The 121,896-nt window shown below is 45.7% G+C and overlaps 2 protein-coding genes and 1 pseudogene across 4 annotated transcripts; all 3 read right to left on the reverse strand.

The window, feature by feature from the left end:
* Window positions 1–48,450: 48,450 nt before the first annotated feature.
* Window positions 48,451–49,554, reverse strand: LOC127665920 (ubiquitin-conjugating enzyme E2 variant 1-like; annotated as a pseudogene).
* Lmln (leishmanolysin like peptidase) lies at window positions 48,451–115,106 on the reverse strand. The gene is made up of 17 exons (XM_052158542.1): window positions 114,816–115,106; window positions 110,167–110,264; window positions 109,143–109,173; window positions 107,800–107,882; window positions 106,867–106,984; window positions 102,811–102,989; window positions 96,335–96,440; window positions 94,017–94,111; window positions 89,697–89,814; window positions 86,778–86,885; window positions 84,360–84,436; window positions 79,169–79,279; window positions 71,397–71,529; window positions 69,078–69,237; window positions 65,508–65,638; window positions 57,481–57,691; window positions 48,451–51,502 (listed from the first exon to the last, which is right to left on the reverse strand). The coding sequence occupies exons 1-17, from the start codon at window positions 115,104–115,106 to the stop codon at window positions 51,402–51,404; spliced, it is 2,151 nt and encodes a 716-aa protein (XP_052014502.1). The 3' UTR covers window positions 48,451–51,401.
* A 1,905-nt stretch (window positions 115,107–117,011) lies between these two features.
* Window positions 117,012–120,932, reverse strand: Rpl35a (ribosomal protein L35a). Of its 3 annotated transcripts, none has more exons than XM_052158860.1 (5): window positions 120,851–120,932; window positions 120,243–120,285; window positions 119,900–120,052; window positions 118,310–118,454; window positions 117,012–117,079 (listed from the first exon to the last, which is right to left on the reverse strand). In XM_052158860.1, exons 2-5 carry the CDS (start codon window positions 120,251–120,253, stop codon window positions 117,056–117,058), a joined length of 333 nt encoding a protein of 110 aa, XP_052014820.1. In that variant the 5' UTR covers window positions 120,254–120,285; window positions 120,851–120,932; the 3' UTR covers window positions 117,012–117,055. The 3 variants fall into 3 exon arrangements, with proteins under 3 accessions (XP_052014820.1, XP_052014821.1, XP_052014822.1); XM_052158861.1 differs by lacking the exon at window positions 120,851–120,932 and adding an exon at window positions 120,397–120,500; XM_052158862.1 differs by lacking the exons at window positions 120,243–120,285; window positions 120,851–120,932 and having other exon boundaries at window positions 119,900–120,063.
* Window positions 120,933–121,896: the final 964 nt, after the last annotated feature.

Here is a 121,896-nt window from a genome sequence, read left to right on the forward strand (position 1 = left end):
AAAAAGCTAGGGTTACAGATATGTGATATGTGCAACTATGTCAGATTTTATTTTAATTTTGAAAATTTCATGCATCTATAAAACGAAATATGGTTATCTCTACCCTCATTCTCTCTTCTAACTGCCTCATTTCTTCCCCAATATGCTCCTCCGTCTAAATTCATGTCTTTTTTTGATAGTTCATTAAGTCCTGTTAGAGCTGCTCATATATTCAATCAGACCTTATCTCAAGTAGCCCAGGGTAGCTTTGACCTCACTCTGTGGAGAATGACCTTCAACTTCTCATCCCCCTGCCTCTACCTCCCAAGCACTGGTGTTACAGGCCTGCAACATCACGTCCACTTTATTATACTCAGTTCTTATTGTCAATATGCCGTTAGAGATAAAATGCCATATTCTAATTTTTGATGAAATATAAGCACGAATCTTAGTGGTGTCTTTTTATTTGGGCATTTTGAGAATTTTTTAAATCTTCTTTCTAGTGTTAGGGCCTTGCACATGCTTGGCAAACACTAGTCCTGGAAAAGGGTTTTATAAATACAACTTTTTCATCGCTATTTTACCATCCATGTGTGGGGCCAAAGGACAGTGGAAATGTAGCATATTGATTTGCCACAGTTATTATAACAAAGTGCTAGAGACTGGATGGTTTCCATAGCAACTGGTTGCTTTCCCATCAGCCTGAGTAGAAGATGGTGTGTGTGTGTGGGGGGGGTTGGTTTCTTTGAAGGAATCTTTGTACTAGTTACCTGTCTCAGTGTTGTGACGAAACACCCAACAAAACAACTTAAGTGTTTCCTTTGGTTCCGAGTTCTGAGGTACCGGGCATCGTTGTGCCTTATTATTCTATATAAAAATCCTGACTCAGTGGTCCAGCATGTGTCTAGCAGGAACAAGGCCCTAAACACAAATCCCAGAAAGACGTTCCAAGAAATTCTAGACCTCAAAGTCTTCACTTTCTTCAACCCCTCTCTTTATATTTGGAGGCACGTACATTTTCTTTGATCCAAGGTCTCATGTAGCCTCAGCTGGCCTCAAAACCACTCTGTAGCAGAGGTTATCCTTGACTCCCTTGATCTTTGTTCCTCCCAAGTGCCAAGACTACAGGCATGAGTCACCACATCCAGGTAACTATTCCTTTTAAAATGTGGCTTCGAGGAGGCATTATTTTGTCTCAAAAAACAGGAAAAGCTGGGCAGTGGTAGCCCACGCCTGTAATTCCAGCACTCTGGGAGGCAGAGGCAGGCTGATTTCTGAATTCGAGGCCAGCCTGGTCTACAGAGTGAGTTCCAGGACAGCCAGGGCTACACAGAGAAACCCTGTCTCAAAAAATAAAACAAATCCAAAAAACCAAAAAAAAAACCAAAAAACCAAAAAACAAACAAACAAACAAACAAACAAAAAACAAAAAAACAAAAACAAAAACAAAAAACCAACAAAACAAAGCAAAACAAAACAAAACAAAAAACCCACAGGAAAAGCCAACCCCTGACTTCTGGTCCGGTCCCCCTCTGTATACACCTTTATACTCACTTGCTATCTTAATGTGTCTTGAACTGGAAATAGACTTACAGATGTGGACCGAGTGTGAAATAGATCAGACTATTAACCCCCCTGACTGTTAACATCAAGCACATAAACACAGTTTATAACCATCACAGTCCATGTCTCCATGCTCCAATGCTAACCAGGTCTTTAATCCACTGTGGGTGTGCTACAGAGACCCTCCCCCGTGTAGGTGTGCTACAGAGACCCCCCTGCAGGTGTGTTACAGAGACCCGCCTGCCTGCAGCTGCCACCATTTTCCCCACTAATCTTTACCTTGCAATACTTTCTCATGACCCTGGTCTGTTGAACTTTGGATTCTTGTTACAGTTCTCCAACCAGTGTTTCTCTTACCTTCACTTCAGCTAATGACTCTCTTTAGTAAGAGATAGGCAAATTTTTAACTAGAACAGAGCTTTCTGCGTTTGTGTGGGCGGAGTCAGCCGACACACAGGGGTGAACTGTCACTGTTCTTACCAGATTATCATTCTCCAAACACTTGCCATTAAGCGAGTTGGCCGAGGTCCTAGCTCTATTTTCCCCTGTCCTGTGACAATTAGTGGCTGACGTGAACCACTGTGGTGTGTGCTATCCAACAGGTCCAGCTTATTTGGAGATGTGAGAGATACCTCAACACAGTACTGGGTGGTCAAATGGCGGCCATAAGAGTGCTGGGTTTGTGGTCATTTGTCTGTGAGCTAAGCCAAAGTACAGAGATGTAGGTGAGCTAACATCTGTTTCCTAAGCCTGGTGTGGCACACACCTCTAACCTGGGAGGTTGAGACAGGAGGATTGCTATACACGGTCTGGTGAGTGTGTGGAGGTCAGAGGCCATTTTTTAGGAGTCCGTTTCACTGTGTGTGTCCAGGAGGTTGGACTCACATTGTCAGGCCTAGCAGTAGGAATTTTTACACTGGCCATCTTGTTGGCCAGTCACCACCCTCCCAATATTTAACTATAATGTCTGCATTTAGATGTTGTCGGCCTAAGCTTCTCTGTCACATCCCAAGCTCCCGTGGAGGGACAGCCCCTCACAGTGTGTCCTTGCTCGGGCCTGCAGCTCTTCACCCAGACCCCCACCCTGCTTTCTCCACACTTACCTTGCGTGGTCCTCTGGGCCTTCGCGGTCTTCACATACAGGCAGCCTTGGGCTGGTACAACCCGATGCTTGTGGTCTTTTTCTTTAAAATCCATCTTGAACCCCTCTCCCCCTCTCTGCCCCCTGGTCTATACCAGTAGGCCCCCCCACTCCTCTCCACTCTGTGCCAACCAGCTACTTTGAGGTGCAAGCCATTGCAGGCTTCTTTTATCAGAACCTACTTTTATTTTTTATTTTTATTACTTATTTATTATATGTAAGTACACTGTAGCTGTCTTCAGACACACTAGAAGAGGACATCAGATCTCATTATGGATGTTTGTGAGCCACCATGTGGTTGCTGGGATTTGAACTCAGGACCTTCAGGAGAGCAGTCAGTGTGCTCGTAACCACTGAGCCATCTCTCCAGCCCCAAAACCTACTTTTAATAAGAGTTCTTAAAGGCTTTATTCTAGTCCACCACCCACCAGAGGTAGTGAAAAAGAAAGGTTGTTAGGATATGGGGAAAGTGGACCTGTTTAGAATCCTATCTGCATTGTCAAGATATCAGCAGTTCAGTTCAGCTGTGGCAGTGAGAGACCCCCCCAACTCAATGTTTTTAGACCTCTAAGCAACTAGCCCAGCACAGAGTAACTTGTTTTTCTGTTTTCAGCTAGAGAAAGATAGTCCACCCAGTTCTAGTTCCAATGTTTAACTATACAGTGCCCCAAGGACACTTGCTCCAGATAATCTCTAACCTTCCTTACTTCCTCATTCTGTACTTCCCCATTCTGTGCATGTTTTGTCCTCCACCCCTTGCCTCGGGAATTGTGTCCTCCAACCCTTGTCTTGTGATTTTTCCCCCTTTAAATACCCCTGACTTCAGTTGCACAGGGTCCTCAGTCCCCTACCCCTGCGTGGTGTATGGTTGTGGAACCCAGAATTCTGGAATAAAGAAATCCTCATGCTATTGCATCGAGACCATTTCTCGAGAGTGATTTGGGTGTCGCCTTCCGGGGTGTGGGGTGCTAGGGCACCCTCGGTTTTTGGGGTCTTACAGCAGCTCCTTCTACACCAGTGGTGCAGTTCAGGAGTGTCAGGATAGCAAACATGAATCGCAGTGGTAGCACAGCCCAGCAGAAACAGCCAGGCCTCCGCTGAATCAGCATGAGTTAGCAGGAGCGACCAGGACCAGCAGGGACACCAGAAGTTCTCTACTGAGCCTCTCTCAATGAAATGAAGATCAGCAAAGACAAGACAGAGACCAACAAAGTGTCACAAAGCTGGTTGTGTAAGCTCTGCTCCACCCCGCCCTCGCCCCTGTCCATTGAGTCCTATTTATTCCCTCTCTAAACATCAAGTGTCCTCCCTCAGGTCTTGCCTCAGCTGAACATGTGAGTCTCCATGTGAAGAGGTCCCTCTGGATACTGACACATCCAGAAACTTCCACTTCACTCTGTCAATCAACCCAAGTCTGCGGAAGCAGCAAGAAGCTGCCAGAACACCACCAGAAGGTTTTTGGTGCATTTCTTTCTACGAAGTCACAGCAAACAATGAGCGATACGGAATGGCTAGGGATACCAGTGCCATCCAGCGTCGTCCATATTCATATTCCTTCTCCCTGTCATGTGTCCTTTTACGTGTTTGCTTTATCTACATATCCGTTCACCTGTGTCTGCTTCAGTGCAACCTTCCTTCACATGTCTGCTTTAGCAAAACATCTTTTCGCTTGTGTGTCCCAGCAAGACATTATTTGACATAACCGACTTTCCAAAGAAGCTAGAAGTTTCCACTTCAAGCCATGGTTTCTCCTTGTGGTCCCCACTAGAATACATGTGGTTAGAACAGAGAGCTGTGTTCACTCAGCACAGGCATTCCTGAGTGGTTAAGAAAATGGATGAATGAATGAATGAGTAAATGAATACACGTGTGACTTTTCTCACCCAAGTTCTAAGTTTTAATCGGTCATGTAAAGCAGGTTTTGAAATGTTTGGCTGGGGGGAAGGGTGCGCCCATGCGTGATGCTCACAAAGTCATAGCTTCGAACTGTCACAAGGATGGCCTGGGCTGGATCACGGTAACAGAGTCCACCTGGTCTTCACCCCCTTGAGGTCCTCTGCCCTTAGACACTTCATAGGTCAAACGGTCTCAGGATTTGACAGCACACTGGGTCTAACTTAGTCTTCCCGTTTGGTTTTGCTCCAGTGTTGCAGACTTGGGGTCTTTATTGAATAAACCTTTTTGCCTATGTTGAAGTAGGAAACTATTCCAAGCACAATGAAAATTAATTCCTATTGGATGCTCAGTTGGCACATGCATGTGAACTCATCAGAATTCATCGCTGAAGGGAAGCAAGGCCCTCTGCACTGTGTAACGGGTCCTTCTGGTCCCTAATGGAGGGACATCCAGAGGGAACTCTCCACAACCCCACTGCAAAGTAAGCCCGCAGCTGGCTCCTCTTTATAATCTATAAATTATAATCTTTATAATTTATAATCTATGATTGATAGGAGAGAAGAATATAGATCAGCATTAAAGCACTCTAACAAAGGCACAGCTCAGGGTCTAATCCCTAATACGCACAATACACATAACCTCTCTCTCTCTCTCTCTCTCTCTCTCACACACACACACACACACACACACACACATGCATACATACACACACACACACACACACTATAGCATGTGTGTAAGTTGTAGAACAGCACTATTTCATGTCTTTTTATCCCTAGGACTTAGACAAATGCTACAATAAATACTGCTGGGTGTGGTAGCCTTTAATCCCAGCATTCAGGAGGCAAACATTTTGAGTTTAAGGCCAGCCTGGTCTACAGATCAAGTCTGGGACAGCCAGGGCTTTGTAGTAAGACAAAGTCTCTAAAACAAGACAAACTGAATGAATGAATGAATGAATGAATGAATGATTCTTCTATGAGTATGTATGTCAGAAAGACAAACCTCCAAGATCAAATATCTGTCTGTAGTCAGACAGCTAAATCTATTTTTCCAAATGAACTGAAATTCCTGAGCAAGTGTACAAGAACAAATTGAATGAGAAGAATCCTATGAGAAGAATTATTTCCAGAGTAATTCTTTCCACCCTATTTGGAAGCCGGTAGTCGGTAGTGTAGCCTTCGTCATTCTCTGTAGCAGAGGCTGTATGCTCTGGCTGAAAGACCATTCACTGAACCCCTTTATCTTTTAACACTATTTACTATGATGTGTGGGTATGTTTATGATGTGTATGGTGCACATACACCACAGCACACACGTGGAGGTCAGAGGACAACCTTGTAGACTTGGCTCTTTCCTTCCACTTTTCTGTGGGTTTCAGACCTGGAAGTCAGGTGGTCCAACGAGAGGTAAATGTTTTGCCTACTGAGCCATCTCAGCAGTCCTCGATGTGAATCCTGACTTCACCTGTTTATAATTACATGGTCTCAGTCAAATTATAGCATCCTGAAAGCTTACTTATCATACAGAGTAAATAAAAGTAAATATCTGATCATTCTACATTCTGTTTATTGAACTGTCGCATGGTAGTTCATAATATATGCAATTATATGCTTATAATTGCAGCACTTAGAAAGTAGAAGTTTGAAGCTAGCCCTGGGCTACATAGTGAGTTTTGCATAGTGAGTTCCCTTTCAAACATATGTGTGATTTTTAAAAATAGAGTTATTTATTTTTATTTTATGTGTATGTTTTTGCCTGTATGTCTGTGCACTGCATGCATGCAGTACCCTTAGAGGCCACAAGAGGGCATCAGATCCATTGGAACTGCAGTTACAGATGGTGTTAGCTGCTATGTAGGTGCTATGAACTTAGTCTGAGTCCTCTGCATGAGTAACTAGAGCTCTTATCTGCTGAGCCATTTCTCTGTTCTCATATGTATAGTTTTTGCATAACAACTAAAAACTAATATATAGGGCCAGGAGTTAGAGCCCTTCTGTCTAGTTTGTACAATGACCCAAGTTTGAACTTTAGCCCAACACAAACTAATAAAATCATAATAGATAATAAAATATATCCTAACATACAAAAAGGGGTAAGGAAATAATAATACTTCCTACTGTTGTTGGAGGTGTCCTGGTTTTGTTTCCCTCACAACGATAAAATACCCCGACAAAAAAAACAACTTTATCTCACAATTCGATGTTGCAGTCCAACATAAGAGGGAACTTAAGGCTGGTCACATGACATCCTCAGTCTAGACTCTAGAAGGAAAAACAGTACCAAAAAATATGCACACATGCTACTTGCTTGTTCTCAGCTTGGTTTCTCCACTGTGCAGGATACCCCGCCACTACCAACAGCCTAGGAAATGACGCCATCCACAGTGCACTAAATTGTCCATCCCACATCAGTTAAGACAGTCACCACAGACCTGCCCACAGGGAAACCCAATATAAATAATCCCTGGAGTCTCTTCCCAAGTGGTCTAGTGTGTGTCAAATTAAAGCTAGCTACCACAGGAAGAAAAGTGAACCAGCCTACGCTGTTACCTTAGGTTGATTAACAGATGATTTGACTAGGCTCCTCCCACAGACGATTTGACTAGGCTCCTCCCACAGACGATTTGACTAGGCTCCTCACACAGACGATTTGACTAGGCTCCTCCCACAGACGATTTGACTAGGCTCCTCCCACAGACGATTTGGCTAGGCTCCTCCCACAGACGATTTGACTAGGCTCCTCCCACAGACGATTTGGCTAGGCTCCTCCCAGAGACCTAGGCTTTCACCATCACCTGCTGCCTGCCAGAGGACTGCTAGCTACCCAGCACCCCCTTCTTCCACTCTCTCTGTTCCCATATGTCCTCAGCTGACCTCACTTTCTGTCTCTCCTTCTCTGTCCCCCCTTTCTCTGCATCTGCTTCTTTTCCAGGAGCCTGTTCCCTCCCCTCCCACACAATAAACTTCCCTTAAATCAGGTCTGTCCACGTCATGGTTTTTCAGGGGGATGCTTTGGCAGGGGCCCAACAGGTATGCCCTTAATCCTGCCGCTGCTTTATATCACATTATATTTCATAACACCTCGCCGCCCCACTTCGGTTAACAAAATCAGCTGTAAGTATTTGGAGATGGGTTTCATCTGACCCATTATTGAGAGGATATTGGAAGATGCTTAAAAGTTGTGTTGATGAAGAGTTCCTGTCTGCCTGCTACTTTCCTCTTGACATCATACTCCACACAAAAACTTCCCATGAGCACCTTTCCTTGTAGCTACATATCGCTTCTTACCGTGTCTGTCACTTGTTCTTGTAGGAAATGAAGGGGGCACTGAGACAGTGTCCTAAGTAGATTCCTACTGCTGTGGTAGGAAAGCAACTTGTGGGAAAGGGTGTCCTTGGCTTCAGGTCAAGCCCATCTTCACAGTTGCCAGGGTAGGAACTGAAGAAGAGACCATGGAGGGATGGATGCTTCTTAGCGGTTTTCTCCTATGACTTGTTCAACCTGTTTCTTTAAATTTTTTTCTTTTTTGGATGTATGTTATGAGTGTTTTGCCTACATGTATACACATCATGTGCATGACTGGTACCTACAGAGGTCAGTTCCCTTGGAACTGGAGTTAGGGCTGGCTGGCTGTAAGCTACCCTGTGAATGCAGGAAACTGAGCTCAGGACACCTGCAAAAGTAACAAGTGTCCTTAACCACTGAACCATCTCTCCAACCCTTAGGCTGGTTTTTGGTCTTTGTAACCGTCCATGTCCACCCGCCTAGAGGCAGCGTTGCCCTCAGTGGGCTGGGCCCTTCCACATCAATCCTTAATCAGGAAAATGCCTTACAGATTTGCCTACAAGCAAGCTGATGAAGGCATTTTCTAAAATGGGGTTCCTCTTCCCAGGTAATTCTAGCCCGTGTCAAGCTGACATAGAACTAACCAGGACAGGCACACAGGTCTTGCTGCACAGCCCAGGCTGGCTTTGGAGTTTCCAAGTTCCACCCTCAGCTTCCTGAATACTGGGAATACGGGCTCGCATTACCACACCCGGACTTCTCCATATTCTTGGTGAGTCACACTCTTAATTTCTCCTTGATTTAATCCTAGAGATGATCAATATGTACTGTGACTTTCTCAGTAAGATGGAGAAGAAGAGATGTCATGGGGGACCTCTCGGGCCAAGCTGTGTTCTGGCTCTGAATTCTTTCTGGAGTGTCTGCCACGCAGGGTTCCTGCAGTTCTGTCTAACTTTGTACAGGCTGTCCCTTTGGAAATAGCCGGTGCATTCTATAGTACCTTCAAGGCCATCAGGTTACAGTGCTACTTCCCACAGCCACAGATTCCAGGGGGTGGGGGTGGGAGTGGGGATGGGCTGATGTGTTTATAAAAAGATAAGAGGTAAAGAATATGTTCTTTAAGGGGTGTGTGGTGCGGTGTGGGGGAAGGGGATGTTTTGGTGGGTCGATTCAGAGACATCCCTTCCCCCTGAGGGAACACACACACACACACACACACACACACACGACGATGATGATGATGATGGTATAGTATAGAATAGAGTTTATTTGGGGCATGGAGAGGGGAGTTAAGGGGGTAGTAGAGGCAGAGAAAGGCAGAGAGAAGGAGAGAGGAGAGAAGTAGAGGCCGGCCATGACCACAAGGAGAGAGGGGGAGGGAATGGGAATTGAGGGGAGCCCAAGAGGGCAAGAGGCAAGAGAGAGAAACAAGAGAGTAAGAGAGAAGCAGGGCGGTGGTGGCGCAAGCCTGTAATCCCAGCACTCTGGGAGGCAGAGGCAGGCGGATTTCTGAGTTCTGAGGCCAGCCTGGTCTACTGAGTGAGTTCCAGGACAGCCAGGGCTATACACAGAAACCCTGTCTGGGGGGCCGGGGGGGGGGGGAAACAAATCCAAGAGAGTAAGAGAGGAGGGGACAAGCATCCCCTCTTTTAGTGGGCCAGCCCTACCTGGCTGTTGCCAGGTAACTAACTGGGGGGTGGAGCTTCGACAGAATCCTAACTCGGGCTATCCAAGCCAGAATGTTGTTAATCTGGTATTCTAGGGCATCGGTTAGTTGCTCCCAACAACTGTACCGCCTCGTTTCAGGGCACTGTGTTGCAACTTCAGCAACCAAGGCCACAGCTCACATCCACTCTACTTGCCTGGGCCAACAGCCAGGGTTTGAGGCTGTGCCAGGAAAGGGATTGGGAGCAAGAAGTCTGATTCTGCACCTCAGGATAGGGGTAGACTTCCTACTCCCTACTCCCCCGACCTCTGATTTTGGGTAAAGAATTAAAGTTACAGTAAATAAGTTTGCACGGTGGTTTGAGGCTTACAAATGGCATATTTTGATCCCCGAGAGCCTACTGTCTTATGTGTATTTACAACAACTCTCTCCAGTTATTCTTAGGATTCTTGTTTTAACAGACAAGAAAAACAGAAGTTCCAAAATGAACGATTTTTTTCTGGCTTGTATTTGTAGCTCCCTATTAGAGGACTGGCCTAACATGTCTCGGCTGCTCCTGTTCCTCTGTATACAAAACCAATCAAATAAAAAGGAGCTGTCTGGTTTATTTATTTGTTACTTATTGCATACGGTTGTTTTGATACATATGTCTGTGCATCATGTGTGTGTTTGGTGTCTGAGGAAGCCAGGAGAGGGTGCCCGATCCCCTGGAACTGGAGTTACAGACAGTCGTGAGCTGTCATGTGGGTGCTGGGACTCAAACCCAAATCCTCTGAAGAAGCAGCCAGTGCTCCTAACCACTGAGCCCCCTCTCCAGCCCCTGAGTTGCCTTTAAAGTTTTGCTTGTTTGTTTATAGACAGAGCCTCAGATATCCCCAGCTGATCTCAATTTTGTTATATCACGGGGGATAACCTTGAACTTCTTGACCCTCTTGCCTCCACCTCCCAACTGCTGAGTCACAGGCCTTCGCCACCACATGTGGTTTCATCACATGGTGCTGAGATCAAACAGCACCAGCCAGGGCTTTGTGCTTGTTCAGCAAACACTATCCACCGAGCTTTTTTCTTTTTCTTTTTCTTTTTCTTTTTCTTTTTCTTTTTCTTTTTCTCTTTCTCTTTCTCTTTCTCTTTCTCTTTCTCTTTCTCTTTCTCTTTCTTTTTCTTTTTCTTTTTCTTTTTCTTTTTCTTTTCTTTTTCTTTTTTCTTTTTCTTTTTCTTTTTCTTTTTCTTTTTCTTTTTCTTTTTCTTTTTCCTTTTCTTTTTCTTTTTCCTTTTCTCAGTACATAGCCCTGACTGGCTTTGAATTTGTGCCTATCCTCCTGCCTCTGCTTCCTGAGTTCTGGATTACAGGTGTGTGCCGCTGTGCCTGGTGTGGATGGTGACTTTGATACTGGTCACAGAATACCATTCAGCCGGAGAGGCCTGGGCTGCTCAGTCAAAGGGCGTCTCACTCAGTCTTGTTTCCTGGTAGAGATGAGTCAATGCTGACAGTGAGTGCCGCATCTTCGTTCAGCTCCAGGGACTGATCTGACTCAGAGCAATGAGGGAATGACAGACAGACACACACACAGACAGAAATGCTGGGACAGGGTCCAGCGGACTTCCTGATAGAGAAACCTTAGCACCCTGGAAACTTACTATACATCTGAACAAAAAGGCATGGTCATTGTATACAGATGGACAGGAGGCAGGGTTATTATATAGAGATGAACAGGAGGCAGGGTTATTATATAGAGATGAACAGGAGACAGGGTTATTATATAGGGATGAATAGGAGGGGCTATTACATAATGATGTACAGGAAGCAAGGTTATTATAAACAGATGAACAGGAGGCAGGGTTATTATATACAGATGAACAGGAGATGGAGTTATTATATAGAGATGAATAGAAGACAGGGTTATTATATAGAGATGAACAGGAGACGGGGTTATATAGAGCTGAATAGGAGACAGGGTTATTATATACAGATGAACAGGAGGCAGGGTTATTATATACAGATGAACAGGGAGTCAGGGTTATTATTGAAAGACTCTCAAATCCTGGGAAATCCTCACTCAAGTCTCAGGATAGGATGATGCCCCAAAAATTCATGAGAGACCGTTCTTGATGCAAACACATGAGGTTTGTTTCTCCAGTGCATTGGGGCCGAGCTCCGCACAGGGGCAGGGGAGTTTGACCTCGCACAGCTGCAGTTGGGGGTTTTTAAAGAAGAAGACCATAAAGAAAAAGGGCAGGGGATGCTCAGGCTGTGACCTATGTCATAAGGAATGGGGAGATCAAGGGGCAATTCATGGCTCAGCGGAAGGTTACAGGTTATCTTGGGCAAGCACAGTTACTTTGAGCAGGGAGGGAGCGCTAGTCCTTGGAGCAGGAGGGAGCACTAGACCTTGGAACAGGGGGAGCACTAGTCCTTGGAGCAGGGGGGAAGCCCTATCTTAAGGTTGACGGTTTTCCAGGCTAAGAGCAAAAAAAAAAAAAACCAAGTTGCTCTATGTCTAGGCTAATTGCTAGGGGTCTAAAAATCTCAAGACAGGGTTATTATATACTGATGAACAGGGAGTCAGGGTTATTATATACAGATGAATAGGGTGAGGGGTTATTATATACAGATGAACAGGAGGCAGGGTTATTATATACAGATGAACAGGAGACAGGGTTATTATATACAGATGAACAGGAGGCAGGGTTATTATATACAGATGAACAGGAGACAGGGTTATTGTATACAGATGAACAGGAGGCAGGGTTATTATATACAGATGAACAGGAGGCAGGGTTATTATATACAGATGAACAGGAGGCAGGGTTATTATATACAGATGAACAGGAGACAGGGTTATTATATACAGATGAACAGGAGGAGGCAGGGTTATTATATACAGATGAACAGGAGACAGGGTTATTATATACAGATGAACAGGAAGCAGGGTTATTATATACAGGTGAGCAGGAGGCAGGGTTATTGTATACAGATGAACAGGAGGCAGGGTTATTATATACAGATGAACAGGAGGAGGCAAGGTTATTATATACAGATGAGCAGGATGAAGGGTTATTATATACAGATGAGCAGGAGGCAGGGTTATTATATACAGATGAGCAGGATGAAGGGTTATTATATACAGATGAACAGGAGGCAGGGTTATTATATACAGATGAGCAGGATGAAGGGTTATTATATACAGATGAACAGGAGGAGGCAGGGTTATTATATACAGATGAGCAGGAGGCAGGGTTATTGTATACAGATGAACAGGAGGCAGGGTTATTATATACAGATGAACAGGAGGAGGCAGGGTTATTATATACAGATGAGCAGGATGAAGGGTTATTATATACAGATGAACAGGAGGCTGGGTTATTATATACAGATGAGCAGGAGGCAGGGTTATTATATATAGATGAACAGGAGGAGGCAGGGTTATTATATACAGATGAGCAGGATGAAGGGTTATTATACACTGATGAACAAGGAGACAGACTTAGCTAACAGCCATGGGATCTGGGGAGCACTCTGCAGACTATAAGTATAGAGGAGGGAGCTATAAAAGGTATTTTCTGCACACTATCAACATTCACACTCCGACCAAAGGAAGGCTTTGTCATTGCCCTCTGAGCCTCTCACCCCACAGGAAGTAAGTGGGTCTGAGGCTAGGGTCCATGACACTGTGCTCTTGTCAAACAATATACACATCCACTTGGCTTCATTCCCTCAGGGATACCTCTGCTCCCACACCTGAAATTGTTGCCCAATAGTTTTAACGTCACATCATCCTTTGTCTTTGCAAATCCTTCAGGTCTATCTGTGTGGTGGTTTGAATATTCTTGGCCCAGAGGAAGTAGCACTGTTAGGGGGTGTGGCCTTGTGGGAGGAAGTTCATCACTGTGAGTGCGGGCTTCGAGGTCTCAGGCTCAAGCTCCTCCCAGTGCAGAAGACAGACTAGCTGCTTCTGTATCAGGATGTAGAACTCCCAGCTCCTCCAGCCGCATGTCTGCCTGGATGCTGCCATGTTTCCCCCATGCTTCCCATTGTGATGATACTGGACTGAACCTGTAAGCCAGCCCCAGTTAAATGTTTTCTTTTATAGGAGTTGTTTTGGTCATGGTGTCTTTTCACAGTAGTGAAACCCTAAGATAATCTGTGCATATATTACTTTTAAACACTTCAAAAAAATAAAGTTTTGTTTATTTATGTGTGTGATAGCTTTGTGTGTGGGAGTGTGGTCAAGGTTAGACCTGGAGGATGAGCTCAGAACTTTCTGTCAGTGAAAAAAGAAGGCAGCTGGACACATACTATCTTGAATCCTTTTCAGTTCTTTTTTTTTTTTTGTTCACTTGATTTGTTTTGTCTTATGAGACAGGGTTTCTCTATGCAGCTCTGGCTGTCCTGGTCTCTTGTTGTAGACTAGGCTAGCCTCGAACACATAGAGATCCCCTTGCCACTGCCTCCCTAATGCTGAGATTAAAGAAAGGTGTGTCCTACCGTGCTACCCCCTTTTCAGTCCAGTGGAGGCTGGGGAGATGGCTCAGGTTGAGAACGCATGCTGCATTTCTACAAGACCTGAGTTCAGTTCCCAGCACCAGATGGGGCTCATAACCATCTGTAAGTGCTAGCTCCAGGGAGATGGGGAGACCCATTTACTCCAGCATCCAGAGGTACCCCCTCCCACACACACCTACAAATATAATTAAACAAAATAAATCTTTAAAAATAAAAACTATTGGTTGTATGCCTATTGGGTAACTCAAACTTTTAATTCCCAGAGGAAGAGGCAGATGAATTTTGAGGCAGGTGAATTTCTGTGAGTTTAAGGCCAGCCTGGTCTATCTACAAAGCAAGTTCCATGCTAGTTATGGCTACATAGTAAGACCCTGTCCCCAGTGCAGTGGCAGAAATCATTTGTATGCAGAGGCGCACAGTCTGAAGATGAATGCCAGCATCGGGTGTGTGACTCAGCGGTGAAACACTTGCCTGGATGCTAAAGGCCTTGGGTTTAATCCCCAGCCCCATAAAACAACAGCAAAAGATGGATCCCACCCCAGGGTTCATAATCCAGTGTGACAACTGTGGTTCAGGTGCTAGCTGTGAGACAGCGCAGGTCACAGGACGGGACCAGTGTGGCAGTGAGGTGGTGCCTGGAGGGAGGAGCTGTGACTAAACAAATCTCAGGTGATAAGTAAGGCTTTGGCTGTGAGGTGGCCGGGAAAGGGGACATTATTATGCACATGGGAGACAGTGGGGACACAGCATCAGCCAGAGCCTGGACAGGAGAACAGCATTGTGGGTACAAACCCCAACACTGGCACTCCCAGCAGGGGTGTGGAGATGAGGCTGTGTGGAGGCAGGTCCAAGACCATGAGGTCCTTAGGGGTCATGAGTTTCTAAGACACGCCTTCTTCTCTTTGACCAAGAATCACAAGTGAGAATGGAGTTCTAGTGTAGTTTTAAAATGACAGTTTAAAAGGAGAGATCCTCTGGGGAGAGAGGAGGACCTGTTACTGCAGGCGAGAGGCGTTTTCCTCGGATGCGCTCCTGGGCCCTCTAGCTCTACCTAGAATAGCCGCTGAGGAACAGGAATTTGTGTGGATTTGTGTGGGGCTGCTCTGAGGCCTGTATACCTGGTTAGCATACAGAGCAGCAAACTTAACTCCTGGGTTCCAAGCACTTTCCGGTGTCAGCTTTCTCTCTCAATCCTCCCCAAACCTACCTACACTCTAGTCCTTCCTCTGAGTCTGTGTGGAAAACTTCTCTTTTCCAAGATAAACCAAATACCAAGGCTTTACCCCCAGAGAAGTCTCTTTAACTGACCTCCTGTGTTATCTAGTCAGTTACACCAGACTGATCCCTTTAGACGGGAGTCACCCCCTCCTTGGGGTTCACAAAGCCAAGTCACTCACAGATCCTAGCTCCCTACCCTGGCATGCTGTGCCCTTCCTACCAACAAGACTCACGTGGTTTCATGTAGAGAAAATACCTTCCGGGGAGTGGGGGTCTAGAAAAGGGGAAATCATTTGAAATGTAAATAAAAAATATATCGAATAAAAAAAAGAAAGAGGAAAAAAAAAGAAAAGAAAATACCATGTGTCAGTATGGGGTACAGACGTGGAACCTGCTGTCATGGTTTGAATATGCTTGGTCCAGGGAGTGGCACTATTTGGAGGTTTGGCCTTGTTGGAGTAGGTGTGTCACTGTGGGTGTGGGCTTTAAGACCTTCATCCTAACTACCTGGAAGTCAGTCTTCCACCAGCAGCCTTCAGATGAAGATGTAGAACTCTTAGCTCTGCCTGCACCATGCCTACCTAGACACTGCCATACTGCCACCTTGATGACAATGGACTGAACCTCTGAACCTGTAAGCCTGCCCCCAATTAAATGGTGTCCTTATAAGAGTTGCCTTGGTCATAGTGTCTGTTCACAGCAGTAAAATCCTAACTAAGACACCTGTTGATAATAAATGTGATGGCCTATAGCTTAGACAGGAAATAGGAGGTGAAATGTTCTGTAGGCAGAAAGGATTCTGGGAGAGTGCCAGGTGTGGAAGATTCACCCAAGACAGATGCAGGGTACCCGAGCACAGGTAACCAGCCCTGTGGCAGGACATAGATTAGGATAAATGGGCTATTTTAAGGTATGATCTAGGCAGGGAAGAGCCTGGTTATATGGCCAAGGTATTTATAATATATGTTGAGTCTGAGCCTCATTCCTGGGACGAGGCTGGGAGGAAGAACCAACTGATTCAACAGTTGCACTTCCGTGCCTGTCTTCAAATGTCCACATCTATAAGGCATTTCATTTCCTTTTTATGTGTCCCTGTTTTCCGATCTGTCACCACATCGCTCCTGGTATGTTTGGTTCACTGACTAGATTGTGCCTTCCAGGAAGATGATGGCCTGCATTAAAACCACTGAAACACAGTGTAAGTTAGTAAGTTAAGTCAGGCTAAGACTAGTGAGTCCCAACCCCAGATAAGCTGAGGTGACTCCTCATTCCAGGGAACAACCAACCACCCTTCATGTCCTAGACACATTCTCATCCCCCCCCCCCACACACACAAACCTACCCCCAACCCCCACTGCACAGACCCCAGCACTTTGAGATCGATGCAGCCTGTCAGAGGATGGCTTCCCAGCCTGGGTCCTGCGCCCCTGCACCAGCGCTTGGCTGTGTGACCAATCATGATCGTGTGTGGGCGTGCATCCCCGAGGCTAACGGCGTGGTACAAGGCGTTGTTTCCTAAGCATTTAAGGAGAATCCTTTAATCCTCTTTTGGACACTGTACATAGATACAGGATTTTTAAAAAGAACATAGCTAAGTAAATTTTTGGAAAGTCTGGAAATTATGCACTGCCTTGGAGAGGCACGTGTACAGTAGCATAGAAGTCTGGTGCTGAAGTTGCCGTACACCGGGCACTGCTGAACGTACCTGAGAGCGGTCCTGGTATGGGCAGAGTTTGCATTTCCTTTCCTGCCAGTTCAAATGTATGGTCTTCTGTCCAAACGCTTCCCCTTCTAGAACCTTAGATTCCTCATTTCTGAGTTGAAAGAATCAAACACTCCCATGTAAGGACTCGGTGCACAGCTCAGAGTAGAGTGTTCACCGCTTACGGGTGAGGTCCTGGGTTCTGCCCTTCTTGCCAATTCTAAATGTCCCGATTGGATCGGGCATTTCTAATGGTCTGCCTAATCCCCATTCTCTGTCCATCTGGAGCAGATGGTCAGTTCTGGCTTTGGCGCCTTTGCTGGGGCTTTTAGCTTTTAGGCTTCCACAGTGCTTAATGTAGTTTCAGCTCTGCCCTCCCACCCAGAGACAGCTGGACAGAAGCTTGTCCTCATTTTACATAGAGCTATGCCCTTCCGATGGCTTCCTGGGCAGTGGTGATCTGGGAGTCAACTTACAACCTTTAGTCTGCTGAAGGTTGATGTTCTTCCCTTTCCTCATCTGCAAGGGATGAACCCAGAACTTTAATCCCAGCTCTGGGAGGGGAAGCCTGCCAGGGAACTGAAGGCGTGGTGGCTGGAGGGATGGCTCAGTGGTTAAGACCACGAGGTACTCTTTCAGAGCACCTGGAGTCAGTACCCAGCACCTAGATGGTGGCTCAGAGCCATCTGTAACTCTAGTTCCAGGGGAGTAGACGCCATTTCTGGGCTCTACAGGCAACAGGCACTCATGTGGTGCACAGGTATTTATGCAAGCAAACGTCCATGTACGTAAAATAAAAATAAATACATCTCTCTCCTTTTAAAGTATCATATCCCAGATTGTCCAAAGAAACATCGGGTTGTACAGTAAAGGAAGCTGGTATGGTGAGGAAGGTTGCTGCTTTCAGCCAGAACCCTGAAAGCCCCAGACACCCACACAGAGAAAAGAGAAACCCAAAGATCCCTTGGTCCCAGGAGAAGAGGTTCCATCTCCAGCCCTTTAAAGTATAGCTGTGGTGCAGTGAGGTGACCTGTGTGCCTAATGACCCGAATTCAACCCTTGGGACCCCCATGGTGGATGCAGAGAGCTAACTCCTGAAAGTTGTCCTCTGACCTCTATACACACTCTATTGCACGTGTGTTCACCCATGCGCACACGTGATAAATTAATGTAATATAAAAAGAAAGTACTTCTGGCTCAAGTCAGATTTTTGGATCTGGAGTTCACATGACTGTGTTATCTGAGCAACGTTTCCCAGTGATCGAGACTAGGAAGGAGAGACCTCGTGGCTCCACAGAGCAGCCCCAAAACGGCCGCTGCTTAAGACCCACAGGACAAGCAGGCGCTTTGTGCTTTCCAGCCCTCAAACATTATGGAGAATCCCCATGCTCGATGCCTTGCTCCCGGCTTCACGGTCCTGACAGACTGCAAGTAGACAGAGTGAAAGAGGATATGACCGGCCCAAAGGATGGTTGAGGATGTTTGTGTGGAAGATATGAGGGAGAGGCCTGCCAGAGGCACTTGAGTCCAGAACAGAGAGAGAGACTGGTAGATTAAACATGGCCAGTTGATTGGACAAGGTCGCGAGAAAAGGGGGTTTCAGGAGGAAGTAGAAGAGAGAGGCAAGAGAGACCGAGAGACCAAGAGACTGAGAGAGAGCAAAAGGGCATGTGGCAGAAATGGCAGAATTATGTGGGGATGAGAAGCTGGGGGGGGGGGGAACCCAAGAGCTGGAGGAGTTTAGGGAGGGGCGGGGTAAGAAGAGCTGAGAGGAGCCAGGATGCCAGCAGGGACTGGGAACAGCCACTCACCATGCTGTCAGAGGCCAGCATGCTCTTTGGTACGCCAGCAGGGTGCCATGGTTAGCCATTCTCCTCCTCCTCCTCCTCCTCCTCCTCCTCCTCCTCCTCCTCCTCCTCTTCCTCCTCCTCCTCCTCTTCTTCTTCTTCTCTTCTCTTCCTCCTCTTCCTCCTTCTCCTCCTCCTCCTCTTCTTCTTCTCTTCTCTTCATCCTCTTCCTCCTTCTCCTCCTCCTCCTCCTCCTTCTCTTTTTTGTCAGAATCAACAGGTAACTCAATCGCTGGGTACAACAGCTAGCATCCTAATTTGTAAGCCATTCTAAATTAAATCGTCTGGTAGCAGATCCCAACAGATCTTGGCTACCTATATCTTGACCTCCACCTGTCTCCCGTCCAAAAGCCAAACACCCACACTCAGCTTCTTGATGATGTATTTATTTTTTATATATGGCTGTTTTGCCTACATAGATGTCTGTATACCACATGTGGTCTCTCTGCCAAAGAAATCCAGCAGAGGGCATCAGATTCCCTGGACCTAGAGTTACAAAGGGTTGTGAGTTACTTTTTCGGTACTGCTGGGTTTAGAACCCAGGAACTCTGTAAGAACGGCCAGTGTTCTTAACTGCTGAACCATCTCTCCAGCCCCTATTGATTTTTTTAAGTAAAGAAATGTATTTATATCTTCTCATACATTATTGAAAGTGGCTGCCGGCAGAGGGAGTCACACAAAAATGGACCTCATTGAGACAGCACCGTGCGGTTTGAAGGCCACAGTTGGGCGTGTTTAGTTTGTCCTGCAGCTTTATCTTGTGCTGCTGCGCTTGTGGAGACACAGCTGGCTGACGTCTTATTACCCTGGTCAGGAGTGACTCGACTAAAGCAGGAGCAGCTTGGCCTGTCTGCCAGCTCCCTGCATGCCCCAGGGAAGGGTAGCATTAGGATGCAGAGCTAAGAGGGATGGACAGGGTGCACGGACTCCAGAGGAGGTGTCCCTGTGAGATTCTCATCTGCCACTCCTCTGCCACAACAGGGCTCTTCCCTGGGAGAGCAGGGAAGATGCTTCCTAAGGTGGGCAGCCTGGATGCTCTGCCGGCCAGGAGGCTGCCGAGACTCCCTGCAGACAGGGGATGAGTCACACAAGGAGGGTTTAGGAGACATCCAGAAGCAGGGATGTAACCCCTTCCCTCAGGTCCCCCCAGCCCAATGCTATGTCCTTATAATTGCACCTGACCACTTTGGAAGGTGGTTGTGGCCTGCGATGTGGCTCAGTGGGTATAGGCACTTGTCACCAAGCCTGGTGATCACCATGGGACCCATGTGGTAGAAGAGAACCGATGCCTATGAGTTGTCCTCTGACTTACACACACACACACACACACACACACACACACACACACATGAAAAAGGTGACGATCAGATCAATGACTTGGATCCTTAGTAACAGACTCACAGGCACTCACTGGATAGATATTCAGATTATTCATTTGTCACAGGCTAGACTGCATTTTAAATCCTGTCAGGAAGCCCCTTGAAGGGGGCTTAAAAAGAGAGAATGGGGGTTAAGGGAGTATGGCACGGTGGTGAGGGGGGTGCTTAGGCGGGCCCATGCACAGGTACCTCTTCCCCCTGAGGGACCACATACACACAGGCATGGTATAGAATAGAGTTTATTCAGGGCAGAGGATAGAAGTTAAAGAAGCAGAGAGAGAGAGAGAGAGAGAGAGAGAGAGAGAGAGAGAGAGAGAGAGAAAGTATGTATGTAGAGAAGTGGAGGCCGGCCATAACCAAGTGGAGAGAGGGGGGAGGGGAGGAGAGCCCAAGGGGCAGAGAGGTGAGAGTGTGATGAGAGAGAGCGATGAGGGAGAAAGAGGAGGGGCAAGCAGCCCCTTTTATAGTGGGCCAGGTCTATGGGGCGGGGCATACTTGGCTGTTGCCAGGTAAGTGTGGGGTGGAGCTTAGACAGAATACCAACATACTCCAGTATTTGTTTAATTAAAAAAGAAAAAAATAAAAAGAGGTGACAGCGAAGCAGGAATAGGGTCGTTGAGATATCTGGCTGCTTCATGCTGACATTGGGGCGACGTGTCTCTGGGGAACCTAGAGAAAGGGGTATAGGGAGGAGTTTGTCCAGTCTCAGGAGGGCTGGCTGCTTCCTTGCTTTCCAGGGTCTGTCTGTGGAGCCATTTGAGGATAGGTCAGGAGAACAGGTCCAGTAGAAGCTGTCTGTGTCTAGAGAAGCTGAGAGGATATTGGAGCATCTGGAGGTTGCTTCTCTGGAGCTTTCTTGGGTATAGCAAGGGCCTGGACTTGACAAGATGTTGAAACAAATTAGTGGAATAAGATTAAGTACATTTGGGAGAAAGGAAAAGAATTTTTTTAAGAGGTACAATTGAAACCCAGAGGAATCCCACCCTTTGGAATAGGTAGTAGAGTGGGAACTTGGGCAGATGTACTTATCTGGATGGGGCCTACTTGGTCCATGAGCAGTAGATCTGGGTAGGTTTCCTGTAACTAACAAGTTTATTAAAGACATAACAACATGAGTTAACCACATGAACAGTCTTTAAAATGAGCCTTTGTGAAGCAGAAGGAACAAGATTGAAAGTTGGATCATATAGTGGAATATTTATTATTAGAGAAATCTATGGGAATGCAGATGTTAGGACAGTGACAACAAGAAGAGGAAATATGAAGTATTTAATGGAAACAGAGTTTAGGTAAGGAGATACCTGTCTAGCTGTCAATGTAGTCAGAAGTCTGAGGAATAAACAATAACTTAGCAGTTATATTATTAAAAAGCGACAGATTCCAGTAGCCAGCAGTTCTCTGTGGTCTCTGGTCTCCACGGCGGCTTTGGCTGTCAATCTGGCTTTCAAGCACAGAAGACGTAGGGCTTTTTCTCTGTGGAATGGATACCCATGACATGAGAAATGGCTTACCTTTGTTTAGCTAAGTCATTTGAATCAAGGTATCCGGTTTTGTCCACTGCACTCTTTTAGCAGCATCCTCTAATGGTGTCCATATCTTTTTTTTTGAGACCTCCTGGGAGAAGCTTGGGAATTCTACCTGCCTTAAATTTAATAACAAACTTCTAACAAGATTGAGTGCAAGATAGGAGAACAATAGTTAAGAGAGAATAGGAATGAGAATCTTAAGTAGCTTTGGCAGGTTGCATAGGTAGAGGAAAGTATATTGCCTTGGTTAGTAAAGATGCTAGGATCAGAGAAAGCTGGCAGCAATGGATTAAATTGTGGTGACAGAAAATGAGTTTGTCTAGGCAGATTTAGGCTCGTTAACATCAACTTCAGCACGCAGGCTATGAGAATGAACAAGTTAAGGGCGTGGGAACACAGATTGGTGAGGCTTAGGTCCTTTGTTTTTGTTTTTGTTTTTTTTCGAGACAGGGTTTCTCTGTATAGCCCTGACTGCCCTGGAACTCACTCTGTAGACCAGGCTGGCCTCAAACACAGAAATCCACCTGCCTCTGCCTCCCAAGTGCTGGGATTACAGGCGTGTGCCACCATGCCCAGCTGAGGCTTAGGTCCTTAATCATTTACCAGACTGTTAATTTTTAAAAATATACGGTTGAAGGCAAGTTACTGCCCATTGAGTGGGTGGGGAAAGTTGCCAAATATAATTTCAGCGTTCTGAAGATATATTAGCAACATGGTACAGCCAGGCTAAAGACTCAGGCCGTCACGAGAGTCTTTAGGGGCTTTGGCATTCCCGGAACCGGAGAAGCTCCCGGGCTTGGTCCAGGATTTCGGCAGTTGTAGAAGCTAAGAGGGAGTCTGGGCCACTTCTGAGTGAGGAGACACCCAAGGGCTTAAATGTCCTATCAGGAACGTTAGCTGGAACTGGGCACGAGAAGTAAGCCTTAGTTCAAAAGAAGTTGGCCAGGCTTCATTTGAAGGCTAAGAGTTATTTATTATTATGATTAGTGTTTGAATTTGTAATCTGGTAGAAGGAATAAGAACCTGACAGACAGCGCACACATTGTGGGAGCCGGTGTAATTGTTTTCCCAGCTGCAGAAAAACTGGAAGTTTGAGAAAAGGAAGTGGTGCCACAGCCGTGCACATGTGGGAGACACCTGCAGGAATTGGGCATCCAAGTCCATGCGACACACCCGCAGGAGCAGAAACAGTGAGGCTCTGAGAGCAGGGCATGGAGCAGGGTTGCAGCAGCTGTGCTGCCAGACTCGTGGCGTTTGCACAGGTGGTAGTGGCTATAGTGAGGAACGGTTTGTCAGTGGGAAAAGTTGTAGCAGGGGTAGGGGGTGGATATTTTATGATTGCGCAGGCGCTGGGTGGTAGTGGCTATAGTGTGGAACGGTTTGTCAGTGGGAAAAGTTGTAGTAGGGGTGGGGGGTGGAGATTTTATGATTGTGCAGGTACTGGGCAGGACTTCTGGCCAGCAATGGAAGTCATAGCCCGCGCTAGACGGGAAAAGGAAGTACCAAAGAAGCTTGTTTCATATCCTACCAATGGCGCAGAGGAGAATGAGATAGCAGCGCCTGGTGGGCAAGAAAGGAAAGTACCCAAGTAGCTCGTTTTGTATCCTAGCATCTGTTCAGGGCACGCCCACCTGCTGCAATCTACCAAGGCTGGAGCTGTGGCAGGGGTACGGTGGGCGGGGAACGGGACACCAGCCCGATAGTGGCTGTGTGGCGGAACTGTTTGTTTTGCACAGCAGCAGGCATGCGCATGCTGCTGCCGTAGTGGCACAAACATAGACTGTTTGTCCTAGAGGGTAGGAGAACTAGGAGAGGGGTGTAAGAACTGTTTAGGCAAATGCAGCTAATTAGTAATTCACAGATGAGGGAAAAGGGGGAAAATTACAGACTCCATCCTCAAGACAATACAACAGTACCCTAGAACTATGTAAACTGTTGCTTTGACCAGTGGGGGTGGGGGACTTACCCATCCAAGCAAACCCACAGTGTTTCTTGTTTCCCGGCCAACGCACCAATGAAAGGGGCTTAAAAAGAGAGAAGGGGGTTTAGGGAGTGTGGCACGGCGCTGTTGGGGAAGAGGGTGCCCAGGCAGGCCCCTGTCCAGGCACCTCTTCCCCCTGAGGGACCACACGCACACAGCCATGGTATAGATTAGAGTTTATTCAGGGCAGAGGATGGGAGTTATAGAGGCAGAGGGAAAGAGAGAGAGAGAGAGAGAGAGAGAGAGAGAGAGTAGATAGGTGGAGGCTGGCCATGACCATGTGGAGAGAGGGGGGAGGGGAGGGGAGCCCAAGGGGCAGAGAGGTGAGAGTGTGATGAGAGAGAGGGGGGGGCAAGTAGCCCCTTTTATAGTGGGCCAGGTCTATGGGGCGGCGGCGGGGCATACATGGCTGTTGCCAGGTAAGTGTGGGGTGGAGCTTAGACAGAATACCAACACCTCTGTAATTTTTGATTCCTAGGAAAGGGTCCTTCTCCATTGAATGTCTCTGATGTTCTGAATGAACCGAAGGAAAAATGAGTGGGATATGTCTTGGCTCCAGAACTCAGGAAGCCCGGACAAAGGGATTTATTGAGGGTCAGTTCACACCTCAAGTTCCTTTCCCTCCCCGGAGGAGGTGGAGACAGGAGGATCAGGAGTCCAAGGTCATCTTCGGCTATGGAGTTCCAGACTAGCCCTCACTGCATGAGACTCAGCTTCAAAACTCAACTAGAGGAAAGGTCAACAATCCAAATCAACAAAAATCCAAATCAGTCAACACCGCTAACAAGCTTGCTGGCCTCTGTCCTGTGGAAGGGCTGAGGATTCCCAGCAACACCCCTGTGAACAGCTTTTCTCCAGAGACAATTCCCCAGAAATCTTTTTTTGTTTTTGTTTTTTTTGTTTTGTTTTTTTTTGTTTTTTGGATTTGGTTTTTTTTGAGACAGGGTTTCTCTGTATAGCCCTGGCTGTCCTGGAACTCACTCTGTAGACCAGGCTGGCCTCGAACTCAGAAATCTGCCTGCCTCTGCCTCCCAGAGTGCTGGGATTGCAGGCATGCACCACCACCGCCCGGCCCCAGAAATCTTTATATTTCAAATTGGCTGACATTCTCTGACTGTCATAACAAAATTCAGCTAAAGTTGGTTGCAGGGAAAAGGGAGAATCTTTACAATCTCTGTGTGGTGTTCCCTCATGGAACCCACAGGCAGCCAGCCACGTGACACAGCTATTGGCTGTACCTAGAACAGAACCATGAAGCCTCTAGGCCGCTGCCCTGCTTGCCTGAGGGCTCCCCCTCCCCATTGCTAATGAATTCTCCTGAGAGTGATCTCTATGTTTTCAAGTAGTTCACATTACAACTCTCTAGCCTGCAAATCCCAATTCTCAGCTTTCCATCCCAAGCCAGTGAAGTACTTGTGGGCAGGAAAACCTGAAACCAGTGTCCTGTGGCCACCAGAACCCGTGCAGGCAGAGCATGCTTGCTAAGATGGATCTACACAGGCACCTGTGCTGCCTAAGGCAGCAGAAGATGACCAAGTGAGATCTACCCAAAAGAGTTGTTCTGTGACTGAGCAGAAACAGAACAAAACATCCTTGCTTCTGGGTGATGCACACTGACACAATGCAGGGCTTGGGGGGTGGGGTGGGTAGAGAGTATTCTACAGTTGGGTACCTGGAGAATGAAGAACAGGATAGTGCCATGGAAGACAGCAAGAGAGGGAAGGGCAGCCCGTTTTACCTTCCCTCGGACAGAACCTCTAATCATCCCTTCCTCTTCTTCATTCCAAAGTCCTGTATCTCCCACCTGCATTCTCAGGTCATCAGGACTACATAGCAAGTGCTTTTACCTGCTGAGCCATCTCTCCAGGCCCCCTAGGAAGTGTTTTTAAATGGTTCTTCCCTCTGTGGCAAGGACAACCTGGTAACACTCAACCTCTGTGACCCTGCCTCCATCTCACAGCTCTCCTCTACGTGACTCTCCTGTGTCTCTATTTAAAAATGTTTGCCCCAGGGCTATTGCCTATCTTGCCTCTTTTGCTAGTTCCTGCTCTGTTTGGGTGGTTTGTTTTCAATGTTATATTTTTATTAAAGTGTTGCATATTTATTTATTTACTTACTTGCTGTGTATGTACGTATAAGTGTGGTGCTTGTGCTGGGGCCAGAGAATACTTGCAGGAGTCAGATCTCGACTTCCACCCTGTGTGTGAGAAACTCAGGACACCAGGCTTGGCTGAATGCATTGTTATCCCCATCCTACCTCAATGTCATGCTTTACACATTAAGCCTCTTGTGGGAGGGGTGCATTTATGTTCATGTATGTACAGGCACCCACCATGTTTACCTACTGAGCCTTAGTCCCAACCCTTTGATATCCTTCTTATAAAAAACCAGTGATTTTATCAGACTCCCTCGGATGATGGAGAAAAATATCCCATCTGAAAATCCTTCACCTGAGTCAGGGATATGGCTTCAAATGCCTAACCTATGTGAGCCTTTGGGTCCCAGGGCTCCGAACAGGTTCATAGGTCCCAGGATTAGGGCACGGATGTCTTTTAGTGTCATTATCCGTCCCATCTCAGAAGCTGTGTCTGCCTGCTTGGAGACCTCCTGGCCTGCTGCATCCCAGCTCCAGCATGGTACTTGTCCCACAGGAAGCTCAAGGAACATTTGTCAAGTTGACGAGGGAGGAATAGTAAAATAGATCAACGGAAAAGCTTATCCTCTCGGCTTTCACTTCTTGTTTTCACTCCGAGGTTGGTTTTTTGGTTGCTCTATCTTAAGATCTTCAAGGACCAGAAGGACCTCCTCTCTGGTTGAGCAATCTGTTCTCCCAACTGGCCTGGAATTTAAAAAGGAACACAGCCCATCATATGAGGCTGGGGGAAGGGGTGCGGGGAACTCTAGGCTGCAAGAAAAAAATTAAATGCACAGTCTGCTTGCAACCTGAAGTAGCAGCTTGCATAGTTGCTTAAAACAAAACAAAAAACCCTGTACTCTGTGCAGCTGAAGCACTGGCCATGGACCCAAAGGCCCAAGGGCCCAGTGAGGTGTCTCCAGGGTCCTCCATGGTGCTGTCCTGACAGATGACAAGCTGATCACTGGATAGGAGGTGGAGGTCACTGTGGCTGCACAGGACGACCCTATGTAGTAAGAATTTTGATTTTCTTAAAAACACAAAACACAGACGTGTTTTAGGGATATGTTTCTGTTTTAGTGCCAGGTTTAAGATGTGGGGCTGCTTTAGGTTGTCCACGGCCACAGGCTGTATGATTTGCCTTATGCCCTAGAAGGGGTGTGTTTTTGCCAGCTGCAAATAGTTTCTGCAAGTGTATGATATGACACTTGGAATTCTGGGAACTCTTGAGAAAATATCAAAATGCTACAGCCCCAAGGAGGGGCCTCTTCCTCCTGCTGCTCCTCCTGCTTGTGGTTGCTGGTACCCTGACTACAAAGATCAAACTTGCCCCAAGGAATTCGATGCCCACCATCAGCAAGAAGTTGTCTAATGATATTGATACCTCCTTTCCCCTCTAACCTTCTCTCTCTCCTACCTAGTGTGGGGGGGCGGGGGGTGTTGCAAGGGATAAGGGTGGAGTAGAGAGGTAGAAAGGTAACTTATAAAGTAGCCACACCCTGACCTAATCCCCCCATTAGCAGCCAGTGGGAAGTGACAATATCTATGAAGAGAATACCAGCTCTGTCACCAAGATCTGACTGCACAAGTTCAACCCAGCAGGGTCCAAACTGTAGGACCAGCCGGTGTCTACTTCTGTCCACTGGGCCCACACATTGAGAATGCTGTAAAGTTTCTCCCTAGAGAAGTCTGGCCAGAGTATCTATCCATGGCTCCCTTCACACAAGCAATCTAATCCCAGGAACTGTTGGGCAAGTGACTCTTACCCAGGACCCTTCAGTGTGTTGAACTGCAAGCCTTACAGGGATGGCTCCCTCCAGGAGTCTGTCCCAGGACGTCCCTGGGACCCTGGGGTGCAGAGGCCTTTGATATGATGGAAAGAAGCCATGGATGGAGTCAAATGTTCCTATCCACCCTGTCTGTCTTTGCAGTATGAAAAATCTCTCTCTATGCTGTGCTCCCTTCTCTATCTGTAATATGTAACTACAACTGAATTATTAAAATGCAGTTGGGGGGAGGCTGGAGAGATGGCTGCTCTTCCAGAGGTCCTGAGTTCAAATCCCAGCAACCACATGGTGGCTCACAATCATCTGTCATGGGATCTGATGCCCTCTTCTGGTGTGTCTGAAGGCAGCTGCAGTGTACTCACATAAAAAATAATAATAATATTAAAAAAGAAAAAAACTGTCAGAAAAAAAAGCACAGGGAAAAATGCTAAACTTCACTAGAGAGATGCAAATCAAAGCCTCTTAGCACACCACCTCATATCAGATAGGATGGACATATGCTTCCTTTTAGACAGAATCTCACTATGTAGCCCAGGCTGGCCTTCAAACTGAGATCTTTCTGCCTCAGTCTCCAAAGTGCTGGAGTTACAACATGGACCCTTGTGATGGTTTGTATATGCTCATCCCAGGGAGTGGCACTATTAGAAGGTATGGCCTTGTTGGAGGAAGTGTGTCACTGTGGGGATGGGCTTGGAGATCTTCCTCCTTGATGTCTGAGGATGCCCAGTCTGTTCCTGGCTTCCTTGGGATGAAGATGTAGAACCCTCAGTTCCTCCTGCACCACACCTGCCTGGCTGCTGCCATCTTTCTGCCTTGATGATAATGGACCGAACCTCTGAACCGGTAAGCCAGCCCCAATTAAATGTTGTCTTTTATAAAACTTGCATTGGTCATGGTGTCTGCTCACAGCAGTGAGACCCTGACTAAGACAACCCCAGACTCAGCTATCAACTGTTTGAAGTAAACAACGAGCCTTAGTGAAGATGTGAAGACAAGGCTTGGGAATGAGGAATGTGGTGGTGATGGCAGCACAGCCTGGTGATTCCTCAGCAAATTAAACTTAGAACCACCATAAGACGCAGGAATTCCAGTCTTCATCCATACAGTGTCTAAGACAATTTAAAACAGATCGAAGCACATTTGTATTGTTCACAATAACCAGAAAGCAGAAAGAAGTCACAGTCCACCAGTGGAACCAGTGGATGGAGGGATAAAAGTAGAATATATAATGGGATATTATGTAGCTGAGGCAGGAGAAATGCCACAAGTATAAGGCCAGCCTGAGTTATAAGAGTCTTTGTCTCAAAAAAAAAAAAAAAAAAAAAAAGCTAGGGGCTGGGAGGGGCCAGTGGGTGAAGTGTTTGTTGCTATACAAACCTGAGGACCTGAGCATGGACCAGGATGGGTTCTGTCTATCACCTCAGAGCTGGGATGGGGCGGGTACAGTGTGTGAGAGCTTGTTGCTCCTCCACACAAGCCAAAATACCAAGCTTCAGGTTCAGTAAGAGATTCTCTCATCAATAAGGCAGAGCACGATAGAAGAAAGGCCCCACATTGGCCTCTGACTGCTACATTCACACACACACACACACAGACTTCTATATGTGCACGCACAGGTGAGTGTGCCCACACATACACACATCACACACAACCAAATAACAAGACAGAATGTCCAAGGTCCCCACAACATTTGTTAAGTGAAATCAGACACAAACAACAGATATTCTGACTATCTAGCATATGCTAGTTCATTGAAACAGAAAGCAGCTTACAGGTCTGCAGGAGCTGCAGGGAGAGGGGAATGGACCGGGAGTTCTTGCTGTAGGGTCCAGAGCTGCTGTTTGGATGGTGAGAGGATTATGGGTAGTAGCGATGGCTAACAACAGCTGAATTTAGTAAGTGACAGTGAACTAAAGTCTTAAATAGGCCAAGAGTGGCAAATTTTGTTTCATTTAGAACAGTTTTTTCATATTTTTAGGAATTTTCTTTTAATTATGTGTGTGTAATTGAGGGTATGTTTAAGTATAGGTGTTCTGGGGGGCCAGAGGCTCCCCTCAGGCTGGTGTAACAAGGTGTTATGACTTCCCCAGCATGGGTCCTGGGAACTGAGTTCTGGTCCCATGCAAGAGCAGCAAGTACTCTTAACCTCGAAGCTATCCCTCCAGATCTCTAGAACAACTTTTGAATAGTAAGAAAAGAAATAAATGAATGAATAAATTATGGGACTATGGAGATGGCTTGGTGGATGAGGACCTGAGTTCAAACCTTCACTACCATGAAATTTGGGTGTGGCCATACACGTCTATAACTCTAGCACTGTGGGGGCCAGAGACAGGACCTGCTGGCCACCAGCATAGCTCCAGGTTCACTGAGAGCTCTGTCCCAGTAAGGTAAAGAGCAGCTTCCCGGTGGCCTTTACATGCATGCCATGCGGGTACATTGCACACTTACATACTCTCTAAAAAAAACTAAGTTATAAATCTTTGCCAAGGGAAAGGAGTGTTCCGTGAGTCAATACTGCCACTGCGAGAAGCACAGGAAAGAGATGTTTAATTATAGGGGCCTGGTGGGGATTTGCTGCACCAAGCCTTTGTAGCCGAGTGGGAAGCAGTCAGACTGGTTCTGTTAAATCCAACGGGGTGCGGTAGGGATGCAGGGGGACAGTGTGCATGCGCGTGTGTGTGTGTGTGTGTGTGTGTGTGTGTGTGACTGTGTGTGCATGAGTATGTGTGTGTGTATGTGTGCGTGCATGTGTGTGTATGTGTGCATGCATGAGTGTGTGTGTGTGTGTGTGCGTGTGTGTGTGTGTGTGTGTGTGTGTGTGTGTGTGTAGGCACAGAACTGAGACAGATGCAGGTCAAAGTTTTCCACACTCCTGAGTTTGGGATTTAAGGAGACAAACAGGAAGAGCTAACGCTGAGAAGTTATGTCTCCTCCCTGACCTGGGTTCAGGTCAGGCAAGCACAGGGTTGCACTAACAGGATGTGTTAGAGAGAATGGAGAGAAAACCTGAAATGCTGAACTGGAGATACGATTCACCGCAAACAAAAGAGAGTCGCCCAACGATAAAGCTTAGCATTTCCAAGAGAAAAGAAGCACTTTTTTTTTTTTTTTTTTTTTTTTTTTTTTTAGTATTTTGGCCATCTTCCTAGTTTAGCCTCTCCAGTGTTAGCAATGCAGTCATGTGTGCTTGGCTTTCTGGGAGAAATTTTGGGGATATGTAGAGGAAAGGAAACCGAAGTGGGGCCGGAGAGATGGCGCCTCAGCAGTTGAGATTGTAAACACTGCCCTCGCAGAGGACCAGAGTTTTGAGCATCCACATTAGGTGGTTCACAACCGCCTGTTACCACAGCTCCAGGATTTAGGACTTAAGGATCCAACGCCTTCTTCCGGCCTCCAACTCATGTGCAGTACCCACGCGTAGGTACATACATATTCATATAATTAAGAATAAAATCTTTGCAAGTGAGTAAAATAACTTCAGAAGCTAATATAAAGCAGAAAGTGTCACTGAAGGAAAATGAAATTTATTCTTGTGCTCTTTGGCAATGGAAATTTGTATGCATCTATTCTAAGTCATTTAGTAGTAGGCTGTCAGGGAGCAAGTTGCTGGATGCACTGACTTCTTAAAGTTTAAAAACAATCTGTCTTAGGGCTTCAACTGATGCTATAAAACAAGAGCAAAGGCAACTGGGGGCGTGCGCGTGGGCAGGGGGCGGGGCGGGGCGGGGCGGGGCGGGGCGGCGAAGCGAGGAGAGGGTTCCTTAGCTTACAGATCAGAAACCGAGCCAAGAACCTGGAAGCAGGGAAATGGAAAAGAGGGGTGGAGGAGCGCTTCTTACTGGCTTGCTCCTCTTGGCTTGCTCAGCCTGCTTTCTTATACAACCCAGGACCACCTGCTTATTGGGTGGGACTGCCGCCCCCTTGTGGAGCGGGCCTCGCAAAGCAGTTATCAATCAAGGCAATAATACTCTACAGACCAAGGTATGTAATATTATTTGTGACTATTGTGAAGGGTGTCATTTCCCTAATTTCTTTCTCAGCTTGTTTATCCTTTGAGTAGAGGAAGGCTACTGATTTGTTTGAGTTAATTTTATATCCAGCCACTTTGCTGAAGTTGTTTATCAACTTTAGGAGTTCTCTGGTGGAATTTTTACGTATATGATCATATCATCTGCAAATAGTGATACTTTGACTCCTTCCTTTCCAATTTGTATAGCTTTGACGACCTTTTGCTGTCTAATAGCTCTGGCTAGGACTTTGAGTGCTATATTGGATAGGGAGAGAGTGGGCAGCCTTGTCTGGTCCTCTGAGAAAGGGAACAAAATTCCCGCAGGAACAACTATGGAGACAAAGTGTGGAGCAGAGATGGAAGGAAAGGCCACCCAGAGAGTGCCTTACCTGGGGATTCATCCTATAAACAGTCACCAAACCCCGACACTATTATGGATGACAAGAAGTGGTTGTCCCTGGAGGGTCCCTGCCAGAGCCTTACAGATGCAGAGGTGAATACTAGCAGCCAACCATTGGACTGAGCGTGGGGTCCCCAAGGGAGGAGTTGGAGGGAGGACTGGAGGAGCTTGGGAGGTTTGCAGCCCATGGGAAGAACAATGATGTCTGCCACCCAGATGCCCCAGGACTCCCAGGGACTAAGCCATCAACCAAGGGGTACACATGGTTCCAGCCAAAAGAGTGGCAGAGGAATGCCTTGTCGGGCATCAGTGGAAGGAGAGATCCTTGGTCCCGTGAAGGCTCAATAGAGGCCCCAGCATGGGGAAATCGAGGCGGGGTCGTGGGAGTGGGTTGGGGTTTTTCAGGGAGGGGGGAAACCAGAAAGGGGTATAACATTTGAAATGTAAATGAAGACTATATTCAATAAAATAAAATAAAATACTGTACAGACTTGCCTATAGGCTAATCTTATAGAGGAATTTTCTAAATTAAGGTTCTCTTTTCCGGACTGGAGAGATGGCTCAGTGGTTAAGAGCACTGACTGTTGTTCTTCCTAGATTGTCCTGAGTTCAATTCCTGACAACCACTTGATGGCTCACAACCGACTGTAATGGGATCCGATGCCCTCTTCTGGTGTGTCTGAAGACAGTGACAGTGTACTCACATATATAGAATAGATAAATTAAGAAGAAAAAGAAAATTAAAAGAATACACTATTCTTTGTTTTGTTTTTGAGACAAAGTCTCTCTCTCTATGTAGCACTGACTGTCCTGGAACTCTCTATGTAGACCGGGTTGGCCTTAAACTCACAGAGTTTTGCCTGCCTCTTGAGGGCTGCTAATAAAAGCCTGTGCCACCACCCACAACACAGCCTTAGAGTGGACTGCTTTTGCAGAGTACTAGAATTCAGTCCCCAGCATCTGCACCAGGCAGCCATAGCCACCTGTGACTCCAACTCCAGGAGATCCAATGCCCTCTTCTGGCCTGTTCAGGCATTACACCCCAGTGCTCACACCCCCATACATACACCAAATTAAAAATAGAAGCGAAATCTTGCATTGAGAAAGAGCTCTACAGGCTGGAGAGATGGGTTAAGAGCACTGACTGCTCTTACAGCAGATCTGAGTTCAATTCTCAACAACAACATTGTGGTTCACAACCATCTGTAATGGGATTCGATGCCCTCTTCCGGTGTGTCTGAAGATAGCAACAATATACTCATGTACATAAAACAACAAGTAAATCTAAAAATAAAATGACCCCTATAGACAAACCGAGGTAGAAGTAACTCAAGCAAGACTGTGTACCTATGGTCCACAAGAGCAAAGGCTGAGGTCTTAATTCTAACGTAGCCCATGCTCTCAAGGAATAGTCCTGTTGGGATTTATTGTGCACAGGGGTGGGGGAGGGTGACTTAGAAAAGAAAACAAGGGAAAGCTGTCTCTTGTGACTCTAGGAAGCAGATGCAAGGCAGAGCTGATGGCAATGTGTCCCCCTACCCCATGTTTGCACCCACACAGGGGCCGTGACCAGCATCTTAATTGCTGGGATACAGTTGCCTGGCTCTTGCTTTGTTGTGTGGTGAGGGGTGTTTGCGGCCTAAGAAAGGAGCTCTGCAATTCCTAACTCAACCCTGTCTGTCCTCTGAGGACTGCTAGGTAAGTGCCTGGGGCAGTGGCTATGAACATCCTCTGATTTTCCCTGTGGAATCGGGGCTTGGTTCCAGCACACTGACTGCCCACCAGTGATGTGGAAGGAACGTCATCCTGTTTAACGACTGCCTTTCCTGTGACTGTGTGGAGCTAATTTATCGGGTCCTGAGGGCTGCTGAGGCCTCAAAACTCATCCCTCAGTCTAAGGAAGTGCTAAGTATCTGCTGCCCTCAAGGTTAAGTACGGCTTTGTGCATCTGGCTTAGGTGGGTTTTTTGTTTTTTGTTGTTGTCATTGTTATTGTTGTTATTTTTTTCCATTAATAGGATCCCAGCTTGTGGATTCTTTGCTAGAATTAGGGAGGTCCAAAAAGACTAGACTAAGGGGCAGATCAAATCTAGATTCTGGGCTTTCAGAGCAGGCACCTTGAGGCAAAGGTGTCACAACCAGTGCCTTCTAACCTGCACCTCATATTGCATGAGTTCATTTGCAGCCATGTTGGCCTGGCTAGTGTCTCTATCACCCGAAGGCATGTCTGCTCCAAACTATGGTTACCATGGGGGAATAGAATTATTATAAATATGAGAGAGAACAGCCAGGCATATCTGGAAGGATCTGGAACAGAGAATGAAGCAATCTAAACATGGCCAGCAGACTGGATCTGGTCAGGAGAGAGACAGACAGACAGAGAGACAGACAGACAGAGACAGAGACACAGAGAGGCAAACAGATAGAGAGGGGAAGAGAAGGGGGACAGAGAGAGGGAAGGAGACCATAGCAAAAATAGGCGGGCTCACCTATGAGGAGGGTGAGCAGCTGCAGGGAGGACCACCCATGAGCGGGAGAAAGTTAGGCTTGGGGAGGAGGTGAGAAGGGCTGGACGGCTGGCAGAGACTCTGAACTGGGCAGAGACTCTGAACTCTTGCGAGGGAGCCTGGACATAGTGAACTTTGTTATGCTAATAGGCACCTCCTAGAGCTATCTGTCCCTTCTGCCAGAGGCAAGGAAAAAGACTTCTTCTGGGCAAGGGGAACCAGATTCTTAAATTCCTGAGAAATGCTGGCTTTTGACTTACTGCCAGGAATCCTCCTGTAGTCCAGGTCGAGCCTATTTCTGGATATCTGGACTGCCTTTGGGGGTTTGGGAAAGTGGAGTTTCATTTGGATCTAACTGGCAATGCCTGCTGGAATCGTTTTGTAGGGACACACATCCAGTCAGATGGGCAGATGCTGAAGAAGAGAGCATTCGAGGAGGAGATGGCTCCCTTCGCAGCTTCGTTACTGCAAGACAGCTGTGCCCAGGCAGTGTCCCACACCGGTACCCTCATTCCTATGACGGTCAGCTCTTCCGCCCAGGGGTCATCTCAGACAAGGAGGCTGCTGCCAATCCCTATGACTAAGAGCATACACCACGGGCAAGCACATCACTGACCTTGTCTTGAGAGGAATTCACAAGTGCGCGGTCTTCGGGGCTTCTCAATTCTCCATCGGTTTGGTTCATACACACCCCTCTGTCTCTGGTTACATCTCTCTGTTGATTTTGGTGAGACGTTCAAGCTGGATTCTAAACCAAACCAGACCCCCAGGTTTCTAAAGCTGCAGCTGGGCTGCCGTCTCTACCCTCAAACCATCCTGGAGTGTGCTAGTTGTGTCTTTGTGATAGTGAGTGGGTCTGCCAGGGACATTACATTGTTACCTTCATACTGACCCCAAATGCTTTATCGACCAGATGCCTGCTGGACCGCCGTTTCTCTCAGGCTTAATGAAGGCCTAACTGTTAATGTGACAAGACCCCAGGCCAACATGGAGCCTGTTCCTATGCCCATCCCCTTCTGGCCGTGACCAAGCCAACCCAAGCAGCTTTCTTCAGTGCCAGCTCTGAGCCAGCCAGTCAACCATGTCGTGGTACAAGACCCTTGCTAAGGCTGCTAGTGCCAGAGCACAGTCCTGTGGAGCAGCACACACTCTCAACTGCATAATTCCAGCCTCGGGCCAGCCTTTCTCTTAACCAATCTGTTTTTTGATGTGCTAAATTTTACAGCCTTTGCCTGCCATTCTGCAGACTTTACTCTCTACTCTAATTTCCTGTCTCAACGGCACCTGAAGGGGAAAAAAATCCAATGTCACACTGTACTGGTCTTAAACAAAAGATTTAAAAATTTAAAATTAATCAGAGTATGAGTGGTTTGTCTGTCTGTAGGTTTGTACCACGTATGTACCTGGTGTCTGTGAAGGCCAGAAGAAATCACTGGAGCTGACACGTGTGGGCTGGAAACTGGATCAGGAGCCTCCGGAAGGATGCTTTTAACTGCTGAGCCATATCTCCAGTCCTCTGAACAAAAGTTTCAAGTGATCAGTGTGACACAAAAACACACAGCTCCCAACCTTAAAGGGAGTAAGAGATAGTTTACTCCGGAGCCATGTGTAGGGAGCGTGGTCTGGGAACAGATTTAGGTTACCCCAATTGCTATGTTACAATGTGGACATGAGAGACCAGATCTCGGGCTCAGACTCCATGTTAGAGAATCCGACCTAAGGTTAGACTCGAGTTAACTAACAAACTGGCACCTAGCACCAGTTTCCAGGTTACTGCCTAACAAAGTTGCACCTCCAGGGTACAAGCCCGCCCCTGACTTTCCGCATCCAAACAATCACCAATCAGGAGGAAAGCAGAAGTTAAGTTTATGGTTTGACTCCCAGCGCCAGCCAATCATGTTAAAGAGCAATAAAATTCCATAATGGCTGCCCAATCAGATGTGTGCCCATCTAGAAACCCCCTCGCTTGCTTACCATTTCCTAAAAAAACCTTGTCCTGCTGGGAGCTCACCCTCCCGCTATGCTTCGTCAAGAGACAGTAGGGTGGCTCAAACTCAAGCTTATAATAAAGACCCTTGTGTAACCACATCAAAATGGCTCCTTGGTGGTCTTTTGGGGCTCAAGAAACGGGCACAATGGTGCATTGGCTGGGAATGCCAAGACTTCCAGGACTCCTGGCCTGAAGGGTCTTGATACCAGCCAGTAAGAAATTCCTATCTGTCTTTCTTTAAGTCTGAGTGGTGCCATGTTTGTAAGTTGAGAAGAGGCCTAGTATAAGAGGTATAGTGGTGGGAGGCAGCTAAGGTGAATGCGCTAGGGGGTGTGACCACACAGAGCTGGGAGGTGTCCCAGACTCTGGAAGGGGCATGATCGCGACCCACATTTGGCAAAGCACAGGCTCAGAGAGCCATGGGCACCACCATCTGGTTCCTTCCTGATGGAGAGTTTTTGAATTTGTTGTTGTCTGGGCTTCTCATTACAGGATGGCTTTGACTTTGAAGGATGCTAACATGGGAAAGATGTTAAAACCAAGAGATATGGAGCCACAAGGGGGGGAAGGGGGGACACTGTAGGAACAGAGACCTGCGAGGCCTGTGAAGTCATACAGGCGACAATTAGGACAGTATAATAGGTCTGTTGCCAAGGCAACAGCCGCCATATACCCAGAATTCAATGGCCCACCTTTACCTGTAATCACCCATATATAACTGGGCAGCATTTCTCCCCCTTTCTCTTTCTCTCTCTCTCTCTCTTTCCTTCCTTCTTCCCGCCTTCTACCCCTTTCCCCATCTTAAATAAAGTCCCATGTGCAACTGTTTGGCCTGGTGACCTGTGTTGTGGAGTAGGCAGGCAGACCTTTGTGCAGAAAAACCAACAGACACGGACTCCCAAGCCGGCTGCGCAGCAGGCAGGTGTGGCAGATGTGCAGGTGTCCTTCCTTGGGCCCTAACTAGGCTCTCCCCAAGAAGGAGGGTAAGTTCTCAGAGAGTAGGGCTTCAAGCATGGGCAGACTGGGTAGGAGAGGCCCTGACTGGGCGGATGCCTCCTTTGACCAGAGCTCCTGGTCAGCAGCTATTGACTCAGGCTTTCCCATAACCTGCCCAGGTTGGAACTTCAACGCCGCTAAAGGCAAGGGGAGACTCTCAGTCTATCACCAGTCAATGCTGGCAGATCTCAAAGTGGCTTCAGGACAGCCCACTGATTTGGCCAAAGATAAATATTGGTCAGGAAGACAATGAGAGCCCCACAGCTTTCTTAGAGAGGATCATAGAGACATTCTGACAACACACCCGATGGACCTAAATTACCAGAAGCAAAAGTAGGAGTAACTCTAGCTTTTATCAACCAGGTGCTACCAGATATTTGGAGAAGGAGGTAAAAAAGTTCCCAAAGATAGAGATCACCAAGAAACCCCCCAAAAAACAACAACAAAACAACAAAACCCAAAAACAATCAAACAAACAAACAACTCACCAGCTCCCTTGTTGATAAACCTGTCTTGATAAAACCTGAAGATAAAGTCTAGTCAAAAGGTCTTGGGCCCAGGGAGCGACAGGATGAAGTCCCTCGTGAAGACCCCAGTGAGTACAGAGCCCAGCTTCCTAACCAGGCTCTCTGACAGTTTGTGAATGACCTCCTGGTGGCGGCAGAAACCAAACAAAATGACTAAAGGAGGCCCAGGACCTCTTGGAGGCCCTGGGGAATTTAGATTACTGAGCCTCCACTAAAAAGGCCCAACTCTGTTCACCACAGGTGACCTATCTAGGTTACATACTAAGAAAAGGTCAGCAGCGACTCTCTGAGGCCAAGAAGGAAAAAAAAAAAAAGCCTTAATTTCTACACCAGCTTTGGGGTACCGGAAGTTAATAAGCCCTTCCATCTTTTCATAGATGAGAGATCTGGGATAGCCAAAGGAGCACTGACTCAGACTTGGGCCCTGGTGTTCAAACTCACTGGGCCTAAGCCTGACCATCACCAAGCCTCCAGCTGTCGAATGGGTATCCAAACAGCCCCCTCCCACTCACCAGGGTCAGAATGACTCAGTACCAGTCTCTCCACTTAAATCCCCCTAGGATGACCTTTCAGGCTCCAACTGCTCTGAGCCCAGCGATCCTTCTGCCTGACCCAGACCTCAACAGGCCGCTATATGACTCCTCGGATATTTTGACCCACATCCATGGGACCAGACCAGATCTTCGGGATACCTCTTGACAGATGCTGAGATGACAATGTTCACCCATGACAACAGCTTCATCCAAAAAGGACACAGGTATGCAGGAGCAGCAGTGGTATCAGAGACTTGGACTCTGATATCATATGGCCACAGCCCATATCCATGGGGCCATCTACAGAGAGAGGGAGGGGCCTCTTGACAGCTGAAAGAGAGACTATTAAAAGAGATTCTTGACCTTCTACAAACATTAAGAGACCCCAAAATTGACTTTGACTCATTGTCCCAGCCCAAAGCCTCAATATATGATAGAAAGGGACAGAAAATTTTTTAAAGATTTATTTATTTTGCTTTTATTTTTTAATTTTTTTATTTTTGGATTTGGTTTTTTTGAGACAGGGTTTCTCTGTATAGCCCTGGCTGTCCTGGAACTCATTCTGTAGACCAGGCTGGCCTTGAACTCAGAAAGCAGCCTGCCTCTGCCTCCCAGAGTGCCGGGATTACAGGCGTGCGCCACCACCGCCTGGCTTATTTATTTTGTATATAGCAGTCTCGCGCATGTATGCTTGAAGATCAGAAGGGGACACTAGGTCTCATTACAGATGGTTGTGAGCCACCATGTGGTTGTTGGGAATTGAACTCAGGACCTCTGGAAGAACAGCCTGTGCTCTTAAACTCTGAGCAATCTCTCCAGCCCCTGACAAAAAAAAATTTGTTCTCCCTGAGGAGCTGGGTACACACATGCTGAAAAAGATTCATTGTTCCTCCCATGTGGGTATCCGAATGACCTGATCAGACATACACATGACAGGATAGGAAATGCCTACTCCAAAATCACTAAAATTGTTAAAGACTACAAAGCCGCCCGGCAGTGGTGGCGCACGCCTGTAATCCCAGAACTCTGGGAGGCAGAGGCAGGTGGACTTCTGAGTTTGAGGCCAGCCTGGTCTACAGAGTGAGTTCTAGGACAGTCAGGGCTACACAGAGAAAACCTGTGGCCAATTAAAAACTCTGACAGCAGGCTCCACAGGAGACCTGAAGCCTATTAGAAAATTGACTTCACTGAGGTAAAACCAAAATAATGTAAACATAAATATTTACTGATATTTATAGATACCTTTTCAGGTAGGACTGAGACTTTCCCAACCCAGTATGAAACTTCATCCATGGTGACAAAGAAGTCCTTACAGGACATACATATAAAGGACATACATACTGGAAAGATATGGGTTTCCCCAGATGACAGGGTCAGACAATGCACCAGCTTTTATGTCCCAGGTAAGTCACAGTCTAGCCAATATTCTAGAGATTGATTAGAAACTCTATTGTAAGCCAGGTGGTGGTGGTGCACGCCTGTAATCCCAGCACTCTGGGAGGCAGAGGTAGGCAGATTTTTGAGTTTGAGGTCAGCCTGGTCTACAGAGTGAGTTCCAGGACAGCCAGGGCTATAAAGAGAAACCCTGTTGGGGGGGGGGGAGAAACTCTATTGTATGTATAAACCCCAGAGTTCTTGTTTATACAAGACATGTATAAAATAATGAACAAAACCCTAAGGTGACAACGCGGTACCTCTCCTTCCCTTTGCTCTCTCTCTCTCTCTCTCTCTCTCTCTCTCTCTTGGGCACAAAACTCCCCTTACCATATGGGACTCACCTCTTTTGACATCAAGTTCAAGATACCCACCCCAACTGTTCTTAACATACAGGCAGAGGTCATCACTGAATTGGAAGATCACCAGTTGCTAGACGACCTTAAAGGGGTCCCATGGACTCATAAACATGTTCGACCTAAACTTTGTGTTCTCTGTGAAACAGGTCCCCCTCCTTCCAGGGGTCATTAGAGCCTTGTTTAAAAAGGTCCCTATGTCATCATCTTGACCACACCCACCACCCTGAAGGCAGATGGGATTACAATGTGGATCCACCACACAAGCCCAAATTGCAGGGTTGTTTGCAGATGAAGATGACCCTGAAAAGCAGAAGGAAACTCAGCTTCAGGACTGCCCCCTGCCTCCCACTGATGGGGCCCCTACCCAGGCCCCAGGGACACCACAAGGACTGGGTGAGACAGCTTTGGCTTGTATAAAATAAAAAGGGAGAGATATCAGGAGCCATTTTGCCTGCTTCTGTGAGAGCCTGCCCATCAGGCAGAGTCAAGTCAGATCATGGTATACTGGCAGATTTCCTGGCCTGCTGGCACGTGGAACGATAAGAGGGAATACACTTGAAGCTGAAGAAGGCGAGGGCTGGATGGTCTGTTAATCTTGGAGGAAGGAGCGGGAGGAATAGGAAGACGGCCGGATGGGTACAGATATTAAATATACATCCACCATTGCCTCTGGAAGCTTGTGACTTGCAGTAAAGTATATGAAGCCTAAGAGAACTAAACTCGAGGCTGCCACAGTAGTCACTGCACAGCGCTCCCGATTTCTAACCTTTGTCTTCTTTTCCATCTTTCCCCAAATCATCCTCCCTCCCCTTCAGAGGCCGGCTTTGTACTGGTACACCCTGGTTCACCCAAACATGTCCTACTTCGTCATTTGCTCTGGTAGTAAGAAGTTCTACATTAGGGTCCAGGAATCACCGAAGAATGATACGCCAGACATAAATAGTATACAAAAGCAAAGAGTGTTTACTCTGCTGAAATTCCTGCAAGCAGGAATTTGGGAGACCCCTAGTGAACTCGAAGGCCCAGCTTTTACTGACACTTAGGGGAATTCCAGGGAGGGGTATATGCCCTTTTACCTTGGTTGGTTGGTTAGCTCTATCTCTAGGGGTCTGACTGATTCGAGTATTGATTAGGCCCCGGAGACTCTCCAGGGGTCACTTACTCATTCTAGCTACCTATTCTTACTTTAGAACCGATGACAAGGTGTCCTCAGATTGGTTACCTGAGGCTGTCCTTGGCTGACCACAGGTTCCTGGATCTGGGGTTCTCATTCCTGGGAAACAGAAACTTAGAAACTCCCAAACTGCCAGTTTGCAGCCTGTCACGGGGTCAGCCTGGCTCTGTGAGCTCAATCCTCGCACTAGTCTGTAAAGATTCCGGGGTTAGCCAGAGGCAGGTGGATCTCGAGTTCGAGGCTAGCCAGGCTGGTTCTAGGAAGCCAGGGCTATACAGAGAAATCCTGCCTCGGAAAGACCTAAACAAACAAGCAAACAAACACTATGAGCTTGTAAATAATCAGGCATTTTATCTGTTTAAAGTACGCTTTTTAAAAGGTGATAGATTAGGGCTGGAGAGATGGCTCAGTGGTTAAGAACACTGACTGCTCTTCCAAAGGTCCTGAGTTCAAATCCCAGAAACCACATGGTGGCTCACAACCATCTATAATGGGATCTGATGCCCTCTTCTGGTGTGTCTGAAGACAGCTACAGTGTACTCGTATACATAAAATAAATTTATTTCTTTAAAAAAGGGTGACAGAAGCCAGGCGGTGGTGGCACACGCCTGTAATCCCAGCACTCTGGGAGGCAGAGGCAGGCAGAGTTCGAGGCCAGCCTGGTCTACAGAGTGAGTTCCAGGACAGCCAGGGCTACACAGAGAAACCCTGTCTCGAAAAAACCAAATCCAAAAAACAAAAAACAAACAACAACAACAACAAAAAAAGGGTGACAGATTGAAGTCCCAAAGTTTGCCTTTTGTTCCATTGTAGAGGCCCACACAACTACATACACACAATCCTGTTTGTCAGGAGGCTGTGGAAGAACTCAGAATATTGACAGACAAGTCACCATCATGAGGAACTGAAAGGACAATTCCAAACTTACATCTAGTTGGAAAGAATATCAATATTTTCTGGAAGGTGACATTTAGAATGAACTCTATGAACTTAATGGGATTTAACTGCTAGCTTGTGGTGGGAAAATACAGTAGCAGGAAGAATGGTGTGACCTCTGCAAGGAGATGAGGTAATACCAAAGGCATTAGATAGCCCAGGCTAGTCCTTGAAGCTGAGACCTTGAAAAATGATATTTAAGACCCAGTGTGAAAGAATGAAGACTGTTTGTGTATGTCCCCCAGCATAATGCAGTATCGGATACATACCCATAGAGTTGTGACTATCAAAGAGAAATATAGTTTAAATGTGCATTAAAAGCCAGGACAACGCTCCAGATCAGCATGGTGGAATTGAAGTTGCTTTAAATGTTGGGGAAAATTCGTAAGTTCCCTCCAAGAAGCCTGCTGGCTGTTCCTGACAGTACGATGTACTAGGCCTGTTCACTTCAATAAAAGGCAACTGACCATGTTTCAAGAACACGACTGAGCCATCGGGCTAGCTGTGTTGCCTTTCTGAGGCAGGAGGATCACAGCCAGAGCAGGAAAGATGTGTGCAGAGGGGATGTGCACACTGTGCTGGTGGACTGTGTGCTGTGAGGAGGAACACTGCTTTATTGATTGAATCCAGCCCTTACATCGGGACATTTATATTTCTTTTAGCACAATGATTTACCCAGTTTCTAACCTTTGTCTCTGAGCCTTCTTTTGGTTGTAGTTCCTTTAATTTTTGCATAGGGGTCGCAAATAAGAATTAAAAATAAAATAAAGATCTGGGCATGGTGACTCATAATTCCTTTTTTGAGGCTGGGATAGAAGACTCATCCCAAGTTGGGTGGCAAATGGAGGTGTGGGGAGGGGTGGAAGGGGGGAGTGGGAAGTGGAATGAAAAGAAATAAAATACGGCACTAAATACCCAAGGTGAAGAATAGAAGTTGAAGACATCTATATACAATTTTTCTTTACTTTTTTCTTTTCATTTTTGGAAACATGGATTCTCTGTGTAGCCCTGGTTGTCCTGGAACTCACTTTGTAGACCAGGCTGGCTTCAAACTCAGAAGTCTGTCTGCGTCTGCCTCCTGAGTGCTGGGACTAAAAGCATGCGCCACCTGTCTGAGGGCCAGGAAGATGGTTCCATGAGAGAGATGATTGCTGCTGAGTCTGATGATCTGAGTTTGATCCCCAGGACCTACACAGAGAAACGTGAGAAGCAACTCCTCCTGAAAGTTGTCCTCAGACCTTCAAGGGAGTACTGTGTCATGTGCGTACGTGTGTATACACACACACACACAAATAAATAAACAAATACACACAAATAAATGAATGAATGAATAAATATAAACAAACAAACAAACAAAAACAAACAAAGGAGCCTATCTGAAATAAAAGAAGTCTTGAACTTACACACTGCTAGGAGAACCAGAGTATGAACACAAATTTCTGGAATTTATGTGTGTGTGGTGGGGGGGTGTGTTACATATCTTAGAGGGCTCATGGTCTGATTCTAACCCTCGAAGTTGTAGAGAACTGGAATGCTGTAGACCAGGAGCCAAGTGCTCTCTGGATAACTTAGCCACTTACTGCACCTCCTGTGTTTGGTCTATGATCTGTGACTATCAGGTTTTTTTTTAAAAAACCCTTTTCAGATGTGCAAACAAGAGCCCTTAGCTTCCACCAGCCAAAGGCCAAGAATGTCATCAGATAGACTGAAGCCTACAGTGAAGAGGCCACCACCTCCCCCACCCCCCACCTCCCCCACTCCGCTCTGCTCTAACCTGCCTACCTGGTGTTTCCATCAATTTGAAAACTGCCTTGATTTAAAACTTCCTTTGTTCTGGTTCTGACCCTGCCTTAAATCGTTGCCTTCGTAGCTCATGGTGCCGGGAGTAACCTGAATTCCTGTTCCCTGGCTGTGGTCACTCACATTTGGCTCCACAGTAACCTTTCTTACTTTGAGTAAGAGCTGTGTCTTTGTGTTGACAGGCGCCACACCCAACTGTCTCTTTGCAAAAGCTTCTCGGCAAACCTTCAGTATCCCCCAGAGCACACTCCTGGAACAACGGTTTCCTTCCTGGAGTCAGGAGCCATTTCTTTCATATTCTTCTAGTTCTCACTTCACAGTGAAGGCTGGAGTGTATTGCACACTCTGGGTGTGGTTGCTTCTCTCAGTCAGCCTGGGTGCTTTAGTCTCTTCCCTCTGGAGCCTCTGCTCCAAGTTCTGGAAGGTCCCCAAAGTCCCAAATGCTAAGAGCTCAGTCATCGGTCTCAGCACTTTGGGGAAATGGTGATGTCATTGATGTGGCTGTGGAACTTGTGGAGACTCCTGTTGTGGAAACTGGATGCTTAGGTTGGAGTCCTGGGGCGGAGTCCATCAGGGGGAAAGCAGCTCACCTGCCTCAGTACAGGGCTGTGACCTGCAGGCACTTCACCTCTGCACCCTCCTCACCAGGACACAACCCCGGCTGTAACAAAACACCTAAGTCTTTCTCCCTAGCTTTCTTACATCTGTGAGAAATGCAGAGACTTACACACGGAGTTACAACTCATCACATCTTCATATTGAGAAGATTGAAAACACACGATGAAATGCACCAGTCCCATCTCAATCTTTTTTTTTTGGGGGGGGGGGGTATTTGTTTTTTCCGAGACAGGGTTTCTCTGTGTAGCCCTGGCTGTCCTGGAACTCGTTCTGTAGACCAGGCTGACCTCGAACTCAGACATCCGCCTGCCTCTGCCTTCCAGAGTGCTGGGATTACAGGCGTGCGCCACCACCCAGAGGCAGGCGAACTTACTGTTTGTACATGTGGGTACTTATATGAAGTAGTTAAAGCTTTAAAAAGAATCTAAAGATTATTAGGAAATTCCCAGAAAGTTCTCTGTTCAACAACTATATAATCTGATCAGGTGCACAAAGGGCATGGCCCCACATCACGGCGGAATGGCCCCAAGTGCACCCTGGGAAGGCAGGTCTATTGGAGACTGGGTGAGGGTGGGGATGCTCACTCAAACACTCCACGGGCTGCGGCCAGTGCTCGCATGTGTGGTACCTGCAGCAGGCCAGTCAGAGCATAGGCCGCAGCAGGACCACACTGTTCTGGGGACCCACCTCACCTCTTCAAGGGGTTCAAACGACCTGTCCCCATTCTGGATGCAGGACAGCGGTTCTTCACACATAAATAAAACTGAGTTTATTTCCCAGTGGTAACCTCATCTTTCCCCAGTGGAGTTCACGGCTGTCTGTTTCTTACCCAGGCTTTGTAAAGTTACTGGTTTTAGGGAAAGACAGGCTACAAATTAGTTTCCATTTTTTATTAAAGTTGTATTTTTCTAAGGAATACATCAAACTTAAAGTTTACCACCATAAATAAAGAATGATCTTTAACTCTATTTAACTTATTAAAAATGTAAACATAAAAGCATTCCCTCCCATGTCCCAACATAATTTAAAGAGGAAAACCATCTTCCCAGCGCAGCAGTTTCTTCAGAATGGGCAGCTGCGATGGAGCACAGCAGGCCTGTCCTCCCGGGCTGGGGGCAAAGGTCACATCAGGGAGCACTAGTGTGAGGATGTCCACCTCCTGCTGGGGCAGCTCAGCCATCTTCAGAGGCTGGCTTTCCTCTGTTCATCCAGCCTCTAGGTAAGCCGCTGGGCCAGGCATGGCACCCGGCGTGCAGGCTGGAGACTCCAGGAGGATGGCAGGGCCAACCGTGACGTGACGTAGGCCTCGCCAAGTGTTAGTCACAGGGCTTCACAGCGTAAAATTTCAGACCAACCATCTGGCTGCTTTATACGTGTCTGCAAATGGTAATTTTTTGGGGGTGGGGACGGTAGGATTGAGACTGTCTCTCTCTGCAGCCCAGGCTGGTCTTAAAATCATAACCCTGCTTCCATCTCCCACGTGCTGGGACTACAGGCATGACCACCATGCCTAGCTGAATCTGTAAATCTAATATTGAAGAAAATGCTGATAACATTTCATGAAATACTGAGACACGTATCTTCCTAAAGCTATTTACAACCCATACAATTATGATATAGTTTTAAATTTCAATAAACTCTAAGCCAACTTAGGCTAAAATCTAATGCTAAGCATGATTTATAACACTTTTAGACTCCCCATTTGGTCTTAAAAATATAAGAATCCTATAGGAAAAATGTAAGTAATACAGAGGCTGCTCTGCAGGAGGGAATCGGAGGAGCTGACAGACACCCGGACCAGAATATTGAGTCTGGAGGCTGCCCCACTCCCTCCTTCCTTCCCTCCCTCCCTCCCGACGACAAGGCCCAAGGCTCCTTGCATGGCTCTGCCTCCTTCCTGTAAATTCTGCAAAAACCTGAGACAATTCATTTGATACGTTTGACACCTTGGGCCTTAAAACACTTACAATGACGTGTTTGAACTGAACACCGAGGTAGTCAGTTTTTATAAACACTCGACTTTTCTGATTCAGGGAGGGACTCTGGTCTACTGTCCCCTGACCAGCTATCCCCGCCCCTCTCTTCCCTGCCCTCCCTTACCCCCACCATGAAGCACCCTGCTTCGTTCTGTCCATGGGTTTTTTCCTTGCAACTCGAAAGGGTTAATATGTCACTAGCAGGAAGGCTGTTTCAAATCCTTCAGTTCACAGCTGAATTCTAACAGCTAATTCTTCATGAGAATCTTGACTACAGAAGCTATTTCTTGGTTGCTATATTCTAAATGATTGTAACGAGCCTCTTACACTGTCTTACAAGTGTGCTAAGTATGCCACGTGGGATCAATGCTAAGCGACAGCGACCTTGCTCTGGGCTCACTGAAGAGAAAAAGACAAACCAGCCTAACTAGTAACTCTCAGGAGTTCAGTGTTTCTTGACACCGGCTGCATGAAGTTCCATGTTTGTGCAGAGCAAACACTGGGACACCACATTCCAAGCTTAATAAATAAATATATATACAAAAAATGTCATCTGTAACATTTTCTCCAGAAAGTCATTAGTGCAAATTTAATATTAGTTAAAAAATAAAGCAAAAATATATTTCAAGTATAAAAAGCACCATGCTTGGAAACATTACTACCTAATGGCATTACTGCACAACAGTTGAAATGTCGTCAAGGCTCTCACAGACTCTCAATATACTCCACTGTTATTTTTGGTGAAATTCTTTATACATTTTGTAGGATAATTCATAATCATCACAGGTATGAAGGTTTAATGTCTATTTCTTTTTTTCTTTGTAAGACAGGTTCCTCTTACTATGTAACCCTAGCTGGTCTGGAACTTATTTTGTAAACCAGGCTGGTCTTAACACTGAGATATCCACTACCTTCTGTCTCCCAAGTGCTAAGATTAAAGGCATGTACTACCATGCCATGCATATTCTATATTTCTTTTTTTTTTCTTTGCCACACAATGAATTGCCTTTATTCCAGTATGCATCCGCATTTCAACATTTAGCGGTCCTGAACAGAGTGGGGACGGTGGCAGTGAGTCAGGAGGCCAGGCTCACTGATCTGCAAATGATCTGCAGATGTGGTGACGCAGAGCTCCTCCCGGTCCCTGCAGAGGGTCTGAGGAGCAACACTGGAACCTGAGTCTGCAGGGCAGGGGCAGGGGCAGGGCCTCGGGCTCCACAGCAGACCCCATGGGTGGCCAGGGTGACTCCAGAGCCCTGTTCAAACCTCATCACTGTGTAAAAGCAAAGCAATTATGGGAAAAGGAACCAACTCAGAATAGTGTGCACTGAGGACTGTCTGCATGGCCTTTCTCCAGGCATATCCGGCCTGAGCGTTGGCTGGTCTGAGTGGCCCTGTGACTGCTCTGTTCACCTCTAGACCTGACCTCAAAGCTTGAGAGCTGACGGCACGGCGGCAGCAGGATCCGCGCTCCCTTCGGGCGCGTGTGGGCTGGAGCTAAGTGAGGGAGGCCAGGCTCTTCCAAACTCATCTGATGGCTTCTGGCCACAGCAAGCATTGGTGATGGGCAACAAGGGTGTTGAGAAGGGGAAAGCAGCACCCCTGGATAACGGTGGGGAGACAGACGGGAAGCCCTGAATTCCTCACCTGCAGCCAACTTCAGAGGGAGGGGAGGGTTACAATCTAAACTTTGGCCAAGGGCGGGAGTGGAGGAGTGGGGACCGTGGCTTGGATGGGGCATCACTTAAGACTTAAGAAAGCAGGGGTACAGCTAAAGCGCCCCCAAGCCCAGCAGTAGTCAGTCCCACGGCTGCTACCGGAAGCCTTCCCATCTGCTGCTCTAAGGGCCACCACACAGCTGTGGCGGAGGGCGGGGCAGGCAAAGGTAGACCCAGGCCTAGTGTCAGCAGCAGGTAATTGTGTGACGGTCCATTCACAGTGGCATTAGCTGTGCCCACGCTCACCAAAGGAAACCCATTTCATCACTTTCTTGATGCCAGCCAGGCAGACAGCGGCTACACTCACAGATGATGCTACACAGCACAACTTAGGTATTTCGAATGGACAAGAAGTTAGTATCAGAACAGTGTCTCAGGATGAAGTCTGAGTGGGGCTTCCTCCCCAGTACTTTGAGGTCTACAGATATATCTGGAAAATTCAGTACTGTGGAAAATGAAGACTCGGGTGGGATGGGGAGGGGAGGCCAGGCCTTGGTGACTAACTGCGGAAACACTGTCCTTCTGGTGGCTGTGCCAGCTTCCTGCTCTCTTTTGACATCATCAGGTGCCACAGTTCCTGCAGGATGACTTTGATGCTGTGGGTGTTCTGCCTTTGCCAGCACTGCCGTGGCTCTTGGAGCCACCACTCCATTAGAACTGCTCACACTGCTCGTATTGACTCGTTACACATGTTAGAGACGGCGGTGCTTCTGGGTACTTAGGCCCGCATTCTATTTTAAGGCTGTGTATTCAGTTTTCACATATTGTTCGTGGAGGCCCAATTATGCCTGTCCGTCTTGTGTCGTGTCCTCGTCGTCCTCCAGACCCCAGCTAGCTGTGCCATTGCCTGCTCCTTCCTGGCCTTCTTCCAGCTCTTCCAACAGTTGGAAATCTCATGGGACTTTTACTCCCAAGCCTGTGGTGGCCACCATCTTGTGTCTGTCACTCGAAGGCTCGCCAAACATTTCTTTAAAAATATACTTACTTTTCTCTGACTTCGTACAACTTAAAGACTGCAGAAGGCTGGCAGGGCCCGGAGCACTGTTGTGCAGACAATGGCCCTTAGAGCTGCAGTGGGCTGAGTTTAGGAGCCTCAGCTTTGCACAGTGATGCGTACCTCCAAATTATACTGCATGCAAGAACATACTTCAAATTTCTGCCTTTAAGAAGGTGAGCTTTCCTTTACTCTGAGGCTGCGGTGCCACAGCTGGTTAGAGTGGGTGCTTATTCCACGGTGCTCTGCTTCCTTACACAATTCCTTTCTCCTGCCTGCTCCCAAGTGTTTCATAAAGCCAATACTGGCTTCTAATGGAATTTCCCTATGTAGCTGAGGATGATCTTGAACTCATGATCCTTCTGGGATTATAGGCCACCATGTTCCACTTTACTTGTAAATGTCTTAAATAGAATATGAAATAACTATATGCTGAATAGAACAGAGGGAAAAAAAGTGTGTCTAAATAACATGTTTCATGTTAAAAACTGCTTTACACTTACGTGTGTGTGTGTGTGTGTGTGTGTGTGTGTGTGTGTAGGTCAGAGGACAACTTTCAGGAGTCTCTTTCTTGTTCCATGTGGTCTCCAGTAATCAAACTCGGGACTTTAGGCTTGGTGGCAAGTGCCTTTACCACTGAGCCATCTTGCTGGTCCCAAAGGCTGTTTATAACACTACAGTAATTGATTATCTTTAGGGAGAAAACCAGAATATCGCTTTTTGTTAAAGAGTGTCAAAGTTAAGTTACTAGAGGGTTGGTAAGCTCTGGTGCAGGAGGATTGCTTTCACAGAATCCGTGTGGTACAGGAGTGTGAGACATGGGAGGAGTCAGACATGTAAACAGAGGTAATACACAGGCGCTGTGACAGAGTCCAGATGGGCCAGTGGGCAGGCTGGACCCCAAACCTAAGCTTTGCTGTTAGGAAGCAATTCAGATGACCTTGTCTTGAGTTTTTTTCTTCTTGTCGATGAAATAAGTTTGTGATTCAGCAGTAATTCTCTCACAGCCCAGTCCTCTTGGAAGTAACTGCATGCCTATGCATGTCTAAACCTTTACATTTACATAGGCATGAAAGGATCAGTGGGGTTTTGATGGATTCCCGACAATCATGCCATCTTCTGTTTGCACGATTTCAACCCTCTGACTGCACACTCTTACTTCACGCTTTCCCACGGTTTTCCAAGTTGCCATGAAATTAATGAAGAAAGCAAGAGGACTCTAAGCTCACGTGAGATGGCTGATCAGGGGCAGAGGGCTAACGACAAACCAACAACAGCTCAGCGAGCAGCCACACAGCTGGCAGGAAAGGCAAACACAGTCGAGTCAGACGCTCTAGCAGAATGGAAGGAGTGATGGTTCAAGGGCATCACATCCAGATGTTCACTTAAAACAGCTGCAGTGGTGGCGGGAAATCTGAAATCCTGATGACCAGTTTGGTACTTTGGAGGATAGGATCCTCAACTTGAACTCTGGACTGGGCCGTCAGCTGCTTGCTCTCTGAGTGACCTGGAGGCTCATGGACGGTTGATGTCTGCAAACGCCGAGGTATGTGACTGGCAAATCCCACCGTCCGCCAGGAGATTGCATGTCCATGAACTACGGAGCCTTGGGCCAGTTCCTCTTCACATTCCAGGTGGCTGTGAGGCAGGTATGGAGTGACAGCTTTGGAGCAGTCACCCTGGGTGGCTCACTCTTCATAGTCCTACTGCGGACAGCCTCGGGAATGGCGTACCTGCGGGCTGGCGCTCACCCAGGTCCTGTGCTTTGTTCATGGGAACTTGACAAAACTGTCGTCTTGAGAATTCATTTTTCCACGCCTAGTGCCACACACACAGAAGGAACCCAGCCAGCAGAGGGAACAGATTGCCGAGGAGGAGCCAAAGCGTGACCACCAGGCTAGAAGAACAGGAGCAGAGATCTAGGGAGGAAAAGAACACAACAGCACGGGCTTGTGATGACATCATCCTGAGTAACACTGGGAGGTGAGCGAAGGGTGAGAGGGGGCGGAGAGGCCTGGAGCCAGAGCTCAGCGGTGGGGTGCTTGCCCCCCATGCCCGAGGCCATGTGTTCAGTCCTCAGTGCTCCACAACAGGTGTGCTGTGCACTCCTGTGACATAAGTACTCCAGAGGCAGAGGTGAGAGGCACCTGGCCTACACAGAAAGTTCTAGGCCACCCTGGGTGGGAATAAGACCCTGTCTGAAAGTAAATTTAAAAATGAGTTTAATAATCTGAAATATATTAGTTCTGTAAGGTTATGTGAACCAACCAAATGGGAACAATAAAAAGTAGAATTAATGGAAATAGAATTAATTCTATATTTCTTTCAGAACATTAGTAGGCTTTCTCTTTGTTTATTCATTTGTTTTTAGACACAGGGTCTCATGCAGCCCAAGCAGGCTTCAAACTCTCTGTGTTGAGAGTTTTGATCCTGAACTTTTGATCCTATGAATGCTGGGTATGTGCCACCATGCCCTATTAAATATTAGCTTTCATGTTAGCAGTTTTATCCTAACATAGCTTAATTCACCAGACATCTAAATTAGGGATGACAACTGCCAAAAAGGCTTCACTGTGGGTTAATTGTACATCTCATGCAAGTACACTGAAAATATCACATTTTTAAAATAAAATTTGCAGTTAATACCTGTTTTAAAGAGAAACAACTCAGTCTGGGGATGCAGGTCAGGCGGCAGTACGGTCAAGCTTGTACGAGGCCCGAGAGCCGATCGCCGGCATGCATAAGGCAGGTTGGGTAATGACGGACAGTCAGGTCAGTATCCCAGAACATCACCCCATTAAATACTGAGAGGGGAGCAAGGGAGGGGAGGGGATGGAGGAGGCGGGATGGAGGAAGCGGGATGGAGGAGGCATGGGGCAATCCAAAGACATCCTCAGCTTCAGATGCAGCTGTGGTTTGGGGCCAGCTACATCAGACTGTCTCAAAAAAACAAAACGGGGGCACACGCACACACAGAGACAGACACACACACACATACACCATAGAGGGACGCATACATGCAAACACACACACAGATACGTACACATGGTGAGAAAAAGAAGAAGCCTATGAGAGTTCCTGGCACACAGTTCAACAGGTGGTCAGTTAAAACCTCGTGTGTCACAGACAGGCATGCATATATGAACAATTGCAGGAAGTCCAGGCATATCCATGTTTTAGCAATGCCTGCGCTCTCGCTGCTCTTGTTATGGCCTGGACCAGTCTCAGGATCATGCTGGTGCGGGCTGGGGGCAACTGGGAGGCTACAGTGCTCTGTGCACACTGCCTCACAGAAACGGCAGCACAGCCAGTCTCAGAGAAGCCACTGATATATAAGGAGATGCTGCGCCCATAACAGTGGGCTTGACTGACTAGGGGCAATGACGGAATGATAAGAACACACCCACTAAAGAAACAGCAGACACAGCGAACATACACTGAAAAGCTGGGGTCAAGTAGGCTGTGCACACTCAGATGGAGTCAACCCAACTGCAGATGAAACCGGAACCTCAGAGTGTTTATTATGTCGGCCCATGGGAAGGGGTTGCCTAGTGTGGGTAGGAAGTCAGTGAGCTGTCAGAGGTTGTAAACACTTGGGAGGAGGAAGCTGCAGTTGCTAGTTTTCATACACATCTTTCCCACTTGGACCCTGGAAGAAGGCTGGGCCATCTTCTGAGTGTCACCTATGAAGGCTCTGCCACTCCTATAGGACTGAGGTACTGGGGTCCTGGACACAGCTGTACCCATGACAACAGTACTCATTCACTCACAAAGAGGGAGCAGGAGAGAGAGCGTGTCAGGGCCACCTGACTTAGGTGCAGGGGGTTGAGTTGTTTGTGACCACTGCTGCCCAAACTCCTGGGGTAGAAACATAATTTCACAGCTTTGACTGAACTTGGCTTCCTCCTGATTTCTCCATCTTCTGCTTCTGTACAAAGATTCCCCCTCGCCTGCCCCCCCCCCCCAACAGGGTTTCTCTGTGTAGCCCTGGCTGTCCTGGAACTCACTCTGTAGACCAGGCTGGCCTCCAACTCATTAATCTGCCTGCCTCTCCCTCTCAAGTGCTAGGATTAAAGGTGTGTGCCACCACTGCCCGGCTCTGTACAAAGATTCTTATCGGGGGTTCAGTGGTTAAGAGCACTCACTGACTGCTCTTCTAGAGGTCCTGAGTTCAATTCCCAGCAACCACATGGTGGCTCACAACCACTTTAATGGGATCTGTTGCCCTCTCTCGGTGTGTCTGAAGACAGCTACAGTGTACTCATATACATAAAATAAATAAATCTATTAAAAAAAAAGTCACCTACAATAAAATAAAAACGATTCTTATTCCTGAACCCAAGGAAGCAACCTTCCCTCTATCGCAACTCCAACTACTAAAGGTGTGAACACTGCCCCCTCCCACATATTGTTTTAACAATGAGATGGTGATCTTCTTACAGTTAGATCTGGGGCTGGTGTGAGGATGAGTACCCTCTTAGGATTAGTTTTGGACCAGTATGTGGCTGTTTGTAGTCTTAGGCTAATTTGAGTCCCTGTGATGGTTTGTCTGTGTGCTTGGGCTAAGGATTGGCACTATTGGGAGGCGAGGCCTCGTTAGAGTAGGTGTGTCACTGTGGGTGTGGGGTTTTGATACTCTAGTCCTAGCTGCCTGGAAGTCAATCTTCTCCTAGTGGCCTGCAGATGAAGATGTAGAACTCTCAGCTCCTCCTGCACCATGCCTGCCTGGATGATGCCATGTTCCTGCCTTGATGACAATGGACTGAGCCTCTGAACCTGTAAGCCAGTCCCAATGAAATGTCGTCCTTATAAGAGTTGCCTTGATCATGGTGTCTGTTCCTAGCAGTAAAGCCTTAACTGAGACAGTCTCCAAAACTGTTTGTATGGCAATCCATATGGCCAGGCAGGGCAGAAGACGTGGGACTTAGAAGATTGCCAGGCTAGGGACAGAAAGGAGGATGGAGAGATCCACCATGCCTGAGGAGGGTGGAGGGCAGGAAGGCAGAGCCAGCATGTGAAGGAGCCTGGCAGGATATGGCCCAGCAGCCAAGATAGAATGTAAGATTTAGTAAGTAATAACTTGAGATTATCAGTGTGTGTGTGGGGGGGGGAGGGTTGGAGGATGGTGGGTGGATTAACCACTTCCTAAGGTTAGGAAGTGGCCCAGCCATTGAGCTGATTAAAACATATCAAAATGTCTCATGAATGTGTCTTTCATTTGGGAACCCAGAACATTGGGGCGGGTAGCAAGGAACACACTGCCAATGGGAGTTATCTAATTTTAATTCTACACCAATACCCTTCTAATTCGAGCCAAAGAGATCCAACAAAATGAATTCTTCCTACCAGCTTCATATTAAACCAGTACATTTCCTATAAATTCCATTAAAGAACCTCAGGCTTTTGTGCCATTTGAAATAATTCATTGTGCTGTCACGAGTATAACTGCTGAGAAGGTGAGTGGAGCTGTGTAGACAGTTTCCGCACAGTAGCCTGAGGCTGCTGCTTCAGGGCTAATTCCGCAGCTAAGATGGCTCCCAGCTACTGCCTGGAAGCAGTCTCCTCTAAACTTTGATCCTGTGTCTTTTTCCTTTCTGTGATTCTGCCTCGTGTGTTCCCACTGCACCAAGACCTGGGAATCCTTTTAGGGAGCCAACAAGTGAGGATTGTCCTGAAGACCCTTAACACAGGTACAAACCTGCAGTTACCGTCTGACCCAGGCTTGGGGACAGGTGCCTAAGATGCTGAAGTGAGAATATCACCAGGAGTTCCAGACCAGCCTGTGTCACATAGGCCGACTGTCTCAAAAACCCAGAGAGAACCAATCCTGCTCCCTACTTAAAGGACTTGGGGTGGGGAAAGATCGAGGCTCAGGGAAAGACAGGATGCTAACTTTAGAGTGTATAAACTTTCACCTGTAACCTGTATAAAGCTGTCTACTTTTTATTTAATTCTTTGAGACAGACCATGTGTACTGGTTAGAGTTTCCACTGCTGTATAGAGATACCATGACCAAAGAACATTTAATTGGAGCTGGTTTGCAGGCTCAGACCATTATCATCATGGCTGGCAGGCATGCATGGTACTGGAGGAGCTGAGAGTTCTACATCTTGTTCCAAAGGAAAACGACTAACTCGACTAACTCCGAGGCAGCCAGGAGGAAGATCTCAAAGCCCACCCACACAGTGACACACTTCCTCCAACAAGGCCACCTCTCATAATAGTGCCACACCCTGGGCCAGGCACATGCAAACCACCACACCTAGGAAGCCACTCTCATTTAACTGTCATTAAAAACTACTAACATTTGGGAAGACTGCATGCAATGCTTATTGTTAATATTATGAAATACTGAGTCATATGTTCAGGAGTCATGAATTCTGCTGTTACTGCTCACTGTGGGCACCTTCGCTGAGGCCTGCTGAAGGCAGTCCTTTCCAACCTCCTCCTGCTTCTAAAGCATGCACTGGGGTGTGTCGCCTTAGTCTCACGGCATGAATAGAAGAATAGAGAATCCCTAATCTGAAGACCTGAAATCCAAAATGCTCCAACGTCCAAACTGTTCTGGGAGCAGAGATGATCCCACTTGTGGAAAATGTCTTATCTGATTTGATCAAAACAAAGGCACACCAAAACCACTGTAGCAAATTACCATCAGTGCACTCGTATAAAGCACATATAAATGTTAATATATTTTGTGTTTTTAGATTCGGTCTCATGCCAGAGACAGCTTACTTGTATATGCAAATGTTCCAAAAATCATAAAACCTCTGAATTCCAAAACAATTCTATTCCCAGATAGTTCAGATAGGCGTAGTCAGTCAGCCACCCTGCAGTGTTCTTTGGTGAGAGCCTTGTCCTTACAAGCTGGTGCCTTTCTCATTTTGTACGTGCATTTGTGTATGTGCACTATACTCTTCTTTGTTGGTACCGTTCCTGTTTTGAGTAGCTGTGTGTGTGGACGTGTTCATGTGTGCATATATCTTCACAGGTGTGTAAGGAAGCCAGAGACGGATGCCAAGTGCCTTCCTCTATGGCCCTCTACCGTATACTTCCTAGAAAGGTCTCTCAGGGAACCTGAAGCTCACGGACCGGCTGGCTGGCTGGCCCCAGGGTCTTCCTGACCCCACTGCAGAGGACTGAGATTATCCACAAGTACCACCATGTCTAGATTTTTACAAAAGGTCATGGGGATTTCAACTCAGGCCGCCCGTGCTCTTGAAGGAAGCGTTCTATCCACTGACCAGTCTCCCAGACCCTTTGTGAGTATATCACCTGATATAACTAAAATATAATTTCTTTATGTATTTGATAAGTAGAATTTTGTTCACTTTTAATTTCAAAATGAGTAAATGTGTATTTTAAGATGTAGTTTGAAAATTAAATTATATCTCTTCTGCCTCAAGGCAAACATCTACTCAAAGTGTATAACATTCCATCCTATTTTTCATTAATAATATATATACTAATATATTCAGTGACAAAGGTCCACCCATGGCAGTCATGCGGTACACTATCATAATTCTAACACTTGGGAATCTGGAGAGGATCACGGCCAAGGTCAAGGCTAACCTGGGCTACGTTGTAGTAGTTTCTAGAAAGCACAAAAGATTGAGCAGTGGCACACACAGTAAGAAAACAAACAGCTGGGCCCTGCGGCACATCTGTATAATCCCAGCACTTGGGATGCTGAGGCAGGAAGACCTCTGTGAACCCAAGGAAGCCTAGCTCTGTGAATGTGAGGGCAGCCTTGGCTATCCAACTTTCCTGGAGAACCTCAAATCAAGGAGGAGCGGCTTGGCCCACTCCTGAGCCCCGCCCCAAGGGCATTTCAATATCCTGTGAGGAACAGCTCTCTCGGCCTTCCCTCATTCCACCAATCATGGCGAGAACTCACCCAGAGGAAGGGCTCGAGTCAGGTTGGCAGGTGGAGGGTCTGTTTCCGGTGGACACTGCTCACAGAAGTCCCAGCAGGAGGGGCACAGCAGGTTTCCATTGTGAATCCAGCCGTTCATCTGAATTCTGACGGGGAGCACCTGTCCTGCCCGGCTGCACAGATACGAAGTGTCTTGAACCCAAACCTTTAGACCTTGAGGAGAACAAGAAACCTTCAAATAGGGGAGAAAGGTTAAGTCACTAAGAGTCTTGGATGGATACTAAAGTTTACAAAAATGGGGGCTGGGGAGAGGTGAGCCAGGGAAAGGCAGGGCGTGCAAGCACTGAGGCCTGAGCTCAGATCCCAGCACCCACAGCACCCACGCAGCAATGCCAGGCCTGCGGAGGTGTGCACAGGCGGGTCCTGGAGCTCACTGGCCGGCCAGCCTAGCTCAATCAGGCAGGACTAGCTGGATCAAGCAAACTCTGCTTCAGTACCCTATCTCACAAAAGAGGTGCAGCAGCTACTGAGGAACCCCTGGACCTTCACACATACTCCACATACATGTGTGTATAAACATGAACACACAGGTGCATACCACAGATGACTAAAACTTTCATAACATGCACAGTTTGGGATGAGGGCATGCCTTCAACTCACATATTATGAGTTAAGATATTTAGTTTCTAAAAGACTACCACTTGGTGGTAGTAGGTCTTTTCCTCTTTTCTCTCTCAAGATTTATTTATGTGTCACTGTGTGTATATCTGTATGCCACATGTGTGTGGGTGCCTACAGGGGCCAGAGGAGGTTTGGGGTCCTCTAGAATTGGAGTTACAGGCAGTTGTGAACCACCTGACACGGGTGCTGGGAACGGAAGTCAGGTGTGCTGGGAGAGCAGAAGGCAGTGTGTCGGCTGAGCTCTCTCCAGCCTATGGCTGTAGCCTTGAAACGCTGGCTCAGCAAAGTGGACTGAGAGGCCCTGGAAACCGATTTTAAAGATCTTCTGCACACCAGCTTGGTCCCTTCAACGCTTTAACTTCAGTGTCTGCCAAGCAGACACCAGCCATGTCACTCTCTACGTATCACCAAATTTTGCAAAAAAGGTCCTGGGTACATTTATACAGCACACACACACACACACACACACACAGGTTTTCAGTGAAACCTCTTCCTGATTTTCTGCCTACCCCAAACTTTCTGTTCGGTAATTAAAAATGTTTACAATGATTTTCTTTAGATTTGGTAGCATCTTTAAAAGCAAGAATCAGGAAACCAGTTTTAAAGAGCAGACACATTAAAGCTAACCTCGGGGTAGGTTAGCTCAGGGCTGCCACACATTTACAATCCTTCTGCCTCGGGCCCTTGACTGTCAAGATCATGTGCCACCACACCGGGCTGTTTGGCTTGGAGGTAAGATGTCCCCAACAGGCCCATGTTTCAGCACTTGGTCCCGGCAGGTAGTATGGTTTGGGGAAAAATGTGGAACCTTTGGGAGGTGGGGGCTAGCTAGAGCAGTCATTCTCTACTTGTGGGTTGAGACCCCTTTGGGAAGAAAACAACTCTTTCACAGGGGTTGCCTAAGACCATGAGAAAACACAGATAGTTACATTATGATTCATAACATTAAAAAATTACAGTTGGGCTGGAGAGATGGCTCAGTGGTTAGAGCACTGACTACTCTACCAAAGGTCCTGAGTTCAAATTCCAGCAACCACATGGTGGCTCACAACCACCCATAACAAGATCTGACTCCCTCTTCTGGAATGTCTGAAGACAGCTACAGTGTACTTACATATAATAAATAAATAAATCTTAAAAAAAAAAAAGAACAATTGTTGCTTTAAAAAAAAAATTAGCCGGGTGGTGGTGGTGCACGCCTGTAATCCCAACACTCTGGGAGGCAGAGGCAGGCGGATTTCTGAGTTCAAGGCCAGCCTGGTCTACAGAGTGAGTTCCAGGACAGCCAGGGCTATACAGAGAAACCCTGTCTCGAAAAAAACCAAAATCCAAAAAACAAAACAAACAAACAAAAAAAATTACAGTTGTGAGGTAGCAATGAAAATAATTTTATGGCTGGGTTCACCACAACATGAGGAACTGTATTAAAGGGTCTCAGCATCAGGAAGTTGATAACCAGTGAGCTGGAGGAAGTGTGAGCCCAGAGGTTTAGAGCTCAGACCAACCTTAGACAGACTGGGGCCTGGCTTTCTGCCCTGGCTTTGTTTCCTGGTCTTCTAAGAAGTAAGCAAGCAGAGCCCATCACACACCGCGATGAGCCGTGTCCCCTCGTGCTGTGAGCCCAGATATAACTCTCCTGCATTAAGCTGCTTCTTGTGAGGTGTTCAGTCGTGACAACAAGCAAAGTAACTAACTTTTCTTTGTTAAACACCTATGCTGAGGAGCAAGTCCAGGGCCCAGGTGCCCCCTGGAGCTGAGCTGCTCCGCTGTGCCCTGCAGTTCCTCTTAACCAACCACTGCCAACTGTGCGCTGTCCTCCAGAGGCTTCTCAAAAAGAATATTTTATTAAACCTTTGAGAATTTCCTACAGGGTACTCTGATCACATTCACCTCCCCACCCCCTCCTCTCAGATCCCCCCACCTCTTCTAGTAGCTCTAACTGAGGAAGTCAGAGTGGGATACAAATATTTTAGTCATGTCATTCAAGAGGTAGAGACAGGAGGTGAGGGGTTCAATACTAGCCTCAGCTACATGTCGAGTTGGAAGCTGCCTGGGTTGCATGAGATCCTGTAAAAATAAAGAAATTTAACCAATAAAGTGTGATTGAGAAATGAAAACTCGCGAAAATAGGATTAATATAAACATCAAAAAGTGTCATAGGAGAAGTGTAATTAATTATGTCCTGGAGATAGGACAGGATTTGGATGACATTAGGTAGACATGTTATAAGCTGGGAAAGAACGCACACAGCTTTCAGGGAACAATGATCTAAGAGTGTTGATCACAGGGAACACTCTTGGATGAACTTTATGTTTACCAATATGGAATCCTCAGAAGCAAGTGTGGTCAGACTAGAAGATGCACAAGTAGGAGCTGACTCGAGTCCAGTAGAGGGAAACCTCACGTGTACTGCAGAAGAGGAGGGAGCACAGGGTCGCTGGCACTGAGGACCAAGAGGTAAGTTGGGATGCAGCTACCACAACTGAAGCTTGTTTACCAAGGGCTGGGTGACAGAAGCCATCAGGAAAGGAAGGCTATGGCAAGCGAGTCTCCAGGAGATGGCCCACTATTGTGCATGGCTGTGATGGGTGAACTCTGGAGAGGACCAGCCCCAGAGACTTTGTCCTAGGATTGCTTCTCGCAGCTGAAATGCCTTTTCTGCTGTTATTACGTAGCCTAATGATTCCTGGGCATCAGCCCACCCTACTGGGCAAATTTCCTGAAGATCAGCATGAAAATGAACTTTCATGAATTAATGCTGTTTAAATGAATTGATGACTTCCTGATTTGATTTATACGATTTTAGGAAAAAAAGTTTAAGAAGATGGTCTTAGCTGTTTTGCCAAAAAGATGTAATAAAGTTAGAATCAAGAACAGAATGTGCCCCCTCCTCATAGAATAGTAAATAAAGGATGCATAATAAGGACTACAATGAGCTTTTATAAATTGTACTAAGAAGAGAAACAGGCTTGGACAGATTTGTGATCAAGGAAAAGCATTCATTCTAAGTCAGGTCCAAGGATGAGCCACAGGTATGCAACTGCTAATGAACTTATAATGAGCTTACAGAATAAAACACTGCTTTGAACATCCTTCTGTAACTCCCCTTTGTAACATTTTATCTATGAGGTAATTTCTATCTAGAAGATATAAACTGCCAGAGAAAAGAAATAAAATGTGGCTTTTTTTATATGTCTGTCTGTCTATATGTGCGTACATACATATATACATATATGTAAGGTATATGTATATGTATGTAAGCATACATGAATACTTGCCAAAAGAAACTGCCAAAGGTAAAGGAGCTTTGGTCAGGCCTGCCAACTCCATACCCCTCCCTGCTCGCCTACGTTTACTCTGAGAAGCCTGGCTGGATGCCAGCAGTTGAGTCTATTTTGGGAGAATCAATTAATTAGTTAATTAATTTCAAGGCAGAGTCTCACTATACAGCCTGATGGTCTGGAACTTGCTATGTAGATCAGGCTAGTGTCAAACTCACAGTGATCTACCTGCCTTTGCCTATTGAGTATTTTTGGAGAACTTTAACAACCTGTTTATAAGCAACCTTGGAGCTCTGACTGTCGAGTTGAGAGAAGAGGAGAAAATTACCAACTCCTAAAACGGAAAGAAATGACACTGAGAGGGAAAGGTTGACATGGAACTCCCCAGCAGAAGATACCATAAAAAGAGGAGCAGAGGGTGCCCAGGGTGTGGGCGTGGCCTTGTGCTCTACATGGCTCCTCAGTTACGGTGTCATGGCCATGTATTAATACATGCATGGGAGGAAGGAGAGCTCTCACGTCTGTCAGCATGTGCGCCTTCCCAGAGGCATCACATTGGGTTTTTAGCTTGGTTGTTCTTGATGATGGTGCTTGTTTGACAGAGAAGCAGGACGTAGTATTATAGTTACCTGTATGTACTCTAAAAAGCTGCTGCTTTCATACCCAGCTGTGGCGACATATGCCTGTAATCCCAGCACTTAAGGGCAGGAGGATTAGGAGGTTAAGGTCACTCTTATCTACATAGCCAGCATGAGGCGGGCCTGGGCTTGTTCCTTAGGTCCATTTGGTTGGAATACCTTTGTCTATCCTATCACTGTAAGGCAGTGTCTCTCTTGTATGATAAGACACATTTTCTGGGGACAGAAATAGGTGGTTGCTCTTTTTAATCTAAACTAGTAGTTTCTGTCTTTTGATTAGAAAATTGAAGCCATTAGTATTCAGAGTTAAAGTTATGTGTTGATTCTTGTTCTTTGTTAATTTGGCAGTACTTGGTTCAATATATGTAAACCCATAAATGTTATGTATTTCACAGAGGAACTCGAGTACAGATCACATCAACATCTAAAGAGACACGGAAAAGACTGTGACAAAATTCAATATCCCTTTTTGTTAAAGTCCTGAAGAAACTTGGAACGGGAGGAATACAGTCAGTATAGGAAAGGCTGTCCATGATGGCCCCACATTTCGAGGGAAACCCACACATTGCCTCTAACCAGGAGCAAGACAAGGGCATCCATGAGCTCCAGTCTCACTTGGTACTGGAAGTCCCAGGGAGAGCAATAAGGTGAGAGAAACAGGTGAGGAGAATCTAAGTAAGAAAGGAGGAAGTAGCCATGTCTCTATTTGCAGGTGATACAATTTCACACCTAAAACACTACCAGGGAACTCAGAGAACTCATAAGCTCTCTCAGCCAAGTCTCAGGGTCTGAAGTTACACAGAAATCAGTAGCCTTCCCACACACTGGAGTAGACCCTGAAAAGAAACCAGGGAAAGAGTCCCATTCATGATAGCCTAGAAACCACAAAACCTCAGAATAAACCTAGCCAAGCACGTGAAAGATTTCTCCAATGAAAAGTTGAAAAACTAAAGAAGGAAATTGAGGAAGACGCTAGGAGACAGAGAGACTTCCCCTTTCCCCACGTCCATGGGTTGGGAAAATCAGCATTGTGAAACTGTCATCCTACCAAAAGCAATCTACAGATTCAATGCAGTCCCAACCAGAATTCCAGTGGCATTCTTCACAAAGATAGAAAGAAAAGTCTTAAAATTACCATGCAAGCACAATAGATCCCAGGCAGTCAAAGGACTCCTGAACACAAAGAACAGAGTTAGAGGTGTCACCTGAGCTGACCTCACGTCTCACTACAGAGCTTCAGCTACAAAACACAGAGACAGGGATCAATAGGATCCAATAGAGAACCTAAACAGTGGGGACAGGTGAGTGCATGCCATGTACACACACATACACACATACATACACACACACACACACACACACTCATCATCATCCTCATCTACAGTGTAAATTTGAGGCCAGCCTTAGCTACATGAGATCCTTCCCCCAAATTCAGATTCAGGAGATGGTAACAGCAGTGACTTTTCCAGAGGACCTGGGTACAATTCCCAGAGCCCACTTGGTGGCTAACAATCTTCTGCAACTCTAGTTCCAGGGTATCCTCACCCTCTTTTGGCCTCCATGGGCACTGAACCATGTGGTGCACAGATACAGGCAGACAAAACACCCATATGCATAAAGTAAAAATAAATAAATCTAAAAAAAAAATCCATACTCAAATTCCCAGCTTCACAGTGGCTGTTGCATCCATGCACAGGCCCACCAACTGTGGTGTTTTACACAGCTCTGTAATTTCATTGAGATTTAACCATCCTGGAGCATAACTTTTTTGACTAAGAAGCTTGACATCTGTTTTACTTTTATGTTAAAAACAAAAAACACGTTGTGGTTCTTCAAAATAATATAATTTATCTTAAAAAACAAAAAACCCAGTCATGATAATGTGATGGCAAGTGCTTTCAATCCCAGAGCTGGGGAGACAGACAGGCAGACAGACCCCGGGGGCACTGGATCATTGACCAGCCAGCTGCTCTAATGGAGGCCCCGTGTAGTGAGAGACCTTGTCTCAGAATCAAGGCAGCCAGCTCCTGAGGAAGGACACCTGTGGCTGACCTAGGCACATACTCACACATGCACCAAACAAATGCCTTTACCTCCGCTCTTGAGGCTAACGTGGCACAAAGGCATAACATGGCATAGTTCAGTTCCCAGGATCACAACCTTCTCTAGGTAATTTTATGTCAACTGATGTAAGACACAGTCATTTGGGGGAGTGACTCTTTTTGTTTTTTAAAGATTTATTTATTATATGTAAGTACACTGTAGCTGTCTTCAGACACTAGAAGAGGGTGTCAGATCTCTTTATGGATGGTTGTGAGTCACCATGTGGGCCCTGGGATTTGAACTCATGGCCTTTGGAAGAGCAGTCAGTGCTCTTACCTGCTGAACCATCTCTCCTCTTAATTGACAACATGCCTTTATAAGATTAGTCTCTTGGCAAGTCTGTCAGGGATGGCATTTCGAACCACTGAATGATGTGGAGGGACAAGCTACTGTGGGTGGTGCCCATCCTGGGCCAGTGGGGTGGACTGTATGAGAAGCCGAGCTGACCAGCCACAAGGAACAAGCCCATAAGTAGTGCTCCTCCATGGCCTCTGCATTCTCCTGCCCCCAGGGGCCTGCCTAGATTTCCTGCCCTGACTCCTCTCAGTGACAGAGAAGGACCTGAGAGTTGCAAGCTGAAATAAACCCCTCCCTCCCGGGTAGCTTTTTGTCATGGTGTTTATCACAGCAGTAGAAATCCTAACGCCTGGCACCTGTGAACAGAGAGAAACCTTATTGGGTGCCCCTCATTCACAGAAGAACATCTTAACAACGCAGCATCACCCTCCAGTCTGCACATCTGCTGTAACTCTTCCTTTTGTTACGGTGCTAGAGATCAAACCCAGGTTCTGGAGCAAGCAAGGTAAACACTGCTGTACTGAGCTGCAGCCCGGCTCCCTCATTGGCTTTTTAACATAACCTTGTACATTACTGCCTTACAAGGTAAACCTTGTTCAAGGACAAAATTATATGTTTGCCTTATTTCCTTAGGACTTATGCCTAGAAGTAAAATGAAAGAATCCATTAACATACAACAATTCTTTCATTTATTTATTTTGAGACAGTGATTCCCTGGCTTGGCCTGGAATTTGCTATGTAGACCAGGCTAGACTTGAACTTACAGTGATCCATCTGCCTCTGCCACTGAATGCTGGGATTAAACATGAGCGCAACCAAGCCTTCCTGGTCCAAGTTATATATATTCCAAACCGACAGTTAAAAGCAATTTCTGTCGATGAAATGACAGTATTTTCACAAACCACAGCACTCAAACTAACAATTATAAAACTCAAGTAAGTGAAAGTAATGAGCAGCAATCCCCCATAGAAGCTGTATCAGTTATAACCTCACACATGAAGGCATGAGGTAAGCCTCCATCTGCGGACGGCGCTGAGCCGAGGCTTACCTGGTAGCACCCACTCCCCCAGTCTGGGTAGCTGAGTTTCCTCTCGCACTGCTCCATGACGAACGCTGACTTCTGCAGCAGACAGACCGAGTGCGGCCCGTACTGCTCTGCCCCGTAGTTCTTAAACAGCTCTGAAACGACCCGGAGAGTCACCTCACACACTGACCACCAGCACGGAGAACAAGAATAAGGCAGCCTACTCATGACTAAATGTTGTTCTGTGGATGCAAAGACAGGAGGATTGCCAACTAGAGGCCAGCCCGGGCTACAGAAGACCCTGTCTTAAACAGCAGCAGCATAAAAGCGGGTTTAAAAACCTCAGGGGTTGAGGCAGGCCCGTGGTTCAAACTCAGGTCTTAGAAGGCAGAGCAGGAGGACAGCAAAGTTTGAAGCCAGTCTCAGAGGAAGACTGTCTCCCAAAACAAAAACACATATCAAAAACATAAATCAAATTTGCTGAATGGAGAATTTTAAGTTTAAAAAGGATCAATGAGACTCCAAAAGCAACTGGGTTTTCAGAAGGGAACCATGTGAGAGTTACTGTACTAGAGAGGAGATTAACAGGGCCCTAAGTATCTGGGTCAGTTATACAGAGGACCTGGCACTGAAAATCAGAGGCTAGATTCCAAAACAAGAATCACTCTCTGTGGCGGCCTAAATGAGGTCCCTTTCACGTGTGGGGCAGGTGGGTGTCTGGCTTTTGGAGACAGTGTCTTGCTGTGTAGTTCAGGCTGGATTCAGAATCTGCAATCTTCCCGACTCTGCTGCCCACAAACTGAGGTTTTTCTATCTTCAACTTGTAGCACCTTCTGGAAATACATATGCTAGCTGCAGACGAAGGTCCCAGCTGCAGAAGTGAGGGTGAATGGCCTTTTAGGACTTAGTAGGCAGAAAAGACAAAGTCCTTAGGTCCTAGTTACAGTGTATTCTCCTATAGCCTCTACAGGTTTCATCATAGCTTTAAATTTAGTGATTACTTGCGTGTGTGCACAGTGTGTATGACACGGGGGGATGGCCAAGCACACGAAGGTGCCTGTGTGAAGGTCAGAGGACAACTCCGCGGCCTTATTCTCTCCTTCCACGTCTCTGTGGGCTTCAGCAACGGAACTCAGGTCAGCAGGCCTGCACAGCTGAATCATATTGCCAGCCCAACTTCCATGTTTTTCAAAATAGTGAGTTCAAGTAGCCCATTTTGAAATAGTATATACAGAAGTACTTGATTTTCTTAAGATTTTAAAATCTTAATTTTATGAGCTATGAGGAAAAATGGGATGTAGCAATACCAAAGCCTACAGAACTCCCTTACCTGTGAATTTCAAGTCTCTGGAAAGAATAACAAATAGTGTGCAAAGAGAGCTCAGCAAACCACAGTCCGAGCTCAACCCTGAGACCTGTGCATTTTATGTTCAGTGTAGCCTTTCACACTAAAGAGGAAAAAGCACAGTTTCAAAGCCCGAAAATGTTTGTATTTTTAAAAAGTGGCAGTGAGTCTAGCTCTAAATCAGTACAGAGATCCGTTAAGCAAATCTTCAGGAGAGATCTGTGTGTTCCTTTCACCTCAGCGAGGCGCTGCCAAAGTGCTCCACTGTTAGTGTCAGGATGTGTCTGCGATGGGTAAGGGATGGGGAGCCGGCTGAGTGTGCCAGGCTCTGCAGGAGTGACTCTAGTTACTACGGAGCCCACTGCCCTTTTAAAGTATGACCAGCAGACCATTCTAGATGAGAAAGACAAAGAGCAAATGGTAAAAGTATCACAGGAGTTTATGATTTAAAAGATCTAATCTCTAATAAAGTAGGAGCAAGATGAAAAGAGGGGATAGCCAAATTAATTTTTTTTCAACAAAGAGGGGAAAACCAATTGTTGTTTTTCCTGCTTACTTAAAAAAAAATATGTGTATATATGCAGCCAAAATACCAATATACATAAAATTATATATATATAATATAAAATATAAATTTAAATATAAACTATATATAAACATGTAAAATTTTATGTGTACTGGTGTTTTGGCTGCATGTATGTTTGCAGACCATGAACATGCCTGCCTGGTACCTGAAGGGGCCAGAAATGGGCATCGGATGCCCCGGAGTAGGAGTTTCAGACAACTGTGAGCTGCAACGTGGGTGCTGGAAATTGAACCTGGGTTCCATGAGCCATCACATGCTCACTCTGTAGCCAGGATGGCCTTAAATTCTTTAATTCTCACCTCGGTCTTCCAAGTGCTGGGATTATAAGCACGAGCCACCACGCACAGCAGATTACTGCTTCTTATTAAACTTATCGGACCTGAGAATATTTATTTAAAAACTCGGTTATATGAACTGTAGTGATTATACTGGGTATTGCTTTGCAGTCTGGCTTTTCTGTATTTAAAGGAAATGGATAGTATGACAGTATGTCTTTCTAGCTGTGGGACAAGAGTATTCTCTGGAGATCTGCAGAGGTCACTGGGAAGAACAGGTTCCCTAAAGAGGAGGAGCCCACAGGACCTCGCCACCAACCAACTGAACCACTTTGTGTCTGTCCATGCATCGGAAATATATGACATCTTCCTTATGTGTCCCATAAGGATTTCAGAGAAATGCAATGGTACGAAGTGAAGTGTTTTCTGCAGTGCAGATGTAAGGTGTTAGTGTGCTTGTGTCTGTGTGTGGCAGTCACAATCCTCTCCAAGGACCACACAGAGTTCTAAACACTTACTATTTAATTATTTCCTTCTTGGAATTTTTTGTTTTTCATTCTATTTTTTATTTTTGGTTTTGGAGTCAGTTTCTCAATGTAGCCTTGGTTATCCTGGAACTCACTCTGTATACAGTAGACCAGGCTGGCCTTGAACTCAGAGACCTGCCTGCCCTGTCTCCAGAGAGCTGAGATTAAAGGCATGCCTCCTAGCCTGGCTGGCCTCGAACTCACTCTGTAGACCAGGCTGCCCTCAAACTCAGAATATCCGCCTGCCTCTGCCTCTCAGAGTGCTGGGATTACAGGCATGTGCCACCACGCCCGGCTTCTTCTTGCCGTTTTTTAAAGATTTATTTTTATCATTTTTAAATTATGTATATGTGCGTGTGGACATATGCACATAAATGCTGGGGCTGTGGAGTCCTGAAGATGGCAGAAGAGGCCCCGAAGATGGAATTACAAGCACTTGTGAGCTGTCTGCTGTGGGTGCTGAGCCAACTCTCCAGCCTCCATTTAGTTTCTGTAACAACTTATGAGGTAAGTATTATATGGGCAGAGACATCAAGTAACAGACAAAAATTAAGTAAAGAAAACGCAAAACTCAAACTCATCTGGCTACAGGGACTGGGCCCTTTGCACCCATTTTATATTGGTAAATATTTTATATTGTCTGATACAGGCCAGGAGGTGGTGGTGCACGCCTTTGATCCCAGTACTCAGAGGAGGCAGAAGCAGGTGGATCTCCGAGCTAGAGGCCAACCTGGTCTACAGAGTGAGCTCCAGGACAGCCAGGGCTACACAGAGAAACCCTGTCCCTTAAGAAAATAAACAAACAACAACAATGACGACTTTGCATGAGGAACCTAACCCTTCGTTCACCTGCCTACTCACCTGGTTGATTTTCCAGTATTCTACAGTCGGAGCTGCGCTGGTATTCGCCACTTAAATGCCAGCTGAATTCCTGACTGAAAGGGCAATAGTCGGCGATTTCTACTGACCCTCCGTAGTAAGGCAAGTCCTCGGCAGATATCCCACTGAGCTCATCAAAGTACTAGGAACAAATCAAGGACAACGGAAAGGAAGAGTCACTCTGTGAGACCAAAACAAGACCCCGGGCAATTACAGCATCCTGCTACTATTGCTGCATACCACCAGACAGCACGACAGGTTTCTCCACACACTGAACAATAAAGATGATATGATAGGCCACACGGCACCTACGGACGCGTGGTAAGATAATTAGTTACCCTTTACGATGGCAGATTTGACAGATTTAAAAGAATGGAGTAGAAATAGGGTAAGCAAAAGGAAGATTTACAACCAAAGCCTAACATCTTCCTGTCTTAGCATGAAGCACCAACTTAGGGTATCTTTGGATTGTATTATGTTAGAATGTTTGATCTTTAAAACTGCTGTCTGGGCAGGGTATGCTGGTACACACCTTTAGTCCCAACGCCCGGGAGACAGAGGCAGGTGAATCTCTTGTAAGTTTGAGGCCAGCCTGTCTACACAGTGAGTTGCAGAACAGCCAGGGCCATGTAGAGAGAACCTGTCTAAACAAAACAAAATAAATGAAACATTTGTTGTCTGAGTTGCTGATTTGAGCAACTCAAAATAATTAAAGGAATTTTGGATTGGGATTGGCTCCGAATTCAAACAATTTTGGAAATGATGCTAAATATACTTCTGGCATTTTGGACTATGTATTTATGTGAAATGGTATTTATAAAGTCAAAATACTGATAATCCTGGAAAACACTAAAAATGTTCTTTGTTCTGAAGTGAAGATTTAACTATTTAAATGAAATAAATATTTGCTTTTCCCATTAATAAATAGTAAAAGTATATATGTATCAAAAATAATAAAACAAAGCAAAACCCCAAAAGACAATCAGACAGCTGGGCATGGTGGCACACTCCTTTAATCCCAGCACCTGGGAGGCAGGCAGATAGATGGATCTGTGGTCTGTAGAGTGAGGTCCAGGCCAGCCAGGACCACACAGTGAGACCCTGACCTGCAAACCAGCACCACAGAAAACAGGAAGAAAACCGGGGCTGATATCAAACATTTTCAATATCAAACACTAGCACAATGGACTATGCTGTAGCCCCACCCTGCTTCTGGGGAGGCCCAGACATGAGGACTACTAGAACCCAGGAGCTTGGGGCCATCCAAGCAATACACCAAAATAAGAAACACAGGAAATGTGTAAGTAACCTTATGGGGAAAAAACCTTGGGAAAAAAAGCTGTTTATATGAAACAGTCTGAACACCAAAGGAACAAGGAGCCAAGTAAGTTGTAAAGGTTTCACACTGTGCCAGCAAGGGGCACATGGTTATAAGTCCAGCTTGTGGGAGGCTGAGGCAGGAGACTGACTTAGAGCTCAGCCTGGGCTACAGTGTAACTGTGGAAAAATAAATCACACTTTATACTAATATACTGATATTATTCCTAGAAGTCCCTCTGCCTAGTGATGGACTCTGATCTATTACTCAGTGAGGTCAAGCACATGTCAGAACTTCACGACTGAGCAGGGGTTGGAGGGAGAGATAGCTCAGCGCTCTCTCAGAGTGCCCGAGTCCTATTCCCAGCACCCTGGCAGCTCTGAGCTATCTCTCGCTCCACCCCCTTGTTCATCTTTGAGATCCCGCAAATCTAATTATTTTTTAAAGCAGAACGTTCACATCTTATAATTAGAAGAATTAGAGTAACTAAATTATTTTCTTTCAAGATTCTGTTTTCTGAATAAATTAAAGAAATTTAAAGAAGGAGCCATTAACAATGATTTGAAACAAAAAGATCCAATCAGAAGCTGGGGAGGCGGCATAGTGGCTAAAGCACTTCCTGTGCAGATATGAGGACCTATTCATTCCTCAGCATCCATGCAGACTGGGCGCAGGGGCGGCAGCCTCTCATCGCACTGCTAAGAGAAGGGACAGGCCTGGCTCATTTGGCTGCTGACTCAAGGCACGGCCAGGTACCCCGTCCCTGCTCGGCATGCCGAGGTACCGTGTCCCTGCTGGGCAGCAGTTAGCCTTGAGCAAATGAGAACTCTGCAGGCTTTTTTTCCTTTTTCTGACAGAAACACAGAAACTTATACAAGAAAAAAATTGAAAAGAATTGCTTTCTTAATTAAAACAGAGACTACTCTTTTTTTTTTTTTTTTTTAAAAAGTCACTTCCTAAAGTGTGCTGGGAACTCGTGTTACCTGGTACTCGGGTGGTAAAGGGTTAGGAAATCTCTGCAGGTTACACACAGCCACGGCTCTCTGGTCCTGTCTGCAGGTCAACTGCAGTGGGTTACTCCTGAGCGTGTCACAGAACGGGCTGGGTACCTGCCTCCTGCACACAACGAAGACAGATTGGTTATTTTCCGTGTCGACGGCCTGCTGAATGGAGCTCTGTACATCTTGGTATCACATTTAAAATTAAATATTACAAGTCCATTATCATAGAGACTGCCTTTTCAGCTCTAATCCCGAGTTTAACAGTTTATAGTAAATGCCTAGTCAGCTCATCAAGATTTTCCCCAGAGCAGAATGGGTGCTGAGCATAGATGTGGAAGATTCATCTAGATGCTGACAGCACTTATTAAAGAAACTCCTATTAACCCTTTCTACAGCTCCATAAAATACAGTTCTGTAGATTTGCAGTCTGAATTACTTCAATCATTGAGGGAAAAACATTTGAAATATAAAAAGTGTGAAGTCTCTTTTCTACTTTCTGGAAGACAGAACAGATACATTTTCCCTGCTTCATTTGAAGCACACCTGAAGCCCCTCATTACTGGACTAACAAAAACAAAAGATGGAGAAGCAAAGAGAAGACAGAAGACTAGTTAGGGACTCAGGGCTAGAGACACAGTACAGTGGGAACTTCCTCAGCACTAAGAACCAAGCAGCCAATGACTCCTGGGTAGGCGCTAGTCCCTCAGACTGAGGAGAGAGACCCAACTCCATGGAGTTGTCCTCTGACAGCCACTCATGTGCCGTGGCATGCTCACTTCCTACGCATGCTCACTTCCTACACACAGTGTGGACACACACAATAATATAAGTAGATCTGAAAAATAATTTAATTTTAAACTTAAAATATTTAAAACAATCAGTAGAATAAGAAGCAAGAAATCAGCAAGCACACAAAAGGAGTTAACACCATCCACCAACAAAGGAGTTAACACCATCCACCAACAAAGGAGTTAACACCATCCACCCACAAAGGAGTTAACACCATCCATCCACAAAGGAGTTAACACCATCCACCCACAAAGGAGTTAACATCATCCACCCACAAAACTTCATGAACCTGCCACAGCGCTACGTGCTCCTTGTCCGCGTTCAAAGAACACACAGAAAGACCAACCCTGTCGCGAGCAAAAGGCCAACAGTAAGGCCTCAGTAAGTTCACAACAACTGAAGTCACACAGAGTATCTCCTTCACAACGGACTCAAGCTAGAATTCAACAGCAGAAATGTGACTCAAAAACTGTCAACCCTTGAAAACTAAGCGACAATCTAGTAAATAATCTCAGGTCAAAGATGGTGATTCATCAGGTTGGAGAGATGACTCAGTGGTTAAGAACACTGCTCTTCCGAAGGCCCTGAGTACAAATCCCAGCAACCACATGGTGGCTCACAACCATCTGTAATGGGATCTGATGCCCTCTTCTGGAGTGTCTGAAGACAGCTACAGTGTACTTACATATAATAAATAAATAAATAAATAAATAAATAAATCTTAAAAATAAAAGAGAGAGAGACAATGACTCGGGAAAACGTTTTGAACTAGATGACAAGAAAGCCACAGGTACTAAGGTGGCGGATGCAGGGCTGCTGGGGACGAGACTTACAGAACGAGAGCCATAGAGAGAAGAAATGCCTCTCACAGAATGGTTCCAGGGCCTGGAGATAGGAGAAAGCGGCCGGAACAAGCAGAAGGAGCTATGCAGAGGAGCAGAGCAGCTGCCAGTGAGAACAGAACACAGGACAGAGTGCATCAAAGTGGACCCTGCCTCGCCTCAAACTTGCTGCGCAGCGGAGCCAACTGCGAGCGTCTGATCCTGCCTTCATCTCTGCAGTTCTTGGATTACAGGTCTACTTCACACCATGCTTATGTGGCTCTGGAAATCAAACCCAGAACGTCATGCATGCTAGGCAAGTGCCCTACTAACTCAGTTACATCCGCAGCTCCCCCTCCAAAAAAAAAAAACGATTGTTAAGGAAGATTGATAAGATGAAAACAAAACAAAACAAAACTCTGGAAAGAAACACTGAGAGGAGGTACGCATTACAGCCTTAGGACGGGACAGCAGTCACAGCAGCAGCCTGACAGACAACTGAAAGAGTATGAGGGACAGCAAGTGAGTCAGCCTCATACATCTGCACCAGACAAGGAAAGCGACCAACCCCTCACAAAACATAAGGCGCCACAACTTACTCAGCGGGAAATCACCAACTCAAATAGCCTGTCTTAAGGAGGCTGAGTTCACAACATTAGAACTCTCAAAACAGCAATCTCCAGGTCCAGGCGCCCCTGGGGAAGCCCACTTTACACTTAACAAAGACGCTGGCTCCAGTGCTGCAGGCGGAGAAGTAGGAGGGGCTGAGACAAGAGATAAGGAGTGTGAAGCCAGCCTGGGCCACTGAGTCAGGCACAGTGGAAGGGCGGGAGGCGGGGCTGGAGAGAGGGCTCTTGCACAGGAAGGATTCTAGTTCAGATCCCAGCACCCACATTGGGAAGCTCACAACTTCCTGTAACACAGCTTCAAGATATCTGACGCCCTCTTCTGGCCTCCTCAGGGACACACACAAATGTGTGCATGCACACATATACAACTAAAGAAGAAAATAATCTTAAAAAAATGAGAAGCAGCGGGGAGGAGGGAGAAACCAGCTCTATATAACCTCTCTCCCGGAAAGTAAAGAGAAGGGGCCTTCTTAGTGCGTTCTAACATAAATGAGGCAAAAGCTATACAAAAAAAAGAAAGAAAGAATCCTTATGTAGAGTGAGGAAACCATAACCGGTTAAGAGAGGCCTTCCATGATAAAGGAGTTGGCCTTCCAGGGAGCAGTCACGTCTGATGTTTACATGTCTACCAACCACCAAAGCACAACTGCTGCTAGGCTGCTCGAAGAAACAGGCGGCCTCTCCGTTAACTGGAGACTTCATCTCCCAGAAGGAGGCCAGAGGGCGGCCTCAGCAAGGACAGAACCCAGCTAAGAAGCACTGCTTTTCAAGGTCACGGGGAGCAGTCACCAAGGAAGGCCACATCCTGGACCAGTCACCAAGGAAGGCCACATCCTGGACCAAAATACACAAGGTAACCAACTTAACAAAGGGAAATCATACCGAGCCAGCTCCTAGTGAAAACAGAAACTAGGAATGCATAGAGATGGGGGGGGGGACCCCAACTGCTTGTAGATTTCAACTTTCAAGAGAAACAAGACAAAGTTGAACAAAATGAAAATGAATATTAAAGTTTAGAATAAACCTTGGTATCCACTAGGATTTGTTCTTGAATACACATACGCATTGCACTTTAAAATACGACAATATCTGAGTGCAATGGTAAAAACTGTTATTTAGAGACTGTTACTCTATTATTCATTCTGTGCATTTGTTTTTCTAAATACAGGAGAGTTTTTTTTTTTAGATTTATGTATATGAGTACACTGGAGCTTATCCACATGAGATTATTTTTAAGATTTATTTATTTATTTTATGTATATGAGTACACTGTAGCTGTCTTCAGACACACCAGAACATTTCAGATACATCAGCTCCCATGTATCCCATCTCACAGACGGCTGTGAGCCACCATGTGGTTGCTGGGAATTGAACTCAGGACCTCTGGAAGAGCAGTCAGTGCTCAAAACTGCTGAGCCATCTCTCCAGTCGCAACAAATGAGACTTGAATAAGACATGGTTTAAGTAACATGATGGGGGCTGGAGAGATGGCTCAGTGGTTAAGAGCATGGCTGCTCTTCCAGATGACCTGGGTTCAATTCCCAGCAACCACATGGTGGCTCACACCTGTCTGTAACTCCAGTTCCAGGCCTTCTGACACTTTCACACAGACATACAGGCAGGCAAAACACCAATGCATATAAAATTAAAAAATAAATTTTTTAAAGTAATAAATACATGCTCTCAGAGCCATAGCTAGTTAAAGGTAAAGTAACTAGAGAGAACAGGAATTATATAAAAATATTCCTCATAAATATAGATTCAAAATCCAAAACAAAAGCTGATACACTAAACTCAGGATTGCACAGAAACACCTACGTACCATCGACTGAATGGGGTTTAGTCCTGGGATGCCCATGTGGTTTAATATTTGAAAGTCAAGCAAAGTAACCCATCATATTAGCAGGAGAAAAATCACATAATTATATGAATTAAAGCAAAAAAAACATTTGATATAATTCTGTATGGATATGTGTGGTTTAAAAGCAAAAAGCAAGAGAGACAGAGAAAGACACACAGGGGAACCTCCTCAGGTCACAGAAGACCTTCAGAAACAGAACTCAACAGCTTTGTATTTAATAATGAAAGACTAGATGTTTCCCTCATACCGTTGTTTGCGGACTGGAAAACTCCACAGAACAAGGATGACAATTCTCCTTAAACAAATGCACAGGCCACTGCAGCATCTGTCAAGCCATCTTGAAAGCCCTCCCTTTTTTTTCCTTTAGATATAGACAAGACTACTGTAAAATTCACACAGAAAGAAGTGAAACGGTAACATTATTTTGAGAAAGAATAAAGGAGGATCCATTTCAGTTTAACTGTTGAAAGATATACTGTAGAGCTTCAGACACTGCACACAGAGGGAACAACAGACACAGAAACAATGCACGAACAGGGAGGATGGGAAAAGACACTGACAAACAGGAGCAAAGGTAGAAAACTCGAGATCTGCACAACGGCTCAGCAGGTAACAGTGTGCACTGCTAAGCCCTATGAACTCTGAGCAAGCCCCAGAACTGGTATCTGCGATGCTAATTACCCCAAGGGCCTCATGCCTGCTAGGTAGACAGCACCACGGGCTTTCTCCCCAGCCCAAGAGTTGTTTCTAATGCTAAGTCTAAGAGCTCTTTGCCAAACTCTAGATTGCAATTTCCATATGGTAGAAGGAGAAAGCTCACTTCTGCAAGTTGTCCTCTGGCTTCCACATATGCACGGTGGTATAGATATGCTAATACACACACAGTGACACATAGGCATACACAGACACACATACACACACATACACAAATGTAATTAAAAAAAACTGTACAAAAACAACCTGAGGTGCTGGAACAATCCTTATCTATATATATAAAAAAAATATGACCTTCAATCCAAATCCTAACTTCATAAGAAAATTAACTCAAAGTGGGTCCTCGACTCAAATATAACTCAAGAGAATAAAACTTTAGAGAAAGCATGAGGGGCTGGAGAGATGGGTCAGTGATTAAGAGCATTTACTGCTTTTCCGGGGTTCAGGTCCTACACCCCCACCAGGCAGCTAGCAATTGCCTGTAACGCTAGCTCCGAGGGGTCTGACACTTCCTTCTGGCCTTCGCAGGCACTTGAACTGACATGCACACACCATCTTTCCAACACCACCACATATATGTAATTTAAAATATTTTAAAATAAAAAAAGTACAGGAAAAAAATGGAATCTAGAGTTTGGCAAAGAGCTGTTTGTCTTAGCATCAGAAACATTAACTCTTAGGCTGTGGGGAGAGCCCAAGGGTACTGTCTGCCTAGCAGGCATGAGGCCCTCAGGGTAACCAATACCACAGACACCAAGAACAGAACCATAAGGAGTTATTGTTATTTTATTCATAAAGAAAAGGACAAACTGATAATCCAGACGTCATTAATACCTTTTGTTCAGACAAAAACATCCTGGTAAGGGGTGGGCAGGTGGGCAGGGGTATCCCACCTAGCCTATGACCTGAGTCAGATCCTCAGGACCCACGTGGTGGAGGAGAGAAGCTATGCCTGCAGGTCGCCCCTTCAGGCACAGATGCGTACAAGAGTGAGACCTGCCCCCCCCCCCAACATAACATGTTTAAGGAAACATGCTGGAAACAATAAGCTGAACACTCTAAGAAGATATGTATGTTGTCCTCTGGCTTCCACACATGCACCGTGTGGAAACTATGTATCTAACGAGGACCAGTACCTAAAATATATAGTCTTTAAAACTCAATAAAAGACCCATTTAATAAGAGAATTACCTTAAAACACAGAGGCAATTCGCTAAAAAGGACGTAAAGAGAGCAAGTACACAAGCACAGAAGGATGCTCACCATCACTGGCCACTAAGGGAAACTCGCTGAGACAGTAAGATGTTACACACCATGAGAATCACAGAAGGAGAAACAGTGATAGCTCCAAACGCTGGCAACGACGTAGAGGAACTATCACACATGACCTCTAGGAATTTTAGTACAGAATTTGGCTGCTTCTTTGAAAATCAAACCTACAACTAGCCTATGAGCCAACAACTGCACTTTTGGAAATAAAGGCTTATGCTCACGTAAAACCTTTTGCACAAATATTTACAGTAATTACATTCACAATAGTTCCAAAGTAGAAATGGCCAAGCTGTCTTCGAAGTATGAATGCTTAAACAAACTGTGGCATATCCATGTAAAGGGATACTACTCAGCCTTAAAAAAAATATCAGATTAGCATGACTCTTCACGCTCGGAATCTCAGCACTTAGAAAGTTAAGGCAGGCCGAGAAAGTTAAGGTGGCACACGCCTGTAATCCCAGCACTCTGGGAGGCAGAGGCAGGCGGATTTCTGAGTTCAAGTCCAGCCTAGTCTACAGAGTGAGTTCCAGGACAGCCAGAGATATACAGAGAAACCCTGTCTTGAAAAAACCAAATCCAAAAAAAAAAAAAAGAAAGAAAAAAAGAAAAAGAAAGCTGAGGCAAGAGGACTGCTATAAGTTTAAGGCCATCCTGGTCCACTTAGTAAGGTAGCAAAGGCTACACAAATAGTAAGACCTTGTCTCAAAAACAAAGCAAAACAAACCAACAAATTAATAATATATGCAACAATGTGGTTGAATATAAACAGTAAGTGGAAAATGCAATCACTGTGCCTATATAACATTCATTTAATGTTTGAAATTTCTGCATCTTTATGTTTCCTTCAAAATGACAGAAATACAGAAATGGACAACAGATGACTGGATTCCAGAGTTTCAGGAGGGGCTGTGCTGGGAGGGAAGTGGCCATGTCTAAATGAGCAACACCAGGGACTCTTGAAGACTGGTCTCAGTCTGACTGAGCCCATCTCGGTGCCTGGGCGAGGACACTGTAGGACATTTGCAAAGATCTTCCCTATCCAGAAATGAGTTTTAGGGAATCACTGCTTTTATAATTTGCTTATCGCTTCATATACATAACTGTTTAATTTAGGGTTTCAGTTACAGAAACAGCTCTGTAATGCCCCTCTCTTTAAGTGTTTGGTGTGTGTGAGTGTGTGTGTGTGTGTGTGTGTATGTGTGTATAAAACCATGCCAAACACAATATCTTATACCTAAAAGAGCTTGGCAGGTGATTGCTATAAACATCAGTTTTCATAACCCCAATCTAGAGATAATTTACTTTTCAGGGCCAGGGGTGGAACCCAGGACCTTGTACATGCCAGGCAAGCATTCTACCATTAAAAGACATCACTAGTCCAGTTTCTGGACACTAAATCAACATTTGCTTTTATATTTGTGTGTGTATTTTTTGAAGCAAACAGTAAGAATGAGAGATCATGCAAAAAGCTTACTATATATATGTGTGTGTACACACACACACACACACACACACACACACACACACACACGCCTGTGAATTATAAGCCAGATAGAACTCAGTGGATATTTTCTACACACAGTTGCTGATATTTGATGCTCATGACATGACAAAGAACACAGTCGGACATGAACTCCACAGAGACATAGTATGGAAACACATTCTTACTTTTGCCTGTGCTGATCAATCCAGAATTTACAGCTCTTCCGGACAAATTCACAGCCCATTCCTCTACCCCAGTCAAGTTTCTCCGCCATGCTGTAATTTGCTTTGTACCAGCTGTGGAGACAATGCAAAGAGAACACCTTTTACCGACCTAACACCTACTAGAGATCTCAGCAATGTAGAACAGAGGCCTAAGGGGACCCAGGAGGCCGCTAACAGAGCTGCACATTTGTAAGGCCCTTGTTGCAGGGGGCTGGGGCAGACGGGTACCTGCTGCTACTCAGGATTGTGAGGAGAAAGGGTTCCAAAATCAAGGGCAGTTCAGCCAGCAAAGACTCACATGTTGGGAGCCATTTTGTCTTTCTTTGTTAAAGTCTGTCAGACAGAGTCAAGTCAAGCTAGGGTCTGCTGGCAGATTGCCTGGCCTGTTCACACATGAAATAATAAGAGGGGATACACTTGAACCTCAAGGTGAGGGACAGAATGTTCTGTTAGTCTTAGAGGAAGACACAGGGGGACACAGGGACCGTCCAGATAGATACAGGTATCAGATACACACCAGCCCTGTCTCTGCTGGCTTCCCACTCTGCCTTCCCATGATACTGTAAAGTCTATAAAGCCTGGGAGAATTAACCTCAAGGCTGCCACAGCACTGACTAGACATAGTCCTGATCCTCCCCTCTTTCACTCACACTAACACCACATCAGACCATGTGGTTGACACAGTCACCGCCAACACTAGGGATAAAGGACCCACGTGTGTGATAGCCTGATTGGGTTCGGCCACATTCTTTATGAATAGAAAGAATTGCATTGCCAAGATACTTTTTGCTTCATTTGTGAATGTTCCTTTGTGTGAGATTATTTCTAACAGTCACTGCAACAAGGGCTGGATTTAATTTGCAGAAGTTCTAGAATTACACCTGCCTCATAGGAAAGTACTTTTATATTTAGAGCACAAATGTCCACTGTAATTTTCAAAAGTGATACAAGTTACAGAGTAATTAAGATATGAGACGGGAAGCTGGGCAGTGGTGGTGCACGCCTGTAATCCCAGCACTCTGGGAGGCAGAGGCAGGCGGATTTCTGAGTTCGAGGCCAGCCTGGTCTACAGAGGGAGTTCTAGGACAGCCAGGGCTACACAGAGAAACCCTGTCTCGGAAAAACCAAATCCAAAAAAAAAAAAAAAAAAAGAGAGACGGGGAGAGGAAGAAGAGCGAGTTGGCTGAGGTGAACACACTGGGATTACTGGTTGGTCACCCTTCCCCCAGTCTGGCTCAGGTAGCTGACTCTCTTGTCCCAGCTGATACTTCATCAACATAGGACTGTTAGCAAATAAACACTATCATAAGACAAACAAACGCTGCAATGCTTTCAAATGTTCTAATTTCAGATACAAAAGAACACAATGGTTGAGTTTTCTAAAAATTTTAATTGAGGACAATGAGTCCTTGTTTATCAGTACTTATTTTAGGGACAAGATCAATTTGCAAAAGTCTCAGAATATCTACCAATATCATTTTTTTCCCTTTAGCAAAACTATCCTCTCCACTCAAGGTACCCTGCAATACCAAGTGGAAGCAAAAACAGGCGAAACAGACTCTTCTAAACCTCCTCTGCTCAGGAGCAGAATCTCAGGGAGAAAAGGAAGGAGGGAACCAGCACTCCAACACCAAAGGCCCAGCACTAACCTCCCCGTGCTGCAGAAATATTTGTTTATAGCAAGGTTAAGACGGTGAGGGTATTGTAAGGGGCACGGAGACCTTTGTGCTCATAGACATGTACTAGGGAAACCTGGATGTTAAGCACACAGGGTTGTTCCTTCAAGGGAAGAAATTGCAAAACTTGTTTTTTGCCCAGGAGTGACCTGCTTTCTAGCCTTTGCACAATCTGTGTAGCCAGAGACTTTCTGGGAATGGACCCTTCCAGACCCTCTCAAAAGCTAGAGAAATGGCTAAGTGGTTAAGAGCAGTGGCTGCTCTCCTAGAGGTCCTGAGTTTAATTCCCAGCACCCACATGGTAGCTCACAACCATCTGTACTAGGAGCCAATGCTCTCTTCTGGCATGCAGGTTGATGTACATGAAGATAGAGCATATATGTAAAATATAAAAAATATATGTAAAAAAAAGTAAAACAAAATACTTGCCTTTCTCAGTCAACCTATAAAACTTTGCTTAGGTTAGTAAGTTTTTTTTTTATTCTATAGATAAAAAAGAAATGAATCTGACTCCCTTGAGAATTACCATGTTCAGTAAGACATGGAACGCAGATCATAGATCCAAATTGTTACTCCGTTACCAGGTAGATATTTCCATATATCCTGATTCCTCCTTGATGACATTTGGTTGTAGTACTTGACATATGCTAGGCACTTTGCTAAATGATAAGGCTAACACAGTGAACAGACAAACATCCTTTCTGTTTGGAGAAAGATTCTGATCTAGAGACTGGAGAGAGTATTTCCTGCTCTTCCATGGACATAAGTTTGGTTCCCGATACCCACATTGGGCAGCCCACAGCTGCCTGTAACTCCAGCTCCAGGGGATTCTATGTCTCCCTCTGGCTTGTGTGGGTATCCACATACATGTAACAGAGATATGCACAAATCAAAATAAGCAAGGTGTGTGGTACACCCAGTAATCCCAGCCATGGTGAGGCAGAGGCACACAGAGTGCTGTGAATATGAGGCTAGCCTGGTCTAGTTTTAAGCCATACAGAATGAAACCCTGTCTCAAATAAACAAAACAAACAATAAAAAAAATAAAAATTCAAAAATTCTAATCTAGTGAGGAATACAGATAAAATAAACTGTTTTAGATAATGAGTTTCACAGAAGAAGAGTAAAGTGTTACCAGCAAAGCTTTAAGCTAGTGCTTTCTTGAGGAAGCATTGGAAACAGAATTTCAGGGCATTCTTAAGCTCTGAGATCACTTAGTAGGTTCTTTATTTTAAAAGCAACAAAGCGAAGGACTGTGCTGTGAACAGCAAGAGTTAATCTTTTCTCACGAGACTTCGGTTCAGGTTTTATATAAAATTCTAACCCTTGGTTGATAATTACAATGTGTTGAGGCGCTGTACCTCAGTCAAGCATCAGAAACCTCCACGGGGTGAGACCCTGTCACCTCTACTTACAAGCAAGCAAACTCAAGCAAAGATGCAAGCCCCACTTCTGCTCCCCACATGTACCCCACTTCCCCACCTGTACCCCACTTCCCCACCTGCTGAATTAACATACAGGAAGCTGACTCCCACCAGAGCTGATTGCCTTCTCTCATTAAGCTGTTGTTTCTCTGGCTCTCACTTGGCACTGTTAGGAAAAGCGTTCTCAATCAAATTCCTTCTGACTGAGATCTTTGGCTCTTATGAAACAGAAACGAGAAATTATTATGCTCCTCATTATTATTACCAACACTATAATTATTGGGTGGGGGCTTCTATGTTGGAGATAGAACCTCAAATATGCCAGTGTTCTACCATTAAAGCCACCGTACCCACCCCTCTCAGTTTTACTGAAACTGTTCTAAGGGTCAGCCATGACCTCTATATTTTAAAATCTTTATACTTCTGTGGTAGTTTGAATGAGAATGGCTCTATAGGTTTATATATTTTAATAAATGGTGCCCATTTGGTGACACTATTTGGGAAGAATTAGGTGTGGTCTTGTTGGAGGAGGCATGTTACTGGGGGCAGGTCTTAAGGTTTCAAAACATTCCTGTGATTCCCAGCACTCTCTGCCTCATTTATGGTCTGTATTGAGATGTGAGGTCTCAGCTGGCCCTTTGCTCCACAATCATAGACTTTAAGCTTCAGAACCCTTAAGCCAAAATAAACAAGTTTTTTTTTTTCTAAGTTGCCTTGGTTATGATGTTTTATTATAGCAGTAGAAAAGTAATAAAGACAACTTCTTGATTTTAATTTTTAAATTTAGCCTTAAATTTTTTTTTGAAATTTTATTTTTATATGTATGGGTTCTTTATCTGAATGTCTGTCTGTGCACCACATGTGTGCCCAGTGCCTGAGAAGGCCAGAAGAGGGTATCAGATCCTCTTGAACTGGAGTTGCTAACAGTTGTGAGCTGCCATATGGTTGTTGGGAACTGAACAAGATTCAAGCTTCAGTGTATCTGGTTTTCTGTGAAGGTCCTTGATCCACTTGGACTTGAGCTTTATACAAGGAGATAAGAATAGGTTGATTTGCATTTTTCTACATGCTGACCTCCAGTTGATCCAGCACCATTTGTTAAAATGCTTTCTTTTTTCCACTGGATTTTTTTTTAGCTCCTTTGTCAAATATCAAGTGATCACAGGTGTGTGGGTTCATTTCTGTGTCTTCAATTTTTCATTTGTTAAAATGCTTTCTTTTTTCCACAGGATTTTTTTTTTTTTTAGCTCCTTTGTCAAATATCAAATGATCGCAGGTGTGTGGGCTCATTTCTGTGTCTTCAATTCTGTTCCATTGATCTTCCTGCCTGTCTCTGTACCAATACCGTACAGTTTTTATCACTATTGCTCTGTAGTAGAGCTTGAGGTCAGGGATGGTGATTCCCTGAGAAGATCTTTTGTTGTGAAGAATAGATTTTGATATCCTGGGTTTTTTATTATTTCCAAATTACTCTTAACTCTATGAAGAATTAAGCTGGAATTTTGATGGGGATTGCATTGGATCTGTAAATTGCTTTTGGCAAGATGACCATTTTTACTATATTAATCCTGCTAGTCCATGAGCATGGGAGATCTTTTCATCTTCTGAGATCTTCTTAGATTTCTTTCTTCAGAGGCTTGAAGTTCTTGCCATACAGATCTTTCACTTGCTTGGTTAGAGTCACACCAACGTATGTTATATTATTTGTGACTATTGTGAAGGGTGTCATTTCTGTAATTTCTTTCTCAGCTTGTTTATCCTTTGAGTAGAGGAAGGCTACTGATTTATTTGAGTTAATTTTATATCCAGCCACATTGCTGAAGTTGTTTATCAGCATTAGGAGTTCTCTGGTGGAATTTTTGGGGTCACTTAAGTATATGATCATATCATCTTGAACTTTGTTATAGTATTCTGTTATATTAAGAACAAACTGCACAAAAGTTAAAGAACCACTAAGTACATTTTGCTTTGAAATAAAATATCAGCACCTTCCTGAGCTGATATTAATACTCATTTCACTTTATAAACGGACCACTCTCCCAGCCGTCTTACCCAGTGTCCTCCATTAGTGCCAGGGTGATCCGCGACAGGACTCTGTTCTGGGTGTGGGAACCAGTCATTGCTTCATTCTGAAAATCACCAACACTGTATTAGCAGACAACTGTATGACCCCATGCATATTTAAGAAATGTCTAGACTGCGGAAGCAGAGCCTACTCTCTGCCTCAGTCTCCATCAGGTAGGACTTCCCTTGGTGACAGACAACCAGCAGTGAGGGCTTTATGAGGGAAATGGACGTAAGCATCTAGGGAGCAAGGAATACCGCTGCTCATGCTCCCAAAGCAAAGTCAGGCAAGTAGGTGGTCCAGAGAGGCTGCAGATTACTTTAGAGACAGGAGGGATGTTTATGTAGATTTACAAAGGAAAAGCTTTCCTGACTCTCAGCTCTCTGATCACAAAAGCCTCTACTAACTTGCAAAACAAGCAGGGCAGAACCAGGATCTAGGGATTAGAGGTCCACCTGCCACTGCCTCCCAAGTGCCGGAAATAAAGGCCTGTGCCACCACTGCCTGTCCCTGTCCCTGTCCCTTTCCTGACACCTCAACATCACCCTTAACAGGACAGTTCAGGGACACAAGGCTGATTTAAGAGAAACAAAGCTAATAAAATTGGTATTCTCGGCTCTTCTACTGGAAAGGACATAATGTTTGATTTCTGGCCAATCTATAGCTTCTAAGAAAATCACTTAAGGAAATTACAGAGACAGAGATTCCCATGGGAAGAATGAGAGCATTTGCTTTATAAATGTTTGCCATTGTTACTCTTCGGTGCCCTAGAGCAGAACAGCTGGGCAGAAGCAGAAATTCACTCTTCCTTGGCTTATAACCTTTCGTCATGAGCTCTACATGCTGAAGCTATCGAATCAGATCTCGAAGAAAAAATATGGATACACACATGCCCAAAACATGTCACTTCCAGAGTCTCAATTCTACTTCCTAATTATTTTTTCTATACAAACGAATGACGTGGGATTAATTTTTGGCTCTATTTTCCTGAAACCTAATAAATACGAGATGTTGCCTGGTAGCACTATGTAAGGGGAAACAACCTACTAATGCACCTCTGGGCTTGAGATTTCTTTAAATGAACATGAATACCCATTAGTAAGCCACAGTTTGGAACGACATTGTATAAAATGACTATTGGGTGTGTGTCCCTTATGGAGTCTGAAAGTTCTATCTATGGAACCACTGAAAAGGTAATAATAGTTCCTATTTGGGTCACAGTACTGTTAGGCCAACCCAGGTCATGCATCCATCTGTGGTAGGGTTTCCTGTTCCTACACTGCAGCTGAGGGAGAGAGGTGCTGCTTGACAGCTTCCTGGGTGTAACACAAGAAAAAATTCTGCTGTGGCATGCTGTATGTGCTGATATTCTGCTGGGGTATGCTGTATGTGCTGATATTCTGCTGTGGTATGCTGTATGTGCTGATATTCTGCTGTGGTATGCTGTATATGCTGATATTCTGCTGTGGCATGCTGTATGTGCTGATATTTTGCTGTGGTATGCTGTATATGCTGATATTCTGCTGTGGCATGCTGTATGTGCTGATATTCTGCTGTGGCATGCTGTATGTGCTGATATTCTGCTGTGGCATGCTGTATGTGCTGATATTCTGCTGTGGCATGCTGTATGTGCTGATATTCTGCTGTGGCATGCTGTATGTGCTGATATTCTGCTGTGGTATGCTGTATGTGCTGATATTCTGCTGTGGTATGCTGTATGTGCTGATATTCTGCTGTGGCATGCTATATGTGCTGATATCCCCCTACAGGGACTGGAGAATGAGGGTTCAGTTTCCAGTACTACAAAGCAAAAACATAAGTTTTTAGCTGGGCAAGGTAGTACACATTTGCAATCCCAGAGTTTTGGATTTGGTTTTTTTGAGACAGGGTTTCTCTCTGTAGCCCTGGCTGTCCTGGAACTCACTCTGTAGACCAGGCTGGCCTCGAACTCAGAAATCCACCTGCCTCTGCTTCCCAGAGTGCTAGGATTACAGGCGTGCGCCACCACTGCCTGGCTAAGACACTATCATAAAAATAAAAAAATATTTACTATTTAAAACATAATGGTTATTAACACGGGATTTTTCTATTTATATAATACAGTATTATGTAGCTTTTAACACTTCGGAGATCCAATGTGATATGCCACGGCTGGATGCTATCCATTGAGGCTGGTCCTCTTCTCAGAGAAATGGGGGGGGTGGCTGGGGTTGGGGGGAGACTGGGAGGAGAGGAGGGTGGGGAACTGCGGTTGGGATGTAAATAAAATATAAATAAATCAATAAATGAAATTTGGAAGACCCAGGAATAGAGTCTGTGGCACTAAAGTTTCCCTTCGCATTCCATGCCGTTTGAATAATCCCCACCAAGTAAAGATGACCAGTGCAAGCTGAGCCGAGACAGACCTCTAGCAAGCGCTTCTCCCAGTGGTTGAGCTCTGTGCCCATCCCACCTTGGTTTTCAAGCTCCATCCCCTCTAGGACTGGACAGTTAAAATGCTTCCGAGCTTCTTCCTGAGAATCAGAAAACAAACATCCACAAGGGCAGAGTGAGACAAGGCCACTCCTGAAAGAACTGGTTTGATGAGACGGAACCTTTTTTTTTTTTTTAAAGACTTATTTAGTTTATATACGTGAGTACACTGTCACTATCTTCAAACACACCAGAAGAGGGCATTAGATCCAATTACAGACGGTTGTGAGCCACCAGGTGGTTGCTGGGAATTGAACTCAGGACCTCTGGAAGAGCAGTCGGTGCTCTTAACTGCTGAGGCATCTCTCCAGTCACCCAAGAGACAGAACCTCTTTGATATATGATTTTCAATATAGTGAAATACTTTGATGCTATTGTATTCTTCTTGGTTAGGAAACTATTCTTTCTTTTAATATTTTTCTCTCTGAAGATTTATTTTAAAAACTATTTGTGTGTGTGTGTATGTGTGTGTGTATGTGTGTGTTATGGGGTGTGTGTGTGTATATGTGTGTGGTGTGGGGTATGTGTGTGGGGGGGTGTGTGGTGTGTGATGTGGGGTGTGTGTGTGATGTGGGGTGTGTGTGGGGGGTGTGTGTGTGTGATGTGGGGTGTGTGTGTGTGTGTGTGTGTGTGTGTGTATCTGAATGCGTGAACACAGGCGAAAGGGTGCCAGAGTCCGAGGCTGGACTTAGAGCATTAGTGGGGCTGCCAGCTCCCTTACATGGGTGAGGACTCTGGTCCTCACGGGTGCATAGTAAACACTCCTGACCACTGAGCCTTGCTTCACTTTTTGGCTTTAAAGGACATTTACCCCCACTAGATGGGGGTCTCTCTATGAAGTCTTGACTGTTCTGGAACTCACTTTGTAGTCCAGGCTGGCCTCAAACTCATAGAGATATAACAGCTTCTGCAAGTTCATAACAGCCAGGAATCCAAAGATGGATTCTGTCTCAAAAGCAAAAAGTCTATTCAGGCCCCTTGTCCTCCATTTGTAGTTGCTGGCTTTATTTTCCTTTTAGGAGCCAAGGTCACACTGTGTAACCCAGGCTGGCCTCCATTGGTATTTATCTGTATCCTTGTCTGTTTTTCACTTGGGTTTTGTTTCCTTGTAGTTACACCTTTGGATCCTTTTACAATAACTTCCTAGTAGACATATGGCTTGCAAACATGCCATCCCAGTTCAGAGACTCTCTTCACACCGCCAACTGCAGCCCACTAAGGTCTGGACTGTTCTCTCCCATTTCAATATAGTTTTTTGTTGTTGTTTTTTTTTTTCCGAGACAGGGTTTCTCTGTGTAGCCCTGGCTGTCCTGGAACTCACTCTATAGATCAGGCTGGCCTCGAACTCAGAAATCCGTCTGCCTCTGCCTCCCAAGTGCTGGGATTACAGGCGTGCGCCACCACCGGCCGGCTGCATTTTAATATTTTTAAAAACAACTTACTGGCTCTCTTGATAAAACATCTATGTGGGGCTGTCTAACAACACTCAGAAACATTACAGTAACTGGGGTTTTCTTGATTCTCAGTCTTCTGTAATATAACAAGGGATTTCTTCTATATGAAACGGCTACCAAATCAGTCAAGCCTGCACTTACACATCCATCACCTCAGGACTGTTGTGGCAGCACTGGCACACGGCCATGCCTGCCGTGTCATAATGCCAGGTGATCCTTAATCACATTCACCTCCTATTCTTTGATAAGAATACCCAAAATTTAGCCAGGCATGGTGGCACACACCTTAAATCCCAGCACTCAGTAGGCAGGGGCAGGTGGATGTCAAGGCGGAATTTCAAGGCCAGTGTGGTCTACAGAGTAAGTTTCAGGACAGCCAAGGCTACAAAAAAAACCCCAAAAAACAAAAAACAAACAAACAAACAAAAAAACTGGCTGCCCTTCCGGAGACCCTGAGTTCAATTCCCAGCAATTACATGGTGGCTCACAATGTCCATAGTGAAATCGAATGCCTTCTTCTGGCATGTAGGCACACATGCAGATGCACACGCAGATAGAGCACCCGTATACATAAAACACATAAATAAATGAATCTTAAAAAAAAAAAAAAGCAACTGTTCTTAACCACGAAGCCACTGCTCCAGCCCAGCTATTCCTTCTTTCTTTTCTGCTCAGTAACTGTGTGTGTTACACATACATGTTCCCATGTGTGCATGTGTACTGCACGTGGAAACCAGAAGTCAGTATCAGGTACGTCCCTTAAACATTTTCTACTAGCCGGGCGGTGGTGGCGCACGCCTGTAATCCCAGCACTTGGGAGGCAGAGGCAGGAGGATTTCTGAGTTTGAGGCCAGCCTGGTCTACAGAGTGAGTCCCAGGACAGCCAAGGCTACACAGAGAAACCCTGTCTTGAAAACAAACAAATAAACAAACCCCAAAAAACAAAAAACAAAAAATTGTATTTGTGTGTGTGTGTGTGTGTGTGTGTGTGTGTCCATGCACATGTGCTCACTGAGCCTAGACCTAAGCCACTGTATTAGGCTAGCTGGCCAATCACCTGAACTCTAGGTATCTGAATGTGGGTCTTCTTGTTTGTGGGGCAGGAACTTTTACAGGCTGAGCCATCCTCCCCGCCCGCCCCGCCCCGCCCCCAAATAACTTTCACCCAGGCTGCTTCTCCCTAGGCACAGGCACCTCTCCTCTCCTGCCTTCAAGCAGCAGGCTGGATGGGACCACAAGAAGCTCTACCAAATTTGTGTCCTCACCTCTGCCTTGTTGGCTCCTTTACTATACTGTCTTCATACATTTTCTATTATCGACTGAAATCTACACCTTAAACAGTAATGATCGGTAAAGCAGGAACCATAAAGAAAAATGAAGTCGTTCAATGATACTCACAACAACACGTGGTGTTACTAGGAGATACACAGTGTGGCGAACTATCTTATTATCTCGAACATTCCACAATCTCTCCACTTTCCGAACCACTTTATCACTCCACTGATACAAGCCAAGACTGTAATTACAGAAGAAGAAGACAGTTGTTTTGCCAACTTACTACAACTTCACATGCCAAAGTGCTTATAAATATCAATATGAAATTGAAATACTTGAGAGTTATTATGTGCCATATCCATGTAATGTACTTATAAGCATTTTATTTTCTTTCTTGAAACATAGCCCTAGCTGGCCTGGTACTTACTGTAGACCAGGATAGCCCCCTATCTTCCCTCCCAAGTACTTCAATTATAGGTATGCACCCCTCAAGCTCTGGTTCACAATGCTGAGCTACGACAGGGGATTAACTGCACCTGCTCCCCCTTGACTTGCTAGAGATTTAGCACAGGAAGTTGTGGGTGCTAGGCAAGTACTCTGCCCCTGGACTGTACCCCAGCCTTCAATGGCGTCTTCTGACAAGAGAAAGGCAGGCAGGCAGGCAGGCAGGGAGGAAGAAGGAAGAGAGAGAGAACCAAGGCAGAGATGACCCAAGCATATAAGGAACCTGAACAAAACATACTGTCATATGAGTGAAGAAATTATGTAAGAACTATGCACCAAAGCTAGTTATCCATCAAGATTACATTCTTGTTTCATGTCATCTACAAAATTACATTTCTAGAAAGTTCCCAGGAAAATGGCAGAGTAAAGGTCTCTGGAAATTCTGGCATGAAGTCAGTGAGAACTTGGCCAAGTGTCCGAGCTCTGGAAATAAGCAAAGAGCGGCATCCATTCTGGAAGCATTCATTCAGGAGATGGATATGTGCCACGGAGAGCTGCCCGCTCTGTGGGCTCTCAAGCCCTGTCTACAATCTCAAGGCCACTGTGAAAGCCAGGAGCCCATAGTGGTGGCGGCAAAGGGGATTTTTAAAAATGTAGGACTCGACTACCAAGCCAAGGAAACACTGTCTAGATCCAAGGGCACAAACACGTGCAAAGCTACAGGAACGTCAGACAGAAGAGAGGTGGGACAAAGTGTTGTTAGTGACAAGAATATCCAACAACAACAGCAGGCCTAACCGCCTTATAAGAAAATAAACACACCAAAACTAAAATGCCAGGCTAGGGATGCGGCTCGATTCTACAGGGCCTGAGCTGGGTTTGGTGCTCAGCATCATGTAAACTGGCTGTGGTGGTGCACACTGGTAACAGGGAATATCCTGTTATATCCTCAGCTACATGTAAGTTTGAGAGTTCGAGGCTAGCCTGGCGGTATTAGGCCCTATCTCAGCAGAGAAAACCAGTTCCTTTTATACTTCTTTTATCACACCTGTTTATCTGCTTCCAACTTAGAGAAGACAATTTTTGGAGAAGGCTTCTTAGTTTGGGCTATGATTTAAAACTGGACAGAGTTAGCCGGGCGGTGGGTGGTGCAGTTCATTGCAGAGGGAAGGTCATGCCAGCAGGACTTTGAGCGTTGGTCACATTGCATGATGGAGAGCCAGACTGACTGAAGCCTTTACAGAGGCCCGAGGAAAGGACAAAGGGAACTTTAGTTCTGTGTCCTTGTCCAGGAGTGGACTTGGCAAGGCCGGGCTAGGGCTGGAGTCCGGGCCTCTGAGGAGTCAAGGTTGCTGTCCCTGGGGACTGGACTCTCCCCCGGGCAGTGGTTATGTGCACTTAGGCAGCTGTGCTGAGGTATCTGCCATTCTTTGTGAACGCTGTCTGACTTAGCTCTCTGCCGACCTTGGCGGCTTCCCCCGACAGATACATGGCAGATTACATGGCAGATATAAATGATGCTGCACTTCTTAACAAACTCGCTTGGCATCAGTCATCAGCTATGCCAGGCCGTCTGGCTCCGGACACTGCTTTGTCTTCTGTCTAATCCCTGTCCTCCACTTAACCCCTCGAGGTCCCGGACCCTTATTCCTATGGGCTGGCTCCTTCATTTTGTTATATTTCATAATTATTTTTAAAACTTATATAGTACAAGCTGCCCTTAAACTTGCAATGTAGCAGAGGCTGGCCCTGAACTCCTTAATCTATTACCTCAGCCTCCCAAATTCTGGGATTCTAGGTATAAAGTAAAATGAATGGTTTCTCCAAACAGGCTCGAGTCTAATCCATTGCTTCTTCCTAACAACTGAATTGATTCCTCTAGTATCCCCGTTTACGCTGGCCCATCTCACAGAGCCAGCTTCCCTTGGATCCTTCCCTACAGCGCTCTCCCTCCCACGTCACAGATTATGCTAATGTAACCATTTATACTTTCCATCAGGAGCAGCATGCTTTTCAAAGAAAGACTCCCAAACAAAAAGCACAGTCTAGGAAAACACGCATTTATACAATACCATATATGTCTTTGTCCCTGCAGCACCCTTTGGTTCTTCTGAGGTCTCATGTAGACCAGCCCTGAACTAAGAAACTGAAGGTGACCTTGAACTTTCAGCCTCCACCACCCAAGTGCTCCACTACCACTGCCTAGAATTTTATACTCTGTAATTACTCTAAAATATTATAAACAAATACATACTAAAGAAATAGTATAAACTATTTTACTGGAGAGCTTTGTAATTAAGGCAATATATAAAAATAACATATATATATATATATGTTATAAATATATATATATAAAGCAAATAATAAGTTTAGGGTTAATTAAATGTTTTTTATTACTTTCATTTATGTGCCTGTGTGTCTATATGTATGTACGCCACTCATGTGCAGGCACCCCAGGAGACCAGAAGAAGGTGTCAGATCCTCTGGACCTCACATTACAAGCAATTATGGGCCTCCTAATATGGGTGCTGGTAATAAAAGTCAGGTCCTCTGGAAGAGCAGCAAGTGTTCGGAACTGCTGAGCCAATCTCTCCAGTCCCAAGTGCTCATTTTCTTAGTTAACATTTTATTATTATTAGCACCTGCATGTATGTATGTATGCATGCATGCATGCATGTAGGTATGCATGTCTGTCGAATGTTTGTGTAGCGTGTGTTATGTTAGGCCTGTACAGTATGCACCTCCCCTGCTGAGCCATCTTGCCAACCCCAGATGAACTGTTAATGTGTACCCCACATTACAATCAGAGAGAGGAATGGGGCAGTCAGCAGGTTTCCCTGGCACTGCCCAGTCTGCAGCAACGTTCCCTCAAGGGAAGCCATTTAGCTTTTATCTCAGTTAGTATCTGACTCGCATATAAGTGGAATATTTGAATTAGTCGGCTTCGTGTTATACCTGAGAAGTTTGACCATTTTTCTGCATACAGCAAAGGTGCGATTTTTTTTTCTGGTGCTAGGGACTGAACTTATGACCTCATGTGCATATGTTCTATAACTGATCTACACCCCAGCCAATAGTATGCTGGGTTTTTGTTTCTTTTTTTTTTTTAAAGTATTATGTAGTTTTTAGTTTTATGAAAATATAATTTATTTATTCAACCTAGTCTTTATAAATTTTGAGGTGGTTTATATTATCTGTTGTTAATAAAAAACTGTTGGGCAGTGGTGGCACGCGCCTGTAATCCCAGCACTCTGAGAGGCAGAGGCAGGCGGATTTCTGAGTTCAAGGACAGCCTGGTCTACAGAGTGAGTTCCAGGATAGCCAGGGCTACACAGAGAAACCCTGTCTCAAAAAACCAAATCCCCCCCACACACACACACACACAAAACCTGTCATTAGACAGTGGTGGTGCATTCGTTTACCCAGCACTCAGGAGGCAAGGAACAGGTGGATTTCCGAGTTCAGGTTGGTTAGCCTGGTCTACAGAGTAATTCCAGGATATTCAGGGAAACAGTGTCTCAAAAAAACCAAAATAACTACAGCAGCAGCAACGGTAACAACAACAAATATCTATTTTTTTTCATGTGTTATTACACACGTGTCCTTACTTTAGATACTTATTTTGATATAAATTCATGCTGTTGGTTCTTGTTCTGTGACTGGTATTTTCTACAAAGCTGATACAACTGTTTTCAGTATTTCACAACATTGCTTATTTTAGGCCTGAACCTCTTAACCGCTGCTAACTTAGTAGTTAAAACAACAACAATCAAACACAACCAATCTCTGTGTCCCCACAGCTGAACTATACTGTGAAGAAAAAGCAAGAGCCTCCAGTGTCCCGGTCCTCTGAATAAGCCGCCTCTCAAGTCACCTTGTCTCGGCATCCACAGTTCCCTTCCAGTGGCCACAAAGACACGGTCGTTCACTACATGGAAAATGCTGTGGTGCTCAGGTTCTAGTCTTACATCCTCTAGAAGGAAAGGAAATTGCAAATACCTATAGTTGAAAGGCGGGAGGCCGTCTGCAGACCTTGAAGTCAGGGGCTTTCCGTCCTGATCATGGTAGAAGGCAAAAAGCCCGGCCGAGAAACCCTGGAAGAGAGAGATCAAAGTGCCCGACAGTAGGATCCTGAGACACGAGCCTGCCACTGGGGAGTGGCCTTGGTATTAGTCACAGAGCACCACACGGCTCTGCGGAAGTTACCCCACGCTCCAACTCAGCAGCAGCTAAGTGACCGTGTTTACACTTTAAAACGCCAAGTGACGTGCTGTAAACATTTAAAAGAATATTTTTATTTATTTATTTGTTTTTTTTTTTGTTTTGTTTTTTGGATTTGGTTTCTTCGAGACAGGGTTTCTCTGTGTAGCTCTGGCTGTCCTGGAACTCACTCTGTAGACCAGGCTGGCCTCGAACTCAGAAATCCACCTGCCTCTGCCTCCCAGAGTGCTGGGATTAGAGACGTGTGCCACCACCGCCTGGCAGAATATTTTTATTTTTACTAATGTATACATGTCTTTGTGAATGTTGCCAGGTATGTGTGGGTGCTTTCCAGGGTCAGAAGAGGGTGCTGGGTGCCCTGAAGCTGGAGTTAGGGGTGGTTGTGATCTGCTTCACAAGCACTTAGGAACTGAATGAAGTCAGATCCTACGAAAGAGCAACAGGTGTTCTTTGCTGGTCACCTCTCCAAACCACTTTTTGAAAAAAATTTTTGTTTGTTTTTTGTTTTTGTTTTTTAGTTGTTTGTTTTTTGTTTTTCAAGACAGGGTTTCTCTGTATCGCCCTGGCTGTCCTGGAACTCACTCTGTGGACCAGGCTGGACTTGAACTCAAAATCCGCCTGCGTCTGCCTCCCAAGTGCTGGGATCAAAGGTGCGTACCACCACTGACTGGCAGGTTTTTGTGGTTTTTTGTTTTTTTTTTAAATTTTGGATTTTCAAGACAGGGTTTCTCTGTGCAGCCCTGGTTGTCTCGGCACTCACTCTGGAGACCAGGCTGGCCTCGAATTCATAGAGGCCCGCCTCCGCCTCCCCAGTGCTGGGATTAAAGGTATGCACTACCACTACCCAGCTGATGTAAATATTTTAATACACGATTTTCTAAAGTATTTTATATATTTCAAATTTGTTTTCAAGCTAAATACTATATATACATGTATATGTATATGTGTATGTGTATATATATATATATATACATATATATATATATATATATATATATATATATATATATATATATCTTAAGGCTACACTGAATACTACATCTACTGTATACTACAGAGCACAGAGAATTATACTACTTTCTAATTCATCTGTGGGGTTTTACAAATATTTTGGTATTTTTCCTGTTGGAGGCCTTATTAGGTATCATTTCCAAATGTGGAACAAAAGTTGAAAATATAAAATGCCCACAATGAATTGCAGGACCAAGTTCTCACCACTTCAGATTTGAAGAGAGAAAAACTTAAGGAGAAGCTATTTTCTAAGGCTCCGTGGACAAGAACAAGGACACTCTTTGCTATCTTCTTCACCCACACTTACTGAGTCCTGAACATACAGCCAGGCAACACCACTGCTGGAAATCATTAGCTATTGGAACCACTGGGAACTGGGATGCGAGGGCGCACAAAAGCTCAACCTACATGATGTGCACATGCATATATCCACATCTCTGTGTGCGTGCGTGCGTTGGTGAGAGAGAGGCAGGCAGGGGTGGGGCTCAGCTGCTAGAATGGCTGTCCGGAGCGCAGAAAGCCCTGGATTTAATCCCCCGCTCTGCACACACTGAGTATGGTACCACATGCTTGTAATCATGGCAGCAATCCTCCTGCTTCAGCATCGCAAATGCTACAAGTGCAGACCTGAGCCACCCCATCGGGCTCTAAGATGCTTTCCTTCGCAAGTTTAATCCCCTTTCCAAAAGTCCCATTATCAATAAGAACGACTGCTTAGTTCTAAATCATGCTAGATAGCAAAACTCAACCTGCCCCAATCTGGTTCATTAAAAAATTTTTACTGACAGGAACATAATTAATCAGGTTTTATTGAACATGTATCTAAGAACTTGAGTATCACAAAAACATGTATTAAAACAACAGACTGGCCATGCCGTGATGGCGCCCGCCTTTAATCCCAGCACTTAGGAGGCAGAGGCAGGCGGATTTCTGAGCTCGAGACCAGCCTGGTCTACAAAATGAGTTTCAGGGCAGCCAGGGCTAAACAGAGAAACCCTGTCTCGAAAAAACAAACAAACAAACAAACAGCAGACTTTGTAACAAATGACAGGTGTGAAGGAAAGGGCAGAAGCTCATGTGCTTACCAGGGCATGAATGATCTCGTGCTTTACTGTGGAGAGCATCCCGACAAACTCTTGTGGTTGGGTGGAGATCATATTTGGACACAGGTTAGCATATCCTGCTATGGGCCTGTTAAAATAAACATGACATTTTTTTTACTATATTTGAGAAGTATTATAATATTTGTTAACCTATACTTCTCTGAGAAAGACAGGTCAAGGACCTTATTTACTATCAAATATAATTTTTTTTTGTTTGTTTTTTGGATTTGGTTATTTCGAGACAGGGTTTCTCTGTGTAGCCCTGGCTGTCCTGGAACTCACTCTGTAGACCAGGCTGGCCTGGAACTCAGAAATCCGCCTGCCTCTGCCTCCCAGAGTGCTGGGATTACAGGCGTGCGCCACCACCACCCGGCTATTCAAATATAATTTAATAGCCAATTCTTATTCTTTTTTTACTGTCAAGATCCATACCTTTTGCATTCTAACGGCATGAAAAAGAAATAACCTTTGTTTGTTTGTTTGTTTTTTGAGGGGTATGGGGGCTTTCGCTGGGGCCTTTCAAGTCCTCAACACCCTGAGTAATAAGCACTGTGTATCTGTTTTTCAAAGCTGTGACAAAGGGATGTGTGAAGTAATCCAAGGAATCCAAGTAGAAGAAAAAGCTTTAACAGTTTACTGTGGAAATACCATAAATCTCACTGTTAGAGATGCCTACTTATAACAAATATTTGTCCTATTTAAATAGAAAAACGGGTGTTATTTCCTGGTATAGCATCAAAAGTAGGTATTTTGGAAAAAAATATATTAATCAAAACCCTGCCACACACAGGTTTGGTGGTGACCTCCTGTAATCCCAGAACTGGGGGGCTGAGGCAGACTTGAAAGCTTGAGATTATCCTGAGCCACATAGAAGAGGTCATCTCAAAAAGCACAACACAGCCACAGCAGCTTCTAGAACAAATGTGGCCCTGCCAGGCGGAAGCCCTTCTGGGGCCTTGCTTTCTCCTTCTCAAGCTCTGGCCTTTCAACAGTCTACGGAAATAACTGCCCCACCATGGGACTGAACCCAGGGCTCTCGTACCCGGCGGATCCTCTACCAGTAAATGGAAGCAGCCCCTTTATATATTTTTAAATCTGCAGCCCCTTTATATATTTTTTAAAATAAAAATTTTCTTTTATTACTTAAGACCTTTATTGCTATATATTGAAATTTGTTGATATGAGTTCCTTGGGCTTGTCTAAAACTCCCTCTGTTGCCTAGGCTGGCCTTGAACCTCTGCTTCTCCTGCCCTGGTCTCCCAAATAGCTAGATCATAGGCTTATACAATCAGGCCTTGTTTAGAGGGGTTCTGACAGCACCAGGGCTTTTTGTAGCATGAATTTCCACTCTTTCCACCTCTCTTTCTTTTTCCAGGCTGAACTCAGGGCCTCACACAGCTGGACAAGCACTCTACCCTAGGCTATACCCAACCATTCCCCTCATGACCCCCGTTTTCCTACAGGATCTTTTTGTTTGTTTGTTTTTTCGAGACAGGGTTTCTCTGTGTAGCCCTGGCTATCCTGGAACTCACTCTGTAGACCAGGCTGGCCTTGAACTCAGAAATCTGCCTGCCTCTGCCTCCCAAGTGCTGGGATTACAAGCGTGCGCCACCAACGCCCAGCCTTGCTACAGGATCTTGCTAAACTGTATGGTAAAGCAGGCCTGGTTTATATGCCTGTAATTCTCACACTAGGGAAGAAGAAGCAGAGTTGGAGGTCAGCTTGGAGTCTATATGGTAAGTTTCACGGCAGGCAGGCCTACATAGACACAGGCTAGCCCCAAACTTCCAATTTGCCTGAATTGGCGTTCCAAGCAGCCAAGATCGCAAACATGTACCACTCTCCCCGCCCAGAGGGTTCCCTACCTCTCTATTTGGCTAAAGCCTTATCAAAGCCCAGACTCCAGCTATATTTTTACTTCTTCTAAAGAGGTCTTCCTTCCCAAACCAACTGAATGATAGTCTTGCCATCCTCTCCCTTTGTTCTACGTACGCTACAGGATCCTGTATAAAGTACCTATCACACAGAAAGCTGCATGCTTACTTGTAGGTATAACTGACCATTATCTGTCTTCTTATACAACCGATAAATCCCAGGAGGCAAGTTCACAAGTGTGTTTTGTTTATCTTCTTTGCGAGCAGTGTAATCAGGCACTATGCTGGTTGGTCAGTTGTGGACATGGATTCACACAATGGAGTTCTTGAGACTCAGAATATATGGTCGGGTGTGGCACACAGGCCTCTATAATCTCAGCACTTGGGAGTGGGGAGAAGGAGGACAAGGAACTCAAGGCCACCCTCAGCTACCTAGTGAGTGCGGGGCAGGCCAGGCTGGGTTACAGACCACTGGGGTCTCATGGGATGGGGGCAGAGCTACGGTGCCAGGCTGTGATCCACAGCAACCTCCAGAGGAAAGCAAACCCCTCCCCAGGTGTGGTTAGTTTCACAGTCACTGGTACAAAGGCCATTTATTCTTTAGCTATTCGTTCCTATCAAATGGTAATGAAGAGGAAAGCGCCACAACCAAGTAACATCATCGCAGGGTAACGGAGCTGAGGAACGCCTTCCTGCTGCGCGCCTCTCAGTCTGACTCCTGTACTGAATTCTCTTACCGGAAGACAAGCAAAAGCAGAGGTGCTTTCAGCATCATGAGACACAGAAATGAGGTTAACTAACCTAGATTCAGTCCAGCTGGGACTTTTCTATCCTTTCCCTCACTCGATCCTAATATATAAAGTCCAACATAGCTTTTATCAAAGTAATAAAAGGCTCACAGTATGAAAACAATTGCTCAAACAATGCAGAAACATAAGGAGCTAGAGCAATGGCTCAGCAGCTGAGAGCACTGATGCTCTTCCAGAGGTTCACCTCCCAGCATCGACGTGGTAGCTCACAACTGTGGCTCTGTAACTCTGCAGCCACACAGCCATTAGTGGTGCACAGACATACATGTAGACAAAACACCCATGCACGTAATATAAAAATAAACCATTTTGGAAAAGAATCTCTAAAGAAGATTGTGAAAATGTCCTGTTCTTCCTGTCTTTGCTAACTTGCGACATCAGAAGCAGCTACTATTGCCGACAATACCACACATGCTATTTTCAAGCCAGAACAGTTTCCTCTAACGTGGGACATTGAGTGCACAGCCAACAGTCCTAGAAAGCAGGGAGATTGGCAATTCTGTCTTCCTGAGGCTTTTGCTGAGAACAGTCAAGCACACACAGGCACTTTATTTTTGCAGTGTTCTTTCAACACTTTAGATCAACATGTGATTTTGTGTGTATGAGGGGCATATGATTTCATTCAAACTGAGAAAAAGAACTAGGACTCTGTAGCACTAGCAAGTGAAAAGTGTTTTTCTCAAGAACATTCCACTGCCTCAATCTGTGAAGTAACAACATTATCATTCATCAGGCAGTTCAAATATCATATTCCATTGATTCTGATACATCATGGATAAGGCAAAAATTTCAATTAACTTCTTGGGGGAGAAAAGGAATACTACTGAGACCCATGAATCTTCAAACCAGGTGAGGTTCCGCAGTAGCAAGCCCAAGAGTCAATGCAAACACTTGTCAATATTCAGTCTGGGGACTCAGTCAACCTCACCAAATGCATAATCAATCTTCATTCCACTTGACCGCATCCTTAATCACCAAGGATATATACACAGTGGGAGTGTCTGTAAGATGTTTTTCCAGGAAGGCAGAACTGAGAAGGGAAGACCCTCCTTAATGTGACCGCACTATGCAACGGGGTGGGGTCCCAGAGAATATGGAGAATAAACTGACTGAGAACCAGCATACAGCTGCAGCGGGAGACCGCCAGATGTTAGGGATGCTGGGCCATGGGCATCTCCTTAAGAAGTTATGTAGACACAGAGTCAGGCCAGCGTGAGAGAGGCGACCTGTGCTACAGATAGGATTAGAGGCCACAGGATGCTTGAGCTGCTGGAGTCCAGATAATGTCACCTTAGCCCTTGATGTGAAATATGACATTGGAATAGTGTTTGCTCTGTTGGGGTTTGCTTTCATTTTAGCCAAATTTTTCCTTGCTATGTGTGCTCAGTTTTGTTTTTTTTTTTTTTTTTTTGTTTTGTTTTTTGTTTTGTCAACTTGATAGAAGCTAGAATCAACGGGAAACAAGGAAGCTCAACTGAGAAATGCCTCCATCAGAAGGGCCTGCAGTCAAGTCTGTGGGACACTTTCCTGATTAATGATGGATGTGGGAGGCCCCAGGTCACTGCAGGCGGTGCCACCCATCAGCAGGTGACCCCGGGTTACATTTTCAAAGCAAGCGGACTGAGCTGTGGACTGAGAGGTAAGCAGTGGATCTCCACAGCTCTGCGCCAGCTCCTCCCCCTCCAGGTTCCCCACCCTGAGTTCCGATCCTGGCTTCCGCTGATGATAGGCTAGGACAGCAAAGTACAAACCAAATAAGTACTCTCCAAGTCTGCTTTGGTTTTGGTGTTCATCACAGCCATAGAAAGCAAATAAAGACATCCTGTGACTGGCTTTTTAAGGCGGCTCCTGGGGATCGATCTCAGCTCCTCACACTGCCAGAGAGCACTTTACCAACTGACCTATCTCCCCAGCTCCCCTCATTCTCCTTCTATTGTCCACATTTATGTGCAGATGTGTTTATTGTATGTGTATGCAAGTGGGAGTGCCTTGCCTATGCCACAGAGCATGTGCGGAGACCAGAGAAGATCCTGTGAGAGTCGGTTCTCTCCTGCCAAGACTGAACTCAGGTCATCAGGCTAGGTGGCAAAACTTTGCCAGCTCAGCCACCTTCCTAGCCTCCATGCTTCCACCTTGCTATGGAAATGTTTATTCTATACCACTGTATACTGCAAAGATATAGCATAGTCTTTGATTTTATAAGGTCTCGTGGGTAAGAGACTGCCTTGAGTCTCTACGGAGGGCATTCTAAACTGTGGATGTTTGAGCAATGCTAGAACCAGTAAGATTATGGGAATTCCTGCAGATCAACTAAGTACACTTTCCCTTGAATTATGCTATATATATCATATCATGCATGTCATGTGATATATGAGATTTTATATATATATATATAATACACATACACATAAAAATATAAAAATAATTTCAGCCTTCAGACTAAGGGTAAAATACTGTATTCTACACCTTAAAATGTTGTCTCATGCCTGTAACTTCAGCACTTGGGAGATGGAGGCAGGAGGAGATGAAGAATTCAAAGCTATCTTTAGCTACACAGTGAGTTTGAGGCCAGCCTGGACTACCTGAGACCTTACCTCAAAAGCAACAACCATGAAGCAATGCATTTGGGTTTCATGTTGAGAAGGGATGGGTTTATAACAGTCCACTCTCACTATCTATGTGCCTGGATTTATAATCATCTTAGAGACACACTTCCAGGCACAAGTGTACTTCCAAAGAGGCTTACCTGAGAAAGGAAGATCTACCCTGAAATGTGGGGGACCCTAGTCAGTGGGTGTGGTCCCCGTACTGCACGTGTCTCTGCTTCCTGACTGCTAGTGCAGTATAACTGGCTTCCTCCTGCTGAACTCTGTCGTGACAAAGTGTGCCCTCATCGTGACAAGTGTGCCCAGAAGCTAGGAGGGAGAGAAAACCCTTCTTTCCCTTCTTTTTAAATTGAATTTTATTTAACTTTAGATTTATTTTTTATTGTATGTGTGTTTGGTCTGCATGTATGCATATGCACCACATGTGTGCCTGGTGCCTGCAGAGGTCAGAAATTATCAGATCTCCTAGAACTGAAGTTAAGGATGGTTGTGAACCACTGTGTGGGTGCAAGGAACTGAACCGGTGTCCTTTGCGAGAGCCAGAGCTCCTAACCACGGAGGCATCTCTCCAGGTACTGTATCTTCTGATTAGATGTAAATGCACCTGAGTACAGGTTTGTGCTCAGGTCCCTTTGGAAGTAGAGGGTCACACACAGGCAGTTGTGAGTCGGCGTGGGGTGGGTGCTCTGAAGCACTCAGTTATCTCTCCAGCCCCTTACCTAACCTTGTTGGGTTCTCTGTAACAGCACTGACAGGAAGGAACGGTCACTCCACAGTAACTGACCACTTTTCACAACACAGGCTTACTTCCTACAATCATCCAGGAAACCGGAAGCATATGTCTGTAATCCCAGCATCCCAGAAGCTGAGGCAGGAGGATTACTAAAAGTATAACGCTGCCAGGTGGCGGTGGCACACACCTTTAATCCCAGCACTAGGAGGCAGAGGCAGGAGTTTGAGGCCAGCCTGGTCTACAGAGTGAGTTCCAGGATAGCCAGGGCCTACACAGAGTAACCCTGTCTCAAAAAAACAAAAAGAAAAAACAAGAAAGGAAGAAAATTAATTTTCTTTTGTCTAACAACTTATTTCTGAATCCTGGAAGTGTTTAAGCAGATGTAAAATCCCTTTCACAGGATGTATTTTGGGCGCAGACTCGGGGGAAAGCTTACCTGTCCATTTTTGCCTCCTGCTGACAATAGGCTGCGTAGGAGATGATGTTTTCGTGGCTGCATCTCTCAGTGGCCAGAGCACCAACATAAAGAACAAAGTCTGCGTCCTGCACGCCCTGTGGGTCCACCACACCCACCGCTCCACACGGCCACTTACCCTCTCGGCAGACCCTGCATTGCTGCACACACAGGGGAAGAGAAAACGCAGAGCAGAGCCTGGGTCAGCTGAGACAGGACCAAGGGACCACAGACTGGGGACACCACGTTACTTCACTTCCATCTACTCTCCCTATGCCCTCACTGACACCAGGAACCGAGCAGGTAGGAGTTGCAAACCTCTAGTCCCAGGACCTGGGAGGCTGAGGCCGGAGGACTCTTTGAACTCATACCAAGCAATAAGATAAGATTTCTAGATTGTAAGCAAATCAAGGACCACAAATCCCACTCTCTTTTCCCTGTTCTGTTCTTACCTCTTTTGAATTTATTTCACTAAATTTTTTACTTGACCCAAGTGCTCATAAATTTACAAACTCAATGAAAGTAAGTGACTGCTATTTATAAAGGTCAACAAGCTAAGATGCAGGATAAAGAGAAACAGAAATGGTTTTGAACCCCTGAAACTAGGTGTGCTGGCTCATTCTAAACGTCCATGTGCTACAACCTACTATGTGAGAAGGCGGCCTCAGATTAGGGACAGCTTAGACCTGGCTGGCCGGTGGGCGTGCCTGTGGGAGCCGTCGTGGTTGTTAATTGATGGAGGAGGGCCCAGGCCAGTGTGGGTGCACCATCCCGGAGGTGGCCCCGACCCGGAAAGGAAGCTAAGGAAGCAAGCCGAGGCCGGTAGCAAGCCGCATCCTCCAAGGTTCCTGCTGTAGTTCCTTGGCCATGAACGTTCTTGGTCTGAGGTAATGTGTGGAATACCTACCAGGCCTGGCTTTAAAGTGCCTGCCTCGACTTCCCTTAATGGTGGACCACAGTCTGGAACTAAAAGCTATAAGAAACCCTTTTTTCCCCAAAGTTACTTTGGTCAGGTCTTTATCAAGGTAAAAGAAACGAAAATCAAACACTCGGTGAAGGGGCCTTCCTACCCACGCCCGCACCCTTCTGCTGCCCTGGAAACAGAACACACAGTAGGCAGCGCTCTACCACTGACCTACATTATATCTATAATTTTTGCAACTTCCTTGGGATATGATTATTTCAAGTCTAATTAATAAAAACTTTTAACCTAATGGAAAGTACTTCCCATTATAAAGAGAACGTGGACTGGTAGGGTTCAACAGGTAGAGGCAATGCTGCCACTCCAGGACGGAGTGTGAGCCTTGGAGCCTATCTGGTGAAAGGGGAGAACCACCTCTCAAAAGATATCCTCTGATTTCCACACACATGCTGTGGCAGGCACACACAAACCCAATAAATAAATAAGTAATTATACTTTGTTTTTTTTTTTTTAAAAAAAAGCCAATGTGTGGGAGCACTCGGGAGGAGTAGGCAGGACATATATGTAAATCCAAGGCCAAGCTGGCCTAAATGATGCGTTTCAGGGCTGTGTAGAGACCCCATCTCAAAAAGTAACAAATAAGTAAGTAAATAAATAAATAGATGAATAAATACCAAAGCGAATCCACGGGTCAGCGAGAGTGCTCAGCAGATGAAGCGCTTGCTAGGTAGCCTGGCGGCTTGACTTTGACCCCAGGATTCAGAACGGAGGGAAAACCAACTCCTGACAATTGTCCTTTGACCTCCACAGGAGGGCATTGGCATGCATGTGCCTGCCCTCACAGAAACACATCACAAAACACACACACACACACATGCGCGCGCGTGCGCGCGCAAAATAAAAACCAACTCAGAATTTTGTCACAGATTTAGACAATAGAAAAGAACACAAGGCACGAGTTGGTCCCTTCCCGATGTCATCCTGTGAACAGTCTAAGATGACGTCTCTCCAGCTCTCCAAGCATATCCACTGAGCTCTGTAACATTCGTAGGAGGATCCTAAACAACCACTAGTCTCCAACTGTAGCCCAGGAGGGCGCTGCTGAGAGGCTCTGCAGGTGAAGGAGTTCATTGGTAGGCTTCCCGCCCATGTCTCATCACTGGTGATGATCACATGGTGGAAGGAAAGAGCCGGCCACTACAGCTGTCTCTGGTCTCCAGACACACACCAAGGCACTTGCGCACCCACCCACACACCATATAAAAATAAACGTAGAAAATAATTTTTAAATAATCAATGCACTGTGATTTTTTGTTTGTTTTGAGCAATGTTTTGGAAGACTGTGGGGAGGAACCCCCAAATTTCCATTTCACTGATAGAATATATAGTTTGCTCATTCTCTTTCTTTAACACATGTGTTTATGTTTGACTTTTTACATTTCTTTCTTTATTGTTTTTCTGTGTGTGTGTGTGTGTGTGTGTGTCTCCGAGTGTGCAAATGGCCACCTAAGGAGTCCAGAAGAGGTTGTTTCAGCCCCGGAGCTGGAATCACAGATGGTTGTGAGCCACCTAAGACGTGTGCTAGGAACCAAACTCCAGTCTTCTACAACAGCTGCAATGTTCTTACCCACTCAGCCCCACCCCCACCCCACCCCCGTGCAACTCTTTTTTTTTTTTTTAAAGATTTATTTATGATTATATCTTAGTACACAGTAGCTGTCTTTAGACACACCAGACGAGTGCATCAGAACTCATGTGGTTGCTGGGACTTGAACTCAGGACCTTCAGAAAAGCAGTCAGTGTTCTTCTCCACTGAGCCATCTCACCAGCTTCCTTCCCCACTCCCCCCAACCATGCAACTCTTAATGGAAGCCATTAAAAGCTGAAGAGATGATTCAATAATTAAAAACAACACATACTGCTCTTGAAGAGGACCCCTATTCAGTTCTTAGTACCCATGTTACATTGTACACATGTGCCTGAAACCCCAGTTCCAGGGGATCCGCTGTCTCTGGCCTCCATGAGCACCTTCCTATATGCATGTGCTCATAAACATACACATACATACAAACTTAAGAATAGAAGTTTTAAAAAAGGAAGTAAACCAGGAATGGCTCAAAGGTTAAGAATACTGGCTGCTCTTCTAGAGAACCCAGGTTATGCAAGGCTCTTCCCAGGACTCACAGAGCAGCTCACCACTGTCTCTAACTCCAGTTACAGAGGATCTAATGCCCTCTTCTGGCCTCTCCAGGCACTGCATGCACATGGTGTGTATAGATGCTCATGCAGGCAAATCAGCCATACACATAAAATCAAAATAAATAAGAAAAACAAATTAGCATCTTAACTGACCTAGATTGTTTAGTGTTGACTGCATATTCCTCCAGATCTTCCTTTGTCTAATTTATTTTGCTTTTTGAGATAAGTTTTGTTATGTAACCCAGGCTGAAGCCAAACCTGAGAGTGTCCTCCCTCTGTCTTCCATGGGCTGGGCTTATAGCTGTTATTTCCCCAGGCTCTCTGAATAGGGTTTGTTTTGGCTGGTTTTTGCATGTGCACATCTGTACTGTTTAGACAGACAGGCTAACTACACCCATTGACTTCGAACCTTCCTTCTTTCAGTTAAGAGCTTAAGAATCTCTTTAAGTCAGTGCACAGATGTATGTACTATAACCTGGCCAGGTGCTAGTATTTTTATGGAATAAAGTTCAAACTTGGATTGAAGCTGACAGTTTATCTTTTAGGAGACATTAAACTGTCCTTTTAAAGTGCTAAAAGAAATGTTCTGGGGGCGGGAGCGGGGAGGGAGTAAGGTTCCCAACTAAACTGTTGCAGGAAATCCGGACACAAAAGCACCAAAGAGCAGGTCAAGCCCTCTGAAGCTCTGAACCCTGCCTGCATCAGCTGTTGGGTGAAAATAGAGTCCAGTGGCAGGGAATGTGACTGAGCTGTAGAGAACTAGCCTGGCATCCAGGAGGCCTCAGATTCACGCCAGAGAACCACGAGCAAAGGAGGCACCGTGCGTTCACACTTACAGAAAACTCTTGCTGAGAAACATTGGGAACGTTCCCTTTACGGTCTGGAGTAGAAAGGCTGGCGTGCACAGGGAGGCTTACCTGGAGATGCTCCTCGGGCACGATAACAGGCCCACACTTGGTGTGCACTGCGCACTCTCCAGTGCAGTATCTGTGCGGATCGTTTTCTTTCCGTAGGTACTGGTTTGTAGCACATTGTCTTTGGTTTATTCATACATCAAAATTTATGAGAGAGAGAGAGAGAGAGAGAGAGAGAGAGAGAGAGAGAGAGAGAGAGAAAGAGAGAGAGAGAAAGAGAGAGAGAGAGAGAGAATAGTTCAAGCAGTTAAAATTCAGCCATACACTGGAGGCCTGAAATAGATGCTCCCAGTCAGCTGGGGCCTTTGCATACTTGGTCCCTGCTTGGTGGCTGTTTGGGGAGGTCTTGCTGGAGGAAGTATGTCACTGGGGGCACAGAGGTTTCAAAACAACTTTGTCATTTCGAGTGTACTCTCTGTTCTCCAGCTCGGGGGTCCCAGATGCGAGTTCCCAGCTGCCGCCCCAGCCACCTGATGCCCAACACTCACTTCTCCACCACCATGAACCCCAACTTTCTGAACCATACACCCCAAAAAGCCCTGCCTTGGTCATGGTGCTTTATCACTACAATAGAGAAGTAGCTAAGACAACCCTATATTAGTCCATTAAGAACGGTTACTATTTAACTAGCCAGGCAGTTCACTAAGAGACTCCAGGTCTATGGGAAGTCCTCTTGACTTGGGTTGTCAAACACAAAGCAAACAGCACAACCACATGGAGGAGGGAGGAGGAGAAAAGAGGAGGGGAGATGAGAACAGCTTATAATGGGAAGGCAGAAAAGGGGGCCATTCTGCAGGCGCTTCTTTTAAATAGCTTTAGTTTCTAAACACACATCATAAAATTCTACTGTAAGTCCTGTGCATTGTCATATTGGCAAGAAGGGAGTTCACGGGGCTAAATGAATGGGGGTAATGATCACTGGCTGACGTCACATACCTGCTAAGTAAGATCCTGCCAGCAGGTCTTCGAACCTGAAATGTTTTCTCTAAATAAGAAATAGCTTGTGGGAAAAGTTTGTTCTAAAAAAAAGAGAGAGAGAAAAAAATCTAGTTAGAATGACAGTCATGGGGTACAGTGTGTTTACGAAAACAAACACGGCTATTAATGGCTATAAGAACAAGTAAGAAAGCTAGGATTCTGGAATATGGACACCCGTGCTAGGTCATATGGCAGCAGAGAGAGAGAATCTATGAGGAAATGATGACGAGTTCTCTAGTGGAGTCTGGGAATAGAGCACTAGGCAGAAACTTCCCTGCTCACCTTACACCCTAGAAAACATAAATCCGAAATCATGACTGAGAACATTAATGACGATGTTAGTACACTCCAACTTTTAGTGACTACCTTATGTAGCCGCTCACTAAGGTCTGTGGGCCGCAGAGCGATGATGGCTTGATACGCATGTGTGAGACCCCACAGTTAAAGCCTCGAGGGCTGGCAAGACGGCTCAGCAGGCAAAGGCACTGCTGTGCAACCCTCACAATCCTAGCTCCATCCCAGGAATCCACAATGCAAGCAGAGAGCAAACTCTGAAAGTTGGTTCTCTGACCTCCACCTGTGCCTGTGTATGCACGGGCGTGCACCTGTGAGCATGCGCATGCACATGTAGGTAAGAACGAAAACACACACACACACACACACATACACACACACACACACACACACACACACGCACACCCCCCACACCACACCTTGATGAGATGGAATCTATGTAAAAACTCTGGGGCTGCTGAGATGGTTTAGTGGGTAGTGTAAAGGCATGTGCCAATCAAGCCTTGACCCCTGATGACCTTAGTTTAATCCTGGGAAGCCAGGATGGAAGGAGAGAAGCACTTCTGAAAGCCGGCCTCTCTGTGTGCACCTGCACTCACATCACACGCACAGGAGTGGTGGTAGTAATGCCTCTGCCATGCCACACTGTCACGTCAACTAATCCTCATGACAAAGAACATTCCCATCCAGAGAATGGTACTCTTTCTCCATGTACTGCCCAGTGTCCTTTGTACCCTATCCTCAGCACACACTGCTCCTCCAAAACTTGACAGACCAAGAACAAAGAGGACAATAGTGATTTAATATCAAATTATGAAATGATAACATCAAATACCAATGAAGTTTTGCTAAACATGTCACATAAACACCTTTGTTAAAATGAGAAATATATTTACCACCAAAATCTTTATTCATTCATTCACAAACCAGCCATGTATACGGTTTTTCTTTTTGTGGAAGAATTAGCACACAATAAAAGTATTCAACTGATGAGTATTATTACGTACCTTTACAAGATTTCTTTTCTCAGGGAGCAACCTGGAAATGAGGAGAAAAACATAAGAACCGCCACTCTAAGGGCTGGGGACCTGGCCTGGCAGTAGGGCACAGGCCTAGTGGACACAGGGCCCTGGGTTCAGTCTCCAGTGCCACACAAGAAAAGGACAGCCGGGCTGGAGAGATGGCTCAGCGGTTAAGAGCACTGACTGCTCTTCTGAAGGTCCTGAGTTCAAATCCCAGCAACCACATGGTGGCTCATAGCCATCCATAATGAGATCTGACTCCTTCTTCTGGGGTGTCTGAGGATAGCTACAGTGTACTTACATATAATAAATAAATAAATAAATCTTTAAAAAAAAAAAAAAAGAAAGAAAAGGACAGCCGCCCTGAGTCAAAGCACCTCCCCGTCTGTCGGGATCGTAACCGTCAGAGGCTCTAAGTAGTTCTATATAGAAGCACGGGGCTCCCAAAGTCTCCGTTTCCCTTCACAGTACCTGAGCCATTCTGCTGTGCCCAGCACGGGACAAAGCACGGTCACACACTAGCACTCATTCAGATAGTGCGGCTGGAGAAGGGCCTGGCCTGCTCTATGGGCAGTGCATCAGCTACCTCAGGTCTCAGTCTGTGGTCTGGGCTGTTCTCAGACGACCTTCCAATTCGACTACGTCCTCTATCTATGAATCGCTCTGGAAACTTCCTTAGAGTTTATACTTGCCGCTCCTCTTATGTTTCCCTTGAATGCTAACGGACAAGTGTCTTCCAGGTCTGCTACGGCCACAGTCAAGTAAGGCCACGTTGGTTCTCTTTAAATGGTTCATGTTAAGATTTTAATCTCTAGTTCTACCTATGGATGTTTTGTTAGATAACCCTAGAAATATCTTTAATACTTAGACTGACAATAGAAAAAGATAACTAGGCTGAGGCAGTGAGTCTGCGACCAGCCAGGACAACATGATGAGGTGACAGCCAGCTTGGGCAGCACGGGAAGACTTCACAAACAAATAACAAACGGCAAAGGAACAGCAAACTTACTCTTCAATGCTCTTATCATAGATGGTCCTGATCCGTAAATGCCCATCGGTGTCCCTCTTTGTCACATGATTTGTCTTAAGGTGAACCTTATTTATGACCTAGAAGAATGAATAGTTTGAAAAATCTTTTTTTTAAAGGATTTATTTATTTTATGAATATGAGTACACTGTCGCTGTCTTCAGACATAGCAGAAGAGGTACCGCATCCCATTATAGAGGGTTGTGAGTCATCATGTGGTTGCTGGGAATTAAACTCAGGACCTCTGGAAGAACAGTGAACAGTGAGATGGCTTTCTTAACTGCAGAGCCATCTCTCCAGCCCCTTGAAAAATCTTTTTTAAAGGTTGATATGACATTTTTCTTTACTCAAGTAAAATTTAAATAATGTGCGTTCATTTAACTGCCCAATTGAGACCTAAATAAAATTAATGAGCTAAATTTCATGTTAAACTTCCCTAAAGGTCCCTTACCTTATATTCTATGACGTTAGCATTCCTAAACCCCAGATGTTTCCCAACCAAATATCATCTGAGAGATAAGCATTTGAACTTCTGATGTGAGTAAATCGTTACAGCAACGCGGCTGCCAGAAAAGCTTGGGCCTGTGAAGGCTTTGCAGTTTGTCCTACGGATTCTAGTTCTGCTGACTCCAACCAAGCCTTCAGAAATCGATGAGAGGCTGAGCAGGCAGCTCACACCACCAATCCCAGCACCGCCGGGGAGTTCAAAGCCAGCCAGAGAGACAGTCATCAGCTAGACTGTGTCTCAAAAGGAGAAGAAAATGACAGGAGACTAAAGTGGAAGAGTGTGTGTGTGTGTGTGTGCGTGTGCGTGTGCGTGTGTGTGTGTGTGCACCTGAGTGTGTAAGTGCAAGAGAATGTGAGTGTGCGCGCGCGTGTGTGAGAGTGCACGTGAGAGAATGTGTGTGTACACACACATGTGTGTCTGTGAAAGTGTCTGGTGTATAAGTGTGTGTGAGTATGTGTGTGTGTAGGCAAACGCGGTCCACCTTGTTTTTTGAGACAGGGTCTCTCACGGGCAGGCCAGCCTGTCTGGTTGGTGAGCCCCAGCACAGCTCCTGCCTCTGCATGCCTCCATGACTAGGATTTAAGTACGTGCCTTCACATTCAGTCAATTTTTTCATTTTGGTTTTTCAAGACAAGGTTTCTCTATGTAGTCCTGGCTGTCCTGGAATTTACTCTGTAGACCAGGCTGGCATCGAACTCACAGAGATCCACCTGCCTCTGCCCTGACTTCTGGGATGACAGGTGTGGCCACCCCTACCTGGCTTTATTATTTTGATTTTTTAGCCTGAGTTCTAAGACACCTAATTCAGGTCCTCATGCTTTAAAGGAAAGCACTTTACCAGAGGAGCTATAACCCCAGCCCTAATAGAACCCTAAGTTACTCTTTAAAAAGAGCACAATCTTCTTACAAGAAAATACTCCTTTTTTTTTTTTTTTTTTTTTTTTTTGAGAGACGGGATATCCCTGTGTAGCCCTGGCTGTCCTGGAATCCACTCTGTAGACCAGACTGGCCTTAAACTCACCGAGATTTGCCTGCTGGGATTAAAAGCATGCACCACCACCAGGCTCAGGATGATCAACTCATGAAGCACAGGAAAAAAAAAGTTTTAGCTAAATAACAGGGTATGCAGTAACTCATTCTTATAACCCTAACAACGAATCATGGCTTCTGTTATTAGTTTTCTTACATTTAATATTTATGAATATTTATATAACAAAAGTGGGATTACTCATTTTGTAGAAAAATAGCCATCCTGCATGCTATTGATCTACGGTGCCTACTGTCCACTCTCTTCCCCTGGCCAGACAGCCTGCCTGCAGTCTTCCTCCTCACCAGCAGGTGACAGTGCCCTGTGGCTGTGGTTGTGTTTAGCTGTTGCTGTATTCTACGGTGCTAGAGGCTAATCCAGGGCTGTGGGTCATCTGCTCTATCAGTGAACTACAGCTCCACTCTGCATTCATTAAGTTAACCGTATATGGATGTCTTCGGATGCAAGGCACTGTGGCGGGTACTTGGATGCACGTATGACATCTACATTGTCTTGAGGTGATGAAGACTGCTGAGTCCAGTAATTCCTAATAAACCGAATCAAGGTCACAGACAGAAGCCACGTAAGTCAGGTTTAGAGGAACAGGTTAAGGAGAGGACATGTCAAGGAAAAGGGGCTCTTTGAGAAAAGTGAAGAGAAACGGAGATTACTCTCCCTCTGACTTACAGACACAATAGACCACACACAGACTGCAGAATCTAGAGCACAGAGCTTAGCACTAACATACCAAAGTGGAACTGCTGGCTTCTAGAAATGGCATGGTAGCTTCATATAGATAATGTATTATCAAATTTGGAGGAACTATTTTAAACCAATACTACTTGAGCCAAATGTGGTAGTCCACCCCAATAATCCCAACACTTTGGGAGATGAAGGCAGGTAGAGGCTACAGGGTGAGTTCTAGGCCAGCCCGGGCTACAGGAGACCCATATTCAGAAAGCAAAACTACTAAAGAATGCTAGTTGAAGGCACTAGAGAAAAAGACACAACTTGTAAGGTCTGCTCTTGAAATACAGAACTGTGCCTCTGACTTGTGAGGCTCCCTTTCCCCTGGGGTTCTGTGCAGGAGGCAGAACTCGGAGCCTTAGGGGCTTGATGAGCACACATGGTCAGATCTTACAGTAGCACAAGGTTACGGAGAAAGACTGTGAGGGGGAAGGCTTGCAGTGGCCATTACCTCATGAAAACTTAACAGTCATGAAACCCAGGAGAAGAATGTGATCTGTGCTGAGGGAAAGAGCAGGGAGCAGAAACTACCTCTTCTGACCTGAATTGAAGCAACTCCCTTAATCCAACTGTCATGTGCTCACGGGCTCACAGGGAAATGAGCGTGTAATAAGATGGCAAGGAAGGCTAGCAGTAACAGAATGAACCAAACAAGGGGGAGGGGTGTGTGTGTGTGTGTGTCAAAAGAACACCAACTAAATGAAAAACTCATTAGAGCGGATACAGGATGAGCAGAGACAGAAGTGATGTCACACTTCTACAACCCCAGCACTCTGGAAACTGAGGCAGGAGGATCTCGAATTCCAGGCCAGCCTCAGTTACACAGTAAGTTCAAGGCCAGTCTGGGCTATAGTCTTGGAGAAAGAAGTATAGAGACAACAAAATCATCAGATGCATTTACAGATGTTATTCAGTGCAACTTAGAAGCCAGCCTGGGCTACATAGTGAGTCCCAGACTAGCCTATGTTACAGAAAGAGACCCTGCCTCAATAAAATCAATAAAACAAACCAGCTGTGACACAGTGTCATGATAACAGCTGAAGCCCTGTGTGTAGGTGTCTGAGAGGCAGGAGCAGGTGGGTCAGATCAACCCTCCCCCCAACCTGGGCTCTATGAGGCTGTCTCAAAACCAAACCAAGCCCGACCGTGGTGGCGCACGCCTGTAATCCCAGCACTCTGGGAGGCAGAGGCAGGCAGATTTCTGAGTTCGAGGCCAGCCTGGTCTACAGAGTGAGTTCCAGGACAGCCAGGGCTACACAGAGAAACCCTGTCTCAAAAAAACCAAATCCATAAAAACAAAACAACAACAACAACAACAACAAAACAAAACCCACAAAGCAGTAACCAATTAACATTTTGGCTCATGTAGTTAAACAGCACATATGAAACGGTCTTGGAAATTACAATTTTTTTTTTAAATGAGAAAGGGTTTCTCTGTGTAGCCCCTTGACTGTCCTGGAACTGGATCTGTAGACCAGCCTGACCTCAAACTCTGATTTGAGTGCTGGGACTAAAGGCGTATGCCACCACCGCCCAACTAGTAAAGTTTCCTTGATAGTGTCTCTTGGTTACTCCCAGAATATTAGTAACTATAGAGCCACCTCTGAGACAAGGACTCAGTATAACACAAATGTCATCTCAAGGAACTAAATTACACTGCAAGGCAGGTCTGAAGGCTATGTGTAGCACAGAAGAGAACTTGGTTATATGCCAGAATGCAGGGTAGACAAGACCTCCTGAGGAAAGGGAAAGAACATTCTACTGGGGTCGTTTTGGTAGGCAGATCTGAGTGAACGGAAACTAAAAGTATTTAGACTACGAGAATCGAGGTGGAAGGAGGAGAAGACGTGATGAGAAAAAGGCAGCAAGTAAATAATAATAAATAATTAGAAAACAAATCCTGAACTTTGGTCTCCCGAGTTTTCTCAGCAGTAGCCTTCCAACAGCTCTGCCTGGATCTCCCATCAACTGCTTCTCAAGTCTTCAGATAAGTGGTTCCCGGTGTGGTGCTTTAAGCAGGCAGCATCAGTATCTAGGAATCTGAATTGTGGGGACGCTCTCCAGAGCTCCTGAGTCAGAAAGCGGGGGAGCGGGGCGGCAATCTGTTTTAACAAGCACTTCGATTATCCTGCAGCTCGCCCAAGTTTGTGCTACTACTGGCTAAGCGGAATGGGAGGGGACAAGTGCCTAACAAGTGCTCGGCGGCGGGCAGCAGCTCGGCGGGTCCGGGGTCCGGCGGGGGCTCTCCCGCAGAGCACCTGCAATCCGCCGCCCGCCCGGGACGCCTCGCCCTCCACCTTACTCCAGCCACTCCCTCGCCCGGCCCGCCCGCGTCCCGCTTCGCCCTACCTCAGTGTCCGAAAGGACGTGATGCCGACACGGAGGCGAAGTGCTCAGGGAGATGGGCGCAGCCCCGGCGCCGGCCGGGAGCCCGCCCAGCACGAGCAGGACACCTCGCACCCACAGGCAGCCGCCCCAGCGGCTTCGCGGCCCTGGCCCGGGGCCGCCCGCTCCTCCAGACGCAGCGGCCGCCATCTTCGGGCCGGCGTCGTTACCATGGAGTGCGACGCCTCCCCGCCGCCGCCCGCCCTCGCTAGGGACAGGTGGCGGGCCGTCCGTCGCTTTGCCATTGGCCGGCATCACGCTGGGTCCGGCGGAGAACGAGGGCAGCGGCCACCGCGGCGACGCGCGGAGCTGGCCAATGAGAGCCGCCGGGCAGCCCACGTGAGCCGAGCTGTGGGAACCCTGGGCCAGCGGGGATTAGCGAGAAGCCGATGGGCGTGGGGGGCGCCTGCTCCCACTTCACTCAGTAGCAGCGTCAGGGCCGTGCTAAGCCCTGGACCCACAGCTCAAGAGTGGTCCTGCGGACCAGATCCCTTAGGTCCATACCAGCACCATCGCTTAACTACCAAAGCTACTTATACAATCTACTAGGGAAATGGTGCTCATGTCGGCAGCTTGTCTACCCACTAAGCCAGAGTTAGATAGCCCCTAGCTACAAGATTGAAGCCTTTGCTCAAGTCACTTGCCATGGCATGTGTAAGTCATTCCTTATACCTTAAATAAGGCTCAACCTTCCTCTGCTTATCGCAAATGCCTAATTCCCAACATTGGCTCAACTTCGCAAACATATTCAGCCACCAAAGACTCCATCCACCCCGATTTTTTAAAACATTCACAACTGCTTTTAAGATGGAATTCTAGAAATGAAATTTAAAGCAGCGCCTATTGAGTCCACTCTATTTGTTTTCAAAAGTGAAATTGCAAACCCCGCTTGACTTTTATAGTGGCTTGTCAAATACTAACGTTTTTGAACCTGTTAATTTCCGTTACGATAAGGAAAATTCTCAGCGGAGTACCCAAGACCCTTGTGACGCTCCTTTTACAGCTTGACTCACTGAAGTCTGTCTTGGAGACACCTGGCTTCTCCAGTGTACTTTTCACCGCTGACCACAGTGGAACTGAGACACACAAGTTGCTATGTTGGTTAGGGAAAACAATTTACACTGGAATAAACCCAAGACTTGACACTTGCCCCCAAAATGTAAATTTCAATGTTAAGCACCATTAGGGATTTAGTGAGCTAGCTGAATTTCCTTATATTCACTCCTTTGCTTTGGAGACAATTCACAAGCGGGCAATGCCCACACTTTTACATTTGTAAAAGTACAACTTGCAGAAATTTCAACCTCACCTTGAACCAACCTTTCTGGGAACTGCCTAGTGCCTTCTGATGCATAAGGGTCTTTCCCCAAGTACAGTTCAAAGCACCATTTCAGTGGGAAGAGGATTAAACACTTCTTTAATAGCTCAGGCTCTGTAGCACAGTGCAGACTAAACTGGTTACTTAAAGAACTTGCTAGCAATCTAAACATGCTTTATTTCCACGATATCCTCAAGTGTTTGTGAGCCCTGCATACTTTTGTAAATATGCTATTATCAACCCTGTAATTATATATTAAAATCAAAGCCATTTTTAAGGGCAGTTTTCCAAGGTAGAAAATAAAATGCACTCCTCTGACCTTTTCAGGACACATTACTTTCACTTGGCCAGTCCCAGATCCCCACCCCCACCCCACCCCCGCTTATCCAAAAGGCAACAAACACCAAGACAAGCACCATTCAAATTCTTCCTGGTCCCTGCCTGAGCTTCTGGATCTGAAGGGGAACATAAGGTACCCCACTGCACACACTTACAGCACTCCAAACTAGTCAAGTGCCTTCAGTGAGTTCCAGCCCAGGCTGAAGCTGAAGTCTTTCATTAGACTGGAGAATGGGAATCACCCTCTGTAGGTTACTCACCTAACCCTGCTATGCCCCAGCATTAAACATAAAACTTTTCTAAGTCAGACTCTCACTACAGTCTTGGCTGGCCTGAAACTCAGAGATCTGCCCACGTATTGGCTCTGAAGGTGCATGCCACCTCATCCAGAATTGTGTCTAGTACTATTACATAGATGTCCCTTGCGCTCCAAAATGCTGTACAACTCCACCCACCTTAACAAAGAGAAACTCAACTTGGGACAGATTTGAAAAAAAAAAAAATACAAGAGCACAAATCTAGTTTTATTTATTTACTCTCCATTAATTTAAATCCGGGATGGGTACAGCATCTGGGGAGAAAGAGAAACAGAAACAGGTGAATAATAAATATCCTATTAGCACATTACTCATCCCAAATACACCTGGGATTTCACGCTGACAGTGAGGAACCATCAGCACACTCATTTTGCACATGTGCATCCCTGTGTGGCGTGTGCATCCTCAGTGGCTGCTGAGCTGGAAAGTCTCTCACTGATCCTCCCACAGCCCCAGGGATCCTCTCATCTCCCCAGGGCTAGGATTACAGAGACTGACACTACTGTGCCTACATTTTTATGAGGCTGCTGAGGAAAAAACATTATTCTTGTGCAGCAAGAAGTTTTACCAATTGAGCCACTTCTCCAGCCCCCAAAACCACACTTTCCCCTGGTACCTAACCCAAGGATTATGAATGCTAACTATAATCAGGACACCGAACTGACCTATGACCCTCAGCTCCAAAACCAGCATTCAAAACTAAACAAAAACACTCAAGGGATCGTAAATGGCTTAGTGGAAACAGGCACTTGCCACCAAGCCTGATCACATGCCTGATCAAACATGAGTTTGAGTTCTTGCAAATGCCATAGTGGAAGAGTTGACTCCTACAAAGTGCCCTTTGACCTTCATATACTGCTGTGCCAAGTGCACTGACCCAACATTCCCACCATTAGAGTATACTATAAATGGACCCAAACTAAAGAGTGACAAAAATCTCAACCTAGCATGTCCAAGACGTGGGCCACCAATCTGAAACTTGGCAGATCATGCTTTCCCCTTACAAGACAAAGTCACTACCCAGTCTGGCAGTACTGAGATGGGAGACCTGACAAACTGCAACATCCCCCCAACCCCAAACCAGATATGACCTAAGATGAGCTGGGTAGCATTGGCCTGAAATCCCAACGACTTAGAAGGCTGAGGCAGGACTCCATGTTCAAGGCCTGCCCTGACAACTCTGTGAGAACCTACCACAAATTAAATTATGAGCTGTGTGTGTAACAAGTTCCAGGCCAACCAGGGCTGTACCAGGAGACTTATTCTCAAAGATACATACAAACAAATAAAACCCGTCCAAAGTATTTCTCCTCCCAGGCAGCCTTAGTGACAACTGAAACTTAAGTATTATCCATCTGCGGAGCGCCCTGGCCTGAGTCACCTATTCATACAACTGCCTTTATACCCTGGACTTTTAGCCTCACAAGTCTTTAGAGGGAGGTAGCAGTATCAAAAGAGCCATTTATTTTGCTATTAGTACTTACCACCCGGATTCTGTGTCCAATGGCCTTTGCAGGAAGGTTGCTTCGGAATTTGGCACGGACCATGCCACTGTTTCCGTGGGCCCGAGTTACTTTTCCCCAGATCACTCTGGTTTTGTTTGGTTTGCCTCCAGGAGTCACTGTATTGCTGGTTTTTAAAAAGACATAAGAAGCATGAGCTCAAACACCAACATAAACCTGACACACACTCAGTCATTTCCTAGGATCTGGGCCTCCACCTCTATTCTCCACACAGAACACCTTGAGAAATTGGGGGAAAACATGGAATTTCCAATATTCATTCAACAGTTCATATACATAAAGCCCCTTCTTATAAGATTATGACTTCTAAACACAGAAGAATCTGTGTGTGCTAAGACATTAAGAGTAAATTTGGAAAGGCACAGCAATGAAGCCTACTTGGGATAAATCCTGAAAAGTGAGGACTTGAAAGCACAGGTTCTCAGAGACTGAGAATGGAATGAAACAAACCACTGAGGTCTCGAGTGGCCTGAAATGGAGACATGCCCCCTCACGCAAGTCTGCCTCCTGAATGCTGGGGTCAAAGGCAAGCAAGACTCACGCACATACTCACGACCTGACAATGTACATAGGGCCCACTTTCTATATAGCCTCATGTTCAATTCCCAGTAGGAAAAGGACCAGAGAACGAAAGCAGTACACACACACACACACATACACACACACAGTCAGTCCAGGGGATCTGGCACCCTCATAACTATACAAACAAGTAAAACAATGCACATAAAAATTGATTTTTCAGGGCCAGGCTTGGTGGCTCATGCCTGTAATCCCAGCACTTGGGAGGCAGAGGCAGGAGGATTTCTTAGTTCGAGGCCAGCCTGATCTACAGAGTGAATTCCAGGACAGCCAGGGCTACACAGAGAAACCCTGTCTCGAAAAACCAATAATAATAATAGTAATAATAATAATTATTACTATTATTATTTTCATAAAGTTTTCCAAAATTTAACCTCAATTGTTCTAAGTCAAGGTGCAATAAATTGTTTTCTGACAGAGCAGAATCATCTAATTCCATATGGATGTGGGAATAGAAATTATACAATAACAAAAACAAATCTAGTAATTGTCACTTTTAGGAATTAAAATGAATCGAGATACATCAAAAAGTATTATATAAAAGCTCTTTCAAGGCTGGGCGTTGGTGGCGCACGCCTTTAATCCCAGCACTTGGGAGGCGGAGGCAGGTGGATTTCTGAGTTCGAGGCCAGCCTACTCTACAGAGTGAGTTCTAGGCCAGCCAGGGCTACACAGAGAAACAGTGTCTTTCAAGGGAAAATGAAAAGCACTAACAGCTGCATTGTTTTTAACCATGTTAGGGACTCAACACAGGGACTTTCTACACTTGTACTAAGAGCCAATGGTGTTTATATATCCAATACCCCCAACTAAACGATCCTTCTCTAATTTCCTCTAAGTTCTTCCCAGCCTCTAAGAAGACTCAACACTACCACCAGTTTTTCACTAACACCCCTAGCTTTTCAGTAAAAACAAAACAAAACAAAATGAGATTAGTGAACTTAAAACTAAAAGGCATGGAAACATACTTACTTTTTTGCTTTATACACATAGGCACATCTCTTGCCTAAGTAGAACTCGGTTTCATCTCGGGCATAGACACCTTCGATTTTAAGAAGAGCAGTGTGCTCTCTTTGGTTCCGGAGACCTCGCTTGTAGCCAGCAAAAGTGGCCTTGCACCACAGCCTAAAACACATACGAAAGACATTGAGTGACTATGACAACTTTTCATTTAACTTTAGCAAACTACCACGATTTGTTTTGTAATAACTCCTACTCCAGCTTTCTAGTTCCCCTCCCACACTACATTAAACTTGGGTTCCACGGTCGTTAATATAAAACTGAAATGGAAAAAAACTGTATTTTAGTCGCGTACCTTCCAGACATACTTGCTTTCAGAAGTCCTGTTCCCAGCAGGCCTGGAAAAAAAAAACCCGAGAGCTCAACTGAAAGCCATGGAGCACTTTCCCACTTACTTCTCGGCGCGTTAGTTGAATTCGGTTAGCATCTCAAGTACGTGGAAGTCTTACCTATGGCATGCCACCTATAGAAGCGGAGCCTGGCAAAATAAGACTCAGACTTCTGACAACGAGTGCCAACTAACGACTCGGAAATGCGGGCAAGCGCTGGCTAGTGTGAGAACGACCCACCGAGCTTTAACTTCTAGAACCCCATAAGGAACCAGAGACACTCATGCACACAACACAGGTAACGCATGCAAGGCCCAGTTCTGCGTGGGGAACACAGCTCGTAGCGAGCACCGCTTCCTGCGCAAGGAAGCCCGGGGCCATGCACCCATTCCTCCTCCTGAGCCCGAGATCAGCCGAGACCAGCGATCTCTCCTCCCCCGGCCGGGGCCTCGACACCATCAGTCCGTCATCTCCTCCATCCCGCCCTCCATCTTCCTGGAACCCCCAGAAAACTCTAGTGGTCAGATTCTCCGAGACGCGGGGCTGTCTCGGTGAGGGATGGAACTAAACCCACCCCAGAAATCTGGCCCCAAAGTTCAGCAGCAGAGACTCCCCTCACCTCCACAGGCGCCAAGATGGCGGAAAGAGGAAGGCAAGCCCCGCCGCGCGGCCTTGTGGGATGCACGCTCCGCCCCTCTCCGCACTTAGGCCGCTTGCACTCCGCCAGAAAGCTGAGGTCAAAGAGAGGCTCGACTCAGCAAAGCCGCGCTCAGGGACTTCACTTTTTTTCTCCTGCCCTTTCGTGTTTGTAAGCGGCAGCACGTATTATTTAAGAACAAGGAAAGGCAAAATTGTAGTCGACTAAGAACGAGTCAAGGGTCCTTACCAAAAAAAAAAAAAAGTATTCGCGACGCGTTGCCATAGCTACCGATTAGTTTGGTTCCGGCCTTCAGCCCGGCTGGTAGAGTGGTGAGGAAAAGTTAAGTGTTTTCTCCCCTTCCTAGAATGGGGTCTGAGAAAAACCTGGAGCATGAAGGCAGGAAGAACGCTACTTTCTCCTTGTTCTGTTCTTTTCTCCCGTCTTTCATCTTTCAATTAACAAACAGGGCGTGGTGGCCCTTGCCGGTTGTTAACCTCAGCATTTTATTCCGGAGACTGAGGTAGGAGGATCACATCACAAATTCGAGACTAGGCTGAGTTACTTAGCAAGGCCCCATCTTAACAGCAACAAACACCTATGAGGCAGACCGCGGGTCCCGGTGCTTGCTTGTAACCCCAATATTCTAGATATGCGACCCGGAGAATAGAACCTAAAGGGCCATCCTCTACAACATAGGGAGTGCCAGTCAGCCCGAGCTACATGAGACTCCATCTGAAAAAAGGGAGAGACTTGGCAGAGAAGGATAAATTTAATAGACTCAGATTTACATTTCCTAACTTGTGCACTAATTAAGGCAGACTAATGGATCCATTCATTTATCCAGAGAGTAATTTATTGAATGACTACCACTACCAAGAATGGTCTAGGCTTGAAGGGCACTAGAGTAAACAAACTAAACCGGCTGCCCTCTTGCAGCCCACGTGGGGGAGCAAGGTTGGCACATTGGCTCTTGTGTCTGT

The sequence above is a fragment of the Apodemus sylvaticus genome, chromosome 15, assembly GCF_947179515.1.
Source record: "Apodemus sylvaticus chromosome 15, mApoSyl1.1, whole genome shotgun sequence".
Taxonomy (NCBI): domain Eukaryota; kingdom Metazoa; phylum Chordata; class Mammalia; order Rodentia; family Muridae; genus Apodemus; species Apodemus sylvaticus.

Excerpts from the sequence above, each read along its gene's own strand:
- Rpl35a (XM_052158860.1), bottom strand. Across the intron at positions 118,455-119,899 it reads TATGTGTATAAAGCAAAAAA|CAATACAGTGACTCCTGGAG; the intron begins GTAAGTATGTTT and ends TTTAAAAACCAG. Across the intron at positions 117,080-118,309 it reads TTGGACACAGAATCCGGGTG|ATGCTGTACCCATCCCGGAT; the intron begins GTAAGTACTAAT and ends CTTTCTCCCCAG.
- Lmln (XM_052158542.1), bottom strand. The coding sequence starts at position 115,106 with ATGCCGGCCAATGGCAAAGCGACGGACGGCCCGCCACCTGTCCCTAGC. Across the intron at positions 109,174-110,166 it reads TATGATAAGAGCATTGAAGA|GTTGCTCCCTGAGAAAAGAA; the intron begins GTAAGTTTGCTG and ends CCTCATTTCCAG. Across the intron at positions 57,692-65,507 it reads GGGGGAGTGGGTGCTACCAG|GTTTCTTGTTCTCCTCAAGG; the intron begins GTAAGCCTCGGC and ends CCCTATTTGAAG.